Source organism: Tamandua tetradactyla, chromosome 11 (genome assembly GCF_023851605.1).
Source record: "Tamandua tetradactyla isolate mTamTet1 chromosome 11, mTamTet1.pri, whole genome shotgun sequence".
Classification (NCBI taxonomy): domain Eukaryota; kingdom Metazoa; phylum Chordata; class Mammalia; order Pilosa; family Myrmecophagidae; genus Tamandua; species Tamandua tetradactyla.
The window spans coordinates 40,678,871-40,797,987 of record NC_135337.1 but is presented as its reverse complement, the minus strand read 5'-3'; the positions used below and the strand labels follow the sequence as shown (position 1 = coordinate 40,797,987).

The window sequence follows — 119,117 nt, the reverse complement described above, 5'->3', positions numbered from 1 at the left end:
ATAAAAAAACTCTCTCTAGGACTGCCCACCTCCCTTCCCCAGCAACTTGGAGGTTTAGAGTTTTTGCAGATGTCCTGCGTTACATTCACAAGGTCCCTGTTACCACCTCATTTGCAACGCGCCTGGTCCCTTTCCGTCTCTTCCCGGCCCTTCTCCTTCCCTGTGGCCCCCACCCCTCGGACCCCCGCCCCGCCCGCGGAGAACTACAACTCCCGACGAGCTGTGCGCGCTCCCGCGGGCGGCACTCGGGCTGGGCGCGTGGTGGCCGCCGAGCTCTGCCCCGGGCACAGCCTCCCGGCGCGGGCCATGCGGGGAGGTAAGTGATCCACTGGTGCTGCGCGGGCGCTGGGGACGCGCCCGCCCTCTCCCCTCTCCAGGATAAAACGAAATGAAGAAAACCATAATAAAAACCGCCTTGCCCTCCTCGCCGTGTGACCGGTGCTCCTGCAGCTTGTTGCACTCACGAGCGTGGACTGTGTCACCCCAGATTGGAATTGGGGGCAGAAGCCGGGGCTCGCCGGGGGCTGCGGCGCCCAGCTTGCAGGATGGGACCCGGGGGTGGCCGTGCGCGGCAAACACCACACCTCCCACGCCCCCTTTCCCAAAGACGGGCTTTCCCCGGGAACCTCCATACTCAGAGGCGAACTGGTTCTTGAAAGTCTTTGCCAGAAACTTTCCTCCGTGTTGCCTGGAGCACAGGCGAGTCGTTTGGCTCCCGGCCGGAGCTGCTGCTCCAAGAGGCTTCCAGGCGTCCCTTCTCCTGGCCTCTCTCCTGCCCCCTCCGCCCCCTCTCCAGGCCGCCCCATTTCCCCACAGACGCCCATGCGTGGAACTCGGTGCTGCCCGTCGGGCGACTTTCTCGAGGTTGCCTCTGCAGCCACGGGACCCAGGTCTGCGCACAGAGACAGGCGGGACGCGAGGCACGGTGGGTGGTGCCTGCGGGGTTGTCTTTGGCTCTCGGGCGAGTCCGCTCTGCCGGAGGGGGCTGGGGGTGGGAGTTGAGAGTGCTGATCAATAAAAGAAGGCACAGTTTCCCGCCCTTCCTGACCCGCCTCCCCTCCCGTCTGAGCCTACACCCAAGTGTGCCGGAAAGTTCTGCTCCAGAATCCCCACCGAGGGCTCCGAAGTTACTGAAGCACATCCCATAATGTGCTGGATCAGAAGGACTGGTTTGGTTGCATCCGTCTCACACAACCCCCACACTGCGCACGCCGCAGACCGCTTACTACACACACATAACAAATGCAACATCCACACTGCACATACTACAAACACCACCCCCACACAACACCCACACTGCATACATCACAAACACAGCATCCATACACCACTACAAATGCCCCGCACACTATTCATAGACAACAGGCATACTAGAGAACATGTACACTATGCATATTACACAATGCTGCATTTATGCTTCCACTGTACATGCCATAACACCACACTCCAGACACACACACATTTTTAAACAGCAGAGAAAAGTGGCTAACAGTTTGTTGGAGAGTTTGTGGGATAGGTGTTTATTAGTGTGTGTGTGTATTCACAGCCACAAATGTCAGTTTATTGCCAAAGTTAGAAACTAGCTGATAAACCAACTTGTTGACGTGATCCAGAATGATTTTGGCTCTTTTTTTTTTTTTTTAATAAAATGGAAATGATTTCCTAGAGCACGCTCTGAAATCTGTACACTTGTCTAATAGGCAAACTCAACTCTGTCACAGTAGGAAAGACAAGATGGGCTGATCTTTTCTATTTTTAGGAAGAAATGCTTGGAGAAACTCCACAGAGTCCTCCCACCTGTGAGAGGGTCTAAGGCAGAGCTGGGTGTAACTACATCTTTTTTTTTTTTTTGGCTTCCCTCCCTTCAAGAGCGGTACCCTGAAGATGAAGAGCTGGTTATGACCAGTGGCATTACAGTGCTGTCAGGTTATCTTATTCCCCTTCTCTCACTCGCAGGACTCAGTCCAGCCTCCTATTTGGATTTAGCTGGAAAACAGTTCACAAATTTCAGACCAAGCCCAAAGATATTATGGAATCTGTTGGTGAAAGAACTCCTAATCATAAGAGTCCATTATTTTTATCAGCAGTGGTGAAGGATCCACCTGCCAGATCCTTACTGAAAATGTTCAGACACTTAGAATTCATACTCACATTATCATTTGCTTTTACAAGGGGGCAGTGGCAAAGATAGGTAGAGAGAATATATGAAATCTTTCTCAGTGATGATCTTTCAGGAAGTTGGAAATGTCTAATAACATTCCTGAAATAAGTAAGGAAAGAAAAAAGACAAAATTTGAAATTTAGGTTCCAAATTTAGATGACAGTTGCTGATCTTCTGGTGCCCTTAAAAGTTACTGAGAAGAAGTGAGGCAAGCAGTTTTCTCTTGAATAATGCCTGAAATCTGTAGCCGATTTTCCAGGACTCTTCTTAGGGACCTATATTTTCTGCCCTGAGTGATTTTGTTGTCATCTTGACCTAAAAGTGGACAAATTTTGATTGGTGCTTATTTCAATCAAGAGGCAGCCGAATTGAGGCTGGCCAAACAAGAGACCGGTGGAATTATCAAGTGTTACTTAATCAAAAGATTTTTCCCGTTCCCATTATCCCCAATCCTTCTTCCCAATTTCCTGAATGGGGATTTAGAGTGGTGGTGGGAGATACTGTGAAGTTGGAGTTGGCACAATGTCTTCTTATTCATATGTAAGACTAATATAGTACCAGGTGTTCATTGGTGCTCAATCAAGGTTGGTTGAATTTGTTGAATTATGCTTTGTGTACAACTAGGATAAAGAGTTAAAATTCAGCTTCCCAGAACTAATTGCTTTCTTTCTTTCCTTTTTTTTTTTTTAGAAAAGGTTTTGTTTGTTTCAGTTTGAAATTTTTTTGCTGCCTTCGTTTGGTGGGATGAATGCCAACATAAAAGAATGTGGTTGTTCTCACGAGATCTGATCATCTATTTTGCATCTACTCTGAAATTTATTTCTTCCTGCATAATGAAGTAAAAGGATTTTTGACTGGGCAGTGCTTTCCTTCTTCTCACACATCTTTATTAGGAAGAAAGCATAACACAGGACTCCAGCTTCCGAGTGTTCACTGATCATAGCCCCATAAGCACCTGAGTTGTTGTCTCTCTTAGGTTCGTTTCCCACAGAGGGGGGAAAAAGAATAGTTGGAAACCTTACATTCATGCCCAGACACACAGCAAAAACATACCATGTGGCAACAATGAAGGGGAGGGAGAAAATAAAGGGCCATTGATATCGCCTGTTGTTCTTTGTACAAGACAGGTGCAGAGAGAATTCTGCAGTTTGTGGCCTCGTGATTCATTCAGTTCCACTAATTGTGCTGAGGAGAGTTAGCGAAAGTGAACGGGCACACTGTAGCTTTAAAAAGGCAGCCATGAACCAGAAGGCAGTTGGTGCAGCTTGTGTGTGATTCCTAACGTCATGTTGGCTGAGAGCCAGCCTGGTTTTATTTCACTGTGTCAAATTGTACCTCCTTATTGAATTCCTTTGCCAGCCTACTTTGTGAAAGAAAACATTGGGGTTTCTTTGGCTGTTCTTGATAAGCCTATAAAAATTGCTATGTTTTAGTTGCTTCTAGGTAGGTTTTCTTTTTACTCTTCCACCCAAAATAATAATAATAAGACATTGTGGTGTGGTGTTGCAGAGTAGCAGTGTGAGTGTTTTGTTTTGTTTTGTTTTGTTTTCCTGAGATGCTCAGAAAATGGTGAATGTGTAACAGTTTCCAACTGAAGTGGAATCATTGTTTTGGCATGGAGCAGCAGCGCTGTCTTCCTGTCTACTCTGTAGCGGTGTGTGGATGTATGTGAATAGGTGTAGATCTGTATTCAATGTTGCTTTTCTCTAGCAATGCTCGAAATGGTTTAGCAACTGGAAGTTTGTATGTGTGTGTGTTTCAGGAGCGAAGATTATCCCACACAGTGTTGTTAATCATCTACTTCTCTAACAGCGATAAAATCTTGTGAAAATACTAAATGATGCACTTGTCATGTCAGAGTAATCCCTAGAGAAGGAGTGCCGAAGTATCAAGTGATTTGAGAAGAAATGTATTTAATTTATGGTTTCAGCTGTAGGAGAGCAAGCATGTTTCAGGACTAGTTGGGTTTTTTTTTTTTTTCCTCCCCTTCAAACATTTCTGTTCAGAGCTTTTTCTTCTTGCTAATTGTATATTAATTGTGGAGGGTTTTTATTTCTTCCCAGTCCTCAGCCTACTAAACAAAAAGACAGTGATAGATTCTGCTACATCCTCTTGAATGTTTGGATGATTTTTTACATAAATCTAATAAGCTGCCCTCTCTTACACACACACACACACACACACACACACACACACACACACACCACCTTCCTGTGCTAAGTGCTATCTGACATTTTGGTGGGCTTCCAGCTTTTTACCACAGCATGGCCATCTCACAGACGGGCTTTTGAGGTTTTCGTTGAGAATATGAGGTAGGGGGATACTTGCTGACAAAAGCTTTAAGTGCCCTTCTGCATTGGAATGAAAAAAATATAGGAGCAATGGGAGTGGATAAAAAAGAAATGCAATAAGGAAACAAATCACAGTCCATGATGGGAGGGGGGCAGGGAAAGGGGGATTGCTTTTCTTTACTTTCACCCATTTGTGAGTTGCAATGTCTTAAGTAAGAGCTTGGCACCCAGGGGAAGCCGTGCCAGTTCACACAGTACTTGTTTTGAAGGAGGATTCAATTTCATTTGCAAATGCTTATTGTCAAGACAGGGAGTGCCAGTACAGATGAAAGCACCCCAGTCTGTCTCGGTCTCCTTCAGTTCTTTAGGTTTAATCACATCTCTCTTAATCGCTGAGGGAACAGGAGATTTAAACAAACATACGTGAACTGGTGTGAAGCTGTAATGTTTCCGATACAGAATATATATTCTTCTCTCACTTTCTAAGAATTAAACACACGCTTTTCTCCCTTATTGATTAGTTGCTGAAGTAAAGGAACCCTGCCGCCTTCCCATGCTATCTGTTGACATGGAAAACAAGGAAAATGGCTCTGTCGGTGTAAAAAAGTAAGTGAAACTGGTTTCTGAGTTCTGCCTCTGCAAACGACAGAGGGGCTTGGTTTCTATTTTTATGTTTCTTGCTTATCTACAGTGTTTTGGAATTGTCTTGGTTGATCTATACTTGCCACCAGGCTCCCTCCTCCCCCCAACCCCAGTTGCCTTTTTCAGTATTCCATTTCTAAAACAGAGATGACTCAGACACCAAATGTGCATAACGGGTTTGTGCATAAGGCTTTGGAACAAGGACCGTTGAGGAGTTCAGCCTTGCCTTCTGCATATTCAAATAAACACAGCCTTTCAAGTCCATAAGACCTATAAGAGTGGGCAAGAGTAGGGGCAGAAAACAGTTTGAGCTTCCGTGAAGCAAAATCACCTCTAACTCTCAAAGCTGAGAGCTGTGGTGATCGGAGGGAAAAAACAAAACAGGACAAAATAAACTACAGTGAGAACACCAAGTTTAAAAACTTCTTTGTCCTAATTTTATGAACTGTTGATTGAATGTGAAACATTTCAGGGCATAGCATAATGTTCTGTTTTAATGTCTGTTCTCACATTTGAAACATCTGATTATATTTGGTATATAAGAGTTATGTGCTTGATTCTTTAAAATAGGGAAATTCAGTTACATTGTGTAGCATAATATGCTGAAACAGAAAACATATATAAATTGAAACAGAATAAAAACTAACTCAGAAGTTAAGGTGTCTGTGAGTGCATGAAAAAAAGTATATTCTCATTTACGAGTTATATAGAAGCTATAACTACTTTGATTACAAGGAGAAAGTAAGTTCCTGCTTGATTACAAGGAGAAAGTAATCTCCTTGTAAGGGTGTTCTCTTTTTCATTTCTTTCCTGGCCATTTGATTTAAAATCGTCCTTAACTTGAGCTTTGGAGGAAAGTCATTAAGTGTAATCCACAGATGCTGTGATATCTAAATGAGGAGACAGTGTGCTATATGTTCATGAATAAAAGGTGTATTTTACTTTGCAGCAAAGTAACATTACAATAAACTAAGTAAATTTCTGTTTTGTAAAATCCTCAGATAAAGCAGTGCCATGCTGCCATGCCTCTTCCCACCCTTTGTCTGAAATTTGGGGCAGGGGAATGGAGGAGGAGTTAGGGAAAGGCTTTTGGATGTGTCACGTAGATCAGCGCTGTCTTATAGTATTTACAACAATGATGGAAATGCCTGGATCCGAGCTGTCCCACAGTAGCCACTCGTCTCCTGGGGCGATTGAGAACATGAAATGTGACTAGTGCAAACGATGAAGTGAACTTTTAACTTTAAGTCATTTTAACAATTTAAAAAGTTAACGTCATTATTGAAGTATGATTGACATACAATAAACGGCATGTGTTTAAAATGTAAACGCTGATGTTTTGACATTTGTCTACACCTATGAAACCATTACCACATTACAATAATAAAAATGTCCTTCACTCCCAAAGTTTTTTCTTACCCCTTTGTAATGTCTCCCTCCTATCCTCTCCGCCCCTTCCCGCCCCGGCCGAGGGAACCACTGATACACTGCCTGTTACTATATATTAGTTTGCTTTTTTCTGGATCTTATGTAAATGGAAGCCTACAGAATTTATTTTTTGTGGCTTGGTTTCTTTCACTCAACATAATTAAAGATTCATTAGTTTTTATATTGATAGTTCATTATGTTTCATTATTATTGAGTAATTCATTGTTTGGATATACAGTTTGTATTATTTCTCCATCCACATGTTGATACATGTTTGGTTTCCAGTTTTTAAGTGTTACAGGTGAAGCTGCTTTGAGCATCCATATGCAGGTCTTTGTGGGGGTCATGAGCTTTCATTTCTCTTGGATAAATCGTATCAGTCAGTATGTTTAACTTTTTAAAAAATTGCTGCAGTGTTTTCCAAACCTGGAGTTTGAATGACACTGTAGAGAAAAGGAAAAGACAAGCCACATACTAGGAGAAAATACTAGCATATCATATATCTGATGATCCCAACATTCCCTCCAACAGTTTGTTTCTGTTCTAGTTGTTCCATTTCCTCATGAACACTTGGTATGAGCAGTCTTTTTTATATTAGACATTATATATTAGGTGAGGTTTACATTTCCCTAATGACTAATGATGTTGAGTAAATTTTCATTTCTTATTTGCATTCATATATCTTGTTAGGTGCAGTATCTGTTCAAATATTTTGCCCATCTTTTTGTTGCACTGGTTTATTTTGTGCTATTGAATTTAGACTATTTAATATGTTCTGGATATAAGCCTTCATCAGATATATGATTTGCAAGTATTTTCTCCTAGTGTGTGGCTTGTCTTTTCATTTTCTCTACGGTATCTTTCAAAATGCATAAGTTTTAAATTTTGATGAAGCCCAATGTATCACTTTTTCTCTCTTATGAGTACTGCTTCTGGTGTTGCATCTAAGAAATCTTTACCCAACCCAGTGTCACAAAGATTTTTCTTGTAAGCTTTCTTCTAGAAGTTTTATGGTTTTAGGTTTCAGATGAATTTAGAATGTGGGGTAAGGATTAAAGTGTTTTATTATGTTTGTCATGTTTTGTTTTGTTTTGTTTTTGTTTTTGTCTGTGAATATCCTATTGTTCCAGCACCATTTGTCAAGAAGTCCATCCTTTCTCTACTGAATTGGTTCTGTAACTTTGTTGAAAAATAATTGATCATACATTTTGGTTCTATATCTGGAATCTGTATTCCCTTACATTCATCGTTTTGTTTCTGTTTATGCTGATATCATACTGTTTGTTAAATACGGTTTTTTATAATAAATAAGGCTTGAAATCATGTTGTGTTACCCATCCAACTTTGTTCTTCTTCAAAGTTGTTTTAGCTTTTCTAGCTCTTTTGCATTTCTGTATGAACTTTAGAATTAGCAGGTAAATTTCTACCAAAAAAAATAGCTTGCTGGCATTTCAGCTGGGATTGTATTGAATTGTAGACCAATTTAGGGGAGGGAGAATTGATGTTTTAACAATATTTACTTTTCAACCCATGAACATTTAAGTCTTATTTAAGTCTTCTTTAATTTCTGTTAGCAATGTTTTATAGCTTTCAGTGTATAGATCTTACACATATTTTGTCAGATGCATATTTCATACTTTGAAGCTATTATAAATGGTATTGCTTTTTAAATTTTAATTTCTGTTGAAAATTGCTATAATGGATATATAAGTGATTTTCGTATGTTGGTCTTGTGTCCTAAAGCTTTGCTAAACTCACTTATTATTCCCAGTAGCTTTTTTGTAGTCTATCAGATTTTTAACATAAACAATTATGTCTTGTGAATAATGACAGTTTCATTTCTTCCTTTCTAATCTGGATGCCTGCTATTTATGTTTCCTTTCTAGTTGCACTGAATAGAACCTCCAGTACAAAACTTGAGTAGATGTGATGAGAGCAGACACCTCGTTGCATTCCTATCTCATGCAAAAACATTGTCTTTTTTCTTATCTTTGTTCTAATGTATATAATGTGTCTTTTTCTCTATCTGCTTTTAAAATGTCCTCTTTATCATTTTTTTTTTTAAGTAATTCGAGTATGAGAGTTGGTATAGTAGTTTTCTTCATGTTTCTGGTGCCTGGGGACTTGTTTTGATTCTTGGATCTATGGGCTTAATTTTCATCAACTCTGGAAATGTTTCAGCCATTATTTTTCAGATAGTTTTGTCCCCTCCTCCTATCCTTTGGGGATTCCCATTATATGTATGTATGGGGATTCCGATTATACGTATATTTGATTCCATGATGTTGTCCCAGAGTTCACTGATGTCTCGTTCTTTTCTCTCCCCCAGTATGTTTCCTCTGTTTCGGTTTGCATAGTTTTTGTTGTTACGTTGACCATTTTAAACAAACATCATGCTGGACTTCTCTCCTTCATTTCTTCCTGCTAAAGTCTCCTGGCCCTGACCCATAAAACTCTTAGATCTCTAGTCTCGATCCATGTCCATATCTGTATTATTCTTTTTAAAAGATGAAAATGAGGCAATTAAAAAAAAATTTTTTTTTATTTGAGCAACAAACGATTTCAAATAGTGCAGCACCAAACTAAAAGTTGTAAGGAGCTCCGCAGACGCAGTGGAAAGGAGGAACTTAATATAAGTAAACGTGGAAGCTAGGGAGGGAAATTTTCTCATTGGATAGCTAAGCTGTATTGCCTTTTTGGGGGCTTTTTCCTGCAGAAAGCCCCTCCCTAAGGCACCTTTTTCTGATTGGCTGATCTGTAAGCTCCACCTCCTAGTAATGCGTCATTTACAGAAGGGCTCCCTCTCCCAAGTATGATGAAGTTATTGAATTTGTCATTAGAGACTGGCTAAGGCTAGTCACCCCTGTCTAATGGCCTTCTCTATTTTATTTTAGCATTTTATATATTATCAATCACTATGATTTGGGCATGATTTCTAAGGTCTAGATTCTACTTGAACTGCAAGTGTAAGTGAATTTCACAATTAATTTTAGGTTCAGGGTCTTTAAAAAAAAGTGGTAAGAAAAGCACAAACACTCCATAGAAAAATATCAAAAGATTTGAACAAACATTTTATAAAGAAGAAACAACATATGGGCAATTAACATATGAAGAGATGTTCAGTATCATTAGTGATCAAAAAAATACAAATCAAGATCACAGTGATACACTTTGGCAAAAAATTTTAAATTCGACAATACTATCAGGGGGAATATATAGATTTACAGGATAAAGCACTGGTGGGAGTGTAAATTAGTATACTGACTTTGGAAGAGTTTGGCATTATTTTCTAGAGTCAAGCAATCAAATATTCTATAACCAGCAATTAAGTTCCTAGGTATATAGTACTGCTGTCCAATAGCATAAAACCAGAGCCACATATGTAATTTTATGTTTTCTCATAATCATATTTTAAAAAGTGAAAAGAAGCAGATGAAATTAATTTTAATAATATATTTTGTTTGACTCAATATATCCAAGCCGTTATCATTTTTCATCATATAATCAATATAATATATTGTTGAGATATTTTACATTCTTTTTATACTAAATTTTCTAAACTGTCATGTATTTAACACTTAAAATATATCTCAATTCAGAGGCAATTTTGTTTAGAAATATTAATCTGTATTTTGATTTCATAAAATTTACACTTCAAAAGTAAAACCATATGCCCAAACAATTCCAAATATACTTAAAAGTTTTTTAAAAAAATAAATGGATTCCAATAGAGTACCAAAAAATATTTCCCTTTAATATTTACACCCATACTGACAAAACCTCATTCATCTTTTTTTTAAAGATTTGATTTGATTTGACTTTGAAACAAAAGTATATCAGTTTCAAAACTACATCTGTCCAAGTTAAATGAATTTATTAACTTCCATGTCAACTCAGTATTATTAATTTTCTATTCAGGGGGTGTTAACAAAAGTTGATAAGCAGCTCTAATTTTAATAATGTCAATAAAGCAGTTTTCAAGATTTTCTTGCAGTTAATTCATGTTACAAAAATGTGTGCAGAATTAATATTATTGTGTTGTACTCTAAAAATTTCTATTTCAACAAAATTTTACACCTGTTTAGTTAGGTCACAAATCACCTTTTCCTTTTCCTGGAGCTTCAAATTTAGCATATTTATATACAGTGTGATATCAAGGAGAAAACATAAACTACTCATCTGTATTTATTGAATATTTGGCAAGCATTTCTTTTGTTTCCAGAAAATCTTGAATTGGACATAACAATATAAAAAGTCCTTGCAGAGCTCTTCCATGATTTAATTTGCAAGAACACATTATTAAATTCAGTGTCTTCTCTTACACTTAACAGTTCCCTTATTTGGCACTGATCTATAGCGTTTGCAAGTATATATTGAATGATTTTAACAACAGTATCCATGCCACTTTTCATAGAACCTGCTTCAGAAAACCGAACGCAGATTTCATGCCATAGAAAGAAGAACCGAAGGAAGCATCAGTCTCATTTTAAAATTACAGTAAACCTGGATTTTTTTTATCTATCATGGCTGAAGCACCATCCATTTTGATGGGATATAATTTTTTCATATCTAGCTAATATTATTCTTAGACAGATGTAAAGATTTAAATGTATCTAAACCATGAGTTTCATTTTTTAGGCCATGAATTGACAACATTTCTTCATAAATTTGGAAATCTTTTCAGACAAAACATATCCTAAGTATTGCTCTTCTACTGCACAACTCATCTGAAACTATTTTGAATCAATTGATTTTTGATATTGTTGGAAAGATCTTCTTTTCTTCTAGCAGTTGTTTGGTGGCTTGATTGAAGTTGTTTCACTTTTTGTAAAGTATCTTTTTAGTCTTTTCCTCATAATAACCTAACAAAACTTCTATAATTGATATAATTCTCTGTCCATCTGATATTTTCCTTTTTTTTTTTTTTTTGCTAAAATCCAAGTTATTTTAGAGCTACACAAGGTTTTAAGCTTAGACTCTGTTAAAAAAATCACTTAACATTATGTTTTGTTGGGTCATTTAATTTTGATTTCTAGGGACTAATTTCATTGCTTCTTCTTTGGCGGTTGAGAAGAAGCTTATCAAATTCACTATGCATTTGCAGAAAACTGCCTCTTAATATAGTTTATTTTATTATCTTTAAAAAAATTTTTTAGCATAGCAAAGACTTTTTGCTTTGCTGTCTCCAGCAGGTTGCAGTTGCTATTGGCCATGAAATTTGCAACAAATCTTCTTCCAATTTCCTTTTTTCCCTTATTGTTCTAGCTCTAGTACTGGTTTCCATGTCTAATTGATTCTGCCTCAGTAGTATGCCTTTTATTTTATTTTTTTAATTTTTTTACATGGGCAGGCACTGGGAAACGAACCCGTAGTATGCCTTTCAAATTTCAAAACTGCCCGTGCTTGTAGTTTGCTGAAAACTAATTGTTATAATTAAAATTAAAATATTGTCAATTTAATGACCGATTATGATGTACTAAGGAATCCCCATAACTTGTTCTGCTTCATTAAATACTTGACAGACATATTACAATGTTACTTGGGTATGTAGGAAATAAACATTTGAATGGAATCAATCTATTGATACAAATTAGACTGACCGCTGTGTTTTGTGTAATACTAGAGAAGACACCTGCTCCTGCTGTAATAAAGTCAATTCAACCATAACAACAAAGTGAAATGTATTCCTATCAATATGATGAGTGTTTTAACAGAAATACATCTTCTACTGCTTCCAGTTTTTTTTAATTTAAATTTTGGCTAGATAAAATTAAATAAAATTTAAAATTCAGTTTCTCGGTCAAATTTTAAATACTAAGTAGCTGCATGTGGCTGCTGGCTACCATACTGAACAGCACAGGTATACACCAGGGGAGCTGCTTCTGCACACGTGCCGGGGGAAAGTTAAATGAATATGAGATTCAGGACGATGATTGCTTTGGGTGTGGAGCTAAACTGTATACAATGTAGTGATTTTCAAGACTCTAGCTTTTATTTTTGCCTGGTGAATTCATGGGTGTTTAAAACAGCATTAAAAATGAACTAAATAGCTAAGAGGGAGCCGTATTGATGGTTTGGAATATATCCTTCTAGACAGTTTCTGTACAAATCCTCTGTAGCCTTGTGTACACCTAATTACTCCCAAAGGCACATATAAATAAACTTATTGAAAAAATGGATCACAGCCTTCTCTTTTTATGGATCTCAGATGCACAGATTTTGGTTTAATCATAAATCTAGATCTGTGACACCCAGTTATCATTCATTCATGTTCGGCTTATTATATTTACTGCGTTTTTTTAAAAAATTGAGATAGTTTACACATTATGTACATCTCTCATATCAAATCACAAGCATTCAAGGTTAATTTCTTTGCCACTTGCTTACTCGTACTCCCTTATTCACCACTTGGTCTTTCTCCCCCTCTCTCCGTTTGTCTTAGGACGGAGGAGGAACTGTGACTCCCACATGAGAGATGCTTATCATAAATGAGCAGCTTTTCGACAGGGAGCAGTTACTCCCCCCCCCCCCGCCCCCACACGCGCACACACCCCTCAGCCCTCAGTGCAGAAGTTCGGCCGCTATAGAAAGTCCCAATAGAAAGTTTGGAGTAACAAAGTTTAACAAGGACTTTCAAAATTAGCTATTTCTTTTTTAATTCCTGGTCTTCTCGTGCCATGCGTATCTGGCCATATCCCCCTGCCTTTCTGTTATTTGTTGTTGTTTCATTATGAAGCAATGACAATTTGTTTATTTTGAAACTAACGTTTCTTTCATAATGAGAAAAGCAATACTTTTTACCCTCTTCGCAATGAATGTTTCATGAATAATTACCACTTAAACTGTTAAATTCACTTTAAAATTACAAAATTAACTTTTGAAATAGCCCTCTCTGAAGGTTAATCACTGTATGGCTGTTAATCTGGTATTAGGTTATATAAGTTATCAAATAATTCTCATTTGCCTATATAGAGGAGAGGATAAGGAGGTGAGTGGTGGAAGAAAAGTATGAAAGTAGGGTTAAACATTGTTATTGGTATTGCTAAAATTTAAAACCTCTGATTTCACTGTAGCATTATCAGAGAAGTTTTCATAATACAATATCTATAGTAGCTACTATTACTTGCCTCATAAAAAGATTCAGCAATGCTTACATGTGTGCCCATCAGTCAGATCTCATCTCAGAGGGATGCACTCGCAGCTAGGGTTGAATAAATAACTCACAGGATATTGGGTTAGTTGCATGGAAGCCTGGCTTTGCTCCTTTGAGGAAGGAGGAATGGAAAACTGTTAGAAGGATTGTGTCTGACTCCTGGACTTAGCATTCATTCATTTATTCCTAATCCTTGTGCTCTTGTGGCATCACATAAATGTGCAACAGTCCATAGATGTATGCTCTTTGAAGGCAGCGAGGGGATTTTATCCAGCTTGCTAGGGAATTCCTGGGTACGTCCTCTCCATCACACTCTTCTATTCTGTCCATCACCAGTCCCCACACCCACACTGCCCTTTCATTCCCCCCCCCAAGCATGACGCTTTCCTGGAGGCTGTCTTTTCTGGAATGGCCTGTGGTTGTGATGAGAAGATCCCGCTATACTAAAAGCATGGGAAAATAAATAAAACACTCCAGACATTTTAAATAACTAATACCTAAGTACCTCTCAGCTGATAGTTTGCTGGGCAGGTGGGGGGCGGGGGGGAGAAAGAAATAAGCAAACTGAGCCAATAGTTTATACCTGAAAAGTGACCTTTCTTATCAGGATCTGATATTGTAACCCTTCTATAGATGTTTCATGGGGTATGTGTTTTGCATAGGGATAATATTTGTGAGTTAACAGTGGTGCTTGTAACTTGCACGGTTTTGTTTTTCTTAGAAAAGCTAAAATTTACCGTTTAATGTTTCATGGCTGTCTGCTCATTCTGATATATGGGCCTTATGATAAGTAACTTAATAATTGTTTGATTGCTCCCTTAAATTAAATGACTTCAGTTAAGAATTGCATCTGTTTACTGTTTTGATTTATACCATTTTACCCATTTCAAATAACTGCCTTGGAGTGTACATTTCAAATGAATAAAATGCATAAAACCAAGGAGTCGGCTAAGCATATTAAGACATCACATTTTAAGTGTGAAAACAACAGAAGTTCAAATCACCGCCAGCAGAATTCACAAACACACATTATATGTATCTTTTAAACATCAGCAGCCCTTTAGGGTTGCTGTTTTTCTACATAGTTTCTGTCTTGCTACTGAGATTCCGACAAAAGGCAACTGAATTAGTCTCGGTGATAAAGCCACACCTAAGTCCTTTGGATAGTGACCGGTGTGCTGTGATTCAGAGCAGGAAGACAGAGTTCTGCAGGTTTCTAGGCCATTGTCTTTAGTATCAATGATCAGGATATGAAATGTCCATAAGTTTGCGTTGAATTATATTGACAAGGATTGTATCTGATAGTGAATAAAAACAGAAATTCATGGAACTCCTTGGAGAGGAATGTCCTTATTTAGACTGGTCCAGAGGATTTTATTGAACTAGAATGTTAAGAGCAGGTAGGAAAAGAGGCAATTTGTAGGATCCTTAGTTTTCAGAAAGATTGGGTGGAATTTGGGGGAAACGTTCTAGGCAGAGGCATGCCAAAGTCTAGTGCTGAGACAAAGCACTGTGCAATTTCAGAGGCAAGCCATCAGCCTGAAGACAGGTATTTAATAAGGAGGGAGAAAATGATGCCTGAAGATAGCCCCGCTTGTCCTAGGTACCTGCCCCTAGTATAGCCGCTGACTTCAAAGCTCCAAAGCCTCTCACCCGCTCACCCACACTGCCTCACTCATATTGCCTTGAGGGTTTTATCTTTTTCACCCTCCTTCATCTGTCTATTCCCCCAATCCTTAACTGCCTTCTGGAATAAAGCAGGGAACAAACATAACCCTTCTCATCTGGTGTTGATTTGAAATTATATTCTTCACTAAACTGTGAGTTCCCAATGCTTCCCAAGTACCTGGCACATAGTAGGCAAATTAAAATTAATTACCAATTAGAACAAAATTTTAAGACATTAGGAAGGGGCCCCTTAACCAGCGCCTTTACAACTGGATGGGATTCTAGCTGGGAGTAAGTTAGAGAGAGTGGGGTTTGAGTAACTTAAGCAAAGCCATAGATGTGGAGGAATCCAGGATGTTGTCCAGTTGGGATTCAATACAGACTTGGAATGGGGAAAAAACCTGGAAAGTTATGTTTGAGTCCATTCCCCTATTCAGGGGAGAAGACTCGAATTATTCCTTTTTCATTACTTTCATCACTTGGTATGCTGCAGTTAAATACTCTCAACTCTTATCTGAATATTTTAAAATGAAAACTGTCCTGTCAAGAGCCTTTGAATCATCCATTCTCTTTTTTGGGCCTTCCGTTTAGCCAGATTGCTGCTTGTTAGCACGAAGGGAGAGGGAGAAAGGAATGGAAATAGAACAAAAGCTAATTTAGTTGCTTTTTTCCTAGATATGTCATAAGCAAAGGCATCAATATTAATTTATTAGAATTAGAATTGCTTTTAGCCAAAGGCTGTTTAAAGAGGTGGGACAAAGAGTAGGTTAATCTAATTTTGAAAATAAGTTATAAAGATCAAGGCAGTACAACATTAGAGTGCATTTCTGAATATAAAAGTAACATTCAGAAGTAGCCTTATAAAAGGAGTAATGTGACAAATGTAGCACCATAATATGTTAACCATTGTCTAATGTAATTTTTGCTCTGAAATTGAAGCAAGAAATGCAATTAATGGATATAATGGAGTTTTGAAATCACATATGGATTGTATTTATTGAGAGTGTCCCTTTGATCTGATCAATCCTCAGAATCTGTATCTCAAGCACCATAAAATGCACACATGGTAGATTAGAATAAAGAGTTTCATGTGTTTTCCAACTGCCTTCACTAATACGTAAGGGAAAACTAGACACCTTTCCTGCCGGCATTTAAAATTATGATGTGGTGACATGAAAACACTCATAATAAAGTTTCAATTAATGTGTATATTTCTGCCAGAATTTTTATTTATTGCATTCCTGTCCCCATGATTGTATCTCTCTGTGTCTCTTTTAAAAGTAAGGTGTTGTTTGGTTAATGATTATCATTTCCTAGTGTGAATTATTCACGCATGATATAATTTTTATCAATCCATGATGTGTCTAACCATATGCACAAGGACTGGGATAAATGGAAACATTAATTTGATTAAGTGATGGGCTTGTAGACAAACTGTGCCCTTGATTTCTGTTGCTAATTTTTTGTAATAAGGAAAAAATAAATATATTTGTAAAGATTCTGTGCCTAGAAAAAGATGTATAAACCTATCATTTCTATATATTATGTTCTGAGAAACAGTTTTCCATGATAATTGCAGAAAGTTAATATCAAATGGTGATGGTACTTTTATATCTGTCATCTTACTTGATCCGTGCGAGTTGCCAGCCATAGTAGAATCACCATTTGGGAGGTGTTTGAACAGTGCAGTTTAAATTCCTTCTGGAATTCAATATGTACATGCTATAAAAAAAGAATTTGGAGGGACAGCCATTTATAAAGGAATATAGGTAAGTGCCTCAATTTGGCCACAAGTATCCATCCTTTTTTGTAGTTATATATGTATGTCTTTTATTTTAATAATATATACACAATCTAAAATTTTTCCTTTTAACCACATTCAGATACTTAATTCAGTAGGGTTGATTACATTCTGTACTGTGCAGTTATCACCATGATCTATTACCAAAACTTTTCCATCACCCCAAACAGAAACTCTGTGCCAATTAAGCAGTAACTCCCTATTCCCCATCCATTCTCTGCCACTGGAAACCTGAATTCTAGCTTCTGACTATATGAATTTGTTTATTCTAATTATTTCATGTCAGTGAGATTATACAGTATTTGTCCTCTTGCGTCTGGCTTATTTCACTCAGTTTGGTGTCCTCAAGATTCATCTATGTTGTCACACGTATCAGAACTTTGTCATTTTTCACAGCTACATAATACTCCTTTGTATGTATAGACCACATTTTGTTTATCCATCAGTCAGTGAACACTGCATTGCTTCCATCTTTTGGCAATTGTGAATAATGCCACTATGAACATTGGTGTGCAAATATCTGAGTGCCTGCTTTCAATTATTTTGGGTATACCCAGAAGTGGGACTGCTGGCTTATATGCTAATTCCATACTTAATTTTCTGAGGAACCACCAAAAATGTTTCCACAGCACCTGCACCATTTTGCATTCCCATCAAAAATTAACAGGTGTTCCTACTTCTCCACATCCTCTCCAACACTTGCTGTTTTTCATTTTTTTAATAGTAGTCATTCTAGTGGGTGCAAAATGTTATCTTGATGTGGTTTGAATTTGCATTTTCCTAATGGCTAATGATGTTGAGCATCTTTTCTTGTGCTTTTTGGTCATTTGTTTATCTTCTTTAGAGAAATGTTTATTCAAGTCTTTTGCCCATTTTTAAATTATTTATCTTTTTGTTGTTGAGTTATAGGATTTCTTTGTAAATTCTAGATATTAAACCCTTATCAGATAGTGGTTTCCAAATATTTTTTCCCATTCTGTAAGTTGCTCTTTACTTTTATGCACAGATGTTTTGAATTTTGATGAGATTTCATTTACCTTTGATGCTTGTGCTTGTAGTAAAGTCAAAGAAACCATTGACTAACACATGTTTCTAAAAATGCTTCCCTATATTGTCTTCTAGGAGTTTGATAATTCTTCTGGTTCTTATATAGATCTTTGATCCATTTTGAGTTAATTTTTGTAAATGGTTCGAGATAGGAGTTTCCCCTCATTCTTTTGCATATGGATATCCAGTTTTCCCAACAACATTTGTGAAGAAACTATTTCCCAATTTAGTGGACTTGGCACCCATGTTAAAAATCATTTGGCCATATATGATGTGTGGTCTATTTCTGAATTCTCAATTTGATTCCATTGGTCTATACATCTGGCAGTACCATGTTGTTTAAACCACTGTAGCTTTGTGATAAGTTTTTAAGTGGGGAAGTGTGAGTCCTCCAGCTTCCTTCCAATTTTTAAAGGTATAGTTTTAACTAATTTTGGCCTCTTTGCTTCCAAATAAATTTGATAATTGGCTTTTCCATTTCTGCAAAGAAAACTGCTTGATTAGACTTGCACTGAATCTGTAAATCACTTTGGGTAGAATCGACATCTTGACAATATTTAGTCTTCCAATCCATAAACATGAAATTTAGATCTTCTTTGATTTCTTTTAGCAATGGTTTATAGTTTTCCATGTATACAGCCTTTACATACTTAGTTAAATTTATTCCTAGATATTTGATTCTTTTAGTTAAACTATTGTAAATGGAATTTTTTTGCTTAATTTCCTCTTCAGATTGTTCATTACTACTGAATAGAAACACTACTGATTTTTGCATGTTGATCTTACACTTTAATGAATTCATTTATTAGCTCTAGTAACTATGTTGGCGATATTTGGGGATTTTCTCTATATAGGATCATATAATCTGCACATAAGGAAACTTTACTTCTTCTTTTCCAATTTGGATGCTTTTTTTTTCTTCCTTTTCTTGCCTAATTGCTTTGGAAAGAACTTCCAGTATAATGCTGAGGAACAGTGGTGACAGTGGGCATCCTTGTCTTGTTCATGCTCTTAAAAGGAAATCTTTCAGTCTTTCACTATTGGGTATGATGTTTGCTGTGGGTTTTTCATATATGCTCTTTATCATACTAAAGAAGGTTCCATCTACTCCTAGTCTTCTAAGTGTTTTTTGTCATTTTGTCGAACACCTTGTCTGCTTCATTTAAGATGATCGTGTGGTTTTTCCTTTGTTCTGTTAATGTGGTGGATTACATTAATTAATTTCTTATGTTGAACCACCTTTGCTTACCTGGGGTGAATCCCACTTGATCATGATGTATAATTCTTTTAATGTAATTGGATTCAGTTTGCTAGTAGGTTATTAAGGACCTGTGCATCTATACTATAAGAGATATTGGTCTATACTTTTCTTTTCTTGTGGTATTTCTATCTGCTTTTAGTATTAGGGTGATGTTGGCCTTATCCAGTGAATTAAGGCATGTTCCCTCCACTTCAATTTTTCAGAAGAGTTTGAGCAGGATTGGTGTTAATTCTTCTTGGGATGTTTGAAATTCACCTGTGAAACCATATGGTCCTGGGCTTTTCTTTTTGGGAGGCTTTTGATGATTGAGTCAATCTCTTTATTGTAATTGAACTGTTGCGAACTTCTGGTTTTGCTGGAGTCAGTGTAGGTTGTCGTGTGTTTCTAGGAATTTGTCCATTTCATCTAGGTTGTGTAATTTGTTGGCATACAGCTGTTCATAGTCTCCATTTATGATCCTTTTTATTTTTGTGGGGTTGGTAGTAATTAATTCATTTCTGATTGCACTTATTTACATCCTCTTTTACTTTGTCAGCCTAGCTAAAGGTTTGTTGATCTTTTAAAGAACCAACTTTTGGCTTTCTTAATCCTATATATTATTTTTTAATTTTCTATTTCATTTATTTCTGCTCTAATCTTTGATATTTCCTTCCTTCTGCTTATTTTGGGTTTAGTTTGCTATTCTTTTTCTAGTACCTCCAGGTCTCTGATCTGAGTTCTTTCTTTTTTTGTTAATGTCACCATTTAGAGCAACAATTTCCCTCTGAGCACTGCCTTTGCTGCATTCCATGTTTTGATATGTTGTGTTCTCTTTTTCATTCATCTGAAGTTATTTCTTGATTTCCTTTGTGATTTCTTCTTTGACCCATTGACTGTTTAAGAATGTGTTGTTTAATCTCCATATATTTGCAGATTTTTCCATTTCTCTGTTACTGGTTGCTAACTTCATCCCACTGTAGTCAGAGAAGATGTTTTGTATAATTTAAATCTTAAAATTTATTGAGACTGTTTTGTGACCTAACATGGTCTGTCCTGGGGGATAATCCATGTTCACTTGAGGAGTACATGTATTCTGCTCTTTTGGAGTGCAGTGTTCTGCACATGTCTGTTAGGCCTAATCATTTATCATATTTTTCAAGTTCTTCATTTCTTTATTGATCTTCTATCTAAATGTTCTCTCCATTGATAAAAATGGTGTGTTGAAGTCTCCAGCCATTATTATAGAGTCTGTTTCTCCCTTCAGTTTTGCCATTGTTCGCCTCATGTATTTTGGGGCACTGTGGCTAGATGCATAAATGTTTATGATTACTATTTCTTCTTGGTGGATTGATTTTTATGAATATATAGTGTCCTTTTTGTCTGTTATAATAGTTTTGACTTGATTTATTTTGTCCAATATTAATATAACTATCCCAGTTCTCTTTTATTATTATTTGCATGGAATATTTTTCCTATCCTTTCACTTTCAACCTATTTTTGTCTTAGAATCTATGGTGAGTTTCTTATAAACAAACATGTAGTTAGACTGCGTTTTTATATCCATTCTCCAATCTGTGTCTTTTCATTGGGGGTTTAATCCATTAACATTGAGTGTTACTACTGACAAGGCAGGACTTCCTTCAGCCATTTTGCCCTTTGTTTTGTATATGTCATGTCTTTTTTTGTTTCTCTATTCCTTTATTGCAGCCTCCTTTGTATATAGTTCATCTTTTGTGATGTAACAGTTAATCCCATTCTCACTTCTGTTTCTCTGTGTTTTTAAAGTAGCCTGTAGTTATCCTCAGGTTTGTATTAAACAACCTAAGTCTATAGTTGACTAGTTTGGAAAGATACCAACTTAATTTCAATAGCAAATCCATTCTCTGCTCCCACATCCCTCTGTTTCCCCTCTCTGCAATGTTTTTGTCACACATCTCTTTATGTTTTTCATGTCTGTTACAAAGAAATATGATTATTTCTTATTCAATCATATTCTAACTCTTATAGAAAATAAAAAGTTTACTTATATGCTGAGGAGACAGTGCTATTGGGTTTTACATTTGCCCATGTGATTTCTTTTGATGAAGATCTTCACTTCTTCATAATGTTCTAAGCCGCTCTCTCCTGTCCTTTCCTTGCAACTTGAAGAGTTCCCTTTAGCATTTCTTATCTCTTGGTAATGAACTCTCATAGTTTTTTGCTTTTCCATGGATGTCTTCACCTCCCCCTCATTGCTGATGGACCATTTTGCCAGATAAAGAATTGTTGGCTGGAACTTCTTCTCTTTCAGTCACTTAAGTATGCCATGCCTCTGCCTTCTCACCTCTATGGTTTCTGATGAGAATCAGTGCTTAGTCCTGGGGATCCCTTGTCTGAGATGAATCCCTTTTCTCTTTCAGCTTTCCAAGTTCTCTGTTTATCTTGGCATTTAACATTTTGATTAGTAAGTGTCGTGAAGTAGATCTTTTAGGGTTTATCCTGTTTGAAGTACTTTGCACTTCTCGGTCAAGTGTCTTCATGTCTTTCATAACAGTTGGAACTTTGGGCCATTATTTTCTCAATATTCTTTCTGCCACTTTACCCATCTCTTTATGGTGTCTCAGAGACCCTTAGGCTTTGCTCACTTCTTTCTATTCTTTTCTCTATATTTTCTTCTGATTATGTGATTTCAATTGACCTGTCTTCTAGTTCACTGATTCTGTCTTCTGTCTGTTCAGATCTACAATTGTATGTCTCTAGTGTATTTTTAATCTCCATTATTGTGTTTTTTGTCTCAATAAATTGTTATGTTCCTTTTTAAACTTCTAAATTCTTTTTGTTCATGCACGTTTTCTTAATATCCTTTAGCTCAATATCCATATTTAGTTTATTTCTGTCCATATTTTCCTTCAGTTCCTTGAATTGATTTAGGAGATTTGTTTGAACTTCTTTGATTAGTTGTTCTGATATCTGTGCTTCCTCTCAACATTTAATTTCTTCCCTAGAATAAACTCTATCTTTCTGTTTCTTAGAATGATTTGTACTTTTTTGCTGATGTCTGGGCATTTAATTATTTTGATAGCCTACTCTGAAAGTCTGTTTCACCCTCTTGTCTAGGAGTTTATTGTAGAATGTCTGTTTGTTAAGGTTCTTCTTTAATGCTTAGTCCAGTTTATACTGGACCTTTACAGCACCCAGTATAAACTGTTTTTTTAACTGTTCAGATTTTCTCAAGTCTTCTACACCTGTCTCCTGTCTGGATACGGGGTGCAACTTTTTAAATTACCTAATTATGTGCAACTGTTTCACTTCCTGGACTAGATTTCCTTTCCTCTGTTCCTTCTCCAGAAGTCTTGGGACATTCTGTTTGCTTTTGTACAAATTTTGCCTCTAAAGCCTACAAATTGCTCAACTTCTCTCCCATGCTCAGTGACAGTTTTTTCAGTCCTGGGTTCCACTCTGTCTTTCAGCAGTTCAGTTGTCCCCTTTTCCCTTTTGGCTTTTCTTCCTTTGGTAATTTACATGTGAGGGTATCCTGCCCTCAATAGCCAGATGGGGTCAGTGTTCAGAAAGAACTGTTTGTTCATTAGATTGCACCAGCAATTAGAGACTGAATTGGGTGTGCACACTGCTTATCAACGGTTCCACCACGGGTCTCTTTTGATTCCTGGGTGCTCTTTTGTACACACACGCTCACTGACTGCTAGGGCCCTGCCCTGGGTCCTCATGGCCTTGGGTCCCCATGCCCAAATGTCTGTGGAGCTCAATGTTGCTACCATGAGTGGCTCTGTGGTCTGCGATCGTGGCGGGAGGTGCCCACACCGGGTCACTGTGCTATGTGACTTTTCAGCCAACGAAACTGAGTGTAGGGAAGGATCCAGACTGGCATATCCAAGCCACAGATCCCCTACCTTCTTTTTTAGTGGGTGGTTGGTTTCTCTCTAATTCAGCATTTGTGGAGTCTTTCTCCAGTCTCTGTCATCCTCCAGAATTGCAAGCAAGTGGGATTTATTCCTTTATTTAGTTGTCTCTTAGGGGAAACTCTCCGGGGCATCTCTTATGTCACCATCTTGATGATGTCACTCCTCCACAAATATCACTTTGCTTTCCCAGGGAAGATGATCTCAGTGAGGTGTCATTTGGTCTTGATGCTATGGCTCTCCCTCTATCTCCCACCATCACGTCACCTTGGATCAGCTCCAGCTTTCTGCTCAAAACTGTTGCTGAAACCGCTGGAAAGAGCCAGTGGAATTATCCATCATCCAATAATGTAAACAACCAAGAAGTGTTGGTGTGTTCCTGCACTTAATGAGTCTCTGCTAGCAACCACCCTCTCCCCTCAGGGCCTAGCCCGGGGGTGTTTGGGTTAATATGTGCCTTTTTAAATTGCCACTTAAAATATTCAGGTTTTCTAACAGAAACAACTGGGCCTAATTCTAGTATTACTTATAGCTAACGGTTTACATGTCTCCCTTTCCTGACCACATTTCCAGCTCCTTGAAGACAAGGATTACACATCCTATATTCTTGTCACCCTGTATCTAGGCCAGTACTGTCAGGACAGCAGGCTTTCAGTAAATATTCGCTGAATCAATGAATATGCATAGTGGAAAAAGCATGGATTTGTAGTCAAGCATATCTGGGTTCCAATCCTGGCTTTATCTTCGATGTGATTTAGGGAAAATTCGTTAACCTGTCTGAGCCTTGCACTCACTGTCTTTAAGAGGGAGTTACAGTATCCAGCTCACACGGGAGATGGAGACCAATATTAGGTGAAGTGTGGAAAGTAGACTGTAGATTGTAAGTGCTCCCCGGTTGTTCGTGTCCTTGTTCAGCAGAACTTTGCTGTACCCTCTGGGCTCCAGGGAGGCCTGTGCTATGGGCTGGGGAGCCACAGAGATGAAGACAGATGTGGTTGTCTTCTCAAGATGTGAGAAGTTTAATGTGATGATTTTTTTCTAAGTTAATTTGCTTCTTGGGCTGTCAGGTATAAACAGGTGCATCAATCATTAGATTTATTGATTGGTTTCTAAACTCTTGTCTCTTCTGGGTCAATTCCCTTAACCTAAATGTGAGAAAACACTGAATTCCACGCTCCTTCTCTCCTTTATGGTACTCTGCCAGTAGTTTTACAAAGTCTTTATTCTCTGCTGCATTGCTAGTACTCAAGGGTATTTCAGGATTATGGTAGGCATGATGTTACAACCAAGCCAAGTAAGAATCGGGAAAGCCTCCCATCCCAAAATGACAATGTACCATACTTTGTCATTGCTATTGAGAATTAGTAGAGAAAATGAATTCCAAGGTTTTCTGGGATACTCAAGTGTGTATCTAATGGGACTCTGTGCTTACTGCTAGAAGTGAGCGGATTTGAAAACGTAAAGGATTTGTTAGAATAGTGAACATGTAGGTAAATATTCTTCAAGCCGACCTTAAACAGGAGAGGGAAGGAAGGTTGTATCTTGAAGAGGGTCACCAGTGTCAGCTCATGGTTGCTTAGGCTAGTGAGATGGCAGAAAATCCCAGCATGTAGGTATTAAAAATTTATATATATAGCATAATACATAGTTAATATTTGAAGTGTTGTGTTGCATAATCAGTGATCATGTTTGCCACTGATCATTGACTCTTTTCTTTAAGTAGATAGAAGTTTGTTTTTTAATAAAATATTTTAGGCTCCTGCTATGAACAAAACATTACAGCTATACCCTTGGCATTCAGATGGTTGAAAACCTTCAGGAATCTCCACAGTCTGGGCAATTTCACTTCTGTGAAAAGTAGCATGAGTCATTTCAGCTGTCACTAAATGTTGAACCTCCTCAAGGCTTGGTTCTATGGTTCTAGGCCATTTTCTTCTCAGCCTTTCCCAAGGCTTTGATTACCATCTAAATGCCTCTTTCTGTAAAGTGTGATTCTCTAGCCCACTCCTCTGCTTTGAGCTGCAGACTCATATATCCCACATTAAATCTGTGCTTGGATATAAATGATAACCTGAGGTCAGTGTGTCCAGCTAAACTTGGTGGTGCCATTTCAGTGAAGGTACACTGTATTGGTTTGTTAAAACTTCTGAATGCAATATACCAGAAATGGAACAGCTTTTATAAAGGGGATTTAATAGTTACAATTTTACAGTTCTAAGGCCATAAAAATGTCCAAATTAAGGCACCCACAAGAGGTTACCTTCACTAAAGTAAGGTTGATGCCATCCAGAATACCTCCATCAGCTGGGAAGGCATATGGCTGGCATCTCCAGATGCCAGAACCTTGTTCCTGGTTCTGTTGCTGCCAGCTTCTGATGCCAGTGGTTTCCTCTCTAAGCATCTATGGGCCTTCACTTAGTTCCAGGACACAACTCTGGGTTCTGGCTTGATTAGCATAAAGCCACAGGGTGACATCTGCGAGGCTCTGCCCATGTTGAGGCACCTGCTCTCTCAGTTGGCACTCCAAGCATCTCCAGACATCTGGGTCTCTGTCAGATCTGAAGCAAGTTCTCCAAGCATCTGCATCAGCTCTGAGCTTTCTCCAAAATGTTTCCTCTTTTAAAGGACTCCAGTAAACTAATCAAGACCCACCCTGAAAGGACAGAATTACAGCTCCATCTAACAAAAGGCTGCATTCACAACTGGATGTGCCACATCTTCGAGATAATCTCATCAAAAGATCACAGCCACGTCTGGAGCCTCACACCCCCATGCAGATAATCCAGTCAAATGGGCTTCCATCCGACAGTGTTGGATCAGGATTAAAAGAAACGGCTGCCCCCAGAAGATTGGATCAGAATTAAAACATAGCTTTTCTGGGGTACATAATAGTTTCAAGCCAGCACAACCACCATCCATCCAGTTAGGTCCAGAGGCTGAATGTCTCAGAGTTGTCTTTGACGTTTCCATCTTCTTCATTCTCTATGTCCAGTTCATCACTAAATCCTGCTGGTTTTATTTCTTAAATGTCTTTTAAATCCACCCACTCTTTTGCTTTCCCATAGCCACCACTATAGTCTGAGTCAACATGATCTCTTGCCTGAATGTCTGCAGTAGACTTCTAATTTAATTTGCTTTTCCCCTTCGGGCTCCTCTCCGGTACTCTCTTTTGCAGAATGAATCTGATTGGATTCCCCCCCCCCTTTGCCCAACACCGTTCAACAGCTACCCATTGCTCTTAGATGAAAACCCAGAGTCCTCCTTCTTGCCTCTAAGAACTACATGGTTCCTTTTTCTCTATAAACACCTGCCACTGAGCCTGGAACCATCTTCACCTGACTTCTTTATACAGTTCACTTCTGTCTGGTTTTTAGAACTCACCTCAAAAGAAACTTCCACTGGAAAGCCTCTGCTAGCCCTTAAAATTCACTTAGCATGGTGCACTTGCCCTTTATAGAATTTTCAATTTGCAGTTGTACATTTATTTGTATGATTATTTGTTCAGTGTCTGCTCCCACAGCCCTGCAAGGTTCATAAGAGTAAGGTTGATGTCTGTTCCACTCACTGATGTATTCCCAGCTGGCAGAAGGGGGCTTCCCCCTGAAGAACCTCCTAAGCCATGTTAACTATTTGAGTGATGGGAGAGTCTTGGAAGGATTTTAAGCAGAGGACAATGTGTTCATATACACACTTTGGAAGAATCACCTTGGATGAGATATAGAGTAACCCTTAATAAGGAGCAAGACTGAGGTGAGGAGATGAGCTAGGATGCTATTGCAGTAATTCATGGAGTCTGAAAAAAGGAAGTGGTAGTATTGATGGAGAAAATAGAACAGATTCAAGAGATTTTTAGAAGGACTTGAATGGTTCAAGTTACAAGGAAGGGAGCTGGACAACTCAGCTTTCTGGCTTGGATTGCTGAGTAGCAGATGGTGACATTCACTTGGGAAGAGAACACTGGTGAGGTAAAGGATTTGGTGGTAGAGAGGGGGGATGCTGTGGAGTTGGGGGGTGGGCTCCATCTTAGCCACTCTGAGCCTAAAGAGCATGGCAAACAGTGGAGTGGCAATGCCCAGTATGAATCTGGGATTTGACAGGCACACTTAGGTAACTGGACTCAGGAAGTACCTGAAATCATGCAGGGAATGTGATTTGAGTGAGAGGAGAAGACTTCATGAGAACATAGACCAGAACCTCGAGGAGCATTTAGAATTGTACTGACGTGCTTCCTGTTTCCCCAAACAAACAAGGCTTCTTCACCTTTTCTCAGGCATCTCTCTCTGCCCAGAAGACAGGAGTGTAGTCTGTAAGCTCATGATTGCTTCTTCTAAGAAGCCTTTCCTGATCCTGACCCCCCTCCCCTTTCCCACCTCCATGTCATGCAGAATAGAATTGACCACTTCCTCTTCATTTCTCCTAATATCCTGTACCTACTTTATCAGGGCACCGAGAGCAACTTGATGCACCAAACTGTGCAAGAGATTCTATCACTATCGCCTCCCCAGTGGCCCAGAAGTCAGGCACAGTCTCAGAATCTGATAGATACCCCCTACTTTATAGGTGTGAAAACTGAAGGAGCAGATGGTCCAGAGATACAAGGCAGTGTGTGGCCGAGCCATGCCTGGACCGAGGCCTTCCAACTTCAGGTCTGTAGAAGACATTTCTTACTTTGATCAAGACAAAACAAATTCTATAAAGTAGAAACCAGACGAACCCAAAGCATAGAAACAAGGCAGAGTCACAGTAACTGCAGATCTTTGCTGTTCTTTCTCTATTCCAATCTTTTACTCCTTCCTTCTTTCTTTTTTTGTATGCTGTATGGTAGGGTCACATTTCATTCTTTTTCCATGTGAGTATTCCATTATTGCAGCACCATTTGTTGAATTTTTGTTTGTCTGCTTGTTTGTTTTAGGGAAGTGCATGGGCCAGGAATTGAAGTCAGGTCTCCCACACAGCAGGTGAGAATTCTACCACTGACCTACTCTTGCACCTCCTCTTACTCCTTCTTTCTAAATCCAAGCAAGTGGGGGTTCAAGGGTAGTTCAGTGGTAGAATTCTTGCCTGCCATGCAGGAGACTCGGGTTCAATTGCCGGCCCATGCACTACCCCTCAAAATAAAATAAAATAAATCCAAGCCGGTGGCTTATGCATAGGCCCTCTCAGACAAATGTGTGATTCTCATCCGTTTATTCACTTGAGCACTATTGATTGAGTTCCTAACTACATGTTTAACACTAGGAATGATGAAATGAGAAATGGTTCAGGCCATTGGCTGGTCAGAGAGAATAGCATCCAGTGTGGAAAATGCTATAATGGGAATTTGAGTGGAGTACTAGAAGAACTCAGAGGAGAGTATAACAAAAACACTTGTCTGGTGAAGTCAGAGCACGCCTCACAGAGGAAGTAGCATTTGAACTGAGCCCAGTAAGGATGAGAGGATTGTGTCAGGTTGGGATGGTGAGGAGGGATTGGAAGAGAATGGCACAGCACTTGCAAAAGGTTAAGAGCCGTGAAAAGACGCAGCATATTGGGCAATGGCTGTGGCACTGGATGTGTGGGGATAAGGATGGAGGATTAGTAGGAGATGGTGTTTTGGAATCATGTTGTTGAAGACCTGGTGTTCTTAACCCAGGAGTCTATATATCATCCTGTGGGCTGCCAGAGTCACTGGACCACTCTCAGTGTCTCTAGATTTAAGAAAAAAAAAAAGAGTATGTGAAGAAATACCATATGTGAAAGGACTAATGACTTATTAGGAAAGCGGTGACTGAGCTGGTGAGAGTGAAGGTCTTCTGAGCCCAAGAAACACAAGCATGACTCAGTCTTGAGGGAGCTAGACTGCTATCTGGTCCTCTGAGGGAAAAGAGGGCCCGTGGTTCCCACCGGGGAGCCTGGGTGGTGAGCCTGGCCGAGCGAGGGGCAGGGGGGCCCGCTTACACGCGCACGGCCCTGACGACTGTCGGGATTTGTGTTTTGCAGTTCCATGGAGAATGGGAGACCACCTGATCCTGCAGACTGGGCCGTGGTGGATGTTGTTGATTATTTCCGAACAGCGGGATTTGAGGAGCAAGCTAGCGCTTTTCAGGAGCAGGTAACACAGTCTGGAGAAAAACGATGAACACAATTGATTCCCTGCCCCACAGTGGAAGAAGGGAGTAGGAACGAAGGGAACAAAAGAGTGGGGGGGGACCAGGGCTGCTGCTCTTGTCTTCCATCTCAGGTCCTGATACTATCAGGCGGGTGGGGAAGGGGAATGAAAGTGATAGGCTCACGATGGCTTCCTGCAAGAGAGTAACGAAGGCCTGAGACTCAAGCACAGCTGCAGAGAGAAGGGCTCAGTTCTTTACATCCGCTTCTTAGGAAAGACTGAGGCCGCTCAGTGTGGGCCAGAAGAGCCCTCCCCTCCCTAAAAGGATGCTAGAGAGCAGGAAACAGAAGAGAAGGAAAAGGAGGCACCAAATTTGACTAGAAACATACAGCAACTTCTAGTGCTGGCTTCGGTACCAACTGAGCTCTTGTGCCCCCTCCAGTTGGCTTCCTGGTACTTAGCCTGGTGGAGTGGAAAGAATACAGGATTTTAATTCAAATCCTGATTCTTCTGTCTCTTTGTGACCTTGGGAAAGTTACTGTGTCTTTCTGAGTCTTGGTTTCACATCTATAACCTGAGACCATCAATGCCTAACTTTATAAGATATTGAAAGAATTAAAGGGCAATGCATACAAAGTACCTAGATCAGGGCCTGCCACAAAGTTGACACTCAAAAAAAATGTTGAGTTCCTGTTCATAGGTCCAGACGGTTATGGGAAGAGGGAAGGAGAAGCAAGACCCTCCCAATTGTCAGGGTCACTCCTAGTTTCATTTTGCAGGCTGAGCCAGCTCTGTAGCGATGGGCTGAAGGGACTTTGACCAGGAAGAGGCAAGGTAGGAGAACAAGCTGCAGTCCACTGGGCCAGCTCTGCAGGGAAAGATAGAGTTCCTATCTCCCTATCAGTGAAGCTGGTGGTTTTCTAAGGATTAAATATATTTTTCTAATATTATAAAATAGTTGAGAGAATTTTAACCTGAAGAATTTGCCTGGCTGCTTATTCCACATCTCTGTGGTCATTTCTTACTCCCTCAAGCTATGGACTGCATGACCTACATTGGCTAAGATGAGCTTTTCTAACATTGCATATGCCAATCTCTTGCCTTCAACATCCTTCAGACCTGAACTCTGAACATATAAATTTTCTGTAAATTTGGAAAATCTTGCAAAAATAACAGGTTTTATCAGTTTACACCCACCAGAATGGCTAAATTTAGAAAGATTGATCATTCCAAATGTTTGCAAGATGTGGAACAACCAGAACTCTTATACGTTGTGGGAGTGTAAAATAAACAATTGTACATCTACCCCATGACTCAGCAGTTTCGCTCCTGGGTATTTACCCAAGGGAAAGGAAAGCATATGTCCACAAAAAGATTTGTACATGATTGTTCTTAGTAGTTTTATTCATAAGAGTAAAAAACTGGAAACCCAACTGTCTATCAGTAGGAGACTGAACATGACAAACTCTGGTTTAGTCAATAGAACACTACCCAGTAATAAAGTGGAATGAACTATTAATATATACAGCAGCATGGATGAGTCTCAAGAATATTATGCTGAATGATAAAAAGCCGTACACAAAAGAGTTCATACTGAGAGATTCTATTTGTGTACATTTGCAGAGTAGAAAAATAAATCAATGGTGAAAAAAATCAGAACCATGGCTACTTCCTCAGGTGGGCATGGGGATTCACTAGGAAGGGACATAAGGGAACTTTCTGGATGATGATAATGTCCTATATGTTGATGGGTTTTGGGGTTACAGGTATATGTATTAATTGCTGCATTTACACAGATGAATACAAATGAGTCACTTCATACTTGTGCATTGTGTAGCCTATTTTATCTAAAAAGGAAAAGAAGGATAGACAAATTTGAAACAATTAATGGTGTACAAATTAAAGAATTTGGGAAGGAGTATATTGATATATACTACTTATTTTGAAATGCATCCATAAAAAAAGATGGATTGATAGCTGGACAGAGGGATAGATAGATGGATAAATACATGATAAAGTAAGTATAGTAGAATGTCAATTATAGACTCTAGGTGGTGGGAATATAGGTGTCCACTATAAAATTCTTACAACTTTTCTTTATTTTTTAAAATGTTCATAATAAACAAAGTCATAGGGAAAACCACAGCTTAAGTTAAAAGCAGATGACTGATCAGTTGGAACATATTTTGTTTTTAATGGTTTAATGCCCATTTGTGTGATTAAATTTAAGTAACATTGTAAAAGGTTAGCAAGAAAAGGATTCAGCTGAAAGGTCTCTTGGCCAGATTCCCAGCCACCCAGAAGCCTCTCTCAGGTGTTTGCTCAGACTCCGCTGAGGCAGACACATCTGGGCTGTAGCCCAGGGTGGGTGGAGGGGACGTGCTCTTTGGCCTTCAGAATTCTGTGCAGGACATTCCAGAGAAGACCTTTTCTCCCGAAGATGCCTTCTCTCTGGCCCCAGAGACATTGGGAGGCAAAGGAGAACAACCTTCATTCAGAATCCTTCAAGGGGAAAAGGAGCCTTGTGATACTATATTGACCCTTCTAACTCGTGAGCCTGAGAAATGATTTCCCAGAGGACTGGAGTTTGGTAAACATGGGCCAGCAACTTGAACACCTTCATTCTCATGGAAGGGTGGTTGGCTTAGCAAAGAGTCTGCCTTGAATTATTCTCTGGAAGTGAGTGGAATTTTTCTGCTGCTATAAACTTCTCATCACTTTTACTCTTCCCATTAAAGGAGATAGAGGGCAAGGAAGGACTCACTGGCCTGACTCAGACTAAGACAGAGTAGCTGGTGTGATTTTCATGAAGACTGAGGATCAGGACCTACCAGGTTAACTGGCCTCTTCCATCATTGAAATGTAGAGGACTTCAGTGGTTCAACTCTGAGGATCTTCCTGGCATTAATCTTGAGTCTACTGAGCAGTTAGCTAACACTCACCAAGGTCAACCAGGTGGGAAGACTGAAGACACCTCCAGCCCAAATATGAGACCCTTCCAGGCACATCTTCTAGGTCACTGCAGCTGAGAAACACTGTAAGTGGCTGCATCCTTAAATATTCGCATGATATATTATTTGACAGAAGTGGGGCACAGATGGAGAGCTTCCCCTAATTGCCTACCAGTCCAGAAAGGCCAACATGGTCACCAGTGATTTGGGGAGCTTATTGTTTCATGGCTGACGTGGCTGCCAGACCCGCCCTCTGTCAAATGGGCTAGCTTTCAGGAAGACACCTCTCTTCAGAGTTTGGGCTCATGTACTTCACTGGATGCTGTGTTGTTGTAACAACATACTCAGATGTCACTTTCTAGCAGTGCGCCCCCTTGGAAGATGTTAAGCCATTGAACGAAATTTGTCCAAGGGTAAGAATAGTGAGGAAATTGGATTAAGTTGGTGATCTTTGTGTAACCTCTTTTCCCCTGTGCAGGCACACTGCCACAAGCACAATTATTTCCATCAAGTTTCTCCCAGCAAGCATCTTCTGAGGCTTATGTGTGACCAACAGCCTTAAGCCAAAAGAACTGTTAAAAGGAAAGGCCTGAGTCCTTCCCAATCCTTTCTCCACCCCACCGCCAATGACCCAGTATCAATATTGACTGTATTTGGGTTGCATCACTTTTCTGGTCAATCATCTTTTATGACCTGTGATGTCATTCTCCTTCAGATTAGCATGCGGTTTGTATCATCAGAGCTACTACTGTTTACCCTGTGAACAGCTTGGCATGTGGGCTGGCCAGCCCACTGCCCTCACTAACATGGAGCACCCACTAGATTCGTTGGCCCACAAGGGCAGGTGGTGGTGGACCCGCCTAGACAAGGCGGTGTTTAAAGTGCCATCAGTATCTTCTCTGTGTCCAATAGCAGTCCTTTCCCTTGGGCACATCAAAATAGTGGCTCCTCTGCCAGGTGCCTTCAAGCAGAAAGACCTTTTAGACTGTGGTGAGAGAGCCCGAGTGAGAATGATGACTCCTGGTCAGTTTTCTCCCAGTTGACTCGTGGGCTCTGAATGATCCTGTAGAGTTACCTTTTCTAGAAGACAGATTTCTCTAAGGAGAAAGGTGAATTCAAAAAACATAATATTGCTCAATATCCTGCAAGTTAAAAAGTATTAACTTGAAACTGAGCCTCCTGAAGTATGTTTTTGATGCATGGCATAGGACACAAAACCACGTTAAGACATTGTATATACACAGTTGAATTTTCATGAATAAATGATAAAGAATTGGCACTTGCCCGTGAATATGATTGCCTAGTTTTCAAGAGTCAAAAATACCCTAGGAATTTTACTTTGCTAAAATCTTTAGCTTTCAAGAGAATACCTTTTGATTAGCCTCTTTCAAAAACATCCCTCTTTTCTGCATAAGAATGTTCAGGATAAGTTTTACTTTGTCAGACTGTGAAGGCTAAGTGAGCCATATCTTCTTGTGTGAAACCGTCTCTACTGACAATACTCTAGTGGCCAGTTAAGGAACTCTGACAGTCTAAGTATGGTAACTTCACCTCTCAAACAGGACCCTATCTACAGATCACAAAGACAACACTCCCCGTTGCAGTGTATCACTTCATTTCTATGTCTTTTTCTGTCTGATTCACATACTCAGAATGTATATTAAAAAAAGACAATACATGGGAGGTCTTTGATTCTAATTTTGTTCCCTAAGTCTGTCCTTTGTTAAATCGAGACAGACATCTCTGTGACCCATTTTTCTCATTTGATGAAATGAATGTCATTCTTTTCCTTTACCAGGAATGTGTAAAAATCATATATATATTTTTGTTGTTGTTGTTGTGGTTGTTCTAGAACCTCTCTGTCACCCACCGTGTGCCACCAGCATATATAAAATAGATGCAGAGAAGATACCCATGAGTGACTGAAAGCACTGCCATTCACAAGGAGCCAAATGGCTTTTGTTTCTGATTTAAGTGAAAGATCCATTTTGTTGTGACTGTTATTTTAACAGATGAGCTTAAGACTCCTTTTTAAGCTGCACAAACGGTGTGCTCTGCTAGCAGGCTGCCTAGTGCTAATTTTCAAACAAGGTAAAGCCTCCCCAATATATATATCATCCATCCCAAATTTTCCACCAGTAGGATTGCAAAGCAAGCACAGCATCAGCTGAGGGTCATTGGCTGAGAGTTTTGAGATCATAGTTACTCTACCAATAATAAGCTTCAAGGGGTTGGGAGTGAGAGTGGGGTGGGGGTGGGGATGTGTGGAGGATACATACACCAAAAAAGAATTTCTCCTCCAGAAGAACCATGTGATAAGACTCAAACGGTCTTGGTATAGACAAATAGTTCACCATCTTCCTTTTTGAAGTTGGTGGAATTTTTTCAGAAAATAAACTCTACCTTGGTGAGGAAAGACCTTTTAAAGAAACATGATGGATTACTACAAAGTTCTAGGGGTTCCTCAGAATGCTTCTTCCTCTGATATTAAAAAGGCTTATCACCAGTTAGCTCGACGGGTACACCCAGACAAGAACCCAGAGAACAAGGAAGCAGCTGAAGAGAAATTCAAACAAGTAGCAGCAGCCTATGAAGTCTTGTCTGATGCCAAGAAACGCAGCAACTACGACAGATCCAGAGGGAACCACTACTTCAAAAGGGGAAATGGAGGAGACAGCAGAGAGGAAAACCACTTGGAGAAGGAACTGTTGTTTAAGAGGCCACACGGCATCTTTCAGAGGGCCTTTGAAGATGAACACCTCTTCTCAGGAGATTATTTTTCCACTGGCCATGTACCTAAGGCTGAGCTGTTCCACTCCTCCTTCTTTGCAGTGACTCCTCTGTTGGACACAGGATTTTCTACTTTTGTATCCCTGGGCTCTGGACCAAGACACCCTTCCTTCAGGACATTTGTGCCCTTTGTAAGCAGCGGAATGGGAAACTTCAGACTGGTCACCACCTGTAGCCAGGTAGTGAATGGCAAGAAAGTTGTCACAAAGGAAGTGGTAGAAAATGTAAAGGAGAGGATTGAAGTGGAAAAGGAAAGACTGTTTCATTAGATTCCTCCACCTGATTGGCAAGGAGTCCTCTTTAACAGGAAGACTTTCAAATAAGATCTGTGAGTCTTGGTGTTTCTCAAAGTCAGAATTGGAATTTTAGAGAGTTTTGAAGTGGGATGGACAGGGGTCACCTTAGTCCAACCCTCTCCTCTCACATAGGAGGAGTATGGTGGGCCAGGTATTGACGCAAGAAGCTGATAGGCAGCAGCGTTGGCTTTCCAGCCCAAGTCTTTTCACTACCTTGAGCATTCTTTCCCTTATACCCTCCCTATTAGGGAAAGTAGAGAACGGCCACGAATATGGCCTTCTGAGTCTGTTTCCATGTCTTACCATCACAAATCCACTGACTTCTCTCCAATCTGCCCTGGCTGCTCCCTAGCTTGCTATTACCAAGCTGCCCTTTTCTCAGTGGTTACATTTTTTTCTCTTTCTGCACCTTTTTCTTTGCTTCTTTTCTTCCTACTTCTTCTCCTTTTTTTCCAAGCATTTCCAATGTACCAAACCACAAGAAGGCCCAATTGAAAGAGTTACCTAGGCAGGTAGAGATAATGTTAGCAGGGAGGAAGAATGAAAATCAAAGAGGCTAAGAATTTATTTTACAGTCTTTTTTAATAGCTAAGATTTATTGGGTGCTTACTAGATGTCAGGAATTCTACTTTACGTGTATTATCTCAATATTTATTTCAGCAGTGAAATAAAGTAGCAATTTTTCTCCCACCATGTATATCATATAGATAAGAAAATGAGGCTTAGAGAGACTGTTAATAAGGCCCTACTTAATAAGCAGTGAGATAATGTCTTATTCTAAGGTACTTATCCACTAAGCTATAATATCTGTGGCTTCTACTCATTTGTTACTTTTAAATCTAGGGTTTTGTCTTCATTGGAAATGTACACCTGTCATCTCTAAACCAGAGCTTGCTGGACCTTATTAAGAATGCAGACATTTAACATTATTACCCAGCAGGAATTTGAACAGCAAATACTTTAACGTGAAAACAGAATCAATGTTAAAAGTTTCACTGACGCTAACAAGTGATTATGCTTCAACACTGGAATGTGGACAGTATCCTGAAATGTGACTTATCTTTTTGTTTCGGCTTTAATCCTGATATACCTGCAAAATCATGGAATTCTTTTTTTCAATTAGCTGGAATTGTTCATACACCAACCCCTTCATTTCCACTAATGAATAGACTGGGGTCCGGAGGAATTGTTCCCTGTAGAAAGTGATGGAGTCTGCACTGGACTCTCTGTCTCCCAATCCCCCCCGCCCCCCATCCTACTACACCAGGCTAGCTGTTTGGCAATGCTTGGATTGCAGTCTTTTATAGAGACTATATAATAAATTACCAACTTTCTTAAGGAATCTTCCCATCTGTATGATTCTCCTGAGACAAATGTTGTATGTAGTTTTTGCACTTATTTAATCTTAGTAAATTTTCTGAATTTGAACAGGAATATGCACACCCCCTCTGGCAAAGGGTAGCATTCAGAGATTAAGCACACTTGCAGAAAGGGAACGGAAGGCGTCTTTGGAATCAGAACACATTCCTTTTCTGTCCAAGTCTATAAGTTTAGGCACTGTGCTAGGTTTTCACATGAAAGACTTCTAATCTCTAAAATCCTTCAAGGAGTTAGTCCCATATTACATACAAGTGAGGGAACTGAGGCTCCGGGAAGTTAAAAAACACAGTAAGTTGTGGAGACAGGATTCAGACCTTGCCCTACAGCTCACATTTCCATTGTACCATATTCTACTCTCCTTCTGAGCTCTGGTAGTCATGGTTTAAGAGGAAAATTTTGTTCTATGTATGAGTTAACCATATATTTTTCAAAAAATTTTAAATGAGAGTTCTAGGTGGATCTTTCATTTACCAAGCCTGGTCTGAGGTGAACTGCAGGGTGCCTCCTAAACAAAGGGAAAATTGAATTGAAACATGTACCTGATTTTCCATTTTGTCTGGAGTAAAGTCCGAATATCAGCATTTTTCACAGACATTCTTGGCTTTTGACAGAATAGCTGAGTTATAGAAGGACTTTTTGCTAGCAAGGTTTTTTTTTAATTGCTTTTCCATTAGTCAAGCATGTTTTCTTGTTGTATAGAAATTGAAAGCCACCATCTCTTCCTGCTGTTTAAAATATATAGAAAGCTAAATATGAGCAAACAACAGTGAAGGAAAGATGGAGAGCAGGAAGAGCTGTGCCATTTTTTAAAAAAACATTGCAAGGAAGCCAGTATTTATCCGAGTTCTCAGAACAGAGTCTTGGACTCATCTATAATTCAGATTCTTGTGACCTCACAATGTCTTCACACTGGCTACCGTGGTTTCCAGGTATTCAAAGCCCCTCTGCCGTCTCTCACGCTTGTGGCTTTCATTAATGGGCAGGCTTTAGGATTACTAGCTATTTAAGTAGGAAAAAAATACTTTAGGAACAGAAAGTCATGTCCTCTGTCCTTAAAAATAATTGCCCACTCTTGCCCTCTTAACCAACTGCTTTTTTACTGCGGTTTTTTTACTATACAGTTTTCTACTATAGTACAAAAGCTACAGTGAATAGTAATCACTTGCAAATTAACGTGTGACTCTTGACTTCTAATAGCCAACAAAATTAATGTTTCTAAAACCAAAAAACTCCACAGACAAGTAATTCTTCGTCCTTCCGCTCTGTTTGGTGAAATAAAGTTCAGTGAGTGGTGGTGGAAAGGATGGCAGCCACCTCTGCAGCACCCATAGCTCAGGGAGCATTAGCAAAAGCAGTATCTCTCAGAATTCTTTCAGAAGCCCAATTACCCACATTACCTACCGAGGAAACAGAGAAGGAAGGGACTTGCCTAAGATCAAAAAGTGAGTATTTCTTCGACCCCCCTAGCCTGACGCTATTTCTCCTACACTCTCAGGCATTCAATCACATTTTCTTCACAGCCTCACAAAGTACGTGAGAGAGTTTAAGGAATGGCCTCCTTTGGGGTGGCGTAGGAGGGGAGTCGGTTCTACATAGTGACATTGCACACTGTGTCCTCGTCTTTTGGTAGGGAAAGTGGGTCCAGAAGTATATTGGTAAAATCATGAACAGAGATGCTGTGTGTCTTAATTGGCCACGGCTTCTATGACAAATAGCACACATTGGTTGACTTAAACAACAGGAATTTATTGTCTCATAGTTTTGGTGGCTAGATGTCCACAATCAAGGTATTGGCAAGGCTTGCTTCCTCCTGGAGTTGGTAATATTCCGGTAATGCTCCATCGCATGACGATTTCCTTTCCTTATGCTGCCCTTCTGATTTCCACTGACTGACTGCACGGAACTGCATCTGCTTATAAAGACTTGCAGTCTTATGGATTGAGGCCCACCCTCATTCAGCTTGGCCTCATCTAATAAGATCGTCAAAGATCCCATTCACAAATGAGTTCACATCTTAACTGATAACATCTTCTCGGGTCTTTTTGACAAATAGGTTCATACCCACAGGATCAAAGGTTAGGATGTGAAAATTGAAAACATTTTTTGTGGGAGACACGATTTAGTCCCCAACACTGAGACTCAGCAAGCATCTAAGAAGCAGCTCAAAGTTCTCCCCGCAATAAACAAAAACAAAAATAAGGTGGCATTATAACATTCTTCTCAGTGCTTACTTTCCAAGTGTCAAACCACTTTGTATATTTGGGGTCCTCATCTCTTTCATGAGAAGTGTGCTTTTATTTTATCTCAAAGCTTTGTAGTCTCCAGTGTTCCTGAAGTGAAGTTCCCTGGTCGGGAGTGTTTGGGGAGTGGACTCGGAAAAGAACAGGGGAAGGAATTTTGCAGCTGGCAAGGCCTCTGCCTCTCACTACAATATTTGGAGGCTTGAGAATCCACTGGGAGTGTGAGTGTGTGGTAGGGGCCCTCAGCATAGAGAGGTTAATTTTCAGGTTGAGGCAGTATGCTCCTCCTCTTAACAGGAAACAAGCTCAGAGAGGGTGACCAGTGCTCATTGTTGTGATTGACACGATCCTAAGAAACCTAAGACACTAGTTCCAAATGGACTATCCGGATGGTACATATTTACTTCTCATCAACAAGAGAAGCAGAAGGGGGTTGTGAAATGAACTTCAGCCTTGACTGCAGACAGATGAGCTTTCAGTCCCTACCACCCTTTCCTAACATTGTGTTCTTGGGCAGGTTAATTTCTTGTTTGATCTATGGTTAGCCTGTAAGATGAGAACGATGCTCTGTTCTCCCCCTAATTATAGGAATGTTTTAGGAATTAAATATCCAGAAAACGCTGCATAAATTTTAACATATTTTATAAACTAAACGTGTTATTGTTCCTTTAGGAGGCAACATCTTTAAAGGTACAAGCTCTAAGCTTGCATTTAGTTTTTTAAGATGTGATATTCATGTGTTTGGAAACAAAAGGAGCTATAGATTATATTTAATCCAAAAATACAAGGAGGAGATGGAAGATAAAAATAGAAAATTCCTTTTTTTTTTTTTTTCCATTTTGGCACAATTAACAATGTAATGTTTTTACCTTGGGGACAATCAATATGACTTTTTCCTTTGAACTTCTAAAGACAGCCTTTCTTCATTATCCTTGAGCTTTCGAACTTATGTTTTGGCTTTACCCTCTGCTTCGATTCTAGGAAATTGATGGAAAATCTCTGCTATTGATGACAAGGAACGATGTGTTGACCGGACTTCAGTTAAAATTGGGGCCTGCTCTGAAAATCTATGAGTATCATGTAAAACCTCTGCAAACAAAACATTTAAAGAACAACTCTTCATAGTACGGTCAAATTGGGGTCTTCAGCCTCAAAAAATAAATAATTGCATAATTTAGTTTCATGTGATGAAACTCTGTAAACAGAATACATACATGTGTATATGTAAAGAATTTCAATCAAATGAAAACGTTATCCTATTGGATAGACTAGGCAATCCATCGGCTGACCTGAATTCGGCCAGGGGAGCGAGGACACAGTGTGGACAGGACAGTTTTTATTACAGAATTTATCAAACAGAATTATTTGGACACAATCAGATACCCCTCCCCACAAGAGCTTTGACATCATAAGGATTTTCTTCATTTCTTCATAGATAGCTTACCCAAAATCCTTTTTAAAAAATTTAATGAGATGAACATCTTTTGGTTATAGACTTGAGACAATTGAAGACAAGAAAACTTGAGGAGGGGTAGGAAAGATAAAGGGATTGCTGTCTCCCTCAAATTCCTCTGCTCCTTGGAGCTTGTGTAACTTGGATGGAATTGCCAACGCCCTTTTTTATAGAGGAGCCTCCATTTGACCTTATTAAGGTTTCACTGGCATATGCTGCAGTGTTTGAAATACACACGCATCATCACCCCTTCAGGAGCAGAACTGTAGCTCTGAAAAGAGAAACCCTGTTGTGTATTGGGGATGTCCATCCGTATTGACCTAGCTTTCACAGGGGATAATGGTACTTTCTGCATTAGACTTGCTTTTAAATTGGTTCTTGGTTTCCGACAAAAGTTTTTTTTTCACTTTATGGTTTGTATTTATGATCATTTGTTTCTGAAAAAATTTACCAAGAGTTATAGATCAAAAAAGCCTTGTTCCTAGTACAGAATATTTTTATATATATATATATATATTCCTTCATGATGGTGTAATATTTTTTAATTGTTCTGATGCTTTGTTTGATTCCTGGTTTAAGTACTTGTTTTTTAAAACTTGAAAAAGTGGACTTGTTACATCTCTGTTCAAAGAGACAAGTGTTCAATCTCTGTGTGTTAATGCCTTGTTGAATTGGTGCTTTGTGATCACAATAAAGCATTGCTTTAGTTTATTCCCAGTGTATCTTTGTTCTTTTCTGTTTGGTTGCTTCTGTGGTTGGGATTAAGAAATAAGGTATCTCCTTGAAACCTATAAAACAGGTTGAACAACAACAAAAAAAAGACTTTAGATATAGAAATGATGTGGGCATATGTGTGGATTTATCCTCTCTATAAATTGAATCAACCAAGTAGGCCTCATTCTTTCTCTTACTCCTACCCAAAAAACAAATTTTAACATCATTTTAGCCAAAAATTCTTTACTTGCTTATAGACAGTGGGGGGGATCATGAATTTTTTTTGAAATTTTGATGAAAGCTATATTCATTTTCTAGAACTATCTTGACAAAAATCTGGTAGTTTAAAAACAGCAGAAACTTATCGTCTCACAGCTCTGGAGGCTAGAAGTCTGAGATTGAGATCTGGGCAGGACTATGCTCTAGGGATGAGCCTTCCCATCTCTCCCTACTTTGTGGGGGTGGTCCTCAATCCCCGGGGTGCCACAGCCTGAACCTGCACAACTCCTGTCTGCACCTGTTGGGAACTGAATCATGCACCCCACAAGTGGCTTATTCGGGTCACAACCCCTGGACCTGTGGGTGTGGAACTATTGTAAAAAAGGATCTTTGGAAGATGTTGCTTCTGTTTAAGGTGAGACCTAACTGGTCCTGGGTTCTGGAATCCTTTATAAGCAGAATGAAATTCAGGCAGAGAGAGAGAAGCCACAGGGAGCAGTCAGAAGCTACAAGTCAATGGAACATGGAGGTGAAAGGAAAAGGCATTACCATGTGCATCGCCATGTAACAGAAAAGCCAAGGAACCCCAGAGATTGCTGGCCAGTCAGAAGGGACCCACCCTGGGAGGAAGCAAGCCTTCCAGCCTCTGAAACTGTGAGCCAATAAATTCTTGTTGTTGAGCCAACCCATTGTATGGTGTTTGTTTTTTTAACTAGGAAATGAAAATAGGTCCATCTTCACATGGCCTTCTCCCTGGTGTGTCTCTTTCTCTGTATTTTTCTCTTTTTATAAGGACTCCAGTCATGATGGATTAAGTGCCCACCCTACAGCAGTATGACCTAATCTTAACCAAATCCGTCTGCAATAAACCAATTTGCAAATAAAGCCACATTCTCAGTATGGGGGGTTAGAAAGTCAACATATTTGGGGGTCATGGAGGGGGGACAGAATTCAACTCATAACCCATTGGCCTTCCCTCTAGACAAAAGCTCATATTCCCACATATAAAAATTTTGCAGAGTTCACGTACTTCCTGAAGTTCCTTTTTCCTCTTCATCAAGTGAACAGTCCCTATTTTCAAGGGTGTTATTAATTCATTTCCTGTGGAGATAATTTCTCTAAAGTACAGGAAAACTTGAGATGAGTGATTAAAAAACACAGGAAACAGTATAGATAGTGGGGTTCAAAAATGCCTTTTAAATTAATTCAACAATTATGGAGCTTATCGAGTGACTACATTTTAGGAAATGCTTTGCTTTGCACGATAAATTGGAAAGAGGATTACAAAAGAGACATTTTCTATCCCCAAATTCTATCTGAAGCAGAGAACACAAGTAACAATGAAAAGGAGAATATAGGCAAGTGCTATAATGAGTGGCAGAGGCTAAAGGTGAACGCTGCCTGACTGGAGATATGGGCGGAAAAGAGAATGAGAGCTCAAGTAGAAGCAATATGGAATGACAAATGTGATTAGCCCTTGTGAAGGAGTTTCCCACCAGTAAAATGGGGATGGTATTTAAACCCTCTCTGCCTCAGAGGCATCATATGAGGAATATCTGAGCCCTGTTTTAGGTGCATCCAACCTGAACCCTTCTGTATTCATTTGGGATAGGTTTGGCTATGAATGCTGGAAACTTCACACCCCACTCCTCCTTTTAAATTAAATACTTCAAAGAAATTGTGCATACTCCTTCCTCATATATATTGTTGACCAGAATTCAGACACATCGCTCCATCTAAGCTACAAGAGAAGCTGTGAAATAGTCTTCTTTTTCTTTAGAGACCTGGGCCCAGCTAAAATTCAAAAGTTCTGTTACTCTGGAGGCAAGGGACAAAGAATTTGCTGTGGCACTCCTATCATCTAGCCATTGTACATGCTAAAGAAATGACACTGAAACTGTGTTTTCATTTTGTATTTTTCTCTATATGTGAACTTGGGTTCACACTCCCATCAGTTTCTGGACTTTTTTTTTTTTCAATCACTGTCATCTCCCACAACAATTGAAAGCTATTCAATAACTTCAAGCTAACTCAACTAAGCTTCAGATCTGCTCTATACTACTCTATAAATTGTTATTGGAAGAAAAAAATAAGAAAAATATCTTAATTTGAAAGCAAACGAAAGTTTGAAAGCACACAAAAGGATCAAATCATTCCTTCAGCCTCTGTTGACAGCTTTTGAATAAAATTAACAAAATATGATCTGCTTTCTTGATACCCAGAATAAAGGCCTAAGACACCCAGGCCTGAGTGGCTTAACAATAATGGAAAGCACTTTCATTCCCACCTGCCCAGGGGAGAAGCTGTATGATCAAAATAGGCCACAGAGTACTTGAAATTCAGGAAGGTAAGTAGCCTTTGTCTCTAGATAGCAGTAAAAACCAGCAACGGCTGATTCCTTCCTGAACCACACTAGAGTTCTAATAGAGCCATCAGGGTCTGTAACTAGTAGCAAATACATGTGCTATGTGAGCGAAATGAGTATGCTGTGCTACCAATATATTATGGCAAAGGGTTTATGGGAGAACGATTGAATGTAGAATTCATGTTATTCTCAGCTGGTGGAACACTCAGGATATCAGAATCTCCAGGAAGAGTTAAAAAAAAATAATAATTGCAACTCTACCTCCTCTTCCCACCCCATGTTCAAATCTGATTCAGACCCTACGAGGGAGATTTAATGAATTGATTGAAAGAAGAGGTCAGAAACTGGCTCTTCTCAGTGGAATCTAAACTGACGAATGCAGTGTCTGTGTCGGTCTCTTAAGCTATTTTTGCAGTCTTCTAGCCTAAAGTTCCAATCTGTCATAGCCTCTTCCGTTCCCTAATGTCTTACAGCAACTTTATACTTTTACATTCACTGTCTGGACCTTGAAGAGATTTGAGATTTTGACTGCCTGATCCCAAGCAAAGAACACCCAGAAAGCCTCCTTAGAGGAAGTTATTAGGGAAATAGTGGTTGCAAGTGGCTTCAGTTGAGAAGAAAACAAGCTGGTATATTGCACTGGAATGCACAACAGATTTGAGCATCATTTTTGATAGTTAGTGGAAATGATGAATGGGAAGAAAGAGAGACCAATTGGTGGCGATCTCTTCATTCTGTCAACAGATAATCTACGCGAACATAGGATTTTTTTTCCTCCGAGTTTTGTGTGCACTGTCAGGGATACATGCTGTCCTTTGTATTAGTGAAATAGATCTTTGGAGGAATTCCATTTTGAAAAATCGAATGACCCATAGTTGCCCAACCACTCCCGTATTTAGACGCCAAATGCAAAATGTACTTACTGGTGGTGAGTCATCTGCCTTTGACTGTCATTGCAAATGGGATCTGCAGGGGTCAGGTCTGGGCCCAGAGCCATTAAGTATTTTCAGTAATGATTGGGACAATGAAATTAAATGTTCAAAGAGCTGACTGCAACAGGATAGATATGCCTCTTAGGAGAAAACTTGTTAATTCTGCCTCTAAACCAGGAACAGAAGCCACAGGAAGGAGGGAGAGGGGAATGGGTGCATTAATGAACAGCTTATTAGCTTCATACTGTAGCTCCTTAGGCAATTAAGCAGTCTAGGTAACATTTCAGGCTGTTAGTGGCAGTACTACAGAGAAAGAGATTAATATGATCACATCCAAGTTCATATGGTGACTGTGGCTATCTTATGTCCTAAAATCACAAAGTAATGAGTTGTTTCTAACGTAGTACTGGGGAAGAATAATGGAAGCTCTTGTGAGTAAATTGGAGAAGTCTTTGGCTATCCACCAGTAGGTAAATATGTTCATAACTTCTTTACCTCAGGTAAGGATGCTCCTTTCTACAATTGTTTTTAGGGAGAAATCAGGAAAAGCAAGAGATGCCAGGCAATCTTCAAATAGAAAATGTGTCCCTCTTCCAGAGAAGGAGTACATGGGTGGACATATCATCTTTATCATAGAAGAGGAGGTAAAGAGGTCAGCAAGAAAGGGGGAAATAATACTCAATATACCTGTGGAGGGTGCCATGGCCCCCAGGCAGCCAGATCAACAGTAAGGGGCAATATGCACAAGATAGCATCTGTTATCACCCACACACCACCCGTGGGAGGCATCTATGATGAGAGGCCTTAAGCATCTGAAAAGCCAGGCAAAGTAACCTAAGAAAGAGCTGCTGCAAGGGCCTCCGGCTCTTGTCATTGGTGGGTTGGGCTAAACAATGGGAATGTACTGGCTCACAGTTTAAGGCTGGGAAAAAGTCCAAATCAAAGCATCATCAAGGTGATGCCTTCTTCTGAAGACTGTGACTTTATGGAGTTGACTCCTGATGACCATTGGTCCTTAGAGTCATAGGCCTCTCCCATCTCTTCTAGCTTTCAGGTTCCATTGTTGTTCAGCTTACTTCCTGTGGCTTTCTCTATATGTGTCTGAAATTTACTCCACTTATAAATAGCTCCTGTAATAGGATTAAGACCTATACCGATTGGACTGGGCCACACCTTAACTGAAGTAACCTCATCAAAAGGTCCTACTTACAATGCACTGATACCCACAGAAATGGATTACATTTAAGAAAATATTTTTCTGGGGTACACACAGATTCAAACCACCACAAGCACCTCTTATGAAAAGTTGCACTCAGTACTTCCACTTTCATCCCATTAACAAGAACTTGATCATTTGGCTATCCCTAGCTGTAAGGGAGGTTTATTTTTACATTAAATTTCTATGATTTTCTAAGAATCCAGTTATTTCATTTATATATCATTCTCCCCTTCACGATCAATTAAAACTTACAGCATTCTCATTTTCTACACTGTCATTTCCCCTTTATAAATATTCTAAGATTACAGTTTCATATGTTCTCTCTTGACTTCTCTCTTAGGAACAGCTGTTTTTCTTGAGAGTTGTCAAAACTGCTGATTGTGCAATCCCTATAACTTTAGGATGAAATCACTCTCACAGTGTCTTCTGGTGGAAGTGATCCCCCTCTATGAATATGATCTCTGTATTAGCAGAGTCTAGAGTTGAGGGAATGAGGAAATGGGTCACTGGGAGTGATGGTAGGTGGGGCTTACCCAATTACCATCCTTTGGTTACCAGACCCAGGCATGCTACCTGTTGAGGACATAGCACCACATAAGTAAAGTGTTTAGGGAAAATACTGCATCCTAGAGGATGGTACCCCCATGATCACAGAGTATTATCTCCATGCTGATACTTCAATTATGCTTCTAAGAGACTATTCCATCAGTCTATCAGGCTAGCAGCTTCTGGATGGTTTAGTATGTGATAAGACATATGGTCATTTATTGACTGCCACATCTCCTTTACCTTAAAGTGTGTCCCTTGGGTTGAATGATGTTATGTGAGACTCTATAAGTCCTTGGGTAGTGATGCTGGCTGAGTCACTGCAGAAAGGAAAGGTAAAACAATACCTAGAATAGGAATCAATTTTTGTCAAGATGGATCACTGCCACTTTCAGGATGAAAGAGGTCCAATGTATTCAACTTGCTGCCAAGAAGCTGGCCACTTATGAGAAGTTGCACACAGCACTTTCTCTTATATCTCATTAAAAAGAACTTAGCTCCTCTAGCTGCAAGGAAGGTTGGGAAATTTAGTCTTTCTTTCAACAGTCATGTATCCAGCTAAACAAGGTCAGGAAGATGACCATGCAGGAAACTAGCAGTCCTTCCATAATGCTAATCTCATAAAGTTGATGGGGGTTAAATGAGAGTACTTCTACCATCATTGGTATTCCATAAGGTTTAGTGACAAATAAACAGCTCATTCAATATTGATCTTTACTGCTGATGAGTTGGATATTTGTTAGCAACAAATATGATCGGTCATGGAAAATAGGATCCCATGCTTTTTAGACCTATGTATAGCCTCGATTACTGCCACCATGGCTAATCTACTCATGAGCTCATTGTGCCATCACTGGGATGGCTGATGACAGAGGCTGGCTGACATCAACTGACCAAGTCATTCTGTCTGATTAATTGATTAGTGACTTTTCCATGGTTGTTGCTCTTTGGTGGACATGTAAATGCAATGCAAAGATCTTCAAATTTCATATTCATTCCCACACATCCATGCTTTTCTTCTTTCCAATCTCCCTCTCTTCTGCTTTCCAAGTGCCTGACCAATCGAACAAGCTATTTTTCACAGAGGTTTATATGTAGTCATACCCAGGGCCACTTTTCTTTCCGCACAAAGTTGATGACCATTTGGTGCATTTCCCAAAGCTATACCCACTGGGAGGATTCCCCTTACTACTGTCATAAATGCCACCTCCCTTATAGCCATAGCTGTGAAAGGTTCTGGACAAACAGTAGTATATAACTCATGGATCTGGGCCACCTGCTTATTTATCTCACTTGTGTCCTCTAGCCCTATTTGTGCCTGATCTCAGATCTATCATTTCCATCCTGTAGGAGATTGCTGCTGGGCCCACCCAGCCTTAACACTTGGTGGGTCTAAGAGAGCCTAGTTCATGATGAGCAGCTATGGCCACAAAGTCACTTGATGACACAAGGTCATATTTCCTCTTTTTACTAGGTTCAAGTAGCACACCAGGAGCTATTTTTCAAGTGGTAAGTAAATCTCAGATACAGGTAGCCTGGCCTTGCTCCAGAACCCTAGGAGTCCATATTGTAATTTTCCTATTAGGGCTTGCCATAAGCCCCACACAGCATCTTTCCCAACCAGCAATACCTTTAATATCCTAGGGGCTGCTGATTCATATGGCCCAAGCAGCAGATATGCCTGCACTATGGCCTGAACCTGCTGCAAAGCCTTTTACTGTTCTAGAGTCCACACAAAGCTGAAAGCCTTCCTTGTTGCTTCAGTAAATTGGTTGGAGCAGTATTCCCATTCCAAGGTGTAAAACATGATACCTCAGAAACCTGAAACAGCTAGAAGTCGTTGTGCTTTTTTCTTTTTTGGTGGATGCATGGGCTAGAAATTTAAGCCAGGCCTCCTGTATGGCAGGTGCTCACTCTACCACTGAACCACCTGGGCACACATTGTGCTTCTTCTTGATGGTGGGAAGTTTGACATGCAGCAATTCGTCCTTTCTTTAGGAGGGAATGTCCTGGAATGCCCTAGACCAGAAGACGGTAACTTTTTATTCTGTAAAGGGCCAGAGAGTAAATATTTTATACTTTGTGGGCCATATTGTCTCTGTTACAACTATTCCAATCCGCCATTATAGCACAAAAATAGCCAACAGACAGTATTTAAATGAATGGGCATGGCTGTGTTCCAAAAAAACTTTATTTACAAAAATAGGTGATGGGACAGATTTTGCCAACCCCTGCCCTAGACCACTGAAATCCTAAAAAATCTATTAATGTCATGGGGGCAAGGACATAAATATACACCATTGTCCATCCCGTGTGTGGTGGTTTGAAGCTATATGTGCCCCCCCCAAAATGTTTAAAATTTAATCCATTCCTGTGGACATGAACCCATTCTAAGTATAACTTTTTGATGAGGCTGCTTCAGTTAAGGTGTGGCCCACCTCAGCCATGATGGATCTTAATCCTATTACTGGAGTCATTTATAAGTGAAATGAAATTGAGACAGAGAGAGAGAAAGCCACAGGAAGTAGGAAGCTGAAATAAACAAAACCCAGAAAAGAAAAGAAGGACTAGGAGAGGCTGCCATCTGCATTGCCATGTGACAAGCTAAAAACGAAGAATCACCGGCAGCCAGCCCCAGAATGCCACAATCTTCAGGGAGAAAGCATCGCTTTGATGATTCCTTCATTTGCACTTTATTTTAGGCTTAAAGCCAGAAACAAATAAACTCCCATTGTTTAAGACAAATCGTTTTACTGTATTTGCCTAAACAACTTAGCAAACCAAAAGAGAGTTTGGTACCAAGAGAATGGGATGCTGCTTTTGCAAATACCAAAAATTTGGAAACAGCCTTGGAATTGGATAATGGCTAGAGACTGGAAGAATAATGAAATGCTTGAAAAAAAGGCCCAGCTTTCTCTGAAGAGTCTGTCGGTAGAAATATGGATGCTAAAAAGACCTCTGATGAGGTCTTAGAAATGATGAATGTGTTATTGGAAAATGGAAGAAAGGTGGTCCTTGTTTTAAAGTGGCAGAAAACTTGGCAAAATTGAGTTCTGATACCGGATGGAAGGCAGAACTTGAGAGTAATGAACTTGGATATTTAGCTGAGGAGATTTCCAAGCTAAGTGCAAGAATTGCAGCCTGGTTTTTCCTTGCAGCTTATAGTAAAATGTGAGAAGAAAGGGATAAGCCGAGGACTGAACTCTTGGGCACAAAGAAAGCAGAAATTGGTGATTTGGAAAATTCTGAGCTCCCAGAAAGTGAAGTCCCTAGAGAACAGTGCTCCATGTGAGGATTTAACTGAACATGGATCTAGTTAGCAATCTTCTTGCAAGTCAGGATTAGAAATGCAGTTATCCAGGAAAGACTAGTTGAAATCCTTTTGTCTGATAGTTTGGACACCTGTGTACTATGTGCAAACTGACAAGCTTTTTGTGCAATCTGAGTGAACGAAATCACTGCCAACCTGGACTAAAAGGGACAGAGAAGGGAAAAATCACTTCAAGGGCAGAAGCATGGAAGCTGAGATCTGGACTGAAGACTTCTTCTCAGGCCAAGAGAGCTGCTTACCAATGTGTGTAGGAAGGATGAGTTGGCCTTGGTGTTTGGAGCGGGTCTTCAGCCCATTATTCTGGAAGAGTGCTGCCACCCCAACGCCCAGAGAGGGCGTAGCCTGTGCCCTGGCATTTGTGGAGAGCTTGGCCACCAACCTGATGCCTGGAGAGAGTAGAGCCTTCACCCCCGTGTTCAAGGAGAGCGCGGTCACTAGGCAAGCACTTGGAAGGGGCTGCCACATCATCAGACCCAGAGGTCAAAACATTGTTCAGTATATGATCTCAGACCTTGAAATCTAATCAAGTATGTCCTGCTGTGTTTCGGAATTGTTTGGGACCAGTAACCCTTATTTTTATTCCAATTTCATTGTTCTGGAATGGAAATATTTATATTATGCCTGCCCCTCTATTGTGTACTGGAAGCAAATAACTTGTTCTCCAGGTTTCACAGATTCACAGACAGAGGGGAATTATGCCCCAGGACAGACCTCAACCATAACCGATCTTGATGAGACTCTGTACTAAGCATTGTTTCTGAAATGACTCAAGGCTTTTGGGATATTGTGAAGGAATGAATGTACTTTGCATATGGAAAGAACATGCCTATCTATGGTCCAGAAGGAAGTTGTATGTAACCTAGAAAAACATGTTCTTAAATTTAATCCATTTCTGTGGGAGTGAACCCATTGTAAGTAGGGTCTTTTGATGAGATTACTTAAATTAGGGTGTGACCCACCTCATTCAGCATGCATCTTAATCCTACTACTAGAGTCCTTTATAAAGAGAATGAAATTCATTCACATAGAGAGAAAGCCACAGGAAGCAAGAAGATGAAATTGAACAGGAGATGCTACCATGTGCTGTGCCTTCCCATGTGACAGAGGAACCAAGAATCACCTGCAGTGAACCCTAGAACACCACAGTATTCATGGAGAAAATATTACCTTAAAGATGCTTTGATTTGCACATTTTCCTAGACTCAGAACTGTTCATGAATACATTCCCATTGTTTAAGCTGAACCATTTCATGGTATATGCTTGAGCAGCCTAGGATACTGAACACCAGGTGAAAGGAAACTGCTTCTGTTTCTCCTTCATTATTTGAAAATCTGATGGGTTTTATTTAACACCCCCAGGATCCAGTCCCATATATAATCTTCCAGCTCCTGTATATATTGAATGGGTCTTTGCAGTTCTTTTGGCTGATGGCTCCTTTCTTCCTAAAGCAGCTCAGTATGTCCCAGGTGGGTTTATAATGTGTCTCAATCCTATTTGTAGGCCTGGAGGGGAGGGGGAGTAATTATACCCAAAGGGGTATGTGTTGTCATGCTAGGCAGTAAACACAAGCAAGGAGAATAGCACTATCTTCTTCTGCAAGCACAAATATTTCTGGAAAATCTTGGATTTTGAGATTTCAAGTATACCAGTCAGGGCTCTAACCTTGGTGTAGTAGCTTTGTCAGTGTTGGGAATTTTAATCTGCTCTGGAGCTCTGCTACTCTTATAATTAAGTCCTGGGCCTGACCCTAAGCTTTTTGTGCCATTCATCTGCCAAGGAGGTACTCTTGCTTTTACACTTGGTCTGATATTGGTTATCAATCTCCTTCCATTTTTCATTAACTTTCTTCATCAGTGGTCCTTACAATAGTCACCCAAATTCAGTAGTCCTTATAATAACCATTTCTCTAAACCTTTCAAACATCTGTGATATTGCCACTGCCAGTATATTCCCTTCCTGCTGTATCCCATCCCAATTCACCTCCTGTGAAAATTTTAACTGAATTCTGATGCCCACTAGGCGTCACACACCACCAAGAATGGGGTTCTCTTTGCCAGTTGGCTAGAGTTGGTGATCAAACTTCAAAATCCATTTTAGAGTTTTTTTCCTAGAACCATACCTTGTATCAACTATCACAAAGTCAGCTTCCCTGAGAAAAATTAGTGAGTCCCTGAGAATTGCATGAAGGAGATTTCTTGGGGAGCACTCTCTGGAATAATGCTTGTGAGGAGTGATGGAAAGAAGACTGGACATAAGGAGGAATTGAACTGTGATGCAGTTGCAACAGAGGCCTTAGCCAATTGGGAGCACTGGAGCTAGAATGGCCCTGCAGAGTTGTCACAATCAAAGCAAGGGGGTCAGAACTTTGAACCTCCCATACGGGCTTGGCATTGGATGTAAGCTGCACCCAGGGAGCAGGTATAAACTTGAGCAAGACAGCTTCCTTCAACAAAGGGCAATATAGTTATTCAACTATAAGCCATCAGAGATCAACACCTTGAATATCTGAGGCAATGAGTGTTTTGGCCCCAAGAGAGATCTGGGTGGCTCACCACAGTATCTTTAAGAGGATCTTTATCAGCCATTTTATGGTCACACTGAAGATATCAGAGCAAAGGATGGATTTCCTTTGAACTGGAGTCATTGATGCCATCCCTGAGTTTCCAAACCAATTCTTAAAGATGATGTCATTTCCATTGGACGCTCTTAAGTATTCAGTTACTTGCAACCAAAAGCATCCTAACTTATGCATATATGATCTCAGCTAATCCTCAGTTACCTTGTGAGGTAGGAAGTATAATTATTATTCCCATTTCACAAATAAGAGAACTGAGACAGTTCAAAGGCATATGGCTAGTGATTGGTAGAGCCCAATCTAAATGTTAGCACTCTCTGGATCCAAGAGCCTTGCTCTTCAACCCAAATGTCTCTGTGGCAGCTGATCAAACTGGCAAGGAGACCAGTGACCATCCTCCAGGCCTGAAGGGAACAGTAGCCTGAGTGTAGCTAAAAATCCTTTATGTGCTTGTACCAGAAGAGCTGCCTGCAAGAAGAAGCCTACTGTCCCTTACGTGGTGTAATGGGCTGAGGGGTGGTTCCCCCAAGGATCTTGAGGTGAAGAGAGCATCCTGGATTATTCAGTTGGGCCCTAAACCCAATGACAAGAGATGCACAGGGGAGATTAACAGACAGAAGTGGAGGAGGTGGTAATGCGACCCCAGAGGCCAAGATTGAAACCACGCAGTGACAAACCCAGGAATACTGACAGCCATCAAAGCTGGAAGACACAAGGCACAGAATCTCTCCTAGAGCCTTCAGAGGAAGAGTGGCCCTGCCAACACCTTGGGTTTGGACTTGTGGCCTCCAGAAGTATGAGAGAATACATTTCTGTCGTTTATCCACCAAGTCTGTGGTACTTTGTTTTGGCAGCATCAAAGAACTAAAACACTTGGGATCTTTCTCTTTTATTTTGAATACATTAATTTCTCTTTCTCCTGCAAAGGTGATCCGTATACCTTTCTTCTAAGTTTGGTTGAATGTATTCCTGTAAGGTTTTATGGGAGTCCTTTAAAGTTTAATGCTAGAATGGAAACCATATCCTTAGCAGAGGTTAAGGTACCTGTAGAGAAAAGAATAAGCATTTTTCTGGGAAGAAGGTCCTTAGCCATTATATTCTCAGTAAGATCCAATAAACTCTAAGAATTTTTGAGAGGAAGTAAGGGCAAATGGAAGAATGACAGTCAGCGGAGTTCTGAGAGAAATGAGAACAAAGACTCTGAAAAATAAAAAGAGATTAGGTTTCAAATATTTGGAAGCAGGAAGAACCTAGAGTGGCTGGTTAGAAGGCTTGAAATCCATATCTTCAGAAATAAGCTTCTGTTTCCTCATAAATGCAGGTAAGGAAGCAGAAGTTACAATAGATTTGCAAAGGAGGCTACAAAGGGCAAACTCCACATAGCTCAGAGTCTGAAAGAAAGGAAATATTTTCTGGTCAAAGGGTGTGAAGATTAGAGAAAAGTGTGAATTTCTTTAGCTAAAACTTGCAGGAGCTTGAAAAAGTTAAATAATGTTTCAATGGTAAACAAGTAAAGTTATTCCTATTATATTGGGGAGAAAAAAAGGAAGAGAAAGCAGGTTGCTAAAAATAAGAAATGGTATGAACTTAAGTCTGACTCTCAAAAGGAAAAGTAACAGGACACATTTTCTGGGTCTCTCTCTATGACAAATTATGAGATGAAATTTAGAATACTGGAACAAGACTTAGCCAGAATCGTGGCTACCAAAAACTCCAGCCCCAAGTGATGGCTTATTCCAAGGAGCACAAGGCAAACTGCCTTCCAAGCAGTAGATGGGTTAGAAAGACCTGCATTAAGCCTCTGGGAAAGTACCTGAGATCGGGTTGGGGTAAGGAAGGGAGTGAGGAGAGGGGAAGAGTGTGTGAGAGCAGCTCTGCTTCCCAGAAAATTGCAAGAGAATCCCCGTAGCTCTCCATAACAAGATTAGAAAGTGTTTTGATACAAATTGCCTCACCAGGTGTTTATGGTTCACAGTTTGCCTACATGTTTGAAAGGAGCAGGTGAAACCCCAAGCCTGGTTTTCAGCACATAGTTTATAATTCTAGTCACAAGAAAACTTCTTTTACCAAATAGGCCCTTGAAATTTTCATAGACTACAGGCTTTCCTGCCACGCACCTGGGGGAGAACTTCAAACAGCTCATTTGCAATCTGTACATTTTTGAGAGCTCAGGAGAAGCAAAATGTATATCTTTATATACTATTGGCAGCAATAGGATTGCATCTAAGGATGCTGCTCTAACATCGATTTATTCTTCTTTTAGCAAATATGTTTCTAAAACTCACATGAACAAGAGAACATCAAGTAAGAAAGGGCCTAATTGAGTTTGTTTTAGGAAAAGTTATGTCAGACTCTCAGAGTCTCTTTGAACATAATTATCAAATTAAGCAAAGAAATAAAATGCAAATTATATGATGTAAAAGCACATTTTGTAACATAAGTATTCAAGATAGCACAAACCTTCCCTTATCAAATTATCCCATTTCTTTCCAAGTAGGCAATTGCTGTGAATGATTTCCACCATCTTCCCTCATTCACAAAGTCTAATGACAACTTTCTACCTGTTCTAATAACAAACAAGAAAGTGGCAGGATATTTATTTCATTTAGCAAACACCTATATAGAAATCTCTATGTGTCATGTATAAATACTTCCGAAGTGCTTTACAAACATTAGCCCATTTAATCCTTAAAAAAGAAAACCTATGAGGTGGGTTCCAGTTTCATCTCCATTTTACAGACGAGGAAACTGTCATATAGCTGATAAGAGGTGGAGCCAGGATTTAAACCAAGTTCCTCCAATTAGCCACTATACCATGCTACCTGTTAAGTAACAGTAACATAAAAGTGAATGATTGCACACTGATGTTCAAAGCAACATTATTCAGAATTGCCAAAAGAGGAAACAATACAAGTGTCCATCAACTGGTGAACGGATAAACAAAATATGGTACAGACATACAATGGAATATTATTCAGCTGTAAGAAGAAATGAAATCCTGATAGATGCAACAACACAGATGAACCTTGAAGACATTATGTTGTAGGAAATAAGCCAGACTCAAAAGGACAAATATTATACGGTCTCACTACTATGGACTAATTATAATGTGCAAATTCTTGGAGATGAAAGTAGAGTATAGGTTACCAGGAGATAGAAAGAAGGTACAGAATGGGGAGCTGATGCTTAAAAATTGTACAGAATTTTTAATAAGATTGATTATAAATGCTTGAAAATGGATAGAGGTGATGGTAGCACATTACTATAAGGGTAACTAACATTGCTGAAATATGGATATGATTATGGTTAAAAGAGGAAGGTTAGGTTGTGTATGTCACTAGAAGGAAAGCTAGAGGTTAAAATATGGAACTGTATAACACAGAGACCTCTGTTATGGGCAATGACTATGGTTAATTGTACAAATATAAGAATGGACTTTATGAACTAGAACAAATGTATGTACTATTACAAGGTGTTAAGAATAGTGTGAAATATGGGGAAAAGACAACTAATATGAACTATGGACTACAGTTAGCAGTAACATAATATTCTCGCATTAGTTTTAACAAAGGTACTATACCTATGCTAAGTATCAATAATATGGCGGTATAAAGGCTATGGGTTTTTGGAAGCAATGACAATGTTCTCAAATTGATTTTGGTGACAAATGCACAACTCTATGATTATACCCAGAGCCACTGATTGGACACTTTGTATGGACTATATGGTATGTGAGTAAAATTGTTTTAAAAAAAGTAAATGAAGCAGAAGAATTATCAAATAATACTAAGTGTTCATATGTAAGCATTTCTAAAAAGTGGACATTCTTCAGGAAGGTTATCTAGAATGTTCATTTGGACAGATTTTCAGCATGGGTTTCTAAAATGATGACTTATGAAGCTTTACGGTATATATGAAATGGTAGAGTTACTCAACTGATGTAATCACCCTTCAAATTTGTATGCATCTTGAAATCATCATTATATATTTCTCTGATTATAAAAGCAATAAACATTCATATTTGAAAGATTCAGAAAGCACGTGACAAAAAAATTAAAATCACTCATAATCCCACCATCCAGAAATCATTGTTAATATTTTCACATATATTGTCTCATCTTCTTTCTTTATGTATATCCATCTATCTATATATTGATTTAGCATTTATTAGATGTGGCCATTTGTGCAAAAAGGATGCACTATTCAAAGAAAAGCAATTTACACTTTTTTCAGTGTTCCAACATGTACTAAATATTCTCTATGGTTTATAAAAGTCATAAATTAATATATTAAGATCACAAAAGTACTAATACACTAGAAATAAGCTCCCAATGATACATATGCTAGAGCATTCTTAAAAATTCAAATATTCAGTCTAATTGAAATCATAGCATTGATTTATTTCAATATGGCTTTGTCATTACATTCTCTGCATTACCAAGAGGCAAAGGTTTACCATCATTAAAGTGAAAACAATGGATATTTGCTCCTTAAAATTATGTGCAAATTAATTGATGACACCCTCATTGAGTCATGATTACTTTCTTAATTAACTAATTCTTACATTTCTCTAAGTTAAGAAGACACAAGGCAATCAAATAGAAATATTGATTGATGATTGTTTTGATGCTGCTCAGTATTTTCGAAGTAAACATATTCACAAGGAACATTAGAATTACTAATTCACGAAACACCTTCCTGACCTAAGTGTGCAAGAAATAGATTATTTCATGCAGGAGGAAAATGAACAGTGTAAATCAATCTATTATGTTGTAAATTGGCCTGGGTGCATGCTGTAGTCTTCAACACAAGTGGCTGTAAGGGATTCTCAGCCAAGAGTAGACTCCTATTGGGGACAACAATGTCACAGCCTTGATGACAGTTTCCTCTTGACTGTACCAGTGATTTTACCATATGGATTGTCTAAAGGCAGCAAGACCTGTAGAAAAATCACATGTTAACTTCATAGCCACTCAAATATCCCTCTCCTTATTCCTATGAATCAATATTAAAACAACAACCTTTTAAACAGGAAGAGGTACATGCCCTACAGTAAAGTCATTTCATGCATGGAAATGCCTTATTTTTCTGGCCATAGTTGAGAGATGAGTCAATTTTTCAGAAAATTAAAGAGTTTGTGAAAAATTGTAATCATGGGGCTATAAATGTTTCTAAAATGCATTATATATCCCTGCCTTCTAATTATAGTGAACATAACTTGACCTTTTCTTGATGACTCACTTTGAGCATTAATCATTGTCCAACGCTCTGAAACAGCCAGGCCCTCAGAAGCAGTTGACGTCTGCCATTAGCCCAGTGAATTTTTAGCATTCTTCTCTCTTTCCACCCTGTCATCTGTCACTTCTTGGCTATTGCCAGTGTCCTAACTCCCTGCTTCTCATGTGTTGCTTTCACTCTGTATACACCTGCTGGGTGAGAGCCTGAGAGCAGCTCCAGCCATTCCCAAGATACAGCCACACATGGGGACAGCTCGCTCAGCCACTCAGAGCCCTGACCTTAAGGAACTTGGGCCTTCTTGCCTCCCAGTCCCTGGCTGGGCTCCAGAAGAGATCTGCAAGTCTAACTTGTTGGATGAAGGGACACCCCGACAAGCCCTGGAGCTGGAATCAGGGCCAGCCTAAGGCATCAGGACCCTAAGGAGTCCCTCCTCTCTCTGCCTGGGGTCCTGAGCTGAGCACTGTTCCAATCCAGTCATGAAAGTCTGATCTCTTTTCTGTTTGGGTATCCATTGTTTTGCTTCTCACGAACTTGGCCAGAATTTTTTCCAGATCCTTCTTTTGCCTGTTAGAAGGTAGTCATTTAAAAAAGGCTTGACATCTTAATTAAAGAAATTCTGGAAATCAACATCCAACAATTTACTTCTTGGGAAGTGAATAGTGTTTGTCCTCCTTTCTTCTGAATTAACAGCACATGGGATCAGGGGTACTCTTTCCCACAGCTCAGGGTTCTATGTCACCTACATTGACACCTAAGAATGACCTTTGTTCCCCAACACTCCCCCCAGCCTCCATGCCAACAGCTGATGGCAATGCAAAGCCATGTGGAATCCACCAGGAGTCATTTGCAGAACAGAAATAAGGTGATGGCCCAGAGGGACTGTGACGACTGAGGCTGCTGCTGACTCAGCACGTAGGCTGCTGACTCAGCATGTAGGATCTTCTGGAGACCCCTTTGCTGGCCTTTACCCACCAAGAGACATGATGCGAAAGCAGCACAGCCATGTTCACTGATGGCCCCTTGCCTCTCTTGCTCCTTTCCACCCTCCAAATAAAGCTACTCAAAATGTTTTCTTTTTCCAATACCAGAAGCCTGTAGAAGGATGGACCAAATAGAGAAATCCTATCATTTTGAATGTGGTCTAAGGAGGAGGGACAGTTATGATCTCCCAGGAACTGACCATGAAAGCTACCTGTCAGGACTTCAGGCCATTTAGTCAGACACACTGAGTGGGTTAATCATCTGCCATGGCTAAAAACAAGTTAGGGTAAGTGCTTTATTACAAGACTAGGTTTCCTTTCAAAATAGGAACTTTCTCATCTTGCCTTCAGTAATTGCAATTAGAAACACAAGTATTCTTTCATCTTTTCTCTGTGTATTGTATGCTATTGAACTGCCTACCTAACCAAAAGGTAAAGATAATGGAAGAAAATGAAAACAGTATCTTTTTTAATTTTTTTGCCACATGAAGGGAGAATAATGATGCTGTGACTTTGTGTGGCACTCCTTGTGTGGCACCCTTTGGGGAAGTGGATTTCAGAGCTGGTTTCTTGGGCATACTCCATTCTTTCTTTGTCTTCCCCCCTCTGCAGCTTCCATCCCTCCACTTCTAGGGTACTCTAATCTAAGGCATTGAAAGGCCCTGGGTCTAAGAGAGCTCTAATCTGCAGCAACTATAAATATCCCCCCCAAGCAACAGTTGCTAAGAGTTTTAGTCAATGATATTATCATGCCAAGTTTAAAAGAAGAGAGGGGGTAGGTGAAGGTACTTTGAATGTTTTTAATTTCTCTTACCTCTTCCTTGTTGATCAGTCCCATTTTGGACATGTCTATGTTAAAGTAATGAATGTTTGGCAGGCTGATTTCCATATCTTCTATCTGGAATTTATAATAATATGTGTTATTTTGGGCAACTGTAAATCTATCCCTTGGTTATCTCTCTTCGCACCAACCAACCCACTTACCTACAAGCCCATAGTTGCTCAGGCTTCACCTCTGCCTCTGCTCCCCTCTGCTGCTCCTGTACTGTCCAAAACTGTTCTCTTCTGTAGTCCTATTCCTAGTTGGTGGACCCACCCCTTCTTTCCTCACTGTACAAAACCTACTCCTCTGAAAGGTAAGGTCTCCTTGGATCAGAATCCTGGGACACCTCTCAGACATTCAACTGGTCTCCAGAAGGTGGTAGATCAACCTCCTGAATTCTTCTCACTGTGCTCATGCCTCCTCAGGCCTGTCCTTAACATTTGCAGGCCCTGCAGTAAGAGTATAATTGGATGCCCATATACCAGATATCTAAAGATTTAAAACTTATAAATCAAGCTAACAAAACTTTAAGTAAAATATGTTCTCTCTTTCTAATTTAATGAATATACCTTCATGACAACATGAAAGACCAGCCTTGAATTTAAAATTCTCTGGTGTTCCATTCCAGGACGTGGCAGTGTGGGAAGAGCCAGCCCCCAGGCCTGGGCCACCCCACTTTCTCTCTTGGACTCACATGGGTGGACACCCAAACCTACATTACAATTCCCAGCCATACTCTTGCAAGTGGCTGCCCCTTTACCAACCCTCAGGCCTGATGGCACATGCACCAATGACATGATCTGTCATTCAGAGGACTGATCTGTGGAAGTGGCCTGTGCCGGCTCTTACCCATTTGGGTAAGAGGTACTGGGGGCCTCCGTATCTAGAGAATGATCTAGAAGGGAATGTATGGGCCCCTACAGGATTAATTTCCTCAGTTCCACAGAGTCTTCACCCAGTGAAGAAAGGCATTGCTGAGGAAACCCAAGGGGTCCCCTGAAGTGCTGGGCCATGGCAAGAGTCCCTTTTGCCCAGATAAAAGGGTGATGCTCTCCCTCTCCAGACCCACCACACCTCAGCTCAGGCTTCCCTCCTTAGTAGGTTTCTACAATAGCATCCCAAAAACTCTCGCTGCCTGTAGTATTACAATTTTAATTCATCTTATTTCTTTCAGAATGATCTTTCTAGAATGCAAATCTGGTCACATCACAACCTGTTTAATCCCTTTAGTGACTCTTAAGAGCTTTCAGGATAAAGTACGGACTCTACAGCAAAGCGTATGATCTGGTTCCTGTTCACCTCTAAGTGCACAGAAATATTTTGACTCCTGGAACGTCACATATGGTAGACTCTTAACAGTAAATGATTCTGCCATGCTGTCTCCCATCTCTGTAACCGCACTTCTCCCTCACCATTGAGTGTACGACGAGGTAATGGCTATTGACCCTCAAGATTCTGCACAAGCACCTGTGTCCCTCTGGAGAGCCTGGATGGCCCTATCTCTTAAACCTGAGTCAGGTGCCCTCCTTTGTATTTCTGTGATACTCTGTTCTCTATTATATTGTTAGTTTACTTGTTTTCTTCTTCTGCTAAAGGATGAGCTCTTTGAGGGTAGGAACTGTGTCAAATTTATCTTTGTGTCTCTCATGTGCAACCTGAGACCTAATCATCACTCAGTAATATCAAATGAGGGGATGGATGGAAGGAAGGAAGGAAGGAAGGAAGGGAGGGAGGGAGGGAGGGAGGGAAGGAGGGAAGAAGGAAGGAAGATTAAACATCTCTACAGCTATCCTTTATTCTTTGGCTCCCCTGAAACATAGGCCTTCCATCGTATGACCCCTCCTTCAAGGCATTCTGGTGTCCTGAATATGAGGGTTAAATGAGTGGCAGATTGAAGGGACTCAAAGAATTTCCAAGAAAACTAAAGAACCACAGCAGTGGTCTGGGTTTTCAGGTTGGACACATTTTTCCTTTTTTATTTTTCGCTCTCTTCTCACTTGTGATAACAAGCTTTTGAACAATAACAGATGTCATTTTTCACGTGTCTTACAGTTTCTTATTTTAACTCTCAACTCTTTCTCAGAGCTGACAGAATACACAATCTTCAGAATGGCAAGTGACAAAGCTCACCTCAGGAACCCGGCTCAGGGAGAGCAGCTGGATGTCATAGAGTGTCTTCTGGACAGAGGGCGAGTACTCGCCTTTGTCGTATGGCCCAGCGAACTTCTCCAGGACAATGTCCCGAATAGTGTCCCTAAAACACAGAGATGTCTCATAGGCCAGCCTTTTAAGAGCACATTATAAAGCTAAGAAGCAGTGTTTTCTCTGCCTCTCCAGAAAAGTTTTATTCCTCATTTTAGAAGAGATTAATATCTTTTCATGCCCCCAAAAATCTCACCTCGCATACCCCTACACACACATACACATACAGCATTCAACAAACATATTGAATATCACTAGACTGTCTTCATAGCCTGGTACCAGGGTCAACTGAGCATTCCATGGATTTTACCCCTCCATCCATGTTTGGAGAACCTGTGCAGATAGATGGCTTCCAAGTGCTCTGACCCTCTTACTGCTCAGCCTGGCTGCTCCCTTGCGTTGTCACATTTTTGGAGGTTTTACTCTGTGCCAAGGTCTATGCTAAGTATATTATATGATTACATCATTGAATTCTCTTTAACATACCTGAGGCAGGTACTATAATTATCCCTCATTTAGAGATGAGGAATCTGAGCTTAAAAGTTTCTTGATTCCTGGAGCTGCAAGGATAGCTCAGTGGTAGAATTCTCGCCTGCCATCCGGGAGACCCGGATTCGATTTCTGGCCTGTGCACTCCCCTCACCCCCACCCCTGAAAAAAAATTCAACAAATGGTGCTGCAATAACGGGATAGTAACATGAAAAAAGAATGAAATGTGACCTCCCCACCCCACCATAGAGTCTACAAAAAAAAAAAAAAGTTTAGTGATCCCCTCCAGGTTCTTTGCTTAACTGGGAGGCCTAGACAAATACCTTGACTCTGGCATGCTCAACTGAGGGTTCCTTTCAACATAATTATATCTGGTCACTTCCCATGGGGAACACGAAGTAAAAAAGGAAAGAGAAGACCCAGACGAGGTTCTCTTTAAGCATTTTCGGACCTACCTATCACGTAATAAAAGGAGCAGAGCAAAACTGTGACAGTGGAAGGAAGCCACCAGATGCAGATTCCAGCTTATCATAAAGTAGAAGTTTACAACAATTGGAGCTTCAGCAAAGGAATGAAATGCCTGGTCAAAAAACAAACTCTGTTTCTGGGAGTTCAGAGGACTAACTAATGACTGCTTGTCAGGGATATTGGAGTAACAATTATACCTTTACATTTTTAAGGCATTTATTATTTATATAAAGAGTTTCTATGCACTTTGTGTCATTTTGAGTTTAGCCTAGGGTGATGAATCATTCCAGTTTGTTCACAGATGTGGAACTTCCCAGAATGTGGGACTGTCAGTGCTAAAACCAGGAAAGTCCTGGCCAAACTAGGATGAGAGGGTTACCCTAGTTTAGCTCTCTCTGCAACTATGAGGTAGCAAGGTCAGATATTATCTTCTTTTAGTACAGTGGTTCTTAAAGTGTGGTCCCCTATCCAGTAGCATCAGCATCACCTGGGAGTTTACTAGAATAGCAAATTTTGGGTTCCACCCCAGACCTACAGAACCAGAAACTCCGGAAGTTTCAGCAATCAGAATCAGCCAACTTGGGGGTGGGGCCCAGCAATCTGCATTTTAACAAGCTCTCCAAATGATTCTGATGCATGCTAATGTTGGAGAATGACTGATTTAGTAACTTCAAAAGCACAAGGTAAGGGAAATCACATGGTCTATTCAAGGTCACATAGCTAATAAGACATGAGAGTCAAGTGCAGATTTACTATTTTAACAGAAGGGATTTCTGAACAGTGGGAGGCTGAATTGAAACTATAAGTTTCCCATTCAAATCTAAGATTCCATGAAATGAATGAAGTCTGAGGCCCTGGGAAGAGGGCTACTGCCATCTGCCCCAGCACCAGGCCCTAGCACACACTTTCATACCAGGTAGCTTCAAAGTCCACGTCTCTGCACTGGTGGTAGAGCCACTTGCAGTACACTTGGGTTGCAAAGCACCGATCCTTCACCTCAGGGAGAGTGGTGAACTGGTCCTTAATGAATCCTTCAAATCCAGACTGAGTCGTTTTCAAGACCTTTAGGTCTTTGATTCCAGAATGAATGACTGGAGGTCCTGTTTTAAGTAAAAAGGTAGGAGAGGCTCACATCATACACGAAACAATGCCTTCTCACTGATACCTAGCTCTGAGGAATGTGGTCTTTAAAACATGGTGCACTATGTTTGTAAAAAGAACCACATCACTGCTCCATGCTTTGTCTTCCTTTCTCTTCTGCAGTCTGAGTGGTAAGGATGGCGTCCTTTCCCTCTTTCTGGATTCCCCAAATTCCTACCCTTTCCTGCTCTAGGAAAATTGAAGATCAAATAATAAACCTCCAGCTTGTGATGAAGCCCACAGAAATGAATACCTGCTTGTCAGTTATATGCAGGGGTATCTTCCAGGCCAGATAACCTTACATGGAAGGTAACTCTGCTGGTTTGAAGCTGTTATGTACCCCAGAAAAGCCATGTCCTTTAATCCTCATTCAACATTGCTGGGTGGAATCTTTTATTATTTCCATGAAGATGTGACCCACCCAACTGTGGGTGGTAACTTTTGATTAGATGGTTTCTGTAGAGATGTTGTCTCCACCCACTCAAGGTGGGGCTGTTTACTGGAGCACTTTAAGAGGGAACCATTTTGAAAAAACATAGAACCAACAGAGCCCTCACAGCCAGAGACCTTTGGAGATGCAGAAGAAACCAACCCACCACCACCCCTCCAATCCCCACCCCAGGAAAGCAGTTGAAGAAGCTTGGAGAGAAAGCTAACAGACGTTGCCATGTGGCTTTCCAGCTGAGAGATAACCCCCCAATGTCATGGGCCTTCTTGAGCCAAGGCATTTTTACTTCATTGCATTAGTTTGAACATTTTCATAGCCTGGCCTTAATTTGGACATTTTCAAAACCTTAGAACTGTAAACTTACAATTTAACAAATTCCCTTTTTAAAAGCCATTTTTTTTGGTATATTGCATGCTGGCAGCTTTTACAAACTAAAACAGTAACCATGTTGAAATTAGTTAATAACCTCCTCAAGAACCATTGCTCATCTGCCATTGGCACTGTGACTCCTTTTATTGGGTGTTGTCCTTATGTTGACCACCTACACTGGAGAATGCACCAATGGCCACCAACTCAAATGGTGACTCAGTTCCGTCGTGGTAATGAGCTTAGCAAAACCAGACAATCTCATGCATGATTAGAAGTGTAGGCCTAAAAACGAAGTGTAGGCTTGACTGAACCTAAGCCGAGCCTGGGGAGATAAGGCTGGGGATCCATGAGGCATCCATCTGCCTGAGCTGATACCTTTAAAGACTTTTGGATTTGGCTACAGGAGAAATGAGGAAGTTGGTTTGTGGGTCCTGGGGGACAGTGGGAAGAGTAGAAAATAATGGAGAATATAGGACACTCCTGCTGTCCCTGACACCTCAAGAGGTGAATGGAGGAGGGGTGATGGGCATAATCTGAGAAACTGTCTGTATGTGTGTCAAGCAGTTCTGGCTCAGGGCCCAGGTGACAAGTGAGCCACAGAATTAGGGAGGGGGAGATTCTCTCTTTTTCTATGCAGAACACACTGTTGCTCCAGCAGTTTGGTGAAGCCTGAAGAGAACTTGGAGCCCTGTGACACACTGAGAAGCCCCAGGGTACAATGTCACATTCTTCCACTGACACGGCACATGCTGTGCAGAGCCACTGGGATAGCGTTTGTAACCAATGAGTGCAAAGTCCTTCCTGAGCACATGTAAGACTAGGTGCTCTCATAAGGAAAGGGTGAGAGAGTTTGGCTGGAAAGTTCTAGCCGTTTTGTAGTGGGAATCTACAAGGCCAAGGGACTTTGAGCATTAAAATTTCCATGACCATAACTGTATGTGCAGATTGCTGAAGCAGGGGTACACTTCATGGGACAATTGGGTACAAACCGCCAACACCAAAGTGCCATGGCAGGATTATTAAAATCACCTCTTTTCAGTCTCTAAGTTAGTCCTGACTAACATCTGTTCTTCTTGACCTGTTTAGCCTATAAATCAAGGGCCTGAGGTGTCAGACTTCACTACATGGTCTTAGTCATGGTCACAGTTAAAGAGAAAGAAAGTAGCTCATGATCCTCAATTAAAATCCAGGGTAGCTCAATAATCCAATTGTGTATGTCTCCTGAATGGTTTCAACTGCTGTGGTTAACTCAGGAGCTGTGGGGTTTCAGAACTAGGGAAATAATGACTATATTTCAATATTTTCCCTTCATGTGTGTACCAACCAGAGAGAGTAGCAGCCAGGGCTCCGCGGTAGACCTTATGATAATATATGTGCTTATTAAATAGGATGTTCTATGCAGAGGGTTCCAGGGGAACAAAATGAAAATGGCATTTGTTTAAAATTCTGCAGTTCTCATTGAACGCTGTGTCTGAAGAATGACAATGAGAGACATCAACAATGTCATAAGTGGTTACAACACTCAGGCCAGAGAATGATCCTCCCCAACACTGACCACAGAGCTGTGTTAATTAGGTTCAAAGAAGAGCCTCGAAATGTATAAAGACAAAAACTAATAAAGATTTGTAAACATGGTTACATAAATCAGCATTTCTAAATGTAATGTAGAGCTCATCAGAGTAAGACTAAGTCTCAAACCCAAGAGAGCTGCAGAAGCAATCAATAAGTGTCTGTTGAATGAATGAGTGAGTGTTAGAGTGATTCATGTCAAGGAGTAAGTACCTCACAATTTAGTCTCTTATCCTTCTAGACAGTTCATCTCCATTCATTTTTATCCTTTCCCTTCCTGATCCCCTCAACTTTCACAGTGGGGAAGACAGAGGGTGTCAACACTGGCTGAGAATCTCCTAACTTTAAGCATGCCTTTGGTTGCTGTCTTTATCCTATTTAATCCTCACAACCCTATAAAGTAGATATTTTTATAGAGGCAGCTTTTAATCATCTGCCCATAGTCATATGCTAGAAACTGGCAGAGGTGGAATTTGAACTTAACACCATGTTATGAAATTGCATGTTTGTCTTTCCCTTTTGGGGATCACTTCTAAACCACATAACATTTCTTTCTTCCTTTAATTCTCTTTCCCCATTTCTGTACAATAAAGGGTCTTCTAAGGATCCATTTAGTGTGCTTTAAGGGATTCAGGCAGAGCCCTCAGCCTGAAAAATATTATCTCCATTTCTCCAAAATGGAGATTGAAACAGCTCTATTAGAAATGGTGACTCCGTGCCTTGAAGATTTTAATCCTTAAAGATTTCCTATTAAAATGCAAAGACCCCTTAAAACTGTGATGCCTAAAGCCTTTATAAACTAATATTGAAATCTACTTCCAAACATAATTTCTTCTAGAAAAACAAAATCCTATAGAAATGAAACATGCATTTGCTACCACAAGGGGAGTGCTGATGGCTAGTGGGAACACTTGAAGGAGGAGAAAGAGAAGATAAAGGAGAATCTAAGGTAAACTTTACCTACTTCATCTGTACGTCCATGTAAGCCAATCAAACTTTGGATCCTCCAATGGTCTTAATCACAAAAGGATTCCTGGATGCAGCATGCCTAGTGGTTGAGTCCAAGCCTTGGGACTCAGATTCCCTGAGTTTACATCCTAGTACCCACTCCCCTCATTTATAAGTACTATCCCCCTGAGAAAATTACTTAACCTTGCTGTACCTTAATTTTCTTGTCTGTAAAATGGGGAAAATAATCAAAGCTACCTCCTACAATTGATATATGTCTAACATGCAAAGGACTTAAGAGAATGACTGTCACACAGGAAATGTTCTACAAATGTTTGTTATTATCATGAGTTTGCTACAACTGAACATTTTCCAATAGATTTCAACCACTTGTAAATATGTCCCATGTTTCACAGAGGCTCATTGCATTCTGAAAACTGTTTCTGATGAGCTATCTCTGTCTGCCTCCAGCCCTGGGGTGAGATTTATTGACCTTAGGGGAGTGACTGTCTTGCTAAACAACTTTGAAATGGTCTACTTTCTTGCTAGAATCTAAAAATGGAAAAAGAAGTTTTGGCCTTTGGTTTTACACAGATTAAAATGTCTCATGTTCCCAAAGACAATAACTATTGCCACCGTTTGGGCAAAGCACAAACCATTGGCTCTGGCACTCTCATCTTTCTATGAGCAACAACAACAAACTATTTTCTTTGAATGTTAAGACATTTTTTTCTTGGCATACATTACACACTCTGGAAGAAATCAGATAGCTTATTTTTATCTTCTTTCTTGGCGGTGCCCCAGCTTTCTGAACACTGGTAAGAACCTAACTAAGCCTTTCAAATTCATGGGCCCATCAACTAAAAATTCGATGCTTCACACACTCAAAAATTCCAATTTAGGCTAACAAGAAGTTACCGAACCAAAGAGACTGTCCCTTTCTAGGTTATTTCCCATGAAACCACTTAATCAGCTTTTTTCCCCCTTTTTTTCATCACAGTTGTGGAATAATGCAAAAGGGAGATTTTTCATATTTTGCTTTGTGAGAACATAATTTTTCTAGCTTTTAGTGTCCTCCTACACACTTAACAGATTGTGGTTTATCTCTCAGAGAAGCATACGTCCTACCCTTTAGCTCTCTAAGGGAAAGAAACTCACTGAAAATTAATAGAAAACAAGCCACATTCTTTGCATCAGGTGTCACAAGCACAAAGCTTAACTGAGCCAAGAAAAAAATATCCTGACATGAAGAGGATAATTGCTTCCACGTTTAACACCTACAAAAAGGACATAAATAGCTGAAAGAAAGATATTTTAAAACTATAAGTCATTCTAGTAGAAAATCTTAAACTTGTAAAGTGCTATGAAAAGTAACAATCAATTAAATATCATTTGCCTGAAAGTCCATTTAGCTCATGCAGGGAGAGTGAAAGCTCCTCCTGGAAATTCTGGATGGGGAGAGAAATAACATTATCCAAATGGAAGAAAGTTAACTGGGCTTTTTTATAACTAGGTGATGGTCAAGATGATTCTAAAAGACCTTGTGTTTTGCCAAGAACTTTCCTTTGGAGGAACTGAAGAGTGCTTTAGTGTTGATATCAGAAGGACATAAACAGATTTCATATCAATGGCTATCTCTGTCTTGGGTATCCTACTTTCTCATTTCACTACTTCCGCCCAGGACTTTTCACTTCTAGGACTTCAATTTCATCAGCCCCTTTCCTCAAAATCATTCTCCTACTCCCCTTAGCCTACACACCAGTAGATTTTTTTCCACTACCAGAAGATAGTTTCTTTTATTTGGGATATCTTCTCCGTTTCCTATTCCTCTGCTTAGCTAATCTGTAGCTCAATTTTTACAATTATTGTCAGAATTGGAGAAATTTCATGCTAAGGAACTGTGAACTTGAAAATGCACACAGATATTTGCATATTAATACTTATAGCAGCATTATTCACAATAATGTGAAGTGGAAACAACCTAAGCGTCCATCAACAGAAAAATGGATATACAGAATGTTGTATATACATAAAATTAAATATTATTCAGTCAAAAAAGGAATGAAATTCTGATACCTTTAACAACATGGATGAACTTTGGAAATATTAAGTAAAACAAGCCAGACACGAAAGGACAAATATTTTTTTATTCCACTCCTATGAAATTAGAGTTATAAATTCATACACAACATGATCCCTGATGAATGCAAGTGGCTGAAGGATGCACTGAATGACAAATAGATTGGCAAACGACAGTGTATACTTATGAATGAATGGTGTGCTGCTACAAAAAAGGAACAAAGTTGTGAGGCATGCAACAATGTGAATGAACATGTGGGAGATTTGATGAGGCAAAATAAGCCAGAAACAAAAGGACAACAATGGTATAGTCTCCTTTAGAAGACGCTTACAAGGAAACAAGGGTCTTGACTGTAAGCAGACACATTTAGTCCAGAGTGATAATTATTATTTCTGGATTTCAAGAGGCTGTTTTATATATATATATATAAATATTTATATGTATATATATATATATATATATATATATACACCTGATATTTAGATATAAGAATGAAGCTGATCAGGTTGGAGTTAAAGTAATTCAGAACACAGAGGTAAGGAAGACAGTGTCTGTATTTTAGAACCACACATAGTCCTTGAGACCAAAGGAGGAAAGGTTTATTTGGTCTGAAACTGAAATTTTCTGTAGCACACAATCTAACTCAACCTATCTGTGTAGCTCATTTGAACAACTGAAACACAGGGTGCCCAGAATAAGAAAGAGGTCCTTTAATCCTGTATAGCCTAATGTAATGCCTGGACACATCCTCGACTATATTAAGCAGATATTCAAGAAGTATTGGCGGGCCGCGGTGGCTCAGCGGGCAAAGTGCTTGCCTGCTATGCCGGAGGACCTCGGTTCGATTCCCGGCCCCAGCCCATGTAACAAAAACGGAGAAACAGAATACAATAAAACAAGAAAATGTTTAAAGATGTTTCCCTTTCTTCCTTCCTTCCTTCCTTCTATCCTTCCTTCCTTCTCTCTGTCTTTCCTTTAAAAAAAAAAAAATAATAATAATAAAAGAAGTATTGGCAAAGTCTCTTGCAGGATGGGAGAAAAAATATGGAACTATTAAACTTTACCATCAGGAAATCCCCTAATACTGTGTCAAACATTAGGGACACCCAAATCAATGGGCCATACACTTGATCTTCAGACTTATCCTTGAGATGCTTATGTATATAGCAGAGAAGCTTAGACTACCTATAGGCATGCCTAAGAGTTACTTCTGGAGGACCTCTTTTGTTGCTCAGGTGTGACCTCACTCTCTCTAAGCCCTATTCTGCAAGTAAAATAATTGCTCTCCCCCCTATGTGGTACATGACATCCAGGGGTGAAAGTTTCCCTGGTGACACGGGAGATGACTCCCAAGGATGAATCCAGCCCTGGCACCGTGGGATCAACAATTCTATCCCGACCAAAAGGGGAAAGGTAGTGTAACTGTGGTAGTTAGGTTCAGGTGTCAACTTGGCCAGGTGATGGTGCCTAGTTCTGTTGCTGTGGACATGAGCCAATATTATATGAACCTCATCTGTTGCTCATTACGTCTGAAGTCGGCTAGGAGGTGTGCCTGCTGTAATGAATGATGTTTGATTTAATTGGCTGGTGCTTAAATGAGAGAGCTCAACGTAGCACAGCCCAAGCAGCTCAACATACTTCATCTCAGCATTCGCAGCTCAGCCCAGGCCTTTGGAGATACGGAAAGAGATCACCCCGGGGAAAGTTGTTGGAACCCAGAGGCCTGGAGAGAAGGTCAGCAGAGATCACCCTGAGCCTTCCCATGTAAGAAAGAACCTCAGATGAAAGTTAACTGCCTTTCCTCTGAAGAACTAATGAAATAAATCCCCTCTTATTAAAAGCCAATCCGTCTCTGGTGTGTTACATTCCAGCAGGTAGCAAACTACAACACTCGGCTACTGCACTTCCACTTCCAAGGCTGTGGTATTCCCGATAACACTTATTTGCCGAACTCCAGTCTCTTTGCAGTTCTTTTTCAACCCAAACTTCTTAACTCTCCATAGCACAGACTGCTAGGTGTTCAATGAATCTAATTCCTCTTTCTCCTGCTGTGCTGGTTTGGAGTTGTTATATACCCCAGAAAAGGCCGTGTCCTTTTAATCCATTCCTGTGGGTACAAACCTATTGTGGGTGGGATCTTTTGGTTAGGTTATTTCAATCGAGATGTGACCCAGCCCATTCAAGATGGGTCTTAATCCTTTTACTGGAGTCCTTTATGAGGATAAAAGACAGAAGAAGCCCAGAGAAGCTAAGAGAGAACCCACAGAGGAAGCCCATGGAACCTGAAGCTGAAAGCAATGAAAACCGGGAGCGAAGGACCAGCAGGTACTGACCATGTGCCTTCCCCCATGCAGAGGTGTCCTAGATGCCAGCAGCCTATCTTCAGAGTACAGGTATCATCTTACTGATTCCATAATTGGGACATTTTCACAGCCTAAAAACTGTAAATTCTAAGTTTATAAACCCCATTATAAAAGACAACCCATTTCTGGTATATTGCATTCTGGCAGGTTTAGCAAACCAAAACACCTGGATACCTAGCTAGTTTCATTTTCTAGCCTCCCTTGCAGTAAGTATGGCTGTTTGATTGAGTTCTCTCCACTTAGAGTTGTGTCATTTCCAGGCCTGGTGTTTATGAAAAGTTTTGCCCCTCCTTTTCCTCCACCAAGCTCTTTTTCTTCTTCATGGTCTACTATGCGGACCTATTCTCAAGGTGACGTTGAAAAGTATTTAAAATGTGAAAGTTGCCATCAGCCTGGATTCCTGAATAACTTCATGGAGCAGAGTAACCCCACTCCCCACCTCACAACATACACAAACACTGAACTGGACTTTTACAAAAAGATGTAAACTTTTATTATGCCAAGTCATACCTTTGTGTCTATTTGTTATGCATCTTGCTACCCCAACAACTATCCCTGATTTCTTGGAATGCTTTTTTTTCCTGCTTCCATGATACCACTGTCCCCAATCCTCCTCCTCCTCTTTCTCTCTAACCCCTCTTTTGTCTCCTCCATTAAACTTCTCACCCCTTAAACTGGGTAATTTCCCCAGGCCCTCTCATCTTTCCTCTTCTCACTTGAAATATCTTTCTGGAGTAGTCTTTCTCTCTATGACTTTATCTACCATCAGTCTGTTCATGGTGCCCAAATCTATTGCCATATCATATTCCCAAACTCACCAGTTTCCCTGATTATTTCCTCCTTGTATATATTCTCCTTAGTCAATTCTCCTAGTCCTTTCACTTTAGGACCAAGCTTAAACCCTCCTTCTCTCTAGCCCTTATCCCTATCCAACCACTAAGACCTCTTGGTCAGACTTCAGAAATACCTCACATAACCCCCTCACTCACCCCCTAGTATCTCCATCTCTACTGCTACTGCCTTAGTTCAGATTCTATCGTTTCCCCGTCTCTGCAACAAGTCTCTAAAAGTCACAAGACTTACTCTTCCTCCAGCCTGTTCATCATATTTTGGTCAGAATTACTGGAAAAAAGTGTGCATGCAAATACACACACACATATCAAACATTAAAGACCTTCCCTGGCTCCCCAATGTCATTCTAAACAGTAATAATAGCTCTCATTTAAGGAATCTTTCCAATGGGCCTCCTTTAATTCTCTGGACCTTCCAATAAGAGGGCAACTATCATTCTCATTTTGCAAATGAAAAATGACTGAGGTAGTATAAGTTACTTGTTTGTGGTCACAAGGTTATTAAGTAGTGGAGTTCAAATGCAAATACAATTCAATCTGGCTTCAAGGTCCATGGGCTTAACCACCAGGAAAAATGTCCTCCCAATTACACTCAACTTCCTAGTACAGGTTAGTAACAAGTTAGTACATCTTGTTAGCACAAGAGTACACAGGGGGGCGGGCCGCGGTGGCTCAGCGGGCAAAGTGCTTGCCTGCTATGCCGGAGGACCTCGGTTCGATTCCCGGCCCCAGCCCATGTAACAAAAAACGGAGAAACAGAATACAATAAAACAAGAAAATGTTTAAAAATGTTTCCCTTTCTTCCTTCCTTCCTTCCTTCTCTCTGTCTTTCCTTTAAAAAAAAAAAAAAAAAAAGAGTACACAGGGATCTTCAGAATCCAGCCCAAAACGACTCGTCATCCTTATTTCCATTTCTTACATTCTAAGAACCAGACTCACCGAATTTGATACCTTTCCACAAATGCTTTGCTGTTCAACAATTAAATTACCTGCCCAGTAGAATATTCAGCATACTATCAGCAGAAGCTCAAAATAGTTTCATTCCCCACTTCCATCCCTTCATCACTCCTACCCGTACATACCCTGTTTCTTCTGCCTATAAATCCCTTTCCTCCTTCTACATCAAGCATATTTTGAATCATTTTTCAAAAGTCAATTAGAATATTTCCTTTTGCTCTGTCAAACTTTCCAGATGGCCATAGGAAGAGCTTGTTTTGGCACTTTGTTCCCATCACAGGTCATTAGTCTCCCCACTGTACCCATAAATCCCTGATAACTGAAGTAGGTCTGTTTATGAGTCTGTGTCTTGTTCACCTACTGAGAATTCACTAAGGTCATGGAATATCTTCTTTATCTGTGTATCTACAGCTCGCAGCATACATAATAAGTTCTCAAAATCTAATTGTTGACTGAAGAGCATATGAATGAATGACATAAGCACTTTTCACAAATGTTCTCATTTTAAAATTTTCTCCCCTGAAGTCTAATTTTAGCTCATGCTATTATTTTACATAATCAAAAGTGGAATGAGGAACGTGTCAAACATCTCAAAAGGCGTTGTAACAGTTTAGAGCTGTGCTGATATGGTAGCACTAGATGCATGTGGCTATAATCCTTTGACATATAGTTAGTATGAATTGAGATGTGCTGTAAATATAAAATACACACAGAATTTTAAAAACTTAATTTTTATAAAAATAATGTAAAATATTTCATTAATAATTTTTTATATTTACTGCATTTGGAAATGACAATATTTTGGATATAAGCGGTTAAATAAAGAATATTATTAAAGTTAATTCCCCCCCTTTGCTTCTTTTCTAATGTGGCTATTAGACAATCTAAAAGTCATATATGTAGGGTGGGCCATGGTGGCTCAGCAAGCAAAGTTCTCACCTGCCATGCCAGAGACCTGGGTTCAATTCCCGGTGCCTGCCCATGCAATTAAAAAAAAAAAAAAAGTCACATATATGTGATCTCCATTATATTTCTGTTGGACCATGATGGATTAGAATTTATAATTTTATAAAGGAATAATTTCACTGGGTAGAAAAGCACTGGCCTTGGAGTCAGGAAATTTTGCTTTCTCTCTCTGCTCTGAAGTTACATATCCAAGGCAGGCAGGCCAGAAGGGAAGAAGAAAAGAAAAAGGAAGGGAGAAATGGAGGAAGAAGGAAGGAAGAGAGGAAGGAAGTTACATTTTAACTGACACAGCTCAAAGTTAATATAGCACATGATTACACATTCAGGGGATAAAAATTATTTTTTCAATTTTTATAGGAAAAATAATTTTACAACTGTTAATCAGACACTGAGAAGGACCCAGCTTTGTCCAGAGTTTACTAGAGATAGTGAAAAATGTTAAGTGATAACTGATACACTAAAACTTTTTAAGGAGGTCATATCCCAATAGAATAGCAATGAGAAGGGACTCTGGGGTATAATCTAATGTCAGAATACACATTCCCATTTCAGATTTAAAGGCTTTTTATGAATTTTAAATCTGAAATTTCCATATGACAGTCTCTGCATTTCTTAACTTTATTATTCCTGATGTTTATTAGATATCACCTCAAATTCTTACTGAAGAGAGCTAAAGATGAAGGAAAGAGAAGAAGAAACAGAAAGGGAAGGGAAAGGAAGAGAAGGGAAAGGAAATAAAAATAAAAATAGAAAGTCCAGAACTGACACCCTGTATTTATAATAATCATTGAAGTCTGCTTTTTATTGGGATATAGACAACTCTACCATGCTTGGCTCCATGACCCTTAGAGGTCTTCTAGCTAATTCTTAGCCGCCACTGAGTCTGCTCTGACAACTGTAACAAATCAGTGGAAGACAAGCTTGAAAAATTTTAATAATTTTTTCTAAATTCAATGATCAGTACTAATAAGGTCTGTATTACGACTATGTTCCATAGTTACTTTTTAAATTTCTCGGCAAATAGAATGAATTATATAATTGTCATTGCTAGCTTAAATGAGATTTATTTTATAGTAATTATAATAATATCAGATGTTTTACTATTATGATAATAATATGATATAATAATAATGATTGTTATTTATTAAGTATTTCCTATAAAGGCCATTATAATTATCGCATATGGGGCAAAAATATTGGTCAGAAAGTTCAAAGATTTGGGTTCTTGCCAGTGTGTCTTTTTTTTTTTTTGACTTACCTCAGAAATATATAAGAAAAAAAATTATCTACCCCGCTTTATCCTCAGGTTTGTTGCATAAGGAATTATTTCATTTTTATATTTTTAAGATGAATATAGATTTATCTTAAATTATATCATATCTTAAATCTATATTTATATTAAAGTTTTAATGTAATCCAAAGTCACAACATCCATTCCCATTTCAGATTTAAAAATCTTCAAAATTTGCTACAGTTTTCCTCAGTGTTAATAAACAGAGTTGCTCAGAAGGGAAAAGAAAAACGGAAAAGACTATTCAGAATCCAAACATGAAAAATGTTTTCTCACCACTCCTCATCTGCTCAACCTCACAGAAGTGTGTCCCAGTGGCAGTGTGAATGAATGCATGAACATGCTTAATTCCATTCTGAAAATTAGGAGAAAAAAAGGTTTCCAGTAAAATATTCATATATGCTATAAAGTCAATTTCTTTAATTAGACTGGGAACACAAAGAAGTGAGATAACCTTTTCGAAACGCTTCCAGGGGACTTCTTCCACATAGACTTGAGCTCGGATGACATGGTTAAAAGAAGAAAGAAAATGCTCACAGATATTCATGGCAAAGGCTTCTATGCTTTTGATCTGTAAAGCAAAACAAACTGCTAAAGAACAGAGATAGCTGCCTCATTTTAAAATAATGTGCAAAAACCCAAAACCCCCTTTCAGGATCAATTGCTTTTAAGAATCAGAGAAACACAGCGTTAGGAAGCCCCTGCGCCTTCTGATGGGTCTTATCCCAGCTCTTCACTAGAGCTCGCAAGTGTTGTTGACACATTACCGCCAACAGGTGATATTCTATCCTGTTTTTATAAGAAACCCGTTTTGCAGGAGAGCAAAAAGTATCGTAACTTGCAGATTCCACACATGGTGACCTCTGTCGTCACCCACACCAACCGCAGTGCATCTCGCCACATTCTGGTCTCTTGGTGAGGTTTGTAAATGGCTCCCCAGTTTCCCTGGGCAAGATAGGAATGACGAGCCACCTCAACTTCATTGTGTTGCATGCAGGCCTTCAACTGACGATCCCCAACTCTCTGCCCCCATAGAGAAGCTCCCCACTTCCACCCAAATTCTCCATGTTACCTTCTAGGCAACGTTTTACAGTCCCAGCAGAGTCTATGAGTTATTTATTTGTTTTGCCTGTAATGAAGGTGGACTACTTGTACAGGTTTCTCCAGAATAGTTTTGTTTTGTACCTGTTGTCCCAGAATAGCATCCTATTTCACTCTCAAAAGTGTTCTGGTTTGGATAAGAAATTATGTGGTCTATCCATAATGAAAGAATGTACATTGCATTTAACGTCCAGGTCCTTTGCTTTGCTGCGACCTCTCCCGCAGTACAGGAAATCTAAGACTTGGTGGGACTGTACCACAGTACAGAGAGCCTTTTCCCATAGCGCTGCCGATGCTGCTGTGCAATTCTGGTTAGCAAGAAAAGGCTCAGGGTGGAAAGAAGCCTCCCAGAAACTATATTTCAATTAGTTTGCTCATTTAATGCATTATGGAGGTGGATTTCATGAAAAAAAGAGACGTTTTCTAGGCTACGTTTCCTGTCTTCATAGACTTCTTAGCAAATAAGTTATCTTGAATTGTCCAGAAATCTACTGTTGGCCCAGCTTCACTCACACTGAAAGAAATTCGAGGTGGAAATGCTAAAATCGCAGGTTCTGTCACATCCAAGACCAACTAGAAGGCACAATTAATCACCATCTATGAATGGTAAGTAGTAAGGAAGTAGGGAAAATTAAGGAAGCACTACAATTTGGACAAATGAATTTCAACGATAAGAAGAAATGTCTTATACTCAAGATTTTCTTCCACAGTAACAACAAAAGAAACGATATTTTCTTCGATAAACACATACCCATTTGAAAAGAAAAAAAAATAGGATTCAAAGAAATATATGAGAGCAATGCGTAAAATTATTTTATGAAATTCTCTCAGGACATTGATTTGATGATCCTAATTAAGAGATGACACGTAAATTCGTCAGGCCAGATTCTCAACCTAAAAGATGCTGCAGTGAGATAAGAATCAAGAAGAGAGAGCAAAGATGTAAGTTTAAACAGTCAAAAAAACTAAAAATTTAAAAAGTAAGCTTCCCTTCAAGGCTTAGAATCTTAAGATTGAAAGGGGAAAATTTTAAATGGCCTAAATGTAAAAACAACAAGCAAATTTAAAAAGTAAAGAAAACCCGAAATAAGCAAGGAACTCCTCCATTCTGGATTACAGTGAATTCTGCATTGAGGGTAAAGGTGGCATCTAAGAACAAGAATGGTGCATACCCCTTTGAATTTTGCCAAAGCATAGACTGTGTTCTTGATGGTGTCCGTGGGAATGATGTCTGAATTGTCTCCATACAGGTAATCTTTTTTGGAACTCAGAGTAAGTTGTACCGAAGTTGAGACCTCTTTAATGGTATGGTATTTTCCATCTCGCTGAATATGGAGAACTTTTACCATATCCTTGCCATAGCCAGTTCGAACAAACTCCACATCATCATTCTGCAATGAAAACATAGTATCTCACATAAGACTAATGGAAAGCAAAACGTCAACTTCAATTTCTTTAAGCCCTCATTTTATCACACAGTTATAAACGGTAGGATTTGGAATTTACATGAAAGCAGGATCCTGTCCTACTTTGAAGAAGAATGAGAACTTGTAGGGAGAAAAGAGGATCTCAAAACAGATGAAAATATATCAGATTGGCCAGAAAACAGAGAGGTAGATGGCTTTCTGGATAACAATAAAAAATAATAATAGTACCTCCTGGGTCAAACTATGCTAATCTATTCTGTTTTATTTAATCTCTGCTAACTTAATCCTTATAAAAGCTCTGTGAATTCAACTCATTCCCATTTTCACAGGAGAAACTGGGGCTCAAAGAGCTTAAGTAACTTGCTCATGTCCATATAGATGAAGGATGGAGCCAAGATTCACACTCAGATTTGCTCACCCAGATTGTACAGCCCATTAGGGGTGCTGTTTAAACTGCCTTTACTCTATAACACTTCTTGACTATGTTAACTGGAAATAGTTATAGCCGCCTTTTTTATAGGGAATGGCATTCTGGAAAAAATGGCCCATGATCAATAGAAACAATCTGAAAATTGCATCTTCTACTTGCTGCCAGGAAGGAGAGTAATTAGTGACAGGGTCCAGATTACCTTTAGGGGAGTAGAGCCAGGGCCATATGGCTGCAGGGAAAGCTGTGCTTTCAGGGAAGAGACATTTAATCAAAAGCTTGGTGATTGATTCATTAATACTCCTGTCCTCTTACTGCTAGAATCCATAAGATTTGTCCCTGAGCTTTATGGGTGGTTGAGAAAAGAGGCAGGAGGGACAGAAAAACCTATTTCATTTAGTATGGAAATTAAACATCAAAAAGGTAATTTAAAAAGGTGACAAAAAAATAAAAATGAATAAAAAGTTACAGGCAGTGAGTCTGGGGAGGGGAACAGAGGAGCCTCACCTACAAGTTGTTCTTAGGATGCTCAGATATATCGAGGGCTGCCTAAAAATGTATTTGAATACATACTCACCAGGCATCCTGAGAAGAATTTAGAAATACCAGCCAACATCAGAAATTATTATTATGTTCGTAATCAAAGTGGAGGGCTGTGTTAAATCTTGGAGAATAGAGTGGGAGAAGACATATCCTTGCTGGTCATTTAATGGACCCTGAGGATTAGAGGTGTCTGAATTTCGTCCTTCCTACATGGAGGGACACATTTAAGAGGCAACCCTTGCCTCAAAAGCCTCTGACCCAACCTCAAGAAAACGGTCATTAAGAAAACCAAAAGAACACAGGTGAAGGATCTTAATAAGACTGTAATAGTGACAGGGAAAAAGACAATGTTATATTGTGTAGAGCAGCTTTGGAATCAGACACCAAATATCCAAGCTACGGTAGATTGGTTTGTGGAGTGGTACCTACATGACAGATAGAAGATTAAACAGTGGCCACCCCATATCCCCACCATGTTCTCCCCTCCAGCTTCATCTTAACCGTCATCCATCCAAAATTCTGCTTTAGCATCCTGAGCTAATTGTGACTCCTCAGGCTCAGTCATGCTGTCTGTGCCTCTGGGCTTTCAAATTTACTATTCCTTCTCTCCTGAACACTCTTTTCCTCCTCACTATGCAGCCATCAACCCCTTCACTTGCTGTGAGGGTTTGAAGCTGCATATATCCAAGAAACGATCATGTTCTTAAAGCTAATCCATTCCTGTGGGTGTAAACCTTTTGTGGGTGAGGTCTCTTGATGAGGTTATTTCAGTTGAGGCATGCCCCAAGTGGGTCTTAATTCCCTTACTGGAGTCCTATACAAGAGATGAGATTCAGAGAGGAAACAGAGAAGCTGAGAGAGAACAACACACCGAAAGCCGGAAGAAACCACGGAAACCGAGGGGAAACCATTGAAGCCAGAAGCTGGAAGCAACGAAACCCGGGAGAGGAGGGAGAGACCAGCAGACCTCGCCATATGCCTTGAAGATCACTGGTAGCCCACCTTTGGGAGAGAAAGTATCACCTGTTGATGCCTTGATTGGACATTTTCATAGCCTCAGAACTATAAACTTGTAAGTTAATAAATCCCCATTATAAAAGTCAACCCATTTCTGGTATATTGCATTTTGACACTAAAATACTTTCCTAACTTCTTCTAATCACTCTTCAGCTCTCAGCTAAGATGTTGCTCCCTCCAAGTAATGACCCTCAGCTCCTAAGAATAGGGTAAGTGCCCTTCTACGTGCTCTCATAATGCTCTGTTATTGTCTTATGAGATTCTTTATCGAACACTAATCCAGTCACATCTTCATATGTCTGACTTCTTAAAAAAAACAGTAAGCTCAATGAGAGAAGGTACAATTTCTATCTTGGTCACCATGGCAACACCAACGGTCAGCACAGTGCCAGGCATGCTTAATAAATGCATAGCTGAATGAATGTACTGTGGCACCACCAGCTCCTCTGCTTGCATGATGACACAGAATAATTAATGAAAATACACAAAATATTTCAATATAGGAAGAACCACTTTAGCTCAAATCTCAATCCAGAGGTTCCTCTTCCTGGAAAAGTGGGACAATGAATATATGTCCTTTCATCACCACAGCCTGGAGATCACGGGCACAGCTGGCCAGATAACAAAAGCCCATAAAGGGCAGAGGTGAAGGGAGACTCAGTGATGCAACATGAAAGTTCACAATTCTGATGTCAGGGCACTCTAGCATAGCACAGCCAGGGAGGTCAGTGATCCTGAGCTAGCGAGATACTCAGGAGGCCTTGGTATTTCAGCAAACCTTGACTAATCAACTTTTCTGAGCAGTGAGTCAGAATAAAAGGAAGTAGCCAGCTGAGTCTGGAGGACAGAACAAGCCTAGTGTGAGATGCCCAAAAGAGGCTCAGCAGAACCCAGAAGAACAGATGATAGGCCAGACCAGAACCGAGGCTACTCTCCTCCTTCAGGTCTCCACCAATTCTCTAGTTAGGGAAATCAGAAGGAGGTGTCAGGGACCCATTGTATATAATGTGCAGTATGGTGTAGAGAACCACACCCAAGATAACTGTATAGTAGAGTACAAAAGTCATTCTTATCTGCAGGGTGGGCAAGTGGCTGAGAGATGGGCTCTGGAGGCAGGAGTCAGGCAGCCCAGGTGGCTTCAACCACGTTCTTTCGCTTACTAGCTCTATGAATGGAGGCAACTTCTTCATTATAAAATGGAAATAAAGTAGTGCCTAACTCTCAGGATTGCTGTGAGGATTCTATGAGAAATTCTTGGCAAATAGTAAGTGCTCAGCAAATGTCATCTACAATTATCATTGACAGATAATAATTATATACAAAGTTTTGAGTGAAAGGATCCTTCCAGTTTTCATGAGAGGTAAATGCCCAACTGCACACCATTCCAGTGCTGAGGTGGGTGAGGACCACTGCTAGGACAAGACCAACTTCTGCCTCCTTCCCCTTGACTTGACAGTGGCCTTATTTTAATTATGCTGAATAACTGGTGACAAGAGGAAACAAATCTACAAAAGGCAACTCGATTTCCAAGAGTAATACACCAAACAAAATATCAACAATAATAGATCTCTTCCTAACTCTACACAGGAAAAATCTGCTTTTCTTAGACATGTCTTGAAATATAAAGGGGTGGAGAATAATTACTTGCTTGCAAGTAATGCTGGAGAGAACTTTCTGAGACTTTCAATGAAATAGGAAATATTCTCTTCTTATTATTATCTTAATATATTTATATTGAAAATTGGTTGTCTCTAGGTCAGGGTTCCTTAACCTGTTAACCTGTAGAAGACCCAGAGGATGGCTTTTAGGCAGAATCATTTGCATCATGAAGTTGTAACCAAAACCTTAGGTGTGTGTGTGTGTTGGGGGAGGGAGGAGTAGCAGGGAGGGAGGACTTTGTCCTGGGGAGCATTCATAGATTTCATTAGATTCCAAAGGGGGGGGGCTCATGTCTCATAAAAGGTGAGCAATCATTGCTCTGTGCTATCAGGGTCTGGACTGATGAGTCACCTTTGGTCAAAATGACCTTGCCCTGGTCTGACAACTAGCCATGAAATGGCAAGAGAGAGAGAAGCATGGGTCGTTCTGGGTGGGCCGCGTGGGCAGGATGGAGCAGAGAGTGGCTGTGCAGGGCACGCGGGCTCTCTGCACTCAGACTGCCTGCATTTGGATTCTGGCTCCATTACCTGCAATCTGTATGGGCTTATGCAAGCCACTGGATCCCTTTGTTCCTTCCCCTTTGGATTTGTAAAATAGGAAGATAGCATCTATTTCCTATAATTGTTGTGAGGTTGACTGTAAGTGCTGAAAAGTAACTTGCACAGTAAGAGTCAGCGAATGGTAGCTATCATTTTTGACCTGGCTTGCCAGTCCAGCCAAAAGGGTCCACATGTTTCCACATTAGTTCCCTCACTAAAGAAGGGGAGGCAGTTTTGTTTCTCTTTTTTGACAAAGACAACTGAAGATCCTGAAAAGGTATGCATGGCTTTATGGTGTAGCACAAAAAAACAAATCTTTGTCAATATTAATCATTTTTTAAATAAATCCTAGCTGCTTATACACATTTATGGCAAATGTTTTTATAAAGCTAATAGTCCTCAGTATTCTCTACCCACTCTTTCGAGATTCTAGTGCATTTATCCATGCATCCTTTTATAATATGCTCACATTATCAGTACATATGTGTACCAGAAACCAAATGACTTTTCCTCGCTCTGTAGACAAGTACCAAAGAAGAAGGAAGTAATTACTTTTCCCCCACCAGAGCCAGGATTTGATTTCAGGTGTCTCTGTGCTTTTAAACACCAACCAGGTTCTCCCTCTACCTGGAAGGACTCTCCATTCTTGAAGGTTTCACGTGGCCCATGTGAATGACTCCATAAGGCTTTCCCCGATGCCCCCAACGGGATGTAACTCCCCCAGCCTTTGAACTCCCAATGCACGTTAGGTGAACAGTTGGCAGCACAGAGCACTTCCTTCCTTTACTTTTGTTCTTATTTGTGCACACATCTTAGTCCTCCCACCAGCAATGTCTTGAAATTAAGATCCAGTCACCTTTGTATTCTCCACAGCACCTAAAAGTGCTTTGTAAATGGACATTAATTATCTGTCCAAGGGGCAGGCCCTCTCATTTTGAACATTATTTCAGAAACTTTATGTCATTTTTATTGTAGTAGGAAAAATGTAATTTTCAGCTCCAAGTCACTGTACCAAGTATGAGTTTCAGGTTCATATTTTCAAGCAAGTAACAGGTGTGCAGAGGGCAGGTGGGTGGACACTCAGCCTCCATCAATTAATAGCTTCCAAAAGGAAACAAGGTTCGTTTGTGCCAATCATGAGCTCGAATTATTCTCAGAAAATAAAAGTCCTTGTGGAACTGTCCATGGGTGTCTATAATGTTAAATATTATCATAAGCAATAATTACTTCTACACAGTTTCAAACTATTTAAAACTATGACACACACACACATATATTTTTGGCATAGAACTCTTTCATTTTAGTTGCTTCTTTTAGCTGTGGTCTTATGTTTTTTATCCCAATCAGCCATACCTCAGTTATCAAATTTCTACTGTGCTGGAGAAGGAAAATACTTCACTTAAGTTGTGTGTGTGTATATTTTAGTTTAGCTTTTTCTGGTGAAGTTTAATTTGATGTGTGTGTGTTTGTGTGTGTGTGTGTTCAAATGGCCATGCATGTGTGTGGTTTTTAATTACAGGAGAACTATTGGAAAAATTTTAGGAAAGATAAGGGAAAACTTTTGTGAATTTTAATTTAAAAACTACTATAATTTCCTCTCAAGTCTTAGAAGAACTTCTGTAATCATCATCTCTACCCTCCATAATAGTAAGAAATACAAAAATCCTAGCTAAATTATTTAGGGCTCATCACACATGTGTAATTATCAATTCAGCCGCAGTGTGCTGTGATGGATGGAAAAACTAAGTGGGGAGACTCCTTTCTATCTTTCGAGTATGCAGGAGTAGGTTTTCTAACTCTCTGCTCAAGGTTATTTCTTTGCCTGATGTTGTAGTTTGCCAACTGCCAGAATGCAATACACCAGAAACAGAATGGCTTTTAAAAAGGGGAATTTAATAAGTTGGTAGTTTACAGTTCTAAGGCCAAGAAAATGTCCCACTTAAAGCAAGTCTATAGCAAATGTTCATTCTAAGGCATCCAGGGAAAGATACCTTGGTTCAAGGAGGCCGATGAAGTTCAGGGTTTCTCTCTCAAGTGAGAAGGCACATGGCGAACACAGTCAGGGTTCCTCTCTCATCTTGAAGGGCACACGGCGAACATGGCATCATCTGCTAGCTTTCTCTCCTGACTTCCTGTTTCATGAGGCTCCTCGGGAGGCATTTTCCTTCTTCATCTCCAAAGGTCACTGGCTGGTGGACTTCGCTTCTCGTAGCTATGTCATTCTCTGCTCTCTCTGAATCTCCTTTATTCTCCAAAATGCTTCCTCTTTTCTAGGACTCCAGAAACTAATCAAGACCCACCTAAGTGGGTGGAGACATGTCGTCACCTAATCCAGCTTAACAACCACTCTTGATTGAGTTACCACAAATACTTCACCGAGTTCTTGTAGGAATTAGAGGAAATAGTACATGCAAAGTTCCTGATACGTGCAAACCCCAGTAAATGGTTGCTATTAGTTTTATTTTTGCTCCTATAGGAAATTCTAGTAATTTTTAAATTAAAATTCACAGAAGTTTTCCCTCATCTTTTTACAGATCAAACATACAGTATTGAATAGGAATTATTCTGCCTTTACAAATGGGATTTTGATTAAAACATGACTTTTATAGGGGTCATACATCCTTTCAAACCAGCACACCTGGCTATTTCGTTGGTTTTTTGTGAGCAAAAAGACTTCAGAGAAAAATGCTGAACTAATACGAGAAAAACGAGCACCAATCTGAACAATCTTGATTTCATTTTGGCGAATCTTAACAATATATCATAATGAGAACGAGAGTGATGAATAATAACCTTAGAGGCAGCTGGTATCCTTTTGTGCCACCCTGGAATTACTAAATGTTAGATGGAAAACATTGATGGCTAGCAGAAAATGTCACATTGTTTTAATCCCAGAGTGGCTTATTACTATCAAGAGATATGCTCAAAGTTATTGTTCAAAGTATGACTCTAAAGGGATTTGTCAAGCAAATGTTTCAAGAACAGTATAATAACTCATCTGCATAATTATGATAGAAAGAGAAGGTGACCTGTTACCTAAGGAACACTCCATTTACAGGTACTCAGTTATTTTCATTTTTCTGCCTATGACAAAGGAAGAGAAACTCATTACCAAATGCCAATGGAAATACTAATTTTCTTGCCAGTCCTCACCACAGCACCGAGAGCCTTAGGGCAGGGAACTGGGAACAAGGCCTTCAAGAGTCCCTGCGATGGGGGACAGAAAACCCCATAATACACAATTGATGGAGGCACCCCCCCCCTCCACAAATGCAATTGGGAGAAAAGTGCATACATTGAAAGACATCTTTTTCTGGTATTTCAATGTGAAGTTTAATTTGACGTGTGTGTGTTTGTGTGTGTTCACCAAATGGCCATGCATGTGTGTGGTTTTTAATTACAGGAAAACTATTGGAAAAATTTTAGGAAAGATAAGGGAAAACTTTTGTGAATTTTAATTTAAAAATTACTACAATTTCCTATAAGAGCAAAGATAAAACTAATAGCAGCCATTTACCGGGGTTTGCACGTATCAGGAACTTTGCGTGTACTATTTCCTCTAATTCCTACAAGAACTCTGTGAAGTATTTGTGGTGGTTCGAAGCTCTGTACCCCAGAGAAGGCTATATTCTTTTCATCCATTCCTGTGGGTGCAGCTCTGTTGCAGGTGGGACCTTTTGATTAGGTTATTTCTGTTGAGATGTGGCCCATCCCATTCAAGGTGGGCCTCAATCCTTTTACTGGAGTCCTTGATGAGAGGGTAAGAGGCAGAAAAGGCTGAGAGAGCCCAAAGAAGTCCCAGAGAAGCTGAGAGACAAAGATGCACCCATAGAAGCTGAGAGATGAAGCCACTGAAGTCAGAAGCTGAAAGCAATGAAACTCTGGAGAGAAGGACCAGCAAATGTCAGCCATTTGTCCCAGATGCCGGCAGCCTTTCTTCAGAGAAAGTATCATCCTGCTGATGCCTTCATTTGGACATTTTCACTGCCTAAGAACTTTAAATTGTAAGTTCATAAATCTTCATTGTAAAAGTCAACCTATTTCTGGTATATTGTATTCTGACAGTTTTAGCAAACTGAAACAGTATTACTACTACATTATAGTTCCTATGCCCCCTTTAATGGCCAGCCCCCTCTGCTCATTATTGAGAGAAAGAAACCATTCTGAGCATAACAGGAAGAAGAAAATAGTCATAATGCAGAAGTTTATATTTCTATACCGCTTTTTAGTTCTCCATCCACCGTGACCTACATTATCTTTTCTTTTCCTCACAACAACCCTGTAGAATTTGGTTAAAAGAACCCTATTTTAAAATAAACTGTACAGAGATGTTAAGTGACCTGCCCAAAGGCACACAGCAGGCAAGGCAGACTAGTGTAGTGGAAAGAGTCCTGTTGAGATTGAGGAGTCTTATTCTCTTTACACGTATTAGGAAGAACTTATCCAACACCATTTATTCTACTTGTATTTTCCTCTAACCACATTTCTCATGAACAGTTCTTTAGTCATGTTGCTTTTCTTATCCGTTTTCATCAAAACAACTCAAGTGCCTTCCCTTTCCTCCTGCAGCAAGCATATCAACTTTTTCCTTCAGTCTGTCACAGTCTACATTTGGCTTAGACAATCAACAGTCTTGCAGAACTTTGAACAAAAGTAAAGCTAAACTTAAAAGAGGTACATTTTATGATATACACATTATACCTCAATAAAACTATTGAAAATAATTTTTAAAAGCCAGCAGTCTGACATCCAGGAGCTTTCACAGGATGGCAGAACTTTTATGATGCCAGCACAGGTCAGAGAGAAAACCAAATTTATCTCAATTTCAAAAAATTCTCACATAGTTTCAAGGAAAACAAACTCACAGACAAAAATCACAAAAGTACACTTGGTAACAAGGTATCATGAGGGAGAATCACAAAAACAACAGATAGCAACATCTGACCTGCAAAGACTTCATATATTGGAATTATCAGACACAAAATCTAAAGCCATATATTTAATATTTTTAAAGAAATTAAAGCAATTAAGCATGCAAGTAAAAAATAAGAGACCATAAAGAAGATCAAGTAAATTTGAAAAGGAACCAAATAGAAATTCTAGAAATGTACTAAGTGAATTAAGAAACAGATTAAACACAACTAAGGAAAGAATAAATTATTTGGAATAGATAAATTAGGTAAAAAATTAATGTTGCCAAAGAGAGATTAGAGAACTGGAAGATAGATCCAAACAAAGCATCAAGGATGAATGCAGACAAAAAAAAGAGATAGTATGTATATAAAAGACATATAAATTGTACTAGAAAGATATAAAATAAGAATCCCATTACCAAATGAAGAGCTCTGCCATCTTCAGTAGACTCAGCCTAGTAAAGTGAAGGCATTTTCTGCTATTTTTAGTTAATCACATTGTAAAGAAGATGTGGTATTTTCATAACTTTTTATTACTTGGATTTCAAAGCAGGTAGTATTATGAAAAACATTCTGTCCGGTTTGCATCTTCTTCATCCATCAAATTCACTGTGTGTCTTTCCACATTACTTTTCTATTTTTAGTAAAAACCAGGACACACTGGAACTTTAAGCCAATGTTAAAGTCCCTGGAGTCCCTCAATGTCTGGTATAGTGTTCGACATCTAGTAACTGTGTAAGGAAAGTTGTTGACTGACAACCACCATGATGGAATCAGCAACAGCAGGAGAGAAGGAAGTTTATTGAAAGTGACATTGGAAAGAAGCAAACCTAACAGCAGTTTCCCAGACCTTGAAATAAAATTGGATTTAGCAAATACCATCCTAATAGATGTTCCCCAGTCCAACCACAGGAAGAGCTCAGGTTGTAGTAAGAATATTAGCTAACATTTTTGGATCATTTACTATTTGCCAGTCACTGTGCTAAGCATGTTCTAAGGATAACAGGGATAAATTTATATCCTAATCAATAGATATTCTTTAGTCTACATAACTGAAAGTAAGTTGCTTATATTCTCTAAATGCATCAATGACTCCTAAGCCCAGTGTGTTCAGCTATTATATTAGCACTGTAGCACTGAAAGTTATCACAAAATAAATAAAAATTAATTATATTTCACTTAACTTAGAAAAGCAAACCTCATACCGTGAAGTCAAATAAACAATAAAAAGGTTGAAGTGTTGAAATCCTTTTTCTGTAAGCAGTTAAAACATACAAAACAAAATCTAAACCCATGGAGGCATGGTAAGAAAAATGTTTCTTGGTTTAGCCATTTTGGTCCATTCCTTGCCTAAGGAATCTACCAGAAACAGCACAGCCTCAGCCTCAGGGTAGCAAGTCTCAAATTTAGGATGCATCAAAATCACCAAGGGCTTGTTAAAAATATAGATTCCTGAGCCCAGCCATAAGGATTATGACTTAGTAGGTTTGGGATAAAGTCCAGAATTCTGCCTTTATGCAGGCTCCACAGATAAGTGTGGGTGGGTGGACCCAGGCATCCCATAAGGAAGGAACTCTGTCTTAGAACTAAAGCATCAAGCCTCTGCTTTCCTAAGATCCCCGAGAATCCTAAAAACCCAGCTTGACTATGGCAGTGACCCAGTTTGCAAAGGTCTAATTTAGTCTGGATCCCCTAAGTGACACTGATTCGGATCCATTAATTGGAGGGAAAGAACCAAATCACCACAATTTCCAGACATGAGATAAACAGCTATATATTATGACAACAAATTTAATAATTGGGCCAAAACCATTATACGTTTAAAAGGACATTGTTTTCATATGTTTATCTATTCCTTCCCTGCTCCAAACAGAAATAGGTCTCACCTTTTTACAGTCATTATGGTAATGGGCCATTTTCCTTTTGTCTCCAACTTCAGATTCAGTTTCAAGTATGAGAAAGAATAATTGGGCAAATCAGGTGTTTGTTAACATTTTTTATTTGACTTGAAGAGTGAACAGTCGATATATTTACCTGATACATTAATGCTGATTGGACATTAGAGCTTTTTAAAAATAAAGAACCACACTGAGTGGCTAAAACCAGGGAGGTGGAGAGGATATGTAAACATATTTGGTAAAATTTAATTGAATTTGCTCTTACTTTGATGCAACCCTTTGAAGTACCCTGTAACAATCGTTTCTTCAAAATAGAGAATATTACAAATTATAGATACTAATTACTACCAAGACATAAGGTTTTGTAATTTTTGTATAATTTTTGAACCAGAAGCATTTTATTCTCACTTACAGTCAATCAGGAAGGGCGGGGGGAACATAAATATATTTAATTCAGTGTCTGCTTATCAACATGGAATTTCCCTGTCCACTGCACTTTGTACTTCACTATTTTCACTCCAAAGAGTTAACCATACATCTCTTGTTTTTCTCCAGAGCTTTTTGATGACTTTGCAAACCTATCAACAATTCAGCACAAAGGCACTCCTAGTCACGCTGGCATGTTGGAACAGAATCGCACAATTACACGGGATTCATCTCATTCTGAAAACATCCAAACAGCAAAGAGCAGAAGCAAATGGAATTAAACATCAGCACGGCCTTAGAGAGACTTGAAGCTCCCAGATCCCACAACCTACGGGAAAAGTCTCTTGCTGCGTGGCATGGGGTGAAGGCAACAGGTAGAAAATGACAGCGAGACTTCTAAGGGCAACCTTTGCTTTGCTCTTCCTTAGTTTCTTTGGGGCCCTGGGGACAACAACAATATCATGCAGAAATGAAGAAGGTAAAGCTGTGGATTGGTAAGTGAATGGATTGGTATGTGCCGGTAGAAAACCAGAATATCTCAGGTGGGCAGGTTCACTGTGAAGTTCCTAAGGAGAATTTCTGACCTGCCTTTCCTGTTTAGAAAGAAGGGAAATTGAAGTGTGTAAATCAGCCAAATGCCCAGACAGGGGTAGGCATATGAGCGAGAGAGCTTTCCTCTGAGAAAGAGCAGAGCAAGCTCTCATGGGCCTGATTCACTGCTCTTAGCCAGGTAAGGCTGGGGTCGCAGAGGTGAGGGACAGCTGCCAACTTCTCTCAGCTGGCAATTACTTTTCATTATATCTTGGCTTTTCCTAAGAGTACCCTTCCAACATCTTTTTAGAGACTGGCAAAAGAGAGATGGCAGATTACTTTTATTCTGAAACTGGAGCTTGCCCTTCCTTATGGGAATGAGAAAGAGGACTTGGTCACACAGCACTGTTTGCTTAATCTCGGTTTGTTCAGGCAGCATGGTCAGTCACTGGAAGGGGTGGTAGGTCATCGACCGCTCAGTGTCAAAGAAACTAAATGCAGCACTGCATTTTAATCATGGATTCTCCCAAAGCTTTGATTGCTTTTTCACTCTTTAATTTGGATGTTAGGTATGCTGCTATGGTCAATGTCAAGCTTTGTATAAACCTCAGACCAGAAAACACAGATATACTCACTCCCTAAATCTTTCAGCAAACAGTTACTGAGCTCATTTCATGCACCACATCCTGCACTGAGTTCTGAAAATACAAATAGGAGTAAATAGTTCCTACCTACAAGGAGCTCTAAGTTATGTGGTAAGGGCAGAAGCACTGTTCACTGAGAGGCATAGAGCTTAGAAGGCTTCTCTGAGGAAGGAATTTTTGAGCTAAGTTTTAAGGACAATTATGAATTTGCTATAAAAAGAAGAGAAATGCAAGGTCATCTCACATCACTGAAGGAAAAACGAGCGGGTAAAGAGGCCAGAGGCACTGTGGAAAGTTTGGAAGTTGCAAGTAGTTCAGAATTGCTGGAGCTTCAGAAGAATGTGGGGAAATGACAGGAAACAGGGATAGAGTGGTAACTGAGGGCTGGGTCATTGAAAGCTGCATGTGCAGAGCTATGAAACTTGAACTTGACCTTGAAAGGGGGCCAATGAAGGACTTCAAGTGGTGAAATGATGTAGTCAGATTTTCACTTTAGAAAGCCTGCCAGCAGTTCTGTGAAGACTAGATTAAAGGGACTAGTCTAGAATCAGAGGTCCAGAAGAACTTCTGCAGCATTACAAGTGAAATGTGTGGATCTGAGTTGAATTGGCAGTGGAGGCAGAGAGGAAGGAACACTTGGAGAGAACCTGGTAATGAATGGTACGAGGAGTATAAGAGAGAGGAAGTTAAGAAAGACTTTCAAGTTTCTAGCTTCTTTGATTTCATGGATGTGTTTTCTAATAGCAGGGGATGAGTGGATTTTAAGCAAAAGTTTATAAACTTGGTTTCAAAAACATGGAGCTGGAGGTCTCTGGGACATCTTTGTGTTTATGTCCATCTGGATCTCAGCCTAAAGGTGTGCTTAGAAACAAATTCAGTAATCTTCAGCCTATAATTGGAGACCGTCACCCAGGAAGAATGTTTAAAAACACAAGTTCTCAAATATTCCTACACGACACACTGATGGACCACAAAACCTTTCACTGGTGGGCCACCAAATTGTGACCAATATATAAAATTTAATTTTGCCACAACTGAGTGGACAATTACTTCAGCAATATCAATCAGAGGGAATGCTGAGCTGAACAGATGCTGAGAGACAGTCATGAGCTGGTACACTTATTGTGAGAATTAAAGAGAGAGAGACATCAAGTCAGCACCAAAGAAAAATTTTACATTTTCTGGAACATGTGAGGACCTTACCCTTTGAGTGAAAAAGCGTAGTCAGGGCAGGAAAGAGTTCACCCATAGAACGATAAGACTAAAGAGTCAACAAGTGAAGAGTATGATGTTTTTATGACCTGTGTGAGACACTGTTGTATGATAATGGTGACTCTATTATAATGTTTGCTTCATTATGAGTGTTTAGGGATTAATGGGAGCATTTATGCCTTGAGAGTATTTGGTGAATGATTCTCAACTGATGGCCATTTTGCCTTCCAAGGCACTTTGGGCAATGTTTGAAAACTTTTTTAAGTGGGAATAATTTATTTTTATTGAGGTAGAATTCACATAGCATGAAATTCACCATTTTAGCATGTATGATTCAGTGATTTCCAGCACATTCTCAATGTTGTACAACCATCACTATCTAATTACAGAACATTCTCATCACCCCATACCCATCAAGCAGTCATGCCCTTTACCCTTTCCCCAGGCCCTGATAGTTACTAATCTGCTTTCAGTGGCTATGGATTTGCCTATTCCAGACAGTTCATATAAAGGGAATCCTATAACACGTGGCCTTTGTATCTAGTTCTTTCATAAACATGTTTTCAAAGTTCCATGTTGTATTAGTTAGGGTTCTCTAGAGAAACAGAATGAACAGGAAATATTCATACATATAAAATTTATAAAGTGTCTCATATAACCATGGGAACATAGAGTCCAAAATCTGTAGGGCAGGCTGTGAAGCTGATGATTCTGATGGAGGGTCTGGACGAACTCCATAGGAGAGGCTCACCAACTGAAGCAAGAAGAGAACCTGTCTCTTCTGAATCCTCCTTAAAAGGCTTCCAATGATTAGATTAAGCATCACTCATTGCAGAAGACACTCCCCTTGGCTGATTACAAATGGAATCATCTGTGGATGCAGCCAACGTGTTCATGATTTAATTTTATGAAATGTCTTCATAGCAACCAGAAAGGCCAGCACTTGCCCAACCAGACAAACAGGTAACACCACCTGATCAAGCTGGCACATGAAACTGACCATGACACATGTTGTGGCATATTATCAGTAAATTATTCCTATTTATAGCTAAATAATATCCCTTTGTATGGATATGCCATATTTTGTTTATCCAGTCATTATTTAATAGACATCTTAGTTGTTTCCATTTTCTAGCTATTGTGAAAAATGCTGCTATAAATATTTCTGTATGACTTTGTTTTCAATTCTCCTGGGTATATATTTCAGATTGGAATTACTTGGTTATGATGTATAATAATCCTTTTAATATGTTGTTGGATTGAGTTTGCCAGCATTTTGTTGAGGACTTTTGTATGTGTACTTGTTAAGGACACTGGTCTGTAGTTTTCCTTTCTGGTGTTTTCTTTGGTATCAGGGTAATATGTGCCTTATAAAACAAGTTAAAAGCATTCCTTTTCCTTAATTTTTTGGCAGAGTTTAAGAAAGACTGATGGTTTTTATGATAAATTCACCATCTGGTGCTGGACCTTCTTGTTGTAAGAAGGTTTATTTTTTATATTTTTACTGACAAATCTTCACACATAGAGTATGTATATATATATGGTAAATAATTAATGGCTCACAATATCATCACATAGTTCTGTATTCATCACTGTGATCATTTTAGAACATTTGCATCACTCCAGAGGAAGAAATAAAAAGCAAAAAGCAAAAATCATACATCCCATACTCCTTACCCCTCTCTCTCATTCACCACTATTATTTCCATCTACTCAATTTATTTTACCCCTTATCCCCCATATTTTTTATTTCTTTTTATCCATTTTTTTTTTTTGCTCATCTGTCCATCCTCTGGATAAAAGGAGCATTGGATACAATGTTTTCACAATCACACAGTCACATTGTAAAAGCTATATCATTATATAATCATGTTAGAAGGTTTTTGATTATCTGTTACAGACTTACTCAGATTTTCTAATTCTTCTTGAGTCAGTTTTAGCAGCTTGTTTCTAGGACTTTATCCATTTCCTCTAGGTTATCTAATTGATAGCATACAATTGCTCAGAGGGCTCTCATATTTCTGTAAATTGTCGCTAGTAATGTTCCCACTTCATTGCTGATTTTAGTAATTTGTGCATTCTTCAGTTCTTGGTCAGTCTAGCTAAAAGTTCGCCAATTTTGTTGATCTTTTCAAAGAACCAATCTTTTCATTGATCCTGTTTCACTCGGCTCCACTTCAAACTTTACTTCTTTCTTTCTGCTGGCTTTGAGTTTGCTCTTCTTTTCCAGTTCCTCAAGGTGGAAGATCAGATTATTGATTTGTTATTAATGTAGGCATAGATACAGATTTTCCTGAGCATTGCTATTTTTCATTCCATTAGTCTTTGATACGTTTTGTTTTCATTTCCATTAACCTGCAAACATTTACTAACTTCTTTTGATAGGCTGCTGAAGAGTATGTATTTTTAACTTCCAGGTATTTGTCAATTTTTCTTCTACTGATTTATAAGCTCATTCCACCATGGTCAGAGACAATGCTTTGTGCGATTTCAATCTTTTAAATTTATTAACACATTTTGTTGCCTAACCTGGTCTATCTAGAATGTTCCATGTGCACTTGAGAAGAATGCGTATTCTGCTGTGGTCAGATGAAGCATTCTATGTTAGATCTAGCTGCTTTATATGTTGCTCAGATCTTCTGCTTCTTGGTTTAGCTTTTGTCCATTTCTATCCAACACAAAGTTGAAGTGTTGAAGTCTACAAGTACAACTGTTATTTTCTCCTTCACCTATCATTTTTGCTTCATGTATGTTGGAAGTCTGCTGATTGTTATATCTTCTTGATGCATTGACCCTTTTATAAATATATAATGTCCTTCTTTATCTTATAGCAATTTTTGCCTTAAGTTCTGTGTTGTCTGATACTAGGATAGCCATTCCAGTTTGGTTAGTGTTTGCATGGAATATATTTTATCAATCTTTTGCTTCCATTTCATTTGTGTCTTTGGTTCTAAAGTGAGTCATTTGAATACAGTAAAAGTTGACACATTGTTTCCTTAATCCATTCTGCCAAACTCTGACTTTTAATTAGAATTTAATCTATTTACATCTAATATAATTACTGATAGTGAAGGAGTTAGGTTGCCATTTGCTATTTGTTTCCCAGGTCATAATTTTGTTTCCCTATTCCTCCATTGCTGCCTTTATACAAAACCCTCCTATATGGATCTGATCCCCACCCCTCCTGTTTTTGTTACAAATTACATCTTTATATGCTATATGTCCACTAACATTGATTTTTTATTTTATGTTGCTATCTTTTAAATAATAGAAGTACTGACAAGAAATGCATTTATGCTGACTTTTATATTTATACATATAGCTAACTTTATCACTGTATCTTATTTCTTTGGGCTCTAGTTAATCTCCAGTGTCCTTTCACTTCAGGCTGAGGGACTTCTTTTATCATTTTTTGAAGGGCAGGTTTACTAGCAAGAAACTCTTGCAATTTTTGTTGATCTGGGAATATATTAAATTCTCCTTCATTTTTGAACACTAGTCTTGCTGAATATAGTATTCTTGGTTGACAGTTGTTTTCTTGCAAAAATTGTCATGACTAGGGAATACTACTGGTGTCTAGTAGGTAGAGGCCAGGGATCCTCCACATGAGAGCCCACATAACAAAGAATTATCTCACCCAAACTGTCAATAGAGCCACTATTGATAAATCTTGAGATAGACTACCCTAGTATGCTTGAATGCTATATGGGCCACCACCTCTTTTCCTTGTGAGATACCCAAGGGAGACTTGCAAACAGGAAACAATAGTAAAGGGAAGCAAAGTTCCTTCTTAGCTAGCATAGGCTCCAAATCCTCAATGCCAAATATTCTGATAAACTGAGCTAAAGAATGTTGTTTAGGCTGAAACTCTACATATCCTGAAGCGCTACCCAAATCTTACACACAGGCTGCCATTGCAATGGGGTGAGCATGCCAACTTCTTGTGTTAGAAGAAGAAAACATATACAAGATCCCTTCAGTCCACTTTTGGGCCTGGGACTTTTCCCCAGTGAAGCCATATGGACTATGGAAGTGACAGAGAGCCACCTTTGAAGTACATAGACTTTCACTACAAGGACCCCACCCCTAATTCTAATGTCTTAGAATATGTCCACTTTCACATTTCTTTTTCTGGGAGGAAGGAGAAGAGTGGAGAAAGAGGCAGAAAGTTATCACTGGACATAGAGGCCTTCCATGAAAAATAAGTAGATGATAGATTTAAGTGTTCAGCACAGTGACTGCCACCAAACAAGTACTCAATAAATGTTAGTAATTCATAATTACTTCTTTTGTCAGGTTTACTTTTTATAAATTACCTAAAAGTCAAGCAAAGAAAGGTAGAGAGACGGGCTTAGAGTACCTGTACCTAGACTCTACAACTAGAACCTGGAAGAGGAGTAAACAACTAATGAATAACACTGAGAGTGTTTTGGGAAGGACGCTACAACAGCTGTATGAAGCATATAGCTCCAAGGTATGTTATAGTTAATCATACAATTGGATCTTATAAAATGCACAAAACAGAATCGATAGTTTCTAAAAGATATTTCCTACTTGCCCACACAACCCCATAATCCTAGCAACTTGAAGTGAGCTAGCTCAGGACTTGCTCAGGAAAACTATCTAAACCAATCTGATCAAGACTTTGGGAATACGTCATTATACTCTACAGCTACACCGAATCATTGTACGTTCAATTAGTTCCCACCCTACTCAGTGACAGTCCAAGAGTGTCACTGGGTAGGGTGTGAACTAATCGTATGTTTAAGTCTTCTGGCTGCCAAAACCTTTACTAATTTATGCAGTATTTGTTATTTTATCCATCTAATAGAAATAGAGAGAAGAACCCTTTCCTACTACAATGCAATATAGATTTAAAACCAAGAAGACATGAGTTATGGGTTGCTATTATTATGGCAGTGATGGATTTGTACTGACCCAAGTAAAAAGTCCCACTTAGTCTCCCTTTTAATGAACTATTTCCAAATGGTAAATTGAGAGCTAAGGCTCTAGTCCAAGGCCCTAGAATGAAGAAGCCTGAATGGAGATTAAACATGCTAACTGGATTTCATCAGCCCATGAGTTAACCAGCCAAAGAGAGTGCATCCAGATAATTCAGATATAGGTGGCTGACTTGTAAGTAGGCCTGCTGGCTCAATATGGGCAGTCTTCCAGTGTTCCAGGCACCATCTGCTGTTCCGTGACAAGATACTACTTTCTAACTAAGGATGACAAGTAAAACCAAGCAATAATTGGTATCCAATTACATTCATTTATGCATTTCCTAAAAATAACTTAGAAGTAAGTATATAAGATGACCGAGCACCAACAACCTGCTGGGCTCAATACTGGGCTCTTCCATATGACAGCTATTTAAATCCTCACAACAATGTTGTCTTAGCCTGTAGCACTACTTCACGTGTGGTTGAAAATTCACTCAAAATGCGCAGGGAGCTCTCATGATTTGTGGTAATATTTCTTTTATTCACCTGCCATTAATTCAGCCATCAGAGCTGAGTTATAAGTTAGAATAGATTGGTAGACTGTTGGAAAACAGGTAAATGTGCCAAGCACTGCGTTAGATGCTTTTTAAAATTATTTTATTTCATCTCAACAATATCCCGGTTTTGGATAAACAGATTGCTATTTAAAATAAAAACTGCCTGTTTAGCTGCCTTTCAAGGTTGGGAGTGAGGAAGGGAAGCATAATCCATCAGTGGGAAAATAAATGCCTACATTGTTCACTTCCCCATCACAGAGACTGCTGGCAGAGGGAGGGGGAAAGAGTGCCATTGTAAAGCCTCTGTCATTTACCCTGTGTTGTAGCTGATGGTTCTTGGTTTGACAGAATTCAACAATGATCTTTGGAAGTGTGCAGATAGCCCAAGAGCCCAGGAATGGGAGAGAATAACCGTAAAATAAAAAGGGGGTGGAAGGAAGCCAAGAATTAAAATATGTAAGAAACGTGGGGAGAATGGAGGCAGGACAGCGGAATAATGTCAAAGCTTTCAATCATTTCATACCATTTACTACTCACACGCAAATGCCTTGAGCAATTGGTTCTAAGAAGAAAATGATGGTAAGGGGCCTGATTTCCATGTCTGACTGGCATGGAGCAAAAAGAAGAGAACAAGAGCAGGGGTGATATCTAGTAAAAATGAATGTTTGCCATGAGCCAGAAGTGACCCTGAGAACATAATCCCCCCCACTCTCTGACCTGGAATTGAACTTCTGACACAGAATAGGATACCAGACCAGACCAAATGCTTTTAAATCTCAGACATCATGGTGAGCTAGGCCAATATGTGGATTACATTTGGAATTGTTTTCCCTCTTTTACAAATGAGAAAATTGCCTTTGCAAAGAAGAATTTTCCATATGCTTCAATAAAAACACTTATCAGACTATCTTGCCATTGCCTAAACTTACCTGTCAATATCCCCTACTAGACTGGAAGCAGAAACTGAATCCCTCTAGTTCACCCTCCAGTAGCCAGCGCACGTGTTGAGTAGACAGAGTTGTCCAAAGGCTTGATCTGCCTTGACCTTGAGTCCGTGCTCTTTCTCCTTATCTGACTGCCTCTCTTCCCACCAGGTCTAAAACCCAAGTAACCTTACCTTGGTTGCTACACTCCAGGCTAGAATAATAATCTTCAGAGAAGAAAGTTCTCTACTGATCTTTCCAGAGCCCCTCCACAGGACCCTCCAAAGGTATACGGTGGCGTCATTACCACAGTCTATGCAGGCCCTTAGAATAACTGTCAGAGTTCTCCAAGGGGGATGATAGGGAGTCCTTCAGTAGCCATGGTCAACCATGGAAATGGAGTGTAAGAAAACAGCTTTCTTTCCTGAACTTGTCTAAACATAGTAGCCAAGAATGCCACACCTGACTATACTGTGCAGTTTTTAAAATGTATTTTTAGATTACATCAAACAATCAAACAATTGCAAGAGACTCGGATATTGGCTTTTTTCTTCTGAGAAAATAATAAGGGCCCTTTTTAAAGGAGGTAGGTTGCCCTTCTCCGCTTTCATGTCACTGAGATTTTTTAATATCGAAATTACTGACTTAATAAAAGTCATTCTATCACAACAAATGAAATGGGGCCACTCAGAACAAATATAAGCAAGGTTCAAAATCATGACAAAGAGACACTATCAAAAGAATAGCTTCATTTTGACTCAGAGATATGGAGAATTTTTTGGTATTTTGCTTTATCAGTGGAAATCCAATATCAGATATTCAATCTCAGCATCTTTTTTAAGCAGGGAAATACCAAGTTAGAAAGGCAATATGACACTGAAAAATGGGTTGACGAAAACTCTTCCTACATCAGGAAGTACAGAAAGGAGAAAATAAGGAATTCTGATTAAATACAAAGTTGTGATCAAGCAGTGAAGCTCAAAGTGAACAGAGGAACTGGGTTCCTGGCAGCCAGTTCTGCAGGATGCCTACAATATCAGTGGGAAAAAAAGAAAAGAAAACCAGGTGTGTTCCTTGGCTGGTTGTTCTTACTTCATTTCCTGAACAAATATTTAAGTACTCCTTTTTTCTTACACCGCTTGCTTAATCAGAAACCTGGGTCCAAAACAACCAAAAGAAATAGGACTATCCTCCTCACACATCACATTACAGTGCACAGGGCTCCTGTCACAACAAGACGAAGCCATTCATGGTTGAGAACAGACTTCCGTTCCCCTGTCGTGCATGTCACAGAACTCACAGTGATGGGCAAGTTGCCTAATGGAGGAATGGATGACTTCTCACGTGTATTAATGAAGGCTCTGTATTGCAGGCTGGGTAGCTGGTAGAAATGTTGTGAGCATTTGTAAGTGGAAGACTTACGCCATTATAACTCTCATATGTTCCTGCAGAATAACAACACAGCCTATCTAATATACAATGATGGGGATCCGAAATCTGTCAATTACAGCAGAAAGTATGGACACACAAAAGGTATGACAGAGGCTCTTTTTAAAAAAATTTTTGACACATCTTCGCACACATACAGTCCATACATGGTGTACAATCAGTGGCTCACAATATCATCACTTAGTTGTGGATTCATCACCAGGATCATTTTTTAGGACATTTGCATCACTCCAGAAAAAGAAATAAAAAGAAAAAAGAAAAAAACTCATACATCCCATACCTCTTACCCCTCCTTCTCATTAACCATTAGTATTTCCATCTACCCAATTTATTTTACCCTTTATCCCTGTATTATTTATTTATTTTTCTTCCATGTTTTTTCATTCATCATGACAAAGTTTCTTAATTTCCTCTTTCCAACTGGAAATCAACATTTTAAAACATTTCATCTCAAATAGTCTTATATCTCACACTAAAAAGATAGCATGAGCTTTTCTCTTTAATGGTTTCTTTGAGTTATCGAAATGTATGGTTTCTATATGACTTGAGATGGCAATCCCCTTTATACAAATCCCATTCTATATCTTAACATGTTTTTAATATATGCTTTATAGTGACAGTCCAAGTGCTAACTACTGAGAGTACCATCCAGGATGGCTGGCTGGATGGGTAGATAGATAGATAGATAGATAAATAGATAGATGATAGATAGATAGATAGATAGACAGATAGAGAGATAGATGCAGATAGATGTAGATAGATATAACTATAGATATATTTACACACATTCAATAAACTCAGGTTTATTGAGGTATAACTTAGAGTAAAACTTCCCCTTTTTAGTGTACAGCTATGTCTGAAATTAACATTTTTGAAAAGAATTTTCTAACCAAATAGCCACACAATTTTTATAATTATAGTAGCTCTTGTTATTTTTCTATTTATATATGTATGTTCACTGCAGAAAATTTCAAAATGCAGATAAACAAAAAAATTTATAATCCCAATATCCATTAGATAAATATTCTTAATCCTTTCTACTTTTTTTATAACACATATTTTTAAACATCTTAATAAAAATGTTGTAATGAGTATTTTTCAACCTTTTTCAACTTAACATATCATGAATGACTTTCCATGGCAACAAGAATTCTTCAGCAATTTCCAAACTCAAGTGCCTTCAGGGGCAGGCAAGTGATGTGTGGGCTGAGCTAGTGGGTAGCTGCAGAGACAGAATTACATGTTTGGTTAAAAGGGGGCAGTTACTACTCAACTTGCCTTACAGGAATGCAGTTTTTCAAACGGCACTGAAAATTAGGGTTGCTGTGAAAAATCTCCCCAGTTTTAAATGTTGCCAATGGATGCAAATCTTTAAAAGGTTCTGCAAGCCTAGTAACATGTATCTGGGGGTTGGATTTGGACCAGGGTCTTCCAGTTTGCAGAATCGTATTAAGAATATCATGTTAAAGGGGATGAGCATTTTAAGGCTTTTGAGGTAAGCCAAGCTGCCCTCCTGACAGTCCTGTCTACACATAACCCAACAGCATTTTTAACGTGCCACATTGTTCAACCTCTCCTCCAGCACCCTCCCAGCTCCACTCCCACCTCCACCCTTTTAGCCTCCAAGCCACAAGGGTTTGGAAAAAAGACTGGAAAGGCAGTAGGGCCAAATGGAGTAATTCTCCTTGTCAGCAGATGTCCTAATATCCTGTAACATTCATATGAGGGATTTAGGATTTCAGCAAAGTAGTACATGCCTCTTGGCAGAGGCCAACCGTTGAATATGACGCAGCCCTGTTAGGCAATAGAACTTTGAACAGATTCTACCTCACCGCAGGTATTGATTCTATTTACCCCAGTTAGGCAGTCCCAAGGTGTGTTCTTTGAAAAGAATAACTGGAAAGAATTTGGTTTCCACTCTAACAACAAAGCAAACACAGGAGTTTGGTGTCTGCATGATCATATGCAAACTGGACAGTCTAATTAGCATACTGAAACCATCTTAATATGTTTGCCAACACAAAAATTTTCATAGATGCCTGTTGAACAGTGCTTTTTTTTCAATCCATGTCACAAGGTAATGAAAATCTTTGTTTTCTTCCTGGTGTTCATGTTCATTTGCTCTTAAGATTGTATACAGTTAACTAGAATGCTTTCGCATAGCATCCCTTTATTATCTTTACCTCTTTTGGGGTGGGGATAGGGCCTTATGGAATTGGGTGATTCCTCTGCCACAAAAATGTGCATCGGTTTCTTAGATGATAATGCTGCAAGTATATTCCTTTACTTGATATTTTCTCTTTAAACTCTGATATTTAGCTGGCTTTTGAAAATAGCTTATCTGCTTAGCAGTGAAGACATTATCTGAAGCTTTCCAGGTGACTGTATAGTTTAACATGCTCAAATTCCAATTTAGCAAATTTGCATTCTGCCAAAACAAATTTCTCCTTGTGGATGCAACACGAAATTCCTCTTAACTCCGCAGAAGGTGGCTGGGCTGGTTCCCCTTTTGAGGTCAATTATCCGCAGTAATGGGGCAATGTGAAATGTATCCAAATTGTTTTTGAAATCTTTGAAAAATGCCCACAATCCTTGTGATTATTAGCCTTAAGAAGCATTAGCTAAACTTAAAGCATAATTGGGTTTAAATGTTACTGCTTTGCATCCTGTTTTTAAAAGGAGCCTTGTTTTTCTAATTTATCTGTACTAACCGCATCTTTGGTAGGTTTACTCTTGTGGAATAGAGTCCAGGGGTTCTGGCTGATTCATTCTATTCCCCGATTTCCTCCAATTCCTGAAGAAGGCTATGATTATCCACTCACGGGAAGACGAAATGGACAATCTGGAATCTGCATAACTCTCAAGTACAACCAGTATGAAGTAATAGGTAATACTGGAAGCCTGAGTGTGAGAGAAGACATAGCAATGTTGAAGAAGATAGGAGGTTTGGAAATGTATTTTAAAAATTTCATGTCATTTGTTTCTCTGAATTCATAGACCCTCTGATATCTAGATTGTAATAATGGCTTTGCCACTGAATTTGTGCAGGCTATTGGTGGCCCGTGGTTTTCTGGTACACCGACGAAGTCACTGAACTTGATCAGGAGCAGTAGTTTTGTATGTCTACAGATGCCAGACAGGTAACAAAAATAAGTGAAACAGAAAGGCAGATATCGCAAGGGTAGTGGGCAGGAAACTGAGGTGCTATCTCTCCCCAGTTCATGTCAAAGTCCTCATCTCTATCATATTCTGGCTATGAGGAATGCAGCCCTAGTGAATATACAGATTCCCAGATTTTTTTCAAGAGAAACCAGAAATCTAGGGTATGTGTGCATGTAATGATGAGAGCATTTTATAGCATAGAGGTTTAGTTTGCAGTCTTGAAGCTGCATGATCAGTATATGGAAGTTCTCTACTTTTACGTAATTGTGTATTGAGGAAAAGCTTGTAGTCTACAAGGCCAGACTACCTGGGTTTGACCATCAACTCTATCAGTTACAAGCCTTTTAAACTTCAAAATGTGACATTAAATGATAAGTTAATTCATTTATAAAATGCATATGACGATAATAAGAGGACTTACCTATTAATAAAGTTGTTATGAGGAATAAAACAGTTAACCCATGTAAAACTCATGGAACAGTGCCTGGCAAGCAGGAAGTACTCAGGGTCAGTTGTTTTATTCAAAATTCATTTGAAGATTATTAACTTAAAGAGGGGAATACTTTCGCTTTTTGTTTTGTAATTCACAAATTCTATAATATCAGCAGGCATTTTTATTTGCAGCTTAACTCTCAACTTTACTGTTTTTTGATTCAGACTTTCAGCTCTTGGTCTGCAATCCAAATATCTACAGCTGCTCCATCCCAGCCACCTTTCGCCAGGAGCTTGTTCACATGCCCCAGCTGTGTGCCAGGTCCAGCTCATCAGAGATTCCTGTCTGGCACCTCACCACACTTCAGTCTGCCCAGGGACAAAACTTTCTCCATTTTGCAAAGTCTGATTCTTTTCTCGATGGTATGAAAGACCATCATCCAACAATCTGCTATCTAACTCCGTAGTTAGACCCACTTTGGATTGCCAAGAGGAGAGGTTCTGAGTGCTCCAGGGAGGGAAATGAGACAAGAAGAGAGAAAATGTGAAGGGAAGTGAAAAAGAAACACAGGAGTCAATTAAAACATTTACCTGCCCCACCTAAATAGCAGGATTTACTTAGCTGACCATAAAGTATCTCCTGACCATCCAGCCAGGACCAGTAAAACTCACGGTCTCCAACCTCCACTGGGCATGGCCTTCAGTCTCCCTCTCTTCTTCCATTTCCTAAGGAGTTATTTTTAGCCTTCTTTACCCTCAAGTCCTTTAAATTACCCTGCCTTTAGTACTCAGCTTCACCTTCTCTTTCATAGAGAGAGCAGAGATCAGCAGGGGGGACCCATTCAGATATCATCCCCCATTCAACAGTCTATTTCCTTTCCTTTTCACCTTTCCCTCCCACCCCAACAGAAGCAATGCACCTTCTGTGCTCTGGAACCTCTGTTAGCTGCAGAAGTCCTAGGTTCATCCATCTGATCTGTTCACCCTCTTCTACCTTCAACTGCCCTACTCTACAGGCTCCTTCCCCTTCATATGCAACCACGCCTAAAAAATCTTCCTTAACCCCAAATCTCCTATATCTCTCTTCATCTTTTCCTTCTAAAGCACTTAAATGTTCAAGGCCTTCACTGCTCAATACTCTTTCATTGCAGTCTTGCTTCTGTCCGTAGATACTCCACTCTTTCCCCAAATTCACCAATGACTGTCTTAGTTGACCTCACCAACTTCCCTGTTTCCTTCCTTCTTTAATACATTGAATTAATATTTTCTGAATGCCTATTTTTTGCCAAACCCTGTGTTAGACACTGGAGATCCAAAATTGAATAGGACTGAAATAGCCCCTGCAGAATTTGACTCTGTTGAAATTCTTTACTTTCTGAAGCACTCTCCTCACTGATTCTGGGGAGTATGCAGTCTCTCGGTCTTCCTCCCACTTCTTTGAATTCTCTTCTGCCAGATTGTCCTCCTCTGCCTTCACCTTAGGTGATTGGGTTGCCCTGTAGTCATCTACGTCTCCTTATCTCGTTCTTCATTCTTACTCATGCTCAGCAATTCCAGAAGCGCTCTGGTTATTCCATAGTCTGCAACTCCGCCCCACTCCTCTGTACTGACTGATGCGTTCAACAGTAAATGGGTCACTTCCACTTGGAGGTGTTGCAGCCATACTGAATTCAACAGGTCAAACTCATCATCATCCTCATCTTTTTCTTTTATTCTGCATGGTCACTCAGACAGAAACTTATAAGCCATTCTAGATCTGTCCTTTTCTTCATGTCATCAAATCCAGTGAATTCCAGGTCCCTAATAATCCTCATCTTTATCCTGTCCTCTCTACAATCTCTGCCACCACTGAGGTCCACAACTGTGTTTATTTTCTGGGTTATTGTTACAAACTTCTATTTCCAATCTAACCCACCCCTCCTAATTCATCCTGCATATTGCCTCTCAATTGATATTTCTGATAATAAATTAGTTTCTATTAATTCCCCACTAATATCCCTTTAAAAATTCCCCATTGCTATCAGGAAAATCCAAACTTTTTAGCATTGCTTATAAAGTTAATTCCCCTCAGAAGCTGGCATCTGACTACTTCTCCAGCCTTATTATTTCTAAAGGTCTTTTGGGGACAAAAATATAGATTTCTGCCTAGTTTGTATGAAACACAACATCAGCTTAGTGGTGATGATAACTTTTATTTGCATATCACTTTAGCATTTACCATCCACTATCTCAATTATGCTGTTATTATTGTGCTTTTGTGACACCAGCAGTTGGGGGTGAATGATAATTTTTATTCCTGAGGATATTTTCAGGGACCCATTTAAGTGTGAATGCCAACCTCAATATCTTTCTCCTTATAAACTCTAGACATCTTTGCAGCTTGGATGGCTCAACAGTTGAAGACACACTTGCTAACAGAAACCTGGCAGCGAAAAAGACAAGAGCTTCCTTCAAACTGCTCCCTTCCTTACCATGTCTACAATGTTAAAGCAATTACGATATCTGACCAATCTTATTTCAGTTCTAAACAGGATCACGCCAAATGGTGTGTTTCCCAAAAGACCTCCAGAAATCGCTGGACATGTATTGGAGACCTAAATCGGAGCCCATACCAAGCCTTCAGAAGTGGAGGATTCATTTGTACCCAGAATCGGCATATTTACCAAGCATTTCAAAGATTAGTTTTATATTATGAGAAATGTAGCTAAACTTGGTGATAGTAAGCATGTACTATCAATGTGAATGTTGATAATGGATCTTCTGCTGTTAGATTCATTCATTATGTATTAAAAGCTTGTGAATACACTTATAGTCCACATGTCATCAAATAAAACACTTTTCTCCCATGGTTACCATTTTATTTTCCAGTTAGTAGCAATTTACTACTTTGCACTTATATAACATAAGCATAAACTATTACGTGTAATTAAAATGAGGATGGAAAGAGTGAAAAGAAAAACATTTGTTTCCAATTAGTCAACTTTCAATTATCCATGGATTGACAGTCCACCTTGTAGATTAAATTTCATCTCCTTCACAGAGATATCCCTGACTCGCCTCCCCACCCCTTTCTAAAGAAAACTTTGCTGTCTCTTCATACTTCCACACTATTTTGTCATACTCCTTTTAAAGTCTTTCTCACTGGTTCATGGCTGTCTTATTTGTCATTCCTTCAGCTTATCCTTACTAATTCTATGACCTTGGGACATTCCCTTGAACTGTCTGATTCCCTCTTCTATGAAATAGAGATGATATTTTGGCATGTTCAAACACCTAACATAGAGCCTGGTACGTGATAGGCTTAAAAGTACAGGTGAAATTTGAATCTGAATCCCCCACCTAGTGTGGTATGACAAGAGAAAGACTCAGAAATGAATAATACTCATAGGAAAAAAAATTTTAAGTTATATTAGGAAAAAATAAGCAACATAAATGCACTCTATCGACTTGAGGAAAATAAAGCAGTGTAAAATAAACCAGAATCAAATCTAATAACTTTTACTTCCAGAATGTTTCATTTTCTGAATTTCTTATCATTAATCATAAGTATAGTATAAATTAATAATAAACTTGTACTAGGTACTTCTTAATTGTTTAATAAAGTTTGTGATATGGTTCCCAATTTCAAGAAGTTTAACATTCAGTAAAAGTAATTATAAAAACAGTAACTAGAACTAGCAATTATTTTACTATGTTTGTTTACTTTTCATAACAACACTATGTGGGAGATACTGTCATTTTTCCCATTTTACTGACAAGGAAACTGAGGCTCACAAACATCCATCTGATCTCTGAGACTATTCTCTTCAACTCTACCCAAAAGACAATCAGAAGAAATGTAGCAAATGTCCCAATATAGTGTAATGCAAATCTTGATATCTCAATACCAACATGAAGTTATACAACCTAATAGCACTGGTTTAATGACAAAAGGAAAAGCTAAATTTGTCTTCCTGTAAGAGCAAGCATAAACTATGATATATTGAGTTCTAGTTAACTTTTATGCTTGAAAACAAGGGGCTTGAAAAACATGTTATGGCCTCTCTAAGAGCATAAATAATCTCATTAAATGGGATTATATGCGAGAAAATTAAAAGTACTAGATCCTGATTCCACCTTGACGCTGTAGCTGTCCAGAGACTGCTGAGCCCTGTCTGTCCACTGCCACCTATTCCGGACACAGGACATTCAGTCATGGATAAAAATGAGCTGGTGCAGATGGCCAAACTGGCTGAGCAGGCTAAGCGATATGATGACATGGCAGCCTGCATGGAATCTGTACCGAGCAAGGAGATGAATTATCCAATGAGAAGAGGAATGTTGTCTGAGTTGCTTATAAAAATGTTGCAGGAACTTGTAGGTCATCTTGGAGTATTGAGCAGAAGTATTGAGCAAAAAAAGGATAGTGCTGAGAACAAATATCAGATGGCTCAAGAATACAGACAAAAAATTGAGACCAAATTAGGAGATATTTGCAATGATGCACTGTCTCTTTTGGAAAAATTCCTGTTCCTTAGTCCTTCACAAGCAAAGAGCAAAGTCTTCTATTCGAAAATGAAAGGTGAATATTATCATTAATTGGCTGAGGTTGCTGCTGGTGATGACATGAAAAGGATTGTGGATCAGTCACAACAAGCATACCAAAAGGCATTTGAAATCAGCAAAAAGGAAATGCAACCATTGCATCTTATCAGCCCTTAACTTTTCTGTGTTCTATTATGAGATTCTGAACTCCCTGGAGAAAGCCTGCTCTCTTACAGAGACAGCTTTTGATGAAGCCATTGCTTGCTTGAACTTGATATATTAAGTGAAAATTCACACAAAAACAACACACTAATGACGCAATTACTAAGAGACAACTTGGCATTGTGGACATTGGAGACCCAAGGAGACAAAGCTGAAGCAGAAGAAAGAGGGGAAAATTAACCGGCCTTCCAAATTTTGTCTGTCTCATTTTAAAATTTACACAGTAGGCCATTTGTCATCCATGTTGTCCCATAAACAGTTTTTTGTTACTATTTATGACAGGTTTATGTTACTTCTATTTGAATTTATGTATTTCCCATGTGGTTTTTATGTTTAAGATTAGGGGAGTTAGAGCCAGATAGAATTTAGAGAGCTAATCTGTTTTCATCTTGAGGTGGTCAATATGGGGATGTGGAATTTTTATACAAGTCATAAATGTTTGGCATAGTACTTTTGGTACATTATGGCTTCACAAAGGCCAGTGTTAAAACTGTTTGCATGTCTAAGCAAAGAAAACTGCCTACTATATATTGGTTTGTCCTGGTGGGGGATAAAAGGAATCATCGGTTCCAGCCACAGGTATAGCTATTGTGGGTACTTTAGGGTTGGAGCACTTTCAAGACTATAGTAGAAATAGATATCCCATGGATATTACATTTTGAACATGTGTATCTGTGGAATACACAATCCCAGTGTGCATACATTTGACTATAGCTACAGAAGTGTAACTTACTTTAGACGAAGTTGCGACCCGATTTACTCTGAAGATGAGCAGAAACGATTCACATTCCATTATTTGTGAAGTTATGTGCTTTTGCTTTCATTATTTTTGCTACGCTCATTTTATTTGTGTTCAAATACTTTAGGCAACGTAAGAACAAATGTACAAATAATGGCGCAATAAAAATGAGTTGCTTGATATTCGGTACATCATGTTTATAAGCTCAGCAGTAAAACAAACAAACAAAAAAATGTATTTAACTTTTTTAGTTTTTTTGCTTTTGTGATTTTTTCTACTTGCCTAACCTGCATGCACTATAAAAATAATTAACAAGAAATAACGTGATGATGGCTAGCTCTGTTAAATGTCTGTTGAAATTTACATGAATAATCCAAGTATAATTGTTAAGAATACGTGTATTAAGTTGATGTAAGTGGAATAAAAGTTTTATGAATGGAAAGAAAAAAGGACTAGATCCTGATTTTATAGGTGAAGAGGGTCAAAACTTGATCCAATAGTTTAGAAAGGGAGAAACGGAAAGGGGAAAAAGAAAGTAAAGGTGAGGAGATTCTATTGAAAATACTCAGTGGGTATGAGCCTTACCTCTCCTCCGTAAACATTTTTAGATGAGTTTATTAAATTTATGTGTGACAAGCAAGTAAGAGGAAGAGCAGATCCAGTAGATGATGAAATTAGCATTTCCAAGAGACCCTGAAAGGCTGGTATAATGGGTTGAATCAAATAACACTAACTATAATAAGGATGAATGTAACCCCCTGCCCTTGAATCAGAAGAAAAATGCCCCAATAGCCATCGCAGAGGTATAAGTTGAAGGAAAATACACATTACTAGCAAGTGATGTGGAAATGATCTAAGCATTTTAAAAATATTTTTATTGTGATATCTTCACACACTATACAGTTATCCAAAGTATACAATCAATGACTCACAATACCATCACACAGTTGTAGTATTCATTACCATGATCATTTTTAGAACATATGCATCACTCCAGCAAAACAAATAAAAAGAAAAAAATCATATATCCCATATCCCTTACTCTTCCCTCTTGTTGACCACTACTGTTGCAATCCACCCAAATTTTTGTTACCTCTTATCTCTCACCCCACTATTTTTGTTGTTGTTGCTCTTGCTTTTTTTACTCATCTGTCCATACCCTGGATAAAGGGTACATCAGCCACAAGGTTTTCAATCACACAGTCACACTGTAAAAGCTATATAGTTATACAGTCATCTTCAAGAGTCAAAGCTACTGGAACACAGTTCAACAGTGTCAGGTACTTCCCTCTAGCCACTCCAAAACATCATAAACTGAAAAGGGATATCTATATAACGCATAAGAATAACCTCCAGGTTAACCTCCTGACGCTGTTTGAAATCTCTTAGCCACTGAAACTTTATTTTGTCTCATTTCTCTCTCCTTTTTAGTCAAGAAGGTTTTCTCAATCCCATGATTCTGGGTCCTAACTCATCCCCCGGATTCATGTCCCACATTGCCAGAGAGATTTACACCCCGGGAGTCACATCCCATGTAGGGTGGAGGGCAATGAGTTCACCCGCTTATTTGGCTTAGAGAGGCCACATCTGAGAAACAAAAGAGGTTCTCTGGGGGTGACTCTTAGTCATCATTATAAATTCTTTGCAGGAATAACTTTCATTAGGGGCAAGCCCCAGGATTGAGGGCTCAGTCTATTGAATTAGTTGCCCCCACTGCTTGTGAATATACCAGAAATTCCCCAGATAAGGAAGCTGAATATTTCCTCCTTTCTCTCCAGTCTCCCAAGGGAATTTTGCCAATACATTTTTATTCTCTGCCCAAATTACTCAGGGATATATTGAGGCATCACATTAACCTGTACAAACCAACAAGATCTCATGCCCTATTCAAGATTCCATATAATTATGGTGTTCAAATAAACTGACCATACAAGTTAAATTAGATAATGTGCTACCCACAATATAAATTTTGCACCAAATTAGTTTCACACAGAAGTTGAAGTTTTAAAATGTGGACAATATCATCCTTTGCCCTGTATTCTGATTTATCTTAGTCCTATCCCGATCCACTTCATTCAATCTCTAGTGAAAATCTGATCACTTTTTCAACTTGTTTAACAGTTGCTGTATGGGTAATGTTGACTTCCATAGCTTCAGAGCTCTAACTTCAAGTCTCAGGTGTTATATAAATACCCGAATATTCTGGTAATGGCCAGGTTATACACAAATAGCTCGGCATCTCAGAATTTAGAAATAGCAGGTACAACCCTGGAATAGATGTGATTGCTGTTAAGAGCTTGCAGTCTAGGACCCTTTACAATCAGCCCCAACCTGATAACTCATGCTCTCGCCTTCAGCTCACCAAGTGTATTATAGTTACTCCATATGAGTGAGGCGTGACAATATTTGTCTTTTTGCTTCTGACATTTCATTCAACATATTGCCCTCAAGATTCATTTACCTAGTTGCATGCCTCACATCTTCATTCCTTCTTGCAGGCACTCAGTCGTCCATGTTTATATACTCCACTGTTCCCCCTTCCATTCCTCAGTCATTGTACCCTTCAATGGGTTTGCAGGATCATATGGCAACCCCACCCCTAGCACAGTGCCCTCCAGAGGGGCTGTGCCTCTCAGCTTCCCTACCAACAGTTCATAGGTACATCTCTTTCTCCACATTTTCTCCAGCACTTGTTTCTCTATTCATTTTTTTTCTTTTTTTATTAATTTAAATGTTTTTAATATAACAAAGAAACTCAAGCATTCTTAACACATGATCATTCCATTCTACATATATGATCAGTAATTCACAATATTATTGCATAGTTGCATAGTCATCATCATGATCATTTCTTAGAACATTTGCATCAATTCAGAAAAAGAAAGAAAAAGACAACAGAAAAAAATTCATACATACCATACCCCTTACCTCTCCCTTTCATTGATCGCTAGCATCTCAATCTACTAAATTTATTTTAACATTTGTTCCCCCTATTATTTATTTGTATGCCATATGTTTTACTCTTCTGTTGATAACGTAGATGAAAGGAGCATCAGACACTAGGTTTTCACAATCACACAGTCACACTGTGAAAGCTATATCATTATACAACCATCTTCAAGAAACATGGCTACTGGAACACAGCTCTACATTTTCAGGCAGTTCCCTCCAGCCTCTCCATTACATTTTGACTAACAAGGTGATATCCATTTAATGAGTAAGAATAACTTCCAGGATAACCTCTCGACTCTATTTGGAATCTCTCAGCCATTGACACTTTATTTTGTCTCATTTCGCTCTTCCCCCTTTTGGTCGAGAAGATTTTCTCAATCCCTTGGTTCTGAATCCCAGCTCATTTTAGGATTTCTGGGCCACACAGTTTTATTTACACATCAAACAATCCAACCTAAGTAAAGAATTAATGGTTCCTGCTATAATCAGACAGCCATGCCTTCACCATAACACAATCTATATGAAGACATTTCCTTTTCTGATTTGACAGAAAGCTACATGTGACTAAACAGTGTGCTGACTAAAAAAGAAATAAAAAGAAGCTAATAAAATTTTGAACTATATGAACAGAACATATATTAGACTGAAGAAGTAAGCCTACTCTATACTGTATTAGTGCTGTAGGTGCCAATTTTATGAAGCCTATAGAAAGAGTGAAGGATGTGTAAACAGATTGGCCAGAATAGTGTCAGTAGGGACAATAGAAAGAATGCAGTGGGAAAAAAAATGGAAATATTTATCCTTGAAGGGGTTCATTGGACACAGGATAGACATCTTCCATTATATAAAAGATTTTCCTGTGGAAGAGGGTCTATATTTGTCCTCTATGACACCTAGAGGCAGAGCTAGGATAAAGGAATGGAAAATAGAGGGAATTCAATTTCAGATTCAGCTCAACCTAAGCACAACGATGTTGCCCAAACCTCTTGCTATAACCTATGGGCATATTCCAGGCTTCCTCTGCACCCCATTTCTTACCTCTCTCCCACCCATTTCCCTTCTTCCTATTCCTCAAACTTGCCAAACTCAACGCATCTCAAAGCCATACACTTGCATGTTCCTTCTCTCTGGCTCCTTCTTGTCATTAAGGCCCTCAGTATTAATTCCTTATGAGAGGACTTACCTGGCCTCCCCATCTAAATTAGCATCTCTGGTGACTCTTTAACCCAAATCCTCTTTTATTTTCTTTATAGCATTTATCACTACAGGATATTATCTTCATGAGGGAACATGGATATTTGTGCCTTGTTCACTGCTGAATCCCCAGTCCCAAATGTGATTTGATTTGAACTGTATTATGTCCTTTCTGCTCTAACACAATTTCTTCTTTTCTATTCTATTCCATCTTAGGAGGTTATTACAATGATCCTGACGTGAGATGATGAGGTCTTGACCTAAGATAACAGCAAGTGAACAAGAAAGGAAAAGATCAATGTGAGAGCCAGTTCAAAGAAAAAGCTGTCAGGCTTCCAAGCCTAAATGAATAATAATGATCGTTATTTCCATAATGTAAGCCCAGCAGATAGTAGATGTTCAATAAACACATATATGCCATAAAAGGATTACATTATTGAACACTGGCAAGCTAACTGCAAGCTCTTGTCTAAGAATGGCAAAGGATTTGCACAGGCTCTTTCACTCAGGTTCCCTTCTCAGCAGTGTCTTACAGGTGATTGGCTGGATCACTGTCAAGGAGAAAAGATGTCCTACATTAGAGACAGGCAGCCTTTATGACCTATATAACTGTGACCTTATTAGAATCACACTCCATCCCAAACAGTCGTTGTAAACTGATGGAATCAGACCAGGCCTATATGAGGCAGCACCTCAAAGGGATTAAAAGTGATTTTTTTTAATCCATTTTGCCAGCACTTATACATTCAAATGAATGTAGTGTTTTCCAATTAATTACTTTAAAAGCCCATTCTTTAGTGTCATTCTTTCAAACCTTTTGACACTTCTTTTTAGAAAAGGCTTTCAGAAGCCACACACCAGCCAAGCAATAAACATGTCTCATCACTATGTAGGTAGGGGCCCACACCATCTAACTTTCTGTCCAATTCCCTTTAAAGCATCCATACAATTCCTTGCTTTAAGTGGTGGTAGTTAGAGAACAAGATCCTGGCTGACCCTAACCCTACTTCACTCTTTCTTCTTTGTTAACTGGCCTCTTTATTTCTCTTTCTGATTACCCTATTTATTGCTATTTTTGCTTTATTATTTTTTTTTTGCCCCCCACCATCCCCACCGCTGCCACATTCTTTGAAAACTCTTTGAAGGAAATGTTAAATATATTGGTGTTATTGAATCAATTTGACTTGATTAAGAATGCCATCCATGAAAGCCCAGTTGCATTTGGGAGGAGCTCTGGAATCACAGTTTGAATCCCTTGCTCTGTGGAACTACAGCAACTTCCACCCGTGTGACCTTGAGCAAATTCACCTAAGCTAGTTTCTAAACTGAAAAATAAGAATGTTAACCATAGTAATAAGATAATTCGCATAAAACACTTAGTTCAGTGTCTAGCACAGACAATTTTCTCCTATCTTGTATTTTAGACATCCAGAACAAAATAAATATTAACTATGTTAACTAATAACATTAAGTCGGAGATTAAGAGAAAAACAAATGTTCTGTATGCCTCATATTCTGACTTCTTAATTCCATGAAGAAGTCATAGTAATGGACTGCTGCAAATAGAGGAAAAGAAATGAGAATGCTGTTTATTTGAATTGTTCCCTTTCTCCATGTTGGCAGTGTTTTCTCAAAAACAAACAGGCAAATAAATAGAAACCAATCATTTTTTACTTTATCTCACAACTTGAGAAACCAAGAGGAAGTGAACGGAGGAAATATTCTCAGAGAAGATACAGGTATAAGAAGCCTTGCAAACACCCATTTTGCAATGCTTTCAGAACAGAGGTTCCTGCTACAACATTAACAAGCAGACTAAAGGACGCTGCTACAATTGTTTGCAGAGCAAACAGGCATGAGGCCTTCCAGGAGAAAGAGGCTTTGGAGGTTTAAACTCCAGTTCTCCCACTTCCCAGCTATGTGACCTCGTGGCTGTTTACTTAAATCCTCAAAGCTTTGATTTCCCCATTTTCCTGGAGAAAATAAAGAAAATAATACATGCAAAGTTCTAACCGAAGGTAGTCAGGCAGTGTTACCCCCTTAGGGTAACTCTTACTCCCTTAGGGAAGTGTTGACTTAATAAAATTGCATGTTTTAACCAGGGTTTCTGGGCTGCTTAATCTGAAGCTTACCTGGCACTTTAATACAAAGTAGGACTTTGGCTATTAAGCAGGTGGGTGTTCAATAAATATTTGATTATTTGTTTTGGCTTTAATGGAAGTACTTTGTGTAGCTAATGCCTCGTCCAGGATCTCCTCCATAACCTCTGTTATGAAACCACCCCCTTCTTAGTTCTGCAGCATCCTAACCTAACTTCAAAGCCCCGTCAAGTTCATGAGCCAATGTTTTTTCTCCATTTCCTGTAGTCTCAGATAGTTTCCAGTGGTTTGGTAAGAAAGCTATCCACTGAGGCAATCTTCTTGATACACTGCGACTGTTGAAAGCTTACACTATGTTTAATTATCACGGTATGACTGGCAGTTATTTAAAACATCATCCAATCAGAGGAGTAATTGAAATGATTGTCCTAAACAATTAAATTAATATTAATATCATTATCTACAACCTTCTGAAAAGGAGGTTGTCTCCCTTTTTTTTCCATATTGGGTGAGGATACAATCTCTGGAGGCCATGGGGGTGGAGGCAGGGCTGGTCGGAGCCCCCTTCAGCCACAGCCAAAGCTCTGGTGTGGGTATGGGTGTGGGTGTGGGTAGGGTTCTCTACAGTCAGGGGGCAAATTATGCAAAAGACATATAAAAAGCAGTTTTGAAGTAACTTTGATCTTGTAGATTAAATCTTTTGCATTTCTTTCCTGCTTTATGACAGAGCTTTCAGACGATTTTTAAATATACAAATAGCTTTTTTTCTCTCTATTTATTAAAGAAGCAATATATGTTCACTGGATGATATCACAATATACAGATAAGTAAAAAAGAAGAAAATAAGAAGCACTTCTGTTAAAAAAAAGCAGATCAGTGGTTGCCTGGGGCTGGGGGTTGTAGACCTAGAGTTGATTAAAAGGAGTATGAAGAAACTTTTGAGGTAATGCAGATGTTCCATATATCGGTTGTAGTGGTGACTGTGTGTATACAGCGTCAAAATTGGTTGTACCATATACTTAAAAGTGCACATTTTATTTATGTAAGCTATGCCTAAGTTACTTCTGTCATCACTTATACAAAACTACTATTTATACCCTTATGTACAGTTTAAAAAATATTTTTCTATACATATATATGTATTTATATATTATATATTTGTTTGTTCACACAAGAGTGCTATTATCTTTTATAAAATGTTTGACTTTTATCTATTTCAAGTTTTTACTCCTTTGACTGAAAATAGATTTTAACCACCATTACCAACTGCCCCAGCAAGGCTTATTACATAACACCCAAGAGAGAAAATTGCTTTGGGAAGAAAGAAAATGCAAGTTATTTTGACTTTACGGCCCCTAGGATTTCATTATTGATGATTTAACAACCACTACACATTTAGGCAGAGAAGGTCTTGCTATACAAACTCTGTATAGCAACATTACCCATTGGTTATTTAATGACAACTGACCACTGAGAAATTCATGATGGCTCCTGCCAATACCCTTGTCTACATCACATCAGTCTGCAAATAACATCCTACCTGTATGCTTACCCTAATACGCAATCCTCTGCATCTCGAGCTTTGCTACTATTTTAAAAGAAAGGACACAGAAAATTCTGGCCACTTCTTCCACAGGCAAAGCTATCATTTTCCAGAGTTGTAATTATGAGCCCCTGAGAGCCAGCTTTCTCTTATTTTTGCCAGGCTTTAGGAATAAGGCAAGAGCAAGAAGATGTGAAGTCAAAATCATTCCTGCAGTTAATGCAGACATCAGCCTAAGACTTGATTGCAGGGGACCCAACAGAGGTTACCACCCGGCTTTTGCCTCCATTCTTTTGAGCACATGTGTGCACAGGTGGTGCAGGTTGGCTATTCAGCCGAACAGAGGGGTGGTATCCCTATTGGGGAAGAGAAAAAGTTTCCGACTATGGGGTAATCTGTCTTTGAGGTAGCTGGTTCCTAAAGAGCAGGAAAGGAAGCTGTAAAACTCCAGCCACTTTTGCCAGGGACAAACTAATCTGGCTCCAAAGACAGAAAAACAAAAACAAAACATTAGCTAGGTTTCATGACTCATCTATGACAGTACCCAGTGCAAATATGGGCTTAATCAGAGCTTCCCAATGACTCAGGTCTGCACACCTCCGTGAAAGGAAGAATGCCTGGTGATTAAAGAGAGGCTGGTCCAAGCTGCAGGCCTTGCCATTGTTTTCCTGCAGCCACGAAATCAGAGTTGTAGCTCCCTCAACTACCTCCTGTGGCCTAGCTGGGGACCTGGAGGCAGAGCTCTGCACAAAGGCACCTGAGCGGCTGAGCAAGCTGACCCACCATTTGCGGCTGCACTTTGGAAATAGCTGGAGCTGTTCTCAGGCTTTCACCCAGCAGGAGTGTACAGAGAGAAGGCAACATACGAGGAGCAGGGAGTCAGGACGCTCTGACAACAGCAGAGAAGTGACAAATGGCAGGGTGGAAAGACAGAAAAACTCTGAAAGCACAGCTGTCTGGAGCCATTTAGCATCGGGCTAACATCAGACCTCAGATGCTCCTGAGGGCCTGGCTGTATTAGAGCTTTGGACAATGATTGATGCTCAAAGTGAGTCATCAAGAAAAGGTCAAGTTATGTTCTGAACATTTTGTTTAAGAAGGCAAAGTACTGTGTAAAACATAGTACCAATTTAAAAATTGGCAAACAAGTTGGAGTTATACCTTAGCTCTTAACATGAATAGTATCTCCACTTAAAATATTAGATATAATCCATATTACTACATAAAATTCCAGGCCAGAGAGACCTGGGTTAACTATATATTCTTACAAAAATATATAGACATATCTATCTATCTACATATATATGTATATATACCTATACGTATTTACGTACCTATATGTACATATATATGTATAGGTATATATGCATCCTCCTCACTGGTTAGTCTAGATCCCATATCTTTCTACCTCTTTTGGGAACTGACGCCATTATTTATCACCTCTCTATCATCTTCAGCCACTTGTTCTCAACTAGACACTTTTCTTCAACATATAAACATGTTCAACTTTCTCCCACCTTGAATACAAAAACGAGGAAAATCTGCTTGAGTCCTACAGCATTCCATCCTCTCTCAGCACAGATCTATGCCTTTCCTTCCTTTCACAACCAAACTTTTTGGAAAACTTCTTCATCCTATTGTCACTACTCCAAGGAATCTTCTCTTGTTAATTTCCAACACTTTTTCTAAAAATGTTTTTATATCTTCTGCAGCATTTACAAATTTGACTTTGCCCTCCTTAAGCCACGCTGTCCTCAGGTCTCTGTGATACCGCTTTGTCCATATTTTCTTTCTTCCTCTGTCTCTCCGGGTTCTCTTTTCAAGTTTCCCCTTTCCCTGCCTGAACCCTAAATGTCAGTATTTCTCAAGATTCTATTCATGGATCTCTTCTATTTCTAAACATTCTCTTTAGGCATCCTTATCCACTATTACTTCAGTGACACCCAAATCTACATTGCTTTTCCTTTTTTACAACATTCTTACTCCTGAATTTCAGACTTCTGTGTGTATTTGCCTGTATATGTGTGTGTGCATGTGTGTAAATGTGCTGCACCCATGCCTCCCTTCTGGCCATCAAACCTGCTTCTCCTTGATTTTCTCTGCCTTGGACCCATTCATCCAATAACCCAACTTTGGAGTCATAGCCTCTTTCCTTTCCTTCATTCCCTCATCCAAACGATCACCACCTCTTCTTGAGTCTGTCTTATTAATATCTCCTAAATTCATAACCACCATCAGTCCCCAGCCTGCCTCCTGTGTGCTGTTTTATCTGCACTTCGGATCAGAGTATACCTTCAGTTTTCCCCTTCACGGAATAGTTCTCTTTGCCTCTGCCTCTTGGCTTTCCCAATTTACCTCACCACCATGGTGCTGGAACTCTGGAGGATTATTCTAACTCACTGCCAAGTTCATGAGGCCTCAGTCTTGCG

General features: G+C 39.4%; 3 protein-coding genes, 1 long non-coding RNA gene and 1 pseudogene across 16 annotated transcripts; 3 read left to right on the top strand and 2 right to left on the bottom strand.

Annotated features, from left to right (window-relative positions):
• Window positions 1–245: 245 nt before the first annotated feature.
• Window positions 246–40,252, top strand: SAMD13 (sterile alpha motif domain containing 13). Of its 6 annotated transcripts, none has more exons than XM_077120473.1 (5): window positions 3,398–3,604; window positions 4,974–5,058; window positions 27,891–27,976; window positions 29,310–29,421; window positions 40,057–40,252. In XM_077120473.1, the coding sequence occupies exons 3-5, from the start codon at window positions 27,912–27,914 to the stop codon at window positions 40,198–40,200; spliced, it is 321 nt and encodes a 106-aa protein (XP_076976588.1). In that variant the 5' UTR covers window positions 3,398–3,604; window positions 4,974–5,058; window positions 27,891–27,911; the 3' UTR covers window positions 40,201–40,252. The 6 variants fall into 6 exon arrangements, 5 of the variants coding, with proteins under 5 accessions (XP_076976587.1, XP_076976588.1, XP_076976590.1 ...); XM_077120474.1 differs by lacking the exon at window positions 3,398–3,604 and adding an exon at window positions 4,383–4,473; XM_077120472.1 differs by lacking the exons at window positions 3,398–3,604; window positions 27,891–27,976 and adding an exon at window positions 246–316.
• On the bottom strand, window positions 31,558–37,680 carry LOC143650108 (uncharacterized). The gene is made up of 3 exons (XR_013159369.1): window positions 37,375–37,680; window positions 35,759–35,959; window positions 31,558–33,466 (listed from the first exon to the last, which is right to left on the bottom strand). It is a non-coding gene; the product is annotated as an uncharacterized LOC143650108 (long non-coding RNA).
• A 15,377-nt stretch (window positions 40,253–55,629) lies between the features above and the next one.
• LOC143650106 (uricase) lies at window positions 55,630–89,225 on the bottom strand. Its single transcript, XM_077120471.1, has 8 exons — window positions 89,125–89,225; window positions 77,886–78,104; window positions 76,067–76,183; window positions 75,889–75,967; window positions 63,544–63,730; window positions 61,602–61,725; window positions 59,463–59,546; window positions 55,630–57,369 (listed from the first exon to the last, which is right to left on the bottom strand). Exons 1-8 carry the CDS (start codon window positions 89,152–89,154, stop codon window positions 57,295–57,297), a joined length of 915 nt encoding a protein of 304 aa, XP_076976586.1. The 5' UTR covers window positions 89,155–89,225; the 3' UTR covers window positions 55,630–57,294.
• Window positions 89,226–89,412: 187 nt separating this feature from the next.
• On the top strand, window positions 89,413–106,907 carry DNASE2B (deoxyribonuclease 2 beta). 8 transcript variants are annotated; one of them, XM_077120463.1, is made up of 7 exons: window positions 89,413–89,495; window positions 89,692–90,056; window positions 96,246–96,423; window positions 99,824–99,905; window positions 102,547–102,708; window positions 103,641–103,838; window positions 105,795–106,907. In XM_077120463.1, the coding sequence occupies exons 2-7, from the start codon at window positions 89,944–89,946 to the stop codon at window positions 106,121–106,123; spliced, it is 1,062 nt and encodes a 353-aa protein (XP_076976578.1). In that variant the 5' UTR covers window positions 89,413–89,495; window positions 89,692–89,943; the 3' UTR covers window positions 106,124–106,907. The 8 variants fall into 8 exon arrangements, with proteins under 8 accessions (XP_076976578.1, XP_076976577.1, XP_076976581.1 ...); XM_077120462.1 differs by having other exon boundaries at window positions 105,783–106,302; XM_077120464.1 differs by lacking the exon at window positions 89,413–89,495 and having other exon boundaries at window positions 89,826–89,936; window positions 105,783–106,281.
• Window positions 106,908–107,504: 597 nt separating this feature from the next.
• Window positions 107,505–109,335, top strand: LOC143650105 (14-3-3 protein zeta/delta pseudogene; annotated as a pseudogene).
• Window positions 109,336–119,117: the final 9,782 nt, after the last annotated feature.

What these genes read in the sequence shown, in the direction of transcription:
- SAMD13 (XM_077120472.1), top strand. An exon ending in GGCTCTGTCGGTGTAAAAAA is followed by an intron (nt 5,059 to 29,309) that starts GTAAGTGAAACT and finishes TGTGTTTTGCAG; the next exon opens with TTCCATGGAGAATGGGAGAC. An exon ending in CTAGCGCTTTTCAGGAGCAG is followed by an intron (nt 29,422 to 40,056) that starts GTAACACAGTCT and finishes CTTCGATTCTAG; the next exon opens with GAAATTGATGGAAAATCTCT.
- LOC143650106 (XM_077120471.1), bottom strand. Translation starts at nt 89,154, where the DNA reads ATGGCCCATTACCATAATGACTGTAAAAAG. An exon ending in GTGGACTTTGAAGCTACCTG is followed by an intron (nt 61,726 to 63,543) that starts GTATGAAAGTGT and finishes TCTGTGTTTTAG; the next exon opens with GGACACTATTCGGGACATTG. An exon ending in CCCTGAGCCGGGTTCCTGAG is followed by an intron (nt 59,547 to 61,601) that starts GTGAGCTTTGTC and finishes TATAAATTCCAG; the next exon opens with ATAGAAGATATGGAAATCAG.
- DNASE2B (XM_077120462.1), top strand. Translation starts at nt 89,944, where the DNA reads ATGACAGCGAGACTTCTAAGGGCAACCTTTGCTTTGCTCTTCCTTAGT. An exon ending in GAAGGTAAAGCTGTGGATTG is followed by an intron (nt 90,057 to 96,245) that starts GTAAGTGAATGG and finishes TTCTTTTGTCAG; the next exon opens with GTTTACTTTTTATAAATTAC. An exon ending in CAACCAGTATGAAGTAATAG is followed by an intron (nt 102,709 to 103,640) that starts GTAATACTGGAA and finishes TTTTTGATTCAG; the next exon opens with ACTTTCAGCTCTTGGTCTGC.